The 140,638-nt window shown below is 42.0% G+C and overlaps 1 protein-coding gene across 1 annotated transcript; it reads left to right on the forward strand.

Annotated features, from left to right (window-relative positions):
• Nucleotides 1–14,373: 14,373 nt before the first annotated feature.
• On the forward strand, nt 14,374–115,152 carry ZEB1 (zinc finger E-box binding homeobox 1). The gene is made up of 9 exons (XM_072329101.1): nt 14,374–14,496; nt 94,195–94,395; nt 98,141–98,200; nt 98,868–99,029; nt 101,756–101,958; nt 105,541–105,646; nt 107,121–108,931; nt 110,798–110,978; nt 112,637–115,152. Exons 1-9 carry the CDS (start codon nt 14,439–14,441, stop codon nt 113,200–113,202), a joined length of 3,348 nt encoding a protein of 1,115 aa, XP_072185202.1. The 5' UTR covers nt 14,374–14,438; the 3' UTR covers nt 113,203–115,152.
• The last annotated feature ends 25,486 nt before the right edge of the window (nt 115,153–140,638 follow it).

Consider the following 140,638-nt stretch of genomic DNA (forward strand, 5'->3'; position numbering starts at 1 on the left):
CATCATCTTTATGCATCATAGATATCTTTAAAGATATGGTTAAAAACTCCAGGACCCAAAGAGCATTTGGTAGTGTCTGCTGGAAAAACACCTAGGAAGGAGCTGGTGAGTCAGCCCAATTTGTGTTTTTACAGTGATGTTAAAGACCAAGTTCATTTATAAGAGAGAGAAGTCTGCACCTCTGAAATCTTGTCTATATTAGGGAATTTTACTCGTAAAACAGGGAAGCAAAATAACTTGACACATTCCATCGGCTAAGCCCCACTAAAGTTAAAATTGCTGGGAGGTTAAATATGCACATATTTCTGCTGCCTTTCAGCATTTTTGCTGGTGGATCAATCGAGTGTTCCTCAGCAGGCTAATTCTGTCCCTGCTTTGGAGCATGCTCAGAGTTGCCAGATTTTAAGCAAGATGTTCAGAGCTGCTGTGTATGTTCACAATGATGCCTTTTTGCTTACTTGCTTTACTGACATTGACGAACCATTTCCCAGATTTGTCCCTCATTCTCTCCCCCCCAAAAAAAATCAGATTGTAAGAGATTTTCAAAGAAGCATCATCTGCCTGAACAGTTAAAACTTAAAACAACCACCAGCTGAAATTATAGCCAACGAGAAGCTGCCTCTTGTAATGGAAATATCAGACATCCTTAATTGTAGGTCACCACCAGTTCTGCCTACAATGGAATTCGTTTATTTTCATCCATAGAAATGAATGGAGATTAGGGGAAAGAAAAAAAATCCACCTCTTAAATCCAAAATCCAGGCTGCTCTTCCCTGCCGGGCCAGCAAGCAGCTACAGAATTCCCACCCCACTTGTTTGCTGTGGTTACACAGCCCTGTGTTATTTCCACTATCTCACATACGGAGCCAAAAGAACTTGGAAGATGAAAAGAGTTTTGCTTTCAAATATTTTCCTTTTAAAAGCAGAAAACTAAGTGTAATTCTATTAGTGCATTCTTATTTTGGAGGGACCGCTGAAGTCAGGAAATACCAAGTCAGTGCTCTGTTCTATTCATTGTGCAGATGTACCGCTTTCTATTCCTCTTTTCCTTGTTAAATAGCCGTTGTGTCATATTTTTATGATGGCGTGTGCAGTACGACGGGTTCTGCAGCAGAGCTGGAATCACCACCCGGGGAGATTCGTTAGAACCGAAAAGGACGGGCGAAAAATGACGTGTAAAAAATGGCTGAAAGCAAGCCAGCTTGGGACAGAAAGCGGAGCTGGTGCTCGGCTGCACCTTCTCTTCAACAGAGTCAGGGCACGGTTCATCTCCAGAGAATCTTCTGGAGGGTCTCACTGCTGTCACCGCAGGTAGAGGGGGCTTTTTAAAATTTATTTATTTATTTATTTGTTTATTTATTTATTTTTCCCCTAACCATAAAGCGAAGATTCTTGCTCAGAAATCCTGGCGATGATTACCAGTTAAAATAGTTCTCTTGTTCTTTACCTGCGCTTCGTGATGCTGAAACACTTCACTGTAGGCCACTTAGGTAGATAAACGAAAGATATTTAAAGTGTTAGAGGAACGAAGCGAAGCAAAACGAGCCGAGGGCTCTCGAACACTGACGCTGACTGAAGTCTGACCTTTCCTCCCCGGCAGAACGCCGTCCTGCCCCGAGGCTCTTCCTGATGGAGCAGCATCCCTATCCATCTCCTGGTGCTCTGCAAGGGCTTCCAATCGGATCTGGCGGCTTTGTTCTGCTCGATAGCGCTGTAATGGGTCATTTCCCCGACCTACGCCGCGTGGGTAACGGAGGGGTCACAGAGGCTCCCATGTTAAATCACTGAGAGTAGGAATGGGACTCTTGAAGGCAGCTACAGTGTTGCCATTGAAGCCTGTTCGTAGCCAGAGCTTCGTCAACAGAACTCATTCGCTGGACTTCTTCCCAAGAGCGCCTTTTGATTCTCTCGTCCGCTTTTTGTTGCGAGTCTCTGTCTTTTTACGAGCAGCTCTGCAGGCTGTGCCCCGACATCGCCTTCCAGCACCCCTCCTTCCACCCGCACGGCTGCTCCACACAGAACTGCCTGCACTGAGCTTTGGGGGACAGATTCCTTTCAGCTCCGTCCCTCCAAGAAACATTTTGCTTTCTACTGCCCTGAGATGAATGAACTACAGATGGATTACTCCCACCAAGTTGCACTGAAACACTCTCATAATGATACAAAATACTACAAAATACCAAATGCACTGAAAGAAACCAGCCAGATGTCATGTACACCAATTCAAGCATGGAGAAATGGAGGCTGCTTGCCAGTGGCTGGGTCTGCAAGAGGCACAGTGCTGATGCTGGCAAGTTTCTTAGTAATGTCTACTACATACAGCTCTGGGTAGATCTGGTAGTGGATAATAGGTCACCCCAAAATTCCTTCTCCAGTAGGGATCCTCTAGATGAAATCAATAGGAGTGAAGCTGCGTTTGGGCACAAGGACAGTTTTCAGGTACCATGCATCATGGGTCTCTCATTTCATTTTTTTCTGGATATTAAATAAATAAAAATAAAAAATAAAAAATAAAAATAAAAAAATAAAAAATAAAAAATAAAATAAAAGCACTCCAGCCCTCTTGCTTTCCTCCTTAACTTCCTCACCTCTTTGGCTGCAGTTAAGACTCCCAGGGGAAAACTTGTATTCACTTTAATGCCGACTTGACTCAGCAAAATGTAATGAGGCTCTGGCCAAACACTCCCTGAGTCCATTTCAGAGGTCTGTCAGGGAACAGGCTCCTCCTCCTCTTCCTCCTTAGGTGTCCCTGCAGATTCCTGCTCCAGAATCGGGTGGGTAACAGCCCCATTGGGTGAGCAGGGAATGCTCCCAGAGATGGGTGAGCTGCTCACGCGCAGAGCGGCTGACAGCCTGCTGCACGTCTGCTGCTCAGCAAAGACACGGTTGCAGCCTGACAGAGCAGCACTGAAAATTTCATAATGGAAAATGATAACAAGGAGATTGCCTTCAGCCTTGGGGAATGTGATCTAATCCCAAACGGGGGAGGCATGCAGACAAACCTGACACTCTTCTGCACGAACCTTAACCCTTAAGATATTAATACACATCTTAACAGATCTTAAGCTTTGTGGGTCATTATATTTAATGTTTAATTATTTTTATTATTAACTTGCTACTCATTATTTTGTGCATAACGCTAAGCCAGTAATTTCTTAAACTCTTTGGCTTTCTTCAGACAGGAAGGTTACACTCACTTAGCTTCTAACACGGGAGTTTAGCTTTCAGCTGATAGTACTTTGCATCTTGCTTCAGTATGTCCTGATTAAATATGGCAAGTCGAAATATTCCTTCTAATACCGGAATGATGTTTTTCTTATAAAAGGATCCCAGGTGGCCAGGTAACAGAAGAGAGGTCTCTTGCAGTGAAATGAATACTAATACAGAATTTGAAGAGTACTGTTTCTAAATGGGAAAGATGCAGAAATGATTGCAGCGTATTATCCTGAAACATATATTTTCGGGCTCCAAATCAACGTCCAGATATTAATTAATCCCTGTGTTTTCTTTTTGAGCTCATGTCTACAGCTATGGATGGAAGTGCTCTATGTGGTCTGGCCACACTGTAAGGAGCGCTGAATCCCCTCAGAGAAGCACAACCCTTCCCATGACTTCTCCCACAGTGGATCTCTGTAGTGAAACTGCACATTTACCTTTCAGACACCATCTAGGAAAGTACAGGGAAAGCCATATGGCTCAAGGAGATATCTCCTATAATTAGATATCACTTAACACAGTACCTAATTGTACGGATGCAGAGCCTACATCTGTTGGAACTGGGCGTACCATGAAATGTCAAATGCAGATTTAGACACGAGTAGGACTGCAAAAGGGAAATTAAGCATCTTTGACATTCTTTTAATTGAGAGAGAAAGAACTTTCTGATGAGTTTGTGAAGATTCTGATGGAGAAGAGCAAAAAGATTGAAGGAATCTGAATCTTTTCCCAGCAGGAAGGTGGAATAAAAAGTACTTGGAGTACTTGTTACCTATCTCCCCATAGCACTCCCCCACAGAGAAGCAGAGATTTCTACTCCTAGCTGATAAATGTATTTTTAGTAGATGCCGTTGGAACAAGGAAGTCCAAATGAACCCTCACATACTTTTCTTGGTGAAGGAATTTCCCATGTTGTGATCTTGGCTAGTCTCTCAAAGCATTTGGGAAGCCACCCCTGGTGAATTAGAAGTGTCTGACATGATGCATGACATTCTATATACTGTATATCAGTTAAGTAAAAAATTAAGTCAAACATCTACCTGAAGCTGTCTGCCATGGAAATCCTTTGTTGTCTTCATAGGAGGGATTTGCATAAGCTGTATGACTTGGATTTAGGAACTATTTTGAATAAAGAGGAAAGAAAAACTAATAAATCACCGAGTACACATCTTCTCAAAGCACAGAATGAGGTGGGGTAAAGTTAGCATGATTATGGGATTGGAACTAAAACTGACTGAAAAGAGAATCATTAATATTTCCTTCCTGTGAAGCTGTCATCCACGTTGGGTACAGCTGTAGCAGCTGAGAATAACACTGGTCGTACAACTGGACGCGGTAACATCTTCAGTCCCTTTAAATAAATGGGAGAAAGACCGAGCCCGCAGCTGCTGGTCCAGCACAGTACTTCTTAGCTGAGCTGCTGCTGCCTGCAGTTTGCTGACACACCGGGATCTGACAGCAGCCGCGGCGGCAGTAATCTCCTGGGGAGGGACGAGGGGGACAGCCACAGGCATAACCAAGGGATCAGGAATCTAGGCCAGGCCCCTGACTTTGTGACCTTCCTAATCTTTAAAAATAGCTTTATGCATGTGTGTGTATGCAAGCGTATGCTATGTAATGACAGACATACGCTACAAACGTTACCTGAAATTGCTCTGCATATTATTTAATGCCCTGAAATGCAGAAAAAAGACAGTGCAGGAAAGGCATGCCGAGCTCTTGTGTGGTAGGACATGGGAAATAGCAGTGAGCAGCAAGAAGAAGAATGCACAGCAGAACTTACATAACGTACCCTTTTCAGTTCAGCTATGGGTTTTGCTCTGGCACATCTGACGATCCCTGGCAGGCTGGGTACCATTTAGTGTTTTCTTCTACTCATGAAGAACGGCCTGTTAGTGGAATTTGGCACTTCAGTCTGGGTTGTCACAGCAATGGACAGGTCTGCCTGGTTATTTTATTCTCCAGTCTTGGCCAAGTCAGCAGAACAGGTAATCCATAACTCTGCCACAGGAAAGTGACTGTGAAAACAGCACCAAAAACGTTTGTTTAGGATTCATATCAGTGTGCATCTTTTTGAGAAGAATGGAGACCCGAGCAAATGTTTATGTCCTTAAAATGCATTTTCAGAGGCCGTAAAACTAATGTAGTGCATCTCCATTAAAGAGAAAATGTGACTGATTCTGATTGACTCAGACTGAGACTACGTTGTAGTTAAAATGCCTCGGAACAAACTCTGATAAACAGTTGCCTATAAGTTGTTTTTTCATGCCAGACGAATAAACAGCAGTCGCAAACGTTTCTCAGCCCTTCTGGAAGTAAAGTTTAAGCAACCGACAATGTGAAGACTCATATGTCAGAGACCCTAAAAATGCCACTTGGGAGCAGAGCAGTCTTTACAAAACAATCATCAACGACAGATAAAACAGTCACACAAGTATAGAAGTCCTGCATTCAAGGTGAAGAGTGCTATTGTAGTGAAGAGCTTTTTTATTTTGCCAATTAATCTTGCTTGTAAAATCAGCAATTAATCCCACAAAATTCTTGTCATTATTCAGAATAAATGGCACGGCAGTGAAGTAGTGTTATTAATAACAACCAAGCAAAGCTTTTCCAGCCTCCTCGTCAAGATGCTACAATGATGAATCCAAAATACAAGCACATCTGGCTGTAGGAACAAACATCAAGTTTTTAATTATACATCTTTGTGGGAAGAGGTTTTCACAGTTAGCCTCTCTTTGCAAAGAATGCCCAAATGTTTCATAAAGACTTGAATGGATTGCAAATATTATAAACAAGAACATTTTCAAAGGCATAGCAAATGCTTTTGTTGCCTTTGGTGTAGGGTGATACAGGATATGAGGTAAAAATCCACAGATATATGGCCTTATCAGGGAACAGTGTTTAAAGATACCATGCAAAAATGACACTAATTGCAAGCAAGGCAACAAATCGCAGGACTTTTCACCCCACAGCAATGAGTGTAAAAGTTGGAGCTAACTTCATTACGCAGAGAGATGAAGTCATCTCCATAAACCTCGCTAATGTCATGACAGGAAAACCCATCACACTGACTGGACTGATGTCGAGAACAGGAGAACCGACGTGAGATGCCTGCAAGGTGTGCAACTGTAGGTGCCTCATGCTCTACTGACAAGATCCCTACCAGCTCCAAAGGCAGACTGAAGTGACTGCAGAGGGCTTTACATCTGAGCTGGAGGCAGGTAAGTCCCATGCATGATCACCTACTGCCATTACTATACATGAATTAGGCATCACCTGCAGAAGGTAACTGCTTCAACAAATGCTTACCAACAGCTACTAAAACAGGTAATGAATCTTTTAAATAGAAACAAAATTACCTAAAAGACATAATAAAATCATTTTTATTACCACAGATAGCCTTTGTATTTGCAAAACAATGCTCAAGAGAGAGAACTTGTAGGGGCTTAAATCCAGAGCTCTCTGTGACCACAGAACCACAGAAGGGCAGAGTCTGGAAGGCACCCTGTGTCCATCTGGCCCCAACCCTGGTCCAGCAGGGATATCTGGAGCAGCAGTCCCATGGCCACGGCCAGGTGGCTCCTGAAGATCTCCAAGGAACAGACTCCACAGCCTCTAGGCAGCCTGTGCCAGAGCTCTGTCACCCACACAGCACAGAAATGCTTCCTGGTGTTCCTCTTATTCCTTTGTGCCCATTGCCTCTTGTCCTGATTCTAGGCACCACTGGAAAGAGTCCGGCTCCATTCTCTTTGCGTCCTCCTCTCCAGTATTTATGGACATTGGTAAGATCTCCCCTCTAAGTGTCTTCTGCTCCAGTCTGAACGTCTTCAGCTCTCTCAGACTCTCCTCACACATGAGATGCTCCATTATATTTATTATTAAAAAATAAGGCCGTCTTGAGTGTGTCTGTCTTCCTTCAGCTCCTCCGTGATCCTAGTTACACACCTTTTAGTTAAATTCTCCATGCACGTGAACACATACTTCTGGTCACCCCTGCACCTTCCTAGCTCTTCACCTGACCTAACCTGCAGAGCACCTGCAGAGCTTCAAGCTGGGCTGTTCTCTACCTGTCTGCACCTGGTCTGGGGCATGCAGAAGATGCCTTGGAAATGCTGGGTGTAATTCATCTTTCATCTGGAAGCACAGCAATCACTGAGTTCCCCCAGGACATTAAAACTCGAGGTTCAATTCTATCCTCTCGTCAAAGATAGGTGAATCATCAGCACTCATAAGCTGATTCACCTCCCTAAAGACAATGAATGCTATTTGTTTTCTATATCATAATTTAAAATAGTCACTGAACTGGAGAAAGATTATTTTATAGCCTAGTGGCCATAACATTCATCTAAGGGGTGAGAGGAGCGAAGGGTATTTCGTAATACTTCTCTTGAGATGGCGCAGTCCTTGTTCTTCCTGTCCTTACGCTGTCAGACCACACCGATATGTGAGTATCAGAGTTCTTCAGAATACCTCGGACGAAGGGACATTTCCATTCAAACCTTCCCAATAAGAATAAAGGGAATTTTCAAGCCACTGGGGTCTTGGAAACCACAGGACCACGTCTGGGTGCTCTGACATAAGTTTTTAATACTTGGGTTAAAAAAACCTTTTCAATTTGATCCCACGTAAAATCTTTTATCTTTTTATTTCCATGAGGGAAAAAACATAATTATTGGGATGGATCTGAACTTCTTTTTCTGTGTTTGATTTTGCAACCAAAAAATTCCTGATATGCATAATACATGAGAACTATAATTGCTTTCCAACTCCTTATCAGCACGTGATCATCCTCGCACTGAATCGCTACTCCCAGCTCCAGTAAACTAAGCTCCGATACATTTACACCACGTTTTACACAGCTCTAAAGTGCCCAAAATATGATCTGTGCATTTTACTTTCCATTCTAATTCTGTCCATTGTAACACCATGTGTTTGTATCTACCAGACTGACCCTTACCTTGTCAAATATGAGAATCGGACCTATTAAGCTGAGCTCAGTGATGCTTCAGCTCATACTTTAGAGAGAAACTACTGCAGTATCTGCATTTCTTATTATAGTATTGAATGACAGTTTGTTGAGAGCTTGTAAGCAAAATCAGATTTCTACTTATATTTATTTGCTTGATCTAGTAGACTTAATATATATTATTTTTTGTTTCCTTTATGTTAATTCTGTATATTCAAAATACATGTTGCAAGCTCCAAAACCATTACAGCTCCAAAACAACAGCTTTCCTGTATGTATTGGCAAACAATCCCTGCAAAAGTACTGCACGCTTTGCAGTGAGAAAAAAACTACAAACAAGACATAACAGATGAATGGCATCCAACATTACAGTGCTTTAAAAATGTGCAGATATATATAAGTAAGAAGAGCATGCACTAATATAATTAAGAAATGGTCTTTTAACTTGCAATTTAAAGAGCAGAGTGAGCCAGCTGTGCAGATAGCAAAAAGAAGATTAATCCACATAAGAGCCGAACGAGCAGTCGCACAAACCTGTGAGGCAGCAAACTGCACCAGGGGTGGGGAGCAGAACTGAATCACAAACAGAGAGTATGTTACAGAAGGAAATAAACGTGAACCATATGGAAGAATATTCACAACACATTAGTGTTTAATTAGATAATATAATGGATAAGGACACTTCTGCTGCGTCATCATAAACAAAGATGAATGGAAAATGTGCTACTAATAAAAGCGGGTAATGCAACTGCACTACGACTGTAATTGGATCAGTCACAGATTTGAAAGAAAAATAATATTTTGATACAATATTTTGCTACTGTATCGTGTCGTAGAAAAGGAAGCTCAGAAGCAGACGTTCTCATATGAGGTTCCGGTGGCGCAGCGGTAGAATTCCCGTCTGCAACACCAGGGGGCCCGGGTTCGAATCCCCCCCTGTGGAGCAGGGGGTAGAAGTGCCGCTCTGCTACACAGAGGGCTCGAATCCCGGGAGTTGGACTCGATGATCTCTAAGGTCCCTTCCAACTCGCACAATACTATGATACTATGATACTATGATACTTCAAAGGCAAACAAAAAAAATCACCACAACTGCTTGCAATCTAACACTTGTACCCAAATTGGCATCTCCGATTCACTGTGAATACATACGAGGCGCCTTTTGGATAAGAACTATGGAATGGCCCTTCCAAATTTCTTCCTCTTCTAAGCTGCGATTTAACTGTGTGAAGGCTCTAAGAGAGATAACATCTGAAGTTAATATTAGCATAGGAAAATGAACCCGGAGGCCCTAGATTTGTTTTTGTGCATTTACGTTATACAGCATACCAACCTGACATAGGTAGCAACACAGGTTAATTGCTTCTGAGAGAATAACAGTAGGCAACAAATTGAGGAAAAGGAGAGTGAGGGAAACAAAATGGTTTTGAAGGCCTTTGTGATCTTCACAAACACTTCTGAACAGGATGATTGCTGAAAAGTCAGCCTCATGCATGCAAGTCATTACAGCTATATATAGCTGCATAGGCACGGATGTTTGGTGGCAGCTTACATCCTTACGTCTCAACCAGGATCAGTCTTTTCAAGCTGTGCAAGACAAGATGATTTATTAGCAGTCATAGCTTCAAGCTTTGAATGAATAAATAAAATACGGTATAGAAATAATCAAAAATAGAAGATGAGAGGAGTATAATGAGAAGTCATTCTTTTGTAAGTACATCCAAACTGCAGTTTAAAGGAATGTGTAAATTTCAGTTGGCTTTAACTTTTTTTTGAGACTGTCTGGCATCTCAGGGCTATCAGAATCACAGAACCACAGAACTGTGGCAGCCGGCTGGAAGGGCCCTCTGGGGAACATCTATTCCAACCCCTTGCTAAGCCGCTTTCCCACAGCAGGCCGCACAGGAAAGTGTCCAGGTAGATTTTGAATATCTCCAGAAGAGACTCCACCACTGCTCTGGGCAGGCTGTCCCAGTGCTCTGTCACCCTCACAGTAAGGAAATTCTTTCTCATGTCCAGTCTTCCCGTTTTTGCCTTTTATCATTTGTTCTGCCACTTCACCCCACTGACAAGAGCCTGGCGCCATCCATTTGACTCCTGCACTTTAGATATTTCTAAGCAGTGATGAGATCCCCTCTCAGCCCTCTCTTCTCCAGCTGAGCAGCTGCAGGTCTCAGCCTTTCCTTGGAAGGGAGATGCTCCAGCCCCCTCATCATCTTTGTGGCCCTCTGCAGGACTCTCTCCAAAAGTCTTCTTTGAACTGAGGAGCAGAGCACTGGGCACAGTACTGGATGTGGCCTCACCAGGGCAGAGTAGAGGAGGAGCATCACCTCCCTCAACCTGCTGGCCACACTCTTCTTAATGCACTCCAAGACCCAACTGGCCTTCCTGGCCACAGGGCGCACTGCTGCTAATGACCAACCTGTTGGCCACCAGGACCCTCAGGTCCTTCTCTGCAAAGCTTTTCCAGCAGGTCAGCCCCAACCTGTACTGAACACCATCAGAACGTATTAGATTCACTTGAAAGCAAAACTGGAAATTAAGGGGCCATCTGGGAAGGCATTAAAACCACATGTTGATATCTCTGAAATTCACTTTTTATTCAGGATTAGTTCCCCAGCTAGCTGTAGTTGAGCTGCACATTTCTGGGTCATTTTTCTACTAAATCTTTCAAATACAATTGTTACTGAAAACCAAAAACATATATTAAATATATATATATGTATATATATATATAAAACCTATTAAAAAGTAAATGTTAGGAACTGAAATTCCACGAAAATATATAGAAATGAAAATAAAGTTTAGCTGATATAAAGCAGAAAGAAAAAAAAACTATTTCCACAATCCAGAAATGAAAGAAGAAACTATTCACCCAGTCATTTTCCATTGTAATTCTAAATTGACTCAACTAAGTGGACACCATTGAATCCAGAACACTCAGGATAGGATGGGAAACTTCATTTCATAAACATGAATGAAAGGAGTAGGCACACAAATAGACGACTGGCTGTTTTTATTTAATAATGTAAATTCAGCTTACATTACTTCGGCAAAAACAGCTTGTAATAATCATCAGCTGATGATATCCCAAGATGCGGTCTGCAAGCATCTATATTCCAGCACGATTCTTGAGCTATGATAACTTTTGTCTTCAGACGATGCCAATAAATTTCAGGTAAGTGTAGCAGACCTACCATTTCAACGACATTGTGCCTATTCAGGCAGCTGAAACACACCACAGTTATGTCGCCAGAGACAAACTGAACAACCACTGCCTTATACCCCCTGCTATAAAGAAATATCTTGCCAAGCCTGCACCATCCAGGAGGAAGCAGAAAACACGCTGCTTTGCCTTGATTCTATAAACTGGTGCATGAATTAAGTCCTGCGCTGACTGAGAAGTCAGGCTGAAAGCTGTACTCCACAAAAAGGATTCCTCGTTCTCACTTGCAGGGTGTATATATAATTCAAATTATGCCTCCCATGTGCTCAGATATTGCAGAACTCCACAGAAATAGCAGGAATTTTAACAAGTGGATTTGCATCCACAATTAGAAGAACGTATTAGGTAAAAGCGCTCTTTCACAGTGGCTGCATCCTTAACTGTGATATTTTTTAGCAGAGTAAATAAAGAAAACTTGGTATAGAAAGACACGAGGTGCCCGGTTTTTGGAATTAAGTATATCAAAGTGGTGTTGTTTAAAAAAGAAAAAAGCCACAACCAACCCACCTATTTACAAGCTCTGAACGAAAAGCTTTCCCCAGTGATTGTGATAACTGATAACTTGATGTAAAACACCGTGCTCTTTTGTTTCTAGACATCCTTAGTATCAAAGATACATGATTCAGAGGCTGATTTGATTTTCTTTCCTCATTTATCCAGGTATGGCAGCACAGAGGTAGGAATGCTCCTGTCAGCTTCAGTTCTGCTCTCAGGGTGTGCTGGCCATGGTGTCATTTCTCCCAGGGCCCTGTGTTCCACTGACACTACAGCCGAGCGTGAAGGAGCAACAAGTGCCAGGAGGCTGCTTCTCTCCTCGTACTGTTAGCAAGTACAGCTTGCTCAGGATGAACAGACAAGGATTCCTGTACAGAGGTGATGAGAGACAGAACGGAATGCAAACAGGCAACCTGAATGTTAGAGGGGCCTAGAATTTTGCATGTGCTTGCAGGGCATGGGGTTACAGATCTACCAGTATACTTACAAGTAAGTTATTATTCTTGGTTTTGCTATTGCCTTCTAAAACACGACAAGTTTCAAAGAATTGGAAATTTAGCAAGAAAACTTGCACATGCCGTTGTGGTGACGTTCATCCACAGAATGATAGGCACATTCAAGAATCCTGTAGCAATGTAAGCCCCTTCTGCAGGCAGTTCCACATGCAGGGCCATCTTCTACACAAGAACCTGACGAGCCAAGAAGCTGAGCTGTTATGGCAGGACAGAATCCTGCCTTACACTTGGCTATTCACTCTCTCAAGAAGACTTTCCTGACTTCTCACTTTCATCTCAAGTCCCAGGCTGCGATGCTCAGTCACCCTTGTATCTGGAGATCCGATCTCCTAATGCCAAGGCAAATCCTTTGAAGCACCTTCTGTTAGTCCCTGGGAACACTTTGCACTGTTTGATTTGTCACCCTTCCTTAAGCACTCCCAGGCAGTGAAGTCAACAGCCAATTCACACCCGCTGGAGACAGATATGCAAAACCACTGAACAAATACCTTCAAATTTGGTTAGACTGTAAACAAATCACTTAGCCCTGTAAACTGATGACTTAGAAAAAAATCCCTTTGGATCCTGACCTAACTCTATCCTCTTCATCCCTACTGGCCCCTCCGATCCAGGCACTTCTGATTGTGCTGAGCTCTGGGGAAGCTCTCGATGCAGGCATTGCTGCGTGCTGCTGGCACTGACTAGCTCTGATCTGGAGATGTGCTGTGCTGCCTCTGTGAGATGAGGGGACACATTGGTGGCATGGTGCAGGAATGCAGCACAGGAAAGCCAAGGTCTCATATATAGCAGTGCACCAAACACTTATTAAAGGGATCCTACTAAGAAAATTGCTTTCAATGAAATTTAATTTATTTGGATAAAAGAATTGCCCACAAGCATAGAATTGTAAATGTAGCAAGACACGAATAATAATAAGAAGAAAGAAGATAAAAAAGCCTGGAGACAAATTCAAACATACCAAATTATTTTATTGCCTAAAGGAAACACAAGAAGAAATAAAAAGTACAAGCATAGAACCAGAGAATCATTTCAGTTGGAAGGGACCTGTAAAGGCCACCAGGTCCCACCCCCTGCAGTGAACAGGGACACCTACAGCTCCATCAGGTGCTCAGAGCCCCATCCAGCCTGACTTTGGGTGTCTCCAGGGACGTGGCACCGAACACCTCTCTGGGCACCCTGTGCCAGTGCCTCTCCACCCTGACTGTAAAAGACTTTCCCCTACATCCAGTCTAAATCTTTTAGTTTGAAACCACTTCCCCCTTGTCCAGCTACAGCAGACCCTGCTAAAAAGTCTGTCCCCTTCTTTCTTACAGCCCCCTGGAGATACTGACAGGCCACTCTCAGCTCCCCCCGGCGCCTTCTCCCCCCCAGGCTGCTCAGCTCTCCCAGCCCGTCCTGGCAGGAGCGGCGTTTCATTCCCTCGGTCATTTTGGTGTCCCTCCTCGGTTTGCACTCCGACAGCTCCGCGTGTCTCCCGCACTACGGACTCCGCATCCGGGCGCAGTGCCGCAGGTGAGGTCCGTCAGCGCGGAGCAGCGGGGCAGGCTCAGCTCCCTCGGTCACGCTGCTGCTGCTGCAGCCCACGGACACAACGGCTTCCTGGGGCCCCGCCGGGCCGCGGGCAGCACCGGGCAGCGCCGCTCCCCGCCGGGCTGGGGATACCTGCCGCTCCGTGCGGAGCTCCCCTTCGTTCCGCGCCGCTGACCGCGGGGCCCCCCGTCCGCCCCCGGCGCCCTTCCTCCCCCCGGCCCGTCCCGCGCCCCCCGACGCCGGAGCGCCCCGTCCGGCCCCGCGCCCGGTACCTGGGGCAGCGCCTTTTCCCCCGCCGCCGTTCAAACGCGCTGCCGTAAAGCGCCGGTCTCCCCTGGCAACAAGGTTCCGGCCGAGCACTAGGTGTAGGAAGGTGATGTAAAAGTAAAACCACCCAGTGTCGTAAACCAGGTCCGGGGGGGAGGGGAGGGCGGGCGGGGGAGGGCGGGGGAGGAGGTGACTGGAGCATTTAGACACAAGCGAGAGGATCATGGCGGATGGCCCCAGGTGTAAGCGCAGGAAGCAGGCGAACCCGAGGCGCAACAACGGTCAGTGAGCGGCGGGGCGGCGGGCAGCGGGGCGGGCCGGAGGCCGCGGGCCGGGTCGGGCCGCCGGGAGCGCGGCGGGGGGAAGGTGGGGAGAAGTAGAAAGTAATTTCCCCGCCGCTCCCCGCCGGCAGCGGGCTCGCCCCGCACCGTTATATCCGCTACCTGGCGCCCTCCTCCGCCTAGCGGTGCCGCCCGGCCGGGACCGTTAGGCGCTGCCTCCCGCCTGCCCTGCCCGCAGCGGGACCGCGGCCCCGGGCAGCGCCGTGCCGTTCCGTGCCGTTCCGTGCCGTGCCGGGCGGGGAGCGCAGGGCGCCGGGGGAGCGGCCGGCCCCGGCAGCGCCAACTCCGAACTTGGTACCTGCGGGACCCGGGGGCGGGATCCGGCGCTGTGCCGTGCCCCGCGCTGCCCGAGCCCCGCCGTTCCCCCCTCGCGGAGCGGCTCCTCGCCCCCGGTCGGCTCTGGTTCATTTAATTCCACTTTATTATTATTATTTTATTTATTTTTTTTCCTCTGCCCTCGGTTTATTTACGTTTCTCTTTCCGGGGGGCCCTGTTGCTGCCGCGGGGGGGCCGCCTTCCTGCCGCAGCCCCGCGCTCCCCGCAGCCGGGCCGGGAGGGCTGCGGAGGGCGGCGAAGTTTGCTGCCTCTTCCCCCCCCCTTCCCGGCGCGGTACCTGCCCGGCTCGGGCGGGGTGGCGGCGGCCCGGACGGGGGCCCCCGCTACTCTCAGCTGCGTGACCACTGCTGCAGTCTATATAAGGAATTACATTTACGTTTCAGACTTAAGGGTTGCTGTGGCTTTTCTTTTTCTTTTTTTTTTCTTTCTTTTTTTTTCTTTTTTTCTTTTTTGAGTTCATGCGTTACTTTAAGATACGTGTTAAAGGTACACGGCTGGGGGAGTAAACGCTCCGAACACCCACTCTGTACTTATCTTCTGGAAAATAGAGAAGTAGTCAAGTTGCCGTCTCGGCTCTGCGTAACGGGGTGTGCAGCGGGAGGTTTTGTAACCTTCCTTGGCAATTTTGGGTTTTATGTGGCATTTCCTGTGCAGGGTCACAGATAGGAAGGCTCTCGCCTGCGATCCGAGATGTTTTCGTGCGCAGCGGACGCGCTCTGAAATGCACCAGAGGCACCGCTGGTGCCTCCTATGCGATCCCAGCCACACTGGGTGTGAAGCGCCCATATGCCGTGGCCTGTCTGGGTCTGGCGGGCTCCTCGGGTCGCTTTGAACTCGTGGGCTCTTATTTTTGCTGTGCGCATTTTATAACGAGTGTTTTTGTTGACATGATCGCGTTATGAATTCCATGCTCCTGTTTAAATATTTGTATTTCCCTCATGATTTGGCTCCGTGAAAGGTAAGTTTGGAAAGTGCTTCTCTCTTTACCTTATTTCAAATGTTGCTGATCAGAAAAAGGGGCTTTTCTCGCTGCTGACGACATGTGTGTGACATGTGAGCCTGAACCACCCAGCGTCTGTGCAGGAGCTGTAAACATGTTTACCTGAACAGGAAAGCAAATGGATTTTTCTCTTAGAGGTCCACTGCTACGGATAGCGCGCTCTTAAAGCGTATCAACAGATGACTCGAGAGGGAAATTCTCTGGAAGCGTAGCTGTTGAAATCAATGGGAGAAAAGAGATTCCCGATTGCTGCAGCAAATGGCAACTTGTGCAGGTAGAAAAAAAAGATGGTGTTTAGTTTTTTCCCGCATGCATGTCAGCCCCCTCCTGCCTGCTGCTCTCGTTCTCCAGGGAGGGATTTATTTACCACGCTTGCTGTCAGTGTTTTTCCTTTGTGCTTAATATTAGAAAAACAGATTTGAGGCTGCTTAAGCACCAAACGTTTTGTCTGCAGTGTGTGTTGCTCGTGGAAAACAAAAGGTGTAGGAGACGTGGTGCTGTTCCAGGTATCTTTCATCTTCGTCACTTTCGGACCTCATAATTGCACCCTTTTTATTACAGAATGCCTTTGGATCTTTACTGAGTAGTTCTGCTGCGTAGAATCTGTCTTGGTTTAGGCTGTTTCTGGTTCCTTTTTTTTTTTTTTTTTTTTGAGAAATTAAAACCAACTTCAGTCATTGTGCATTGAAGCATCAGGATCGGTTAGATAATAGATTCTGGATAATAGAGATTTCTCAGCAGTGGGTTTATGTTTGACTTGCAAATGTTTACTAAAGAAAACAGCTCTACAAATGTTAACCCTTTAACCTTTGAAATAGGTGTGAGGCGTATTTTTTTTTCTTCCAGATCTCTAAATGCACTTTGCTCTTACGGATTAGCATCTTCTGTTAATCCAAGCTTGATGCACAGGGGATGCTTCAGAACCGGTTTTGTTTATAGTGTGCACTAAATCAGTGTTGTGCTGTTCCAGTCATCTTTTATTCTTTCTTTTGCACCAAGTGGGACCCTATTAGAGGGCAGTCATTCTTTGTATCCGATGTGCCAATTAACACTGGGCTATGGCATCGTTAGCATACTGCAAACTTTCCTTCTGCTTACCTGATAACAAACTTTATGGTATGAGAATAGCTATGTTAACTTTGTTTCTTTTTGTCTCTGCATTTGAGAGCCAGAACTTATGGCTGCCATCCTGATGCACTAACTGGTATGGAAAGACAATCTGTTCTGAACCGTAGAGCTGGTCCCTGTACTACCTTCTTTATTGACCACCACGGCAGATCTGCAGAAGAGCTGTGACTGGTGCTACCATTAAAGCCTTAAAGCAACAGGATCCAGCAGCTCTCATACCTGTGGAAAACTATTCTGCGTCACTGTCCTTACTTCTGTCCAGTACATGGAAACGTCTGCTGCTCTGAAGCAGTGAAGTGTTAAGATAACAGCAACATTCTGATAAAGCAGGAACGTAGTGCTGGTTGGGAGTTTCTTTTCCTATTCACCTTCTCCCCCTTTTTTTTTAATAGAAGAAGTGGGAGGAGAAAAGAGGGATGAGATTTTACCAGTCATCTGCACTGTCACGCTCTGCTAGTACTGTGCACACTTAAACTTTTGCTGATATTGTATTTATTTCCTGTTTTTATTCTAGTAAAAACAGGCTTGCAGGATCAGTTTAGTTGCTTTCTCAACAATTCTATTATATTAATATTGTCCTAATTCTTATTAAAAAGCAAAACTAAAAATAGTACATCTTGTTCTTCAGTATTACTGATAAAAGTAGAACCTTAGGAGCTTCTCTTACTAGACACTGTAAAAAGATGTTATCAGCCTTTCATGTTGTACTGAAACTGCTGTAAATATACCTTCAGTTCTTCGTATGCATTTTCAGCAGTAAGGAGAAGGATAGGTGGAACTGAGTAAATTTAACTCCCAAACTCAACTGATGGGTAGAAGAAAGCATGAGGCAGGGTTTTTGTTTGTTTTTTCTCTCCCTCCTGGTAACAGTAAGTTAATAAAATGTTGTGTAGGCTGATTTGTTAGAGTGCTGTTTTTAGTTGCTTCACAGTTCTTTTTATTTTTTTTTCCCCCTCTTATTTTCTATTATATAATCACATAATTTTATTTATTTATTTTGCGAAGCTGCCGTGTGTAAGAAGCCCTTCAGTGCCTTTGGATAAGCTACAGGCACGGTGTGTTTCTGCTAACTGCAAGGTGACAGCTGCTGGCTGGATGTCAGGTCTTGGTGATGCTGGGGATGCAGCACTCCTCACTGTGCTTTGCTTCTCTTGCCTCCCCCCTCCAAACACTCCAGCATTAATTTAAATTAGCCTTTGGAGAGTTGAAGAATGCAGCCCAAGTTAAAATTCCAAGCACAGTGAACAGATCTATATGGACAACCAAATTAACTGTTTGAAACAAAGGAAGTCTTCTCTCATATGAACCAGCAATAGTTCTGTTTCTATTTTGGCTACTGAAATGTAAGGGAATACACTTAAGTGTTGTATCTTTTCATTTTTTTCTCTCAGCGATTAGTGCTTGTTATTTTAGTGGTTGTGGAGCAGTTGTTTAAGGTGATTGGCTACCTGAAACAGGTTTGATTTTTGAGGCGATTAGCTGTCTCAAACACTTTTCCTTGCTTACAGGACTATGGTAAATATACTGCTGAAGCAGCAGATAAGGGAAGTAGTAAGTAGATGAAACTTTCAGTTGGCACATGGCCTTACAAATCATAGATCATTCAGATTAGTTTTTGAGTTAAAAGTCTGAGGATTTGGCTTGTGAATTCAGCTAAAGTGCTCTGTGGAAAGCCTCATACTGTAGCAGACATTCTTCCTGCTGCCTGCCCTGGGCCTGTGACCAGCCGTTGCTGTCAGCAGCACTGCTCTGGGGTTAGGCCTCGGCCCCGGGCCTGTACTGGGTCCATTGCTGTCAGCAGCTCTGCTCTGGGGCTAGGCCTCGGCCCTGGGCCTTTAACAGGGCTGCTGCTGTCAACAGTGCTCCTCTACTGTTAGGCCTTGGCCGTGCCACCAAGCTCTTATCCTGACAGTGCAGAGAGATATGAGCTCTATGCTATGCCTCCTTTCCAACTGCAAGCAAGGGGCTATTTGGGACTCATCCTGTAGCGTATTACTGAAGTTTTACAGTGTAGGGTAGTGAAAGAGAGAGGCAGGAGTGACCTAAAGTGAAAATACCCATGTGATGCCTTTCCTCATGTGGAAGTCTGCATTTTGTAAGATTTAAAATGCCAGTGAGAGATGGCAAGGATTTCTCGTGTGCATGGGACTGTATTACTGTGTCTAAGAAGTAAGGCCTGGTTCTGTGAAGCTTGGATTGTGCTTTTATAACTTGTTGTGTTTTTTTTTTATTTTTTAGCAACTGTTCTCTAGGACGGGGAAAGCTGCTGGAACTGTGCTATGTGGCCAAATGGCTATAAAGGAGCTGTGCTTATAAACTAAGCCATTGTTTACCAAAAATGTGAATTTGCTGTCTTTAACTCATTAGCTGTTTACAGTCACTTCAAAAATCTAGCTAATTGATATTGCAAGTGGATGAGTGTGTGGTGTGCTTTGTTGACTGTAAAGCCAGTACTTAGCACTGCATGCTGCATCTGTGGGTGTCTGAGGGATTCTACCTATGATGGTTTTTAAGCTCTTGTTTTATACGTGTGTGAAATGTTAACCAAATTCTTGCTTTGTGAAGATTTTTGTACCAGTTTGCCATGTACAGCTCTGGATGAACATTAAGTGCCTAATATCAAAGAGGACGGCTTTCTTCCCGAGTTCCTACTTAGGTTTTTCAAAAGGATCTTCCCAGTTCTGGTGGAGCAGCAGGATCTGGCTTGCAGCTATGGTCTCAGAAACATTGGTGCTTCGTTCTGGCAGCTACAAGAGGGCTGTTGTTTTTAAGAACTGAAGTCTCAAGTGACTTACCCGAGGTCACACAGGAAGTCTATGGCAAGACTGCATCTCAGTCCATTTTCAATTCTTGGGACTACACTTGCATGTGGCTTGATCTAGAGCCTTAGAGAGTCTTAAATGTTTACCAGTTACTGTTACTTTCAGTTTAAGTATTTAAACTTTTTCATATTTATTGTCCTGAAATGCTTGTACTTAAAATGAGCAAGAGACAATGTGCAAAACTCACTTCTCTGTAGTCATTCTAAAGTGACATTAAGAGATATTCACATGGATTACAAAGCGTCGCTAATGATGTGCCAGTGAATTAGAATTTGTATTTTGAGTGTTTCAGTTGCTTTTTTTTTTGTTTTTTGTATTCTTAATTTGAGTTGAATGATGTGCAGGTGGACAAATGTAAAACAAAACAGGAGGGAATTAACTTAAGACCTATGCTGTTAAAATCAGAATCCCTACTCTGATGTGTGGGGTGTTCAGAAGGCTGCTTCCTGGGAGGTTAACATCTGGGCTGACAACTTGTCCAGATTCTGGTTTTGTTGGGGCAGTGATAACTAACAGAGTCATAGCATGTGGCTGTTATTTCAAACATTTGAAAATGCTTGCCAGGCTTTCGGAACTCCTCCTTAAAATAAGTTTCTCCCCAAGGCACCTAAATGTCAGACTTAAAAAGCCTATTTGTTAGAGCAAACCCATGCCAAGTCCATGTTTCCTACTGCTATAGTTGGTTGCAGAGGTTGCTGCCACCAAGCAGAGATGCATTGGAGAGAGGCCTGAGTAGGGTTTGCTTCCTGCCCAAAGAGCTTGTGGGGAAGTGATTGGGTGGGCTGCAGTCTTACCAGCATGTGTTGTGGTTACAGGACACTGCCATAGGTAGGTTTTGGCTGGGACTATTCTTGTTCAGGGCAATGCTGTGTGAAGGAACTCTCCATAGAGCAACAAGATACGGGTGTAAGTGGACAGGGCTATGTGGGCAAGGCAGAGAGCACGTGGTAAGGAGGGAAGGTGTATGCTTGCCTTCCTCTTATAAAGACAGAGTGGGCTTACTTTAAGCTCTCCTCTTGTGATGAGTCGCAGTGTGTTTACTTAATTAATTTGGCTCTTTTTTGTGTAGATCAGAAAAAGTTGTGTTGATAGTTCAGGAGAATGGAAAGCACACTCAGTGGTGAGACTCATAAAATACTGACCACAGTTAAACACAGCATGGCTTTACAAATCCGTATCAGTGTTCTTGAGAAAAATACTGTCTTCATCACCATCATGTCATTGCCTTTCAGGTAGTAAAAATAAATGTACAAAGTCTTCTCAGTAACTGTGCCTGTACATCCGATTTCTTGTGCAAATGTCTTGCATGACAGCTTCCTTTCACATCCTGTGAGGGTAGGTGGTAGAGCAGAAACAAGAAACCTGTTAAGGTTGGATCTTTACATATGGAGCAGCTGGGCAATGATTCAAATGTTTCAGTTGGTTAGTGCTAAACGTGTTAACCAGGGTCCTTTAGGCTTGCAGGTCTGTCCCCTGAGGAAACCCTAATAGAGTTGCATTTTTTGTGTGTGTTTGGTTCGATTTTTTTTTTGGTTTTTTGTTTTCATTTAAAAAACAAAAAAAACCCACAACTTTATCTCTTATAGATATAGAGCTGGTTTATGATACCATTACTGGCATGTAGGTAACATTATCTTTTAACTTTGTTTATTTAAAGAGCAACAGAAATTAACTGAAAATATGCTTTCTCATCCTTAGGAAGTCAGTGCTATTTGCAAGCAGTCTGTTTCAGCTCTCTCTTTTTCAGCTGTCATTCCCAGCTGCCACAATTTCTGAATGTGAGGACTTTACTCCTGTTGTTGCAAAGCAGTCTGGTTAACAACTGCTGTCACCCAAAGGTTAAAACCTGAAAACTGGCATCCTTTGTTTTCATTACAAATGCTTGCTTTCTGTTCAGTAGTATCTCCCTTGTCTTCAGTGTCTCCATGTATCTATCTTATTTTGGAGAATTATGTAGAGCAGATGAACACATGCAATGATCAGTGCATTCTTCTGCATTTTTCATAGTCTCAATCATGAAAGAATGAAGAAGAAATTCGATTCTGTGCTGAGATCAAACTCCATCCTATCCAGTTAGGGTGTCCAGGTACTATTATCAGTCCTTGAGCAGAAGTACTTGTGAAACTACTTTAAGCACTAAGGAGCTCATGATTTTGTCATGAGAGAATGGTGTAAAGTGTATCAGAAGAAAAAGAAACTACTCTTACTGCCTCTTAAGTACATATTTTGTATGTGTGTTGGATTCGATGCAGATATCCTCTCTTCCTACGTGCCTTTGTGGCTTTTTTCTCTTTTCTTGAGTCCCGTATAGGAGCTATGCTGAGGAGCCAGCAAGAGCACCAGAGGCAAATACATTCTAATGCTGGCTTTGTGCCATGCTCCTGAGAGACATCTATGGGCAATACTTGAACTAAAGGAGTTAAGAATCTGATGTGGTTGAGGACTTTTTACCTATGAACCAGTCTGCCTGGCCTTATTAGGATCAAACAGTGCTTGGGTCAGTGATACTAGATAGTACCTTCAGTTACTGTGATATGAAACATTTTCATTCTTTCAGCCAACATTCTTATTCTGACAGACAACTGACAGATACTGAGGGCAATTTGCTGTTTTGTAGAGACATCTGTCTGCAGAGCATCTATGGGAGAAAGCAAAATGAAATTACAAAACATCACAAATGTGGCATGATTGGAAAAGGCCTGGGGAAATCTATTCTGTCTGAAAAAGTGTGAGCTAAGGAACAGCAAATAATACCTTAATTATGGGGCTTAGGCTGCTTTTTCCTAAACTAATGTCTTTGACCCAAAGATTGAGTTTTCTTGTTTGTTGTTTCTAACAACTCCCCTCACTGCCAGTATGTAATGTTAAGTGGAAAAATGTCTGCAAACATAAGGGAGATGAGTTGTTCTTTTTTCTACTTGCACATGTAGTTGAACAGTTTTTTTTTGTTTTTTTTTTTTTTTTTCCCTCCGCATTTTGAGGATTTTTTGCCTTGTCCTTTCAGGCATACATCAAATTTTCCTTCTTCCTGCATCTCGTTCCATCTCCTTGTTTTGCTTATGCTCCAGAATGATTTATAGTGTCAGTCCAGTCAAGTTCTAGGCTGGGAAAAGGACATAGGATTCAGAATCTGTAGCATGTTTAATCTTCCCTCTTGTTTTGCATGTCATTGCTTTGTTTCTAGTATTTACCAAACAACTATTGGGATTGCGAGTTGTGTACTTGTACTAGCAGGCTTGTTCTTAGAGTGTTGTTTTCAGGAAGGACCTAGGTACAGTGAGCTCCTCAAGGGGCATGAGGTGGTGAGCAAGGACTTTGAAGCAGGCTTGGCGTTGTAATGACTGGCTTCCTTTCCTGCTGCTGTCCCTTCCCCTTCCTTGCAAAGCATTTTCATTTGAAAGCTAAGGTGTGGTCATCATGCATATCTGTTTTCAACTTCCAGTAATTTTTAGCTCATGGTGGAACTAGACCATAATTACATATGCAAATACAGCATATTTTTTTTTATTCTTACCTTGTACATGTGGGAGGGAAAGATAAGACTGCAGAGTACCACCAGGGTTGAAGGTGCTGCAGAAGTGAGGAAGTTCCCTTCCCTGGGGCTTGCCCTGTGCAGGAGTTCAGAGCTTTTTTTGACTGGAAGGCAACAAGACAACTCTGTTTCTGCCAGACTTGTCCTTTAGATAGCAGCACTTTGGGTCACTTGTATTAACAACATTTTGATACATTCTAGCTGTTCTGAGTGCTGAGAGTGAATCTGTTTGCAATAGGAATTTCTTTTCACATTCGTATGTACATTATATCCAGTACCTCAATCTATTAGTCTGGCTTGAATGCTCCCTGTAGTAACACAAGGTAAATTCAGCAATGATACTATAAAGCATGGAGACTAATCTGTGCAAAAGTCTGTGACTATTTATGCTTTTTTGTGATAAGTCTTATCTTGTGTTTCTTGCAGATCTTAAAGTTGACTGACGTACTGTATTACTAAAACTCTAAATATATCTCTAACTAATAATAAAGCTGAGCTGGAATCGGTTAATAAGCTGCGGTCAACTTTCTGGGAGCCCAAAGGTGGAAAAAGTTAAATAGAAACAAGAAGCAACATGAATTGGTAGTTGTAGCATGGGAAAGGAGGATAGTTCCCCTGACAGAATGCAGTGTAACATGCCATAGTTCTCCACGTTTCCCCATGTGTGATAAAGCATACCTTCAGACATCCATCTGCATAGCTGGGAATGACGAACCAGACTGATACCTGAATGTGTAACCAGCAAGGCTAGCAGCAGGCTTGCTGTGAGCCAAGTGTGAGAACTTCAGTTTCCAAATTATGAAGCATATGACTAAACCCAGTTGATCAAACCTGTTGCATGTCGAGGTCTTTATGATCCTGACTGTTCTTACAAGGTGCAAACCATCATCTGTAGATCTCATTCTCCAGAAATATTCCAGTATTCTTTTACCAATGCTTCCTTTGATTCTGCTGGGATGCATCCATTCATAAAGGAGAAGAGAGCTGGGAACTTAAGAACCTATCAGTTATCAGAGTGTTTTCTTCATTTTGGTGTGAAATTCCAAGTTTTCTCCATTTAACTTATTCCAGCTTTAAAAGCGGGGAAAGAGAAAGCTAATTGGTGTGTGAAAACAAAGGTAGTAAAATTATGTGCTTGGTATATAAATGTAATTTGGATATAGGGAGATTAACCATTATTTAAATAAGTTGAGTTATCTTTCAAGCAGTAAGAAAGCAGAAGTGATAAAATTGAGGACTTGTCCAATGTCTTGTTCTAGCCATTTACTATTGCTTATATATAGCACTTATTTAATCTTCCTAATTATAACCAGTATTTGTAAGCATGCTGAAGTTGCTGTAAAGCAAGTCCTTGGAATAAAGGTATTTGTGACTTTTTCAAGTTAAGATGTACTTCGAAGCGTGTGCCTTCATGTGTCTTAAAAGGCATTCTACTTCAACTTTATTTTTGTCTCCTCAGCTCATCTGTCTATAGAGAATTCATACATCCTCATTTGCCCACAGAAGCAGTCCAATGTCTTGTTGCTCCTGGACTCTGCCGTCGAAGTATTTTGCAGCTGAAGTGTGTGCGCTTGTGCAGCCATGTGTGCTGTTTTCCTGCCCTTCCTTTTGTCTGTCAAGCTCCTGGCTGATAGCAGATTAGCCATCTGAATGTGGGTAGCAAAGAGTAATAGGCTGCACAGAATGCCTGGGGCTTCTTGCGTACAATAAAATGAGTCCATTAGAAAGCAAAAAATGACAAGGCTGCCATGGAGGATATCTGTAGTGGGGAGTTGAGGAGAATAGCCTTTGGTTTATGATCACGTTAACGGGTGTAAAATAAACTTAATTTTTTCAGCTGTCAAAAGTATTCCTAGGTGCTTTACAGACTGGTGCTGAAGATCCTTCCAGCAGGAAAATACTGATGAGCAAGTGGATGATGTACTGCTTGGTGTGTACACGTGGGGGAAGGCTGGGCTGTAGGAGTGTGACAGTTCAGTTTCATTTTCAGTGTGCAGGTGTCTTCCTTCTCCTGTCTTGTTAATCTTTATTTCTAGTGTTTTGATTAGTTACAGATTATCTAATCTGCCCTGCAGAAGTGTGTTAAGTTTAAGTCTTCTGGAAGATGTGCTAATACAGATCTGAAGGATACTGGGCTGGCTGAGACAGAGGGAATCCAGATGTTGGAGGAGGATGTAAACAATAAAACTGTAGTGAGCTGGAGAGAGCAGAGGTACACGTCTGTGTGCAGGAGCACAGTAGCATGAAAAATATCAAGGAATCCTATCAGGGTTTTGACAGCTACACTTACCTGCTCTGAGAATATGCTGTTAAAGTAAATGATGTATTTTCTACAGTTTCCTGTATGCATAAGCTGTAGTGGCTGCTGTTGCCCTTCTAACTCCCAATTACAATTCTCAAGATGATGTTCTGGATGCTGTGACGTTCCAGCCCTGAGAGCTGCTCTACATTTAATAAAAAAAAGTGTACTGCTTTCATTTATATTTTCTTTCTCCCTGAGCAATTAAGGAAGATTCTCTGTTGTCAATAAAAGAACAACTTCTGGTGAACGTGATCTGCCAAACTAACATAAAAATAATTGAGTACACAGAGCGTAGAACAGTTGTTAAAACTGGAAAAACTTGTCCTTAAATTCTTAAGTTTTTAAGACTTTGACTTTTTTTCTTCAGTCTGTCTTGCTGATTGAGGTCTATTCAGTATGTGACTGTGGGTGCAACCTGAGAACAAATACCTATAGCAATAGAATGTACAAATTATAACTTGTGTCCCTATTCAACACTGGTTGAATAACCTTTGTGTTACTTTGTGTTCTGCCAGCTTCTGCCCAATCTCCCTGTGACTGTTCTGGATGTATGTTCCATGGTTTGTGTCCTTTGGAAAAACTTCACAAACTGGGGGTGAATTTAAGAGGGATTATATCACAGCAGCATTCGTTTGCAGAAAGTACATTTTTACTTCACAACTCCAAGTAATTTCTATGATCACGTGAGCTTTTCATAGCGCTGTGTGTTCTAGCTGCTTATGAAGGAAGATGGTGTTGAAACAAAAGCTTAGTTATCTATCTCTAACGTTGGATAGTCTGTAGATGGAGACAACTACAATAAATTCCAGGCCAGTTTATTCAGGGATCTGCGGGGTTTCTCCTCTGCGTGTTTCTGTGACTGCTGTGATGGGCCGTGGGCAGTGAAGTTGTTGTAGCCCCTTGTGGACAGTTTGCTGGTGGGTGATGCTGGCTTTTCAGTTAAAATGCAAGAATGGTATCGGTTACAGGGGGCTGGGATAACTACGTATCTTGCAAATCCTTTGGCATCTGTGATTTAGTTGGCATTTCTGAAAGCAGTGTTGTGCATAAATGCAACTTCCCTAATGCATTAATGAATATGAATGGAAACTCTAGAACTGTTTTTGTCTTTCAGAATCACATGTCCAACTGAGAAAGGTATTGCTGCCTTGGGCTGACCTAGCTTGACACAACTGTGACACTGAGCTGTGCCAGCTTTTCAGGACAGACTGGGGAAAGTTACAGAATACTGGGGACAACAGTAAAGCAGTTGAAAGCTCAACCCAGTCACATGGAGAAGTAGGAAATATGGTTCTTGATGTCCAAAAGGTTTTTAGGTTATAGAAAAGAAAGTTATTTCATTGGCAGATAGTTTAGCCCCAATTTCCTAGTGTTTAGGCTGCAACATTGGAGTGGCTGGTTAACGTACTGTCTATGAAAACTGGTATGTATGAAAGGATCTGCTTAAAGCCTCTTCATTCTAAATTATTCAAAGCATTCCAGAAGTTTTGTGATGGGCTTTATATAGAGTAGGGAGAAAACAGTCATCTCGTTCCTTAACGTTGTGCCCTTAATGTGCAGTAAGTGATATGGTGTGTCAGGCTGTCTGGCCAAGCTGTGGACCACTGCCAGATGTCCCTTTCAGACATTCTCTGCAGCAAGGAATGTTTGAGAGTCTGTACCTGCTAGTTGGGAAATAAGCACTTACACAACCTCATCTGCACTAGTCATGTATTTAAAAAAGCATTGCTAGAATGAAGTCCTACCACACACCACATATTTCTTCATGTCAGTTTTGTTCTGTTTTCTTTTTGTTTTTCCCTGTTAAATCGTTCTTACTGTTAGACTTTCATACCTTGCTTTTTTCCATTCCACTTCTGTATGTGAAATCCCAGTGGCCAGCCCTCACCTTTCCTATTGACAAATGTACTGCTGTTAACACATCAGGTTTTATGATTAAGGGCTGTTGGTCCCTAGTTAAGGTTTGGAGGCCGATGTCCCGCTTGAACTGTTGTATGTATTCTTTGTAGGTAGCAGGCTGTACTGGCAGGTGTCATTTGTAGTTGAATATGGACTATGACTGATGTAGATAAATTTCTTAGGTTCTGGGTGTTCTGTACCCCTCTGATAAGAGCTGCTTAGGTTGCTCCAAAAATAATGCCTCTTATGTCATTCCATGGGAATGACAGCAGTCACTAAGAGCGAATTAACGCTGTTTGACAGAACAAATTCTCAGCTACAGAATGCTATCTTACAACATAGTCATCACCATTAGTTGTGCATATTTTTTGCCAGCAATGGGGTGGAGGGAGGGGGAAGGGGAAGAGACAGCATGCAATGCTTGCATATAAAATCAGAAAAAACTTGCACCAGTGGAGGTCGCTGAAATGTATCACCCAGTGCCTCACTGTGCTCTCATCCACTGGTGGGTCTCCACCAATATTCAGTGAGCCTTGATGAATGCCAACGGGTGTTATTTTCTCCTAATGGAGGAATTCAGTTTCACACTTCTGCTTAATATGCGCTTCCGTGTCTGATATCATTTTTGTCAGACTGTCCCTCTGCTGGCATCTGTCACACAGCAACAACATGGAACAGAATATTGATGGGAAGGTCCAGCCTCTACTGCTGTACCACCAATACCTGCCTCTTATGTCATGAGCCAATGTAATAAAATGGGAGGCATTACTTTTGGAGCAACCCTTGTAAAACAGTGATTTTAATCTTATTTGCTATATAGTAATGAGATCTTGGGAGCTAGTCCTTATGGAGAAGGTAAATGTGTATTTTCCAGTCGGATTGTTCTTTCTTGATCTCCACTGTGCAGGGAATAACTAAAATCCCAGCCTACCTACTGTCACTTCCAATGTCAGTATTCAGGTGCACTAATTAATATTTTCTTGTGGTCCAACTACTCAAATCTTCATGCCTGTAAAATAGATGCATTACTGTTTCGTCTTTGGTACCTCTACAATACAGTCACCCTGTGTGGTTACTATTAGCTGGATTTTTTCAGAGGAGTCAGAGACATCACTAGTGTTTCTCTGGTTGTGGGTTTAGAACAGGAGCGTAGTAAATGCAGGAGAAAAGCTGTCACTAACGCTGGGTGGAGTGCAATTACACTTCTTGGATGGGTCATCTGCTTCTGAACACTAGTCTACAGGTCCTAGATTTGATTAAGGTATGAGGTACTCTTCTACCTTTTCATTAAATGTTCTTCCCAGCCATTTTTGGCTCTAAAGCATCTGTTCAAAATTGAATTTTGGGGAAATCAGATCCCTTTTGGCTTCTGTGAAGCTAAGTGTTCACAACATGAGAGTTCACAACCACACCTAGGGGTCTTTAGCTTCAACACTTTTCAGCACCGTGAGACTTGTGCAACACTCAAGGATGTAGTTTGTAGCTTTATTTAGACCTGAAGTGCCCACTTCTCTTCAGACTCACAGATTAAGAATGAATCTCTTTCTTTTATTCCTGAGAAGTCTTCTGCTTTGGTTGAGATACTGGTTTGTTGTTGGTGGTTCATTGGTTGTTTGTGTCATCTAACTGATATTCTTTGTTTTTACCTTTACTGTGTGTCATAGGGCTTGTGTGAGCCCCAGTGACTCCAGTTTGGTGGGGTCTCCTTTCTGTATGTAGGTGAATGTGATTCAGACAAACATGAGGCTTTCACATTTTTATCCTATAGCAGTGGTTCTTATGAGAAGCTAAAGACTTCCTAGGTGTGGTTGTGAGCTCTTATGCTGTTTTATCCAGGTTACCAAGAACTCAAAGAAATTCATTAGTGCTCCCTGTCTTTCAGCCATGAGTTCTGGTAACTTAAGTCATACTCTGTGCTGTTTTGCCAGGAAGATGCTTCCTGTTAATGAGGCCATCCTGGGGCTTGCCAGGAGACAGTCTGCTCTGAAGCCGAGGTAGCTGCTGCCAGACGCAGTCAGAAATGTGACCCTCCAGGCTTGGTTCACTTTCTGAGCATTTGTTTGTGTCATTTTAGGCAGTAGAGGAAATCCAAATCCACATCACCTATACTTGCTGCCCTAAAAGCACGTACTTGTGTTCCTGTGCCTGTGTCATGGAGATCTGCTTGAGATCTAAAGGCATCTCAAATGGTTGTTCTAGAAGCATGTGATGGGTTTTCTTAATGTCTGTGGGAGCAAAATACTTACCAGTTGCAGCTATGCAAAAAGTCCATGAATTATGGAAATGATGCGAAAGGAATTTGTCTGTGTACAGACTAACTTATCCTTCAAATCTTTTTTCTTGCTGGACTGAAAGGAAAACTTGAAGATGCACAGAGCTACGGTACATTCTGATCCCCTTTCTTTTTCTCTGCTTCTCTCCCAAGGCTATTTCAGGAAAGGGGAGGGGAGAGGTTGCAGGGGAACACAACAGAAAACAAGGGAACAAAGCTTTTGAGCTTAAATAAGGCTTATGATCTCTCTGCCGTAATAATAGGTGGTTTAGATTTCTTGAAACAATTCGTGTAGTTTACAGGACTTATGTGAATTCTGCAGCATACTTCAGTACTTGGTATGTTGTCACCAGGAACCCTTTATTGAACTTGCAAAGACTGAAATGTAGTCCACAGCACACCAGCCTGTACTGCATGAAAACAAGGAGTGTCAGACTGCTTCAGGAGGCACTTGTCACCTCCAAAAGTTTTTAGATTTGTTCGTTGCTTATCCTTGGACTTCTTTCTTCTTGTAAAGGTGCTCTGGAAAACCACACAAACAAAACATCTTGATATTCCTGCTTCAGATGCTATTTGTGATGTCTGATCAATACTTGTGATGCTATTTTGCATTAAATCTCCCTCTTCTGTACCTCCCTGGTTCTTAAACCATCTTGCAGCCTACGGAACTCAGAATATTTTAAAACTAGTCAGCCACTACACCAACATGATGAATCTGTTCACTTGCACAGCATGATAGAACAGGAGGGATTTTCATAATGTCCTGAACTTGATCTGGCAGTCATTAGAAAAGCCATGTGCTTTGTTCTCACCGGGGGACGGAAGGGATTTGGAGAGATATGAGGCCTGTCTTGCCTCATGATGTCTGTGTTGTCATCCTAGTGGCATCATGTAAGGAAGGACCAGGATTTGTTAGTCTCCTTTTTCAGGCTTTTTAGAAGTATATCCTTATTTTTAACATTTTTCTCCATTTCTGCAGCAAGTGCAACACTCATGGAAAGCTTGTTACATACGGGCTTCCATTTAGGCATGAAGGCCCTAGAACAAAACAATCCATTTTAAGATTACATAAGTTTTCTATTCAAATTGGTTTCCTATTCATGGGGAAAGGGTGTAGATCGACTCCTACTGGATGTCTGGGTGTTCATGAGGATCTATTTCCTTAGCACAAAGCTTGCTTTTTCTTTCTGCTTCCTTAAGTTTGTTTTTTCTCATTTGACAAAAAGAGGAAGGTTATGTCTTCTGCCCAAAGATTATTGAAATTGATGCTTGACTGCGTGAGCTAAAGGAACATAATGCAACATTCATCTCAGCTAATGGAGCACATCCTGCTATAAACACGTGCTGTCCTGCTGTTTGCTTGAGAAGCAGCTGGTTGTGGGTTCTGTGTGAGGTGCTACCAAATCCTGTGCGTTTGGAAACCTCAAGATTCAGAGCCTTCCTTTTGGCAGGTGCATTTAATGCCTCAGCATGGGGCTAAGGGTAGTGGTAGGGGACATTGCCCTTCAACATCTGGCATCATTGAAGTCTAGGGAAATTTGGGTTCCTAACTAAGTCAGAAACCTGTCTGTTTGCCAGCTATGGCAAACCTGCTTCCTTATGTGAAACCACCTTCTGTAATAGGGAGGTCTGAGATTACCTCAGGTAAAGAAGTCTTATGCTACCGTGTGTTGCTGTGGGCAGGCTGTTATATGCAATGCATAAAGGCATATGTTTTGTTTAAAGAAAGCTTTGCCTCAGAAACTGTTTCTTAGGTAGCGGAACTCCTCATCTGTAGTACGAATAATCTCTTTGCTCTGCTCTGATGTGTTTTGGGGTGAGAGCCTTGCAGCTTTCTCAGTCAGTAGCTCAGAGCCTAGAGCATGCTTCACAAAAGCTTGGAGAGAATACATTTGTTTTCCTGCACTGCTGTTTCTCAGCAGGTTTTCAGTTGCTACTGCCCCATTCCTGTTAGCCCTGAAGCTGTCCAGTTGAAAATTACTTTCTAACTTATATCTTTAAACATCCCTAATGAATGCTCAAAGGCTGATATTTGATAAACAGAGAAAATCAGTGACAAGCTATTAAATAGAATTGTGCTCTCTGGTTAAGTAATACAAATGTGATTTTATTTATTCATTTTTAAATACTTGAATTGACTGATCAATTTTTAGGTAGCTTGAAAAACCAACAACACGATGACAAGAAACCCACATAGTTTTGTAAAGGTGGAAACTGTAAGTGCTTTGTTCAGACCCTCTTTCTAATAATAATAATTCAATATTCTGCAGATTAATTATGTGATTTGACAACAGGAATCTGGCTAAAAATGAAAACTACTCATCTCTTCTGGAGAATGTTGTGGAGATGAGTTGGTGCCTGTTGTGAGGTTTAAATGTTTAAGAAATCATATCGTCTGTGAACTAAGCTTTGCTAAACATGCTATGAGATATTCTTGGCTGGCACAAACTATATGTCAGTGTCTGTTGCAGTGGGGGTTTAAACTAGTTCATTTTAAACCTTAGCAAGCAGCAGCTGAAATACTGCTAAATGACCTTTGACACAGGGACCCGTGAAGGCCCCAAGTATGATTTCACTTTCCCCACGTTCTTTGTGAATCTGAATGCTTGTCAAATCAGATGTGTGTTTAGACCTTTTCACTGAATGTGCTTGGAGGGGAAGAACAAAGCCTGGGGTCAACTTGGCGTAATCCCTGCGTTTATCTTTATTCTATTATAGTGGCTTGTGGGGGATGGAGTAACTATTTTCTCTGAGGTGAAAGTGCAAGTAGAGTGTAGGTAGGCTATCCATCTTTTCTTCCAGACTTTCCCAACAGCCCAGCCGGTCTCCTATGATTTACTCGCATTAATGTATGGCTGACTGGGCAGGCTGCTGGTTGATCCATGTGATCCACTATTTGTTCTGAGCGCAGCTATTCTGTGGCTGCTGCACCTATTGGCTGATGTAAACAAACATGTACAGCTCCTCTTGGATAACACGTGCAGACACAGATCTATATCGTATCCTGCTTTGTTCTCCTCAGTGGAGATGGGGAGGGGAGATATCATGGATTTTTATACTGCAACTACTTCTGCTTCAACGCAAATGATCTTTGTATTTTTAGAGATGAAAGGCTTAATATAGCTTACTGTAGGGTACGTACGTATTTTTGCCTCTTGCAAGTTGTTAGTCATACTCAAGAAAGGAGTGACTAAGTCTTTTATCACACAATCAGTGTGGGGAAGCCTTTGTCTCAAAGGGAAGAATTGAAGAGTTCTACTAAACTGTTGTTATGGGCTTTTTTGCAGTATTTTTAGATTTTACTCCTGTGGTAGATTCTCTTCACAAAAAAAAGGATTGTTTCTGCATGGAGCTGGTGTAATCCGAATCAGTAAATGAGCTATTGTGCCACAAAGCACGAGTGGGTGGAGGAGCCAGATGACAAAAGGCCCAGTTACCTTTACCGTTTGTCCGCTGTACCTCATTGCACTTTGTTTCAGAAGAAAAGCACTATTGAAAGACTCATATAAGGAGGCAGTCTTTCACACAGGGCTTGTGGGAAATTTCTCTCCAACTTGTGGGTTTTCAGCTTGTCTAGATTTACCTTGCACATTCAGAGACAGCCCGGAACAGCTGAGCATTTCTGCATGGGGGAAGAAAAAGCACAAACCACACCTGTGGGGGTGAGCTTTTTCTAATCTGACACTTAACCAGTATTTTCCAATTTACACGTGTGCTTCCTCGGGGCTTTTCTGTTTACTTTAAAATATATGCATATAAATATATATATTTCTAAGTGGAATTGTTCATTGTTTCTTAAAAAAAAAAATCCAAGGAAGGAGGTAACTTGGCCTTTTTAATTTTAGAGCTTAAAAACAACATTAAGCAACAAGATTATTTTTTTTTTTCTTAATTCAGTCTAGTAAGACTGATTTTGAAAATGTTTGTGTGCTTCTTCTTCTTTAAACTAGACCTGGAAACTTTCTTCTGTGCTAAATCTTCAGTTGCCTTCAGTTTCTTCCATGCATCTCTCCTTTTACTTTTCTTTGTCTCGGTGGGTAAGCACTTAAAAAAATAAATAAATAAATAAATCCTTTGCCATGCTTGAAAATAAATATACTTGGCTTTGCTCAGCACCCTGATTTTGGATTTAAGCCCCTTTTCCATAGGCTGGCAGATGAGCTGCTTTGTTTTGGGTGGAGCGGAGGGCTGAGGCCACCTCTGGGTGAGCAGGCCTGGGCCTGGCTGTGGTGTCAGCACCTAGCATAGCAGCGACTGAACAGAGCCCTCGACCTTGCAGCTGGCAGCCCGGCTATGAGCTGTGATTAACAGGCGCCAGTGCAGCTCAGTGCTCCTGAAATGAAACATCTGAGGACTGGGGCTATGGCCACCTAAGCTGTGTGTGCTGTTGAGGAGGCAGCTGCTGGCAGAAGGGCAGGACAGGTCTTTGAGTTGGAAGGCAGCCTGGCAGAGTTTTGGTAGTAGCTTTCTTTGCCTGTTAGCTTTGTCCTTTGAAATTGTGTGTCTATGTCAGGGAAGTTTCCAGCCTCCAGCCTGCTTAGGGCTGCTAATAACTATTTCAGGAAAGCAATTCCCGGGAACTTGCTGTAATGAACAAATTTGGCTGCTCTAAGGAATAAGTTTAGTCTCTTTGTTAAACACTGTCAAGATGATTTTGCTCAGTATCTCAGGCTGAGCAGTGTGGTTTGTTGTAGTGTTTTCTCCTGCTTGTTCACCCTCCCACTTCCCATCCCAACCTGCCCTTCTCTGCTCCTTTAGATCTTGCATTTTTGTTTGTGACTGTCCCAAACCTGTTTACAGATGAATATACTCAGTGCAGTGTTTTCCTTGCAGGCTTAGTTTTGTATCATGTTGATGACTGCAACAACTTAAAATTCCATTACTCTAGTGAGCTGTATTTAGACTATCTGCATACTAATGTTATATGCCACTTTTTTTTTTTTTTTTTTTTTTTTTTTTTTTTTTTTCTTCACTATTTTACATCATAGCAAAACTCTGGAAAAATTCCACCATATGTGAGTGAAACTGGTACATGATTTGAGCTCTCTTGATACTTGCTTATAAGTACTAGACAGATGTATGGTTGTATTGGTCAGAAAAAGAATAAAATAGCAGTGAAATGTCTGTTATTGTAATATCTAATTAAGATTTATTTAGTTTTAATGCCAGTTTGATCTTATCCTAGTGCTAGCTTTTCTCCTTTTCTTTGTCTCCCTCCTCTTCTGTCAAGCTATGAAACTACATCTTGCTTAAGAGTTGTTGTGATTGTTTTTTGTTGTTGTTGTTTGTTTTTGTTTTTCCTTCTGTTAGTTTTCTCAAGGCTGCTTCAGTCTTGATGCTAAAGAAAGCTTTTCAGTAACTCATGTCCCATCGGCTTGTCCTATTTGCTGCCAAATGTGTATTCTCTCATTTTTCGAACAGCTTCTCCTTTAAGTGCTATGATGTGAATGTGAAGGGACTAACAGGTCTCATTTTTATACAGCGCTAAAACCCAGACGTAGAAACAGCAAGACAGTCTAGCTGTGTGCTTTTGATGTAATATAATGGTTGATCACAAATGCAGTTTAATAGGTAGCTAAGTATTTCAGTTCTACTAACAGTTGACCATTCATGAAATACTTATCTGATCTTATATTCCATTTACTGTCTTTTTTTGTTTTCCTTTTATCTGTGAACAGTGGAACTGAACACTGCTATGTGTGGCCACTGATGGTATGAAGTCCTTGTTTTAAGTTTTTGCTAACTACTATGATTTGTTTATCTCATGAAAACGTCTGAAAGTAAAACTAGAAGTTACCAGACCTGTTCATTTATCTGACTTGTATCCTATTCAAGTAGCAACTAATGAAGACTTAAGCTGACAGAGCTCTGCACTATTAATTGTGGGACAGTTACTGTTTGCATTATATTACCTACACACACACACACACACACACACACATACACACGTGTGTTCATGATCTAAATAATCATGAATTTATGTGCTTAGGTCAACTAACAAGGGTTGCTACTTGGAACGACTTGACAGAGTGTTAAATGAAGGGAATGTAGTTCTATTAAGCAAAGTTTATGGAAAGTATTATGTCTGGTGGCCTTGATGAAATTGCAGTACAACTGTGGTGACAACAACTTCTGCAAGACTTCAGGACAGAATAATGCAATGGCAGTGTCATGTGCTTTTTTGCTACTTACAGCAGTACTTCATTCTAACTCCTTGTGTAACAGCTTCTTGAATTTGTACTTTCACATCTTCATTTTAAATGTTGTTTAAAAATAATCCTTGGTCAAGTTTGCAGCAAACCCAATGTAGAAAGAACTGATCAACTGTTAGAGGAGATGTGTGCTGGTTACACTGGAAGATCCTGAACACTAAGAAAGCTGAGTGCAGATGGGCACTGGATAGACCAACTATTGACCTATCAAGCATCAGTAACGTAGCCTGTGATTTTTGGTCTGTGCTTTCCTGAGATGGAGTGATACTGTATGGCTGATGTAGAAACGTATTAGGCTGCATAGTAGTTGAACACGTGGACCCAGTGTTATTTTGTAGATGAATAATTTGTGCAGCCCTTGGTTCTGTAAATGAGTAAGTCTGCAGGAGGTGCAGGATGTGGGGATTGCCCCCTGTATTTATTTCGTCTGATGGTTGGGACAGATTCAGGTCTGTGTACAGCAGTTCAGGGATGTGGTGCCTTGTTTGGAGGCTGTCACATTGTGTCTGAGCATGCCCTAAAACAAGTTTGAGTTCTGTTGTACAGGTTATTTTTTGTTCAAAAATTTTCTTTCATCCAACCTTTTTTTTAGCTGTACTTTCTAAGTTCAGGCTCTTGTACATGCATGTAACAGCAGTACACGTAGCAACAATGTAGCACCATTCTAATGCAATTCCTTATCAGCGCTTTCCTGCTCGCAGAGCTCATGAATGAGGGATGTTCTTCCTGACCAGTTGTGTGCTGGAAATCATTCAGATATGTTGCTATTTTTAAAGGCAGCCTTTGTAGGGCAGGGCCCCTCCCTCCTGAAGTATATCTAGAAACCATTTGCTTTTCATGCAAACTGAAACTTGTATGGAACGTAGCTGAGGAATTCAACCAGTGTGCTGTGAGCGGGCTTTCTTACACTGCCTTATTTTGTCCTGAGAGTCCATGTTTGGAAAAGGGATTTTGTAGGGCTGTTCTCCCAGCAGTTGCTTACAGCATGTGTGTGTGCAGCCTATCAGCATGTCTTGTACCTTGGCTGTATAAACTGTAGGGCTGGCTCACAGACTAAAGCACCTAAATTTAGATGCCAGGGTGTGAGCTCATTGCCTGCGCTCCCATTATAGTCTGCAGAGACCTCATCAGTGGACCTGAAGAGCTGCTCAGCTGACTGAACGTAGGTATCTACTTTAGTGTGAGCGCAGTCGTTCTTTAGTTGCCCTTGGTTATAGGAGGAACTTAAGCAGCTGGGTGATTCATAACTTCCTAAGTCAAGGTTTTGTTAACTGTGAACTGCATGACAGCATGTGCTGTCAGTTGGTCACAACTAGCTTTTAACTCGATGCGTTAATTTCTACTGAAGTTAACATTTGTTTGCTTCCCTAAATAGCGTTTTCCTGCTGAACTCATTAGTGCAACTGAACTGATGCGTGGTGCTGCAGTGAGGGGGGGAAGGTTTGGTAACAGGACAAGCTGCTTTGAGGTGTGAAATGTCACTGTGAAGAACTGGGAGAACTTAAACAGCGGAGACTTCTTCAGTGCTGTGGCCCTGAGTTCAGTGCGGTTGGAGTAATTGCTGGTTATGTCAGACCAAGGAAGGGTCATTTGTATCAACAAGAGACTTAGACTGTGTGTCTTCTCTTACTCCCTTTTCTTCATATTATGTGGTTACTTTTTTAGTGGTTTCTTTAGAGCCAGAAAGCATCTTCCTGGATATGCAGATGCCTTGGATTTTTGCTACATTTTTGATACTGAGGTGCTTGCTAACCACGGGATACATTCTGTACTAAAGTAATTAAGTGACTGGAGAGAGGACAAAAACCTGAAGGGTGATTCTAAACAAAATGGTGCCTTTACTTGAGCCTTGCATGCTGTGCGGAGCTCCCATAGAAATTCCTGTCTTAACACTTTACAGGATGAACATTCTTATAGCCTTTGTAACTTTACTTATGGAGGTGAAGAGACTTAGGTTAGGACAGGATTAGCTTGTACGACTGCAATAAATTAGTGGATCAGTGAAATACACAATAGGTGTCCTGTAGGAATCCAGTTTGTAACTATCAGCTATTTCAGATTTTTGGTCAAGTAATGGATTGTTTGAAGCATCCCTACAGGTGCAGAGTTCAGGGGAGCACTAAAAGGTGGCTATAAGTCCCTTACTTCTTGAACTTCACATGTTTGTTTTTTTTCTTCAGTGTTACGTTCAGCAGGTACTTGCCATGCAGACCGACATGAATCTTTGTGCTTCTCCTGACTGCCTCGGATAAACCACTATTTTCAAGCAGCAGTTTGTATGCTTGTTTTGTGGCTTCTGTTTGAGAATTCCCGAGTGGCCTAAAATTCAAAAGAGCTAAATCTCTGTGTTAGAAGATTGGCATTCACTTCTATCAATTACAACTAAAAAGAGATGCGGCTTAATTTCATGGACTGAAAGTTATATTCATCTACTTCTGTAGAAATCAAATTTATTACAGGAGAAGATCTGTTAGTCACCATGCTTCGGTATTCTGAAAACATGATATTGGAGGGGAAAAGTCATATGCAGTGTTCTCTTCAGATCTTGCTTATGTCAGAGTAAATTTTAAGCTGTCAGAAATTGCTTTTGCACTTTCTTTGCTGTTCTAAGTATACTTAAGTTCATTTGAAGTATAATTTCACATATGTAATAGCTGTAAGTCATAAAATGTGGTTCAAAAGAAACTAATGGCCTGAAAATAACTTTTCCGCATTGAGTAAGTGAGAATTCTGTATTTACTCGTGTTTATCATATTTACCTTTTTAGGACTTTGGTTGTGAACTTTCAGCTAGAGTGTAACTACTCCAAACTTTCTTCAGAGTGTAGATGCTCACTCATAATATATGCACTGCTTAGAGAAAAGAGTGGTCCGGAAAGACCACAGAATTACAGAATCACTTGGGTTGGAAGGGATCTTTAAATGCTGTCTAGTCCCAGCTCCTCCCCTGTGGGCAGGGGCACCTCATGCTAGACCAGGTTGCCCAGAGCTCCATCCAGCCTGGCCTTGAATGCCTCCAGGGATGGGGCATCTTCTCTGAGCAGCATGTGCCAGTGCTTGCACATGGTAAAGAACTTCTCCTTATATCTGACCTAAATAAACCCTTTTATAGTTTGAAGCCATTACCTCTTGTCCTGTCCCTATGCTTCCTATCCAGAAGTCCCTCCTCATCTTTAGGAGCTTAGAAGTACCCTCTAGGTACTAAAAGGCTATAATGAAGTCTCCCTAGACCCTTCTCTTTTCCGTGGTGAACAACCCCAACTCTCAGCCTTTCTTCATCAGAGAGACTTTAAGGTTTATGGTGTCTGACTGACTGTGAGCTCCCAATGGTATTGGAAATGGCTGTGAGTTTGTGAGCAGGAAAATGCTAAGAAAGCGGTGCTATGTTGTGTGTGTGTCACTAGTGAAGCTTATAGCTGGAATATCACCTCAGGTTCTTATTGTAGCTCTTCAGGATGGCAGCCAGAATGCTCAGGATAAATTGTGTCAGTATTTATTACTGAGAAAGAAGCAAAGCTTTAGATAAAAATTGTGATGAAGTTGTTAGTGGTGAGAATAAATACATGTGATTTGAGTTTCATCAAAGCAAGGGTGAGAAGTGATGTGGGAGGCTGCTAGTTCAGAGGAAGGAAGGGCTAAAAGCCAAAGTTTGATGATTTTGGCAGGTGAAGGTGTGCATTGTACATAGTTTCTCAGTAGTTACTTTTAACAAGGCTTTTGCTTCTATCTGCTAGATCTCGAAAGCAACTTATCAGTCAATTTACTGAAAAGCATCTTGTAGTGTCTGAGTGACTTTCTTCCATCATCTCAAAATACCTTTCTAAATAGTAGCTTCCAGATTAACCTGAAACTATGGACTTTTTAATAAGTTAATAAGATAAGGCTTCTGTGATCTGTGCTACTACAGATCAGGCTGGAACATCATGATGGTGCCTGCTTTCTCTTCAAGTGTAGCGGGAGAACAGTTCTTTTTGTATGTGAATAAATCAGTCTAGATAGCTATTTTTCAGTATCTGTGTTCTGAGAAGCTTGTGGGGGATACTGAATGCTTTAGAGAAGCCGTGGAAAAACAGATGCAGTCAGTGAAGATAACACACATACTGTACTTCTCAAAGCTTGGAGAACACATGCAGCATTTCCTTAAATATTATTTTAGATAACTTTGAAAGTATATCTTCTGCATTGTGTCTTGCCTTAAAATAAGTATGCTTGCATTCCTGACCCGGGATAAGTACCTTACTGTGAAAGAACTGGTGAGTGCTGTTGGTATCTACAGTGGCCTTCCAAAGGCAGTGTGGGGAGAACTTGGGAGCTGCCAGTGCCTTTGTTTTCAGAAAAGATGTCTTTTGTGAAGAAACAAGATGTCTTCTGTTCTCTCTTTCTTCTCAATCCTGCCTCACACCTCAGTTCTTCCCACCAGGCTAAGTGGGAAATGAATGAATAGCTGATTCTGTTTCTACTACGGAATTGTGCATGGTGCCTGAAGTGCTGTAGGAGGCACTTTGGATTCTTCAGGTTACATCAGAACAGCAAATAAAGCTGCTGCTCAGGCAGAAGTGTGGAGAATTTGCCTTACTTATCTGTTCAAATCTTGGATCTCTGAGTCTTGAGTAATGCACCTGGCCATACTTTCTCTAGGGATTAGATGCTTCCAGATTCACTTTCCTGGTCACGTGTGCAGCAGACTGCCCACAGTAAGTGGGCTACACCTGGTATCTCAGATTTCTTTCAACCAGATTGTTGTATTGGAAAGAAAAATAAATAGTCTCGTTGTACAGTTCTTAGGGCAATTGCATTTGTCACTGTTAGCTTGCTTAAAACTCAGCAAGGAATGAGTATGTTAATGTCCCTCTGCTGAAAGATTCTTTAGTACTTTTAATTTATTTTCCCCAAGGTGTTTGACTATTTGTTTTAAACCAATTTTAAGTGTGCTGTTGACTGGAAGGGAAGGGGAAAGCGCACATTGCTAATACTGCCAGTCATCTTTTCTGCAGTTTATTCAGTGTATAAATGATGCAGGTGATTGATTCCCTCTCCTGTGCCAATGCACCTTTAAACAACTGCCATTACTGAGGTATGCTGCAGTTTCACTTTTTATAGCACACTATGCAGATCTAGTGATCTTTTTGTGTTTGTTGTTGTTGTTTTTTTTCTAAAACAAAAAACTCTGCATTGACAACAGAACTGCACTTTCCAGAGGGGGGAATTGCAGCTGCTGTGCTTCAGATGAATCAGTGGAGATGATGGGAGTATACCTGAAGTCTCATGGTATAGCTTTGCAGCACTGAGAAGTTGATCCACTTCCTGCATCATTGCAATGCACTTTTTGCTAATTTTTCTCTTTAGTTTATGTTTAGGTTTAGCAGTGACATAAACATGATTTTTGGTGACATGGGGAAGAGCTTCTGCTAATTGTGTGAATGTGGGAGATCTGTGTCAAGTGCTAAAGGTGATGATATAGACAGGTATCAAGATCAGCTTTGTTTTTTGTTTTAAAATGGTGCTTAGGAGTTAAACTTTTAATTTTGGTTCAAGTCAGTGGTGATGCAGAGTGGTCCAGTAATAAACATGTAATAGAATTAGACTGTTAAGGGCTGAGGACAAGGACCTTCATGCTAAATAGCTATTTGTATAAGGGGGGAGCTCTTTTGAACTAAGTCCTCTTTACTTTGGGTAGGTTAGGGAAGCGTGTTTAAATTGAGCTGTTTAATCAAGTGAAGCAGCTTCAAATGGGGCGACCAGATTTTGCATAGGTTTGAGATGTCTCCGAGTAACTTCTGAAGAACGCCCATGAGAATTCTTTTTGAATGCTTAGTGATGCTTTTTGATATCCTGAGCTGTAAAGTTTTCTTACAGTAGAATGCAGGCAGCTACCAGGTGTTGTTTGAAGAGCTGATGGACTTAAAGGAGGAGGAAAAAAGTTATCTGAATAAAACTTCCCATCCTTAAAGCTATTAGTACTATTGTAGATTCAACTCAACTTGTAACTGGAATAAGGAACATGGAATAAATCATGCTTTTGCCCCAAACTTAAAACATGGTGGAGTTTGGAAGAAAAAATCCTATAATGAGGTTTTCTATTACTTTAAGCTCCAAAAACTACTTCCCAATTTGAAGTATGGTTGGGACAGATGAAGCAAACCACCAAGCAAACTAATACCGAGATGACTGACATTCTGCTTTGCAGCTCATTTTCAGGCAAAATGTGTGGTATTTAGCTGAAGGTAAGAAGCTGTTCAGACTCCAGTTTAGGGTTTCAAGATCGAGGTGTTTACACTTAGAAATAAATGTCACTGATATTAGTTTTGCTATTTCTGGTTCCGGGTTGCCACATGCTATTGTTATATTAACAAATAGCACAGCCAACAAAGTTTATTAAGTATGGCAGGAGGTGCTATTAACTGCTTCCATTGTTATCCATGGAGATGAGTCATAAAAGAAGAGCTCAGCTTGGATTTTGAAATGGAGAACACAACTTTGCTGCTCTACTTTCAGCAATCCAAACCTGTAAGCTGTTAGCCTCTTGAGTTAGCAGCTTTTGTGGGACTGCCGCGCAGCTTGCTAACAAATTCAGTTTAAAATAACCAAACCTGGTAACACAGTAATGCTCATATATTGTTGCACTGTACAAATGTTTTCTGCAGCCATGTTCTCTCCCTCTGAGGTGTGATGGGTTAAGTCAGTAATCGTCTTCCACAGTGCTCTGCCTTTGAATAGCTTCACTGGAGAGGACTCCTGTAGTGCTAGTTACCATACTGAGAAGTTGAGATGGTTCTGTTTTGACACTTCTGTAGAATTTGCATGGATACCTTTAATACATCAACAAAAAGCATTGAAGGGATGTATTTTCAAGAGGATGCTCATCTGGTTGTGTGTGCCCTCAGGTGTTGTCTGCTCTTCCCACAACGTATTCTATTTTTGCAGATGTTTGTGGAAGGAGGAGAGTGGACTGCATGAAGCAGTTTGGTGCACTTTAACTGCTGAACTTTCAACTTCTTGAGGTGGAGAGGTGGCACTTAGCCTTATCTCGAGTGGACACTTCTGTGGTTCTTCTGTTGTGCTCTAACTGCTTTTAATGGAGTGCTTAGTGATTTGGGCCAAACTTTCTGTATGGGAATGTCTTCAGAAGCCAAGTCCTGTAACTTGCTTCTGCTTTTGAGCTCAGACCTTCCAATTAGAAATAGAATTAGTTATTCCAAGAATAGTTGTGTCTCAAGCTGAGAGTCATTTTCTGGAGATAACTGCTTGGTCTTGTCAAGTGGGGAATCTTGGTTGTGAGACCAGGAAAGCAGACACTGTTATTCTTGTTGTCTAAGCTATGTTGTACAGAGTTGTGGATTAAGAAATAAAAAGGAGTTGGTGGAATAGGCTGCAAATACTGAGGTCCAGCAGCACAGTCAGAGTCTCTCTCCTGTTGGAGTTTTGCTGCATATTGCTGTCTCATTTCCTGTCTGTTGCCTTAGGCTTCATGGTTTCAAATAGGTGTTCTGAGGACATTCACACAGTACAACGAGCTCTGTCTTTCAAGCATTGGGCCACCACTGTATTTGGGCAGAAAGCTTTGAAACTCTGTCTCCTACTCCCAAGTTGCTTTATAGAACCAGTATTTCATATTTACACACAGATCTAAACAGTTTTATACAGCCTATTCTTGCATTGTGTGGTATTTAGTATGACTAACTTGGAATTCAGTTAGGATTTCTGTAGTTCATCTAGGAATTGCCTAATTCAGAGACAATAAGTGAACAAGTTGAATATCCTCATCCCTGTAGTGTTGCAATACCTGTGAATTTCACATTCTGAATTGTATTGGCCTTTTTCCCAGTGAAGACGTGTTTATGGACTTTCCTTAACTATAATTACATATACTAAGAAGGAATTTAGTGTTTTCCCAAGGCCTCTGGCCTAGAGGCAGAGAAAGTCCTTATGCTGACCCTGAAGTGGTCACTGTAAAGCACTTGTCAGCAGACCTGGGTAGAACAAAATGGCTGTTTGGGTAAAGCTTTTGGTGTTATCTCTTTTGATTTATTTTTTTTCATCTCTGTTCTGAATAAATCACATGCACAACAAGTCTTTATATTGTGTGTGCTGGATATTCTTGAGTAAGAAAAGGCTTCTGCTCTTCTATGAAACTAACTCAGTGTTCTGTCTAGAAAGGAAGAAGCTTGGCGCAGTGTATGTCAAGTGGATGTTCATTGTGGAGTATAGAGAGCTTTTTTGTGGAACTGTGAGTGGTGGGAGCAGCGCTGGTGCTCCCATCTGTCATTGCCTCATTCTGAAGCACTGCAGCACCACAGGGAAAGTTGGACACCAAAGCTGAGATACTAATGTCTTGTTGAGGTTTGAGCTGTGCTGGTAGGAGTACGGCAGTGTGACTTGTGACTGGTACTTCTATGGCAGTCAGAGCTCTCTAAGTGACCTATGAGGTTATATTGACAAAACTCTAATTTTAGTGTAAGAAATATGAAGATGCAAGTTATGCCAGTAAATATTAGAACCACCCTTTCCAGCAGACTGTGTAGTTCGCAGCTTGGCTGCGTGTATGATATTGCCAGTGCCTTTGGTTTATAAATCTTACGCTGCCCAGAGTGTGATGGGATTGCCAAGGGCTCTTTGTCCCGCAGTCTGAAGGACAGTACAGTATAACCTCACTTCTTGTCCTGATGCAGTGGTGTACACATTGTGTGTCTGCTTGGATTGTGAGAAGTAAGGGCTGTATGCTGATAAAATGCTATTTCAGAGAACCAGGCCTTTCTCCTTAAGGCTGTTGAACTGTTAACTTTTCATCAGTTCAGCTTCTGCTTTGTCATGCCCTTTATTCTAATAGCTGTGATTCACTATCTGTGAAGCAGCCTATTTCGCCAGGTTAAAACAGTCATCTTCACTCTGTTGTGGTTGTGCCACTGTAGCTAACTCTAGTTGGCTGTTAGCAGTGTTGGGTTACTTGTGAGAGGAAGGGTGTGGAGGAAATGTGATATGGCTTGACAAATGGACTGTAACCCTTTTAGACTGAACCTGCCAGGACATACATGCATAGTCAAGGCCATATGCTGCTTAAAGATTATTTTATGTATGAAAAGAGAAGGGCATCTGGCGTACATAGCTAGCATAAGGTGGCTTGGGAAGTTGAAGTGTTCCAGGCCTGAGGCTTCGGCCTCTTGGAGTCTTGCCTGGTTTTGGGAGAGTTGGCGTGACTTGAGGCCGTTCCTTAAATGAAAGGGAGAAAATGAGTACTACATTTGTAAAATTAGCTGAAGGAAAATAATCAGAAAATTGTACAGGTGGTTGGTGTGGTGTTTTTTCTGAGGGATTAGTAGCTGATAAAAACAGAATGAAAACATTCTCAGACAAATGGAGGAACTCACAATGTGTTTGAGCACATACTTTAAAGCCGGAATATGGAAAAACAACCCTGAATACTGACATTAAGTTTCAGCTGATGGCAAAACAAATTCAGGCCAAGCAGATTCATGTTCAAGCTCCATTTGAAGAAATGACCCCAGGTATTATGGCAATGGGAAAGCCTAAAGGTGACTGAGGTGTGTGCGTAAGTGTCATTAAATGCTGTCTTGAGATAGCGAAGGCTTTATTAAAGTCTGGTTTTCTCTGGCAGCTTTGTTTGCTATCATGCTCATTGTAATGCAGTGAAGTGGCTGATCTCAGCATGGTGTGACCACAGAAGCACTGGAAGAAAGAGCCATGTCTCCAGTCTACTTTATGTGCATTTTTACAGTCATTTCCATTAAACTTCTGTGGGCTGAAAATTCTTTGTTAACTCAAAGAAGTTCATCCTCTTACTTCCAAAATAGACTTTTTTTCCTTTTTTTTTTTTTTTTTTTCCCCAACTGCTCATCTTTAGTATTTTCAGTTTTTGGGGGTATGTTCAGGGAGGAATGGCCTCAGGTTGTGTTCCAGAGCTCCTGTGGCTTTGGGAAGGTGAGTTTAATGCTCAGAAGTGGGCATGAAAGGAGGTGTGCCAGATGTTGCCCTCTGAGGTAAGGGATGAGGTGTGTTGGTTTTATTTTAATTCATTGTGAAGTGTGGGAGAAGGTTGTGGAGGGGGTTTATAAGAGCTGTGTTACATAAAGTTGTAGGATTCTGGGACTTAGCTTTGTGTAAATTAATTATTATATAACAGAATAAATATTCTGTTATGTGAGATCTCAGCAAGCATGAACAAATTCTAGGCAACTAATAGTTATTATGGTCAGCTTTATTATCACAACTGGATTTGTGTGATTCATATCAAAGAACTGGATCACACGTTCAAAGGAATCGCTTCCTGTATACCTTCTGTACTTGCACCTTTCAGTTTTCAGTCTGCTTCATTCATTTTTTTCATTCTATTTTGTGAACGGGGAGGAGGGATGGAGCAGTGGTGGAAGGGAAACAATGCGTGTCTCTTATGTATCTAATATGGGTAGATTTTTCAGTAGTGTCCTGTAAGTGTTAATTTTTAATGATGGCTTCCTCCTCTTCCTGAAAACACACCTTTTGGTTGCACAGGCTGTTGGAAATTTCACTCAAGTTTTGTGAAAACGATTTGTAACGCTCCATTTAACTGGGAAGAGGGGGCAGCCAAAGGGGGGAAACCAGTCTGGCTGCAAGTTCCATGTTGGATCTGTTTTGATAACAAAGGTCAACGTGTATGTTTTCACTTCAAGAGTGTTTGGAACTTGTCTTTGCTAGACCTCTGGAAGAAGCAGTTTGTTAAGCTTCGTTGCCTATTGAATGAGTTTCTAGTGAGTGGTTAAATGCTTTGTATGTGAACTATGACTCTGTTATGACCTGTTTAAAACTAATTAACATGACATGCTTACTGGAAACAACTTGTGAGTTTTGACTTTGAGGGGGGAAAAAAAAAACCTTAATCAAAGACTTCACTGCTTCAGTTTGACTTCAGTCTACTTCTGAAAGTGAGAGAACAGGTGAAAGCAATGAAAACCCTCCACATCAGAAGCGTAACATGAATACTCTCTACTTTCCTTTGTTATTTCATTCATCCTTTCTCCGCAGTTGCAGTCACAGTGGAAGGCTTTATGTTTTGCTATGGGAGGAATGGCAATAGCACATATAATGTTTCAGGGCAGACGCACATACAGTGCTGCTTCCTAACTCATATCTAAATACAATTCTCATGCATAACCTACAGTCAGAAGGCTGATACTGGAAACAACTCAGTATTATGTGGATATTTTGTACTGCTGCATTTATGATGTGATTTCTCTGAAATGGGTTTAGTTAGTCATGCTTGTTCTGAAGCTGAGAGTCTGACAGTTGTTCTTGACTGACTTAAACATATGATTGGAAGTATCCTCATTAAGTACTGAATAACTGTCCTATGGAAGTTCAGGAGACTTTTGACTTTTTCAGATTATTTGGTGGATGGATCACAAATAAGATTTCCCCCTGTTCCCTAACCTTGTCATTATCAAAGAAGGCAGAAAAGAGGAGGAATATATATAGAATGTCATGTTATGCCACTAGTTAGAGTATACCATCCTTCAGTTGAACAGAGCCTTTTCATCATGCCTAGCAGCTGGAAGACATTTGATTTCTAGCAAAAAGTAAATGCAGTGATATCACTAAACTACAAATCACAGATGACATGGTTTGATTTATTTATTTTGAAGTATATATTGGTGTATTTCTTATTCTGATCAGTTTTACAAGCCATGCATGAGTGGTATGGAAATTGATACCTAAAATTTTATAATATAAAAATGGCATTATTTCCTTTTGCCTACTTAGAGGGTGGGAAGTACTTGTAGTATCTAAATCCAGTGTGTCTACAGTTGTGACAGGGAAAAACAAAATCTGTTTAGGACGTAGGATTTATAATGTTTTCCAGTGAAGATCCTGTGGTTTTCTTAACTCATCTGTCTGAAGGAAGTATTAGGGTAAGTTCTAATTGTTAGGGCAGCCTCTGCTTGTCAACTGTTGTATGTTCTAGAACATGCAGTGTATACTGCCAAGGAGAAATCTGAGCTCCTGTCGCTGGCTGGCAAAATCTGAAGCCCCTAGAGCTGGAAATGTGGGAAACCGAGGGGCTGAACACAACAGATGGAGTTATATCCCAGTATACCATTCAAAATGTTCTGCCTAGAAGCGAATGTAAGTTTGGAAAAAGTGAAGGTATTTTCTTGGTGGTGGGATGGAACACACTTGTAGGAGTTTCCTTCTGTTTGCCTGTTCAGGCATCTGTTTGTTTTTTCCCTCACTTATTGCCCTCTTCCTTTGCCAAAGGAAAGGTTGGCGGTAAGATTTCTGCAGTGGGCCATCTCTGTCCAGATACCCATGTTTGTAGTTGTAGAAGCGTTTACCAAAAGCCCATGAGGTTACTGCTTTCTTAGAAAATAGCTTGCATGCATTGCTTTCTTAGTGTTGTACTAGAGCTAAAGCTGCATCTTAATGTAAGTGCTGCTTTTACCAGCCCATCACTGAGCTGCAGCTGTGACTGTTACTGACCACTTTGCTGTGGTGTGATGCTCCTCCTGGACAATAAAAAGACAGCAGAGGTTCTTGCAGGCTTCTTGTTGAGTTTTCTATCTTCCAGTCTCTTCTGGAGGATAGCACTGCATTCTTTTTACTGTACCTTTGTGTGTAGGTAGGGGTTTGGTGGCTCTTGTGTGTCTTCTGGGAACTTCTGTGTTAGATACCAACAGCAGAGACAGCTGGCTGATTGCTCATGTGTTCCTCAGTAGGCAGATGGAGCAAAAAGCATGACAGTCTTTTTGGCACTGTTTCAGCTACACTTGCCCTCTGCACAAAGGACTTTTGTATTTTCCATTGCACTGAGGATCCTTGCATAGAAAAATAAATCATGCCAGGAAAATTAAGTGTATGGGGTACTTGTACCCTTTGTGACTTCCCGCTGTTGTGGTCCTCCTATGTTTGTGATTGACTTCATGCTCAATCTTTTACTCTCTCCCAGGGAGTATTGCCATGGTTCATCCTGCATCTTAAAGCAAAACATGCAAGCTTTATGGAGCCCAGAGCTCCAGAATCTAGAAGAGCACACTGCTTCCTCATGCGTGCTAGGGAGTGAAATCCCTCTAGCTGTGAACAAAGCCATCCAAAGCATCCAAGGATTTGGAGAAAAGGGGTGAAGGAGAAGACTTATTAATGAGACTGAATATCAACACAGGGAGATAATCTGTGTTAGATATCAGCCTGTTAGCTGGGTTAGCAGAACACAATAGCATGTAAATTTCTGAAGGAGTGTTGTGGTTTATTTCCTTGTTGGTTTTTTTTTCTTTCCTCTCCTGCTCCCACTGTGCTTTAAACTCTGAATGTCTGCCTTGTTTGCCTGACAATTTTAACCTGAGATAGCTTCACACCTTGAGGAAGTTGAAACTTACTCCTTTAATTTATGGTAGCGCATGTGTGTTTTACAGAGGGGGTAGGTAGAAAAGTCCCAGAATACTTCTGACATTGTGCATAAACTAGGTACATGAGGCTATTTGTTAGACGTTATAAGCATTTTGGTGGCCTCTGCTGCATCCATTTTCTGATGGAAGTGGGCCACTGGCTGCCCACCTTCCTGAAAGCGTGCTGCTTAAGTGCAGGGATGCATGGGGAAGGGATGGGCTGTATCCAGACCCACTTCTGCTCTTGCTGAGGTACACAGTTTTCTGAAGAAATAGACTTGCTTTAAGTTTCACAGGTGGCCATGAATGAGGAATCCGGAAACAATTAAACTTTTGGTTTTTTCTATGGTAACTGCATCTTTGTCTCCTGGAATTCATCTAAATGAACTCACTGGAGGAAGAAATTTAACTTGGAAACTTCTGTCTGGCAGGATAGACCAGTGCCTTCAGCGGACTCACACTGATTTGTTTCCTTGTTTCTATCCAATTTTGTATTTCAGCAGAGGAAAACTGGACTGACCAAGTGCAACCTGAGGACTTTGTATGTTGTGTCTCTTTATGGACCTGCATGTTGTAGGGCTGTGTGAATCTGTCTAGGAAGGGCTGGTTTTACTTTCATCTGCTCGTGCACTCCTCTGGGCTACTTGTAGTCATTTAGGCTGGCTGAGTTGTGACTGTTTGTCATAAGCTCCTGAAGAAATGTTCTATTGCTTGGTAGCCTTTGCTTTGGACAGAAACGATCTACATCTGAGTTGAGGTTTACAGAGTGACCCTTGCCTCTTGAGCAAGAAACATGGGTATGATATGTGATGGTAGTGGCCATGTCTTAGGAAACTTTAAGTTACCTTTGTTCTCAGGCTGAAAGAAATATTAGTAAGGGTGATTAGCACATTAGCTGTCATTGGAAAGTGAATAATGCTATAGTTCAAGGAAGAAGTATGCCATGGCCACAGTTTTGTAAAGGCAACAAATAAAATGCATAACCAAATCACATGGAGGACCTTAAGTAGGCTTTCTTCCTGTTTTATAATCCTGACTCAGGAACTCAAGGGCAAGCATTCTTTTAATGCAGTCATAACCGACCCATCTCTGAATAACCTTGATCTACGTGGTCAGAGAAATGAATGCCTATCTTGTATTACTTTCTCCAAGGAATTTCACAAGGTACAGAAGTTGAACTCGGTTAGCTGTGAGGAAGTTAGGCTTTTTCTTTCTAACCACTTCAATATTCCCACACTGAATCTCAGTACTGTTTCTTGTAGTCATTTTTCCCTTTTTTCTTTTTTTTTTTCCCCCTTCTCTGTTAGTGCATGAGTGTGGGTAAAGGACTTGCTGACAAAGTGAAACCAGTGACTGCTGTTAACCTTGCTGACACTGTCTAATTTGAAGGAGTTAAGGGTTTGGTGTGTGTCCTTTTCATAATAAACAGTCATGGTTTCCTCCCAAATTACATACTTGCTCTTCTTTTCTGCCCTGACATAACAGTAGAAAGGAAAAGAATAATCTGAAGCAAAAATAAATCTCATCTTCTGCTTCATACTTAATGCTTTTTACTCCTGTGATGTCACCAGGCTCAGAGTAGTCTGGGTAAGTTTTCTGTCCTGATTCTGATAATCAGTGATTGGAGTGTTTCTCTTGAGAATCATTTTTCAGTAAAATGGTGGACAGTGGCCTTTAGGGTTGCTTGATAGTGACCAAGGACCGTGTTTTTATTTTGCCTTCACCTTATGTAGAATAATTCCCAATTAATGTGCCTTCAGATACAACTCTAATGTAGTTATTTATATGGTTCATAGCTCTAAGTTTTGCCAGCGACGCGCAAACCCCATACAGTAGGCAACTGTTGGGCATTAGGTTGCTGCAACTCTGTGTCTTCGTGACAGTATGATTTCTGCATTCACCAAGAACATACCTGTCTAATGTTTAGGATGTTACTGCTTTTGACTGCCATATCTGTGATCTTTGAAGGTACCAAGTAGGTTAATGTGGACTTGCTTCTTGTTTTATTGGTACACAGAGATGGGCACTGGCTTCTTGCATCACACAGTAGATGACTGAGGAAGTTCCATGCAGTCTGTTTAAGGTCGAATCTGAAGACTTCCCCAGAATTGTACAGAGTTCTTCTGAGGCTTGATCCAAAGGTTTAATTTATTGCTAGCATGTCCTTCCACTCATGTGCATTTAGTATCATCATCGGTACCTCACCACTTGGCTATGTCAGTTGCTCTGTGGGTTACAACAGTAACTTTTACTATGCCACTTTAAGAAACACAATGGAGCAAGTGGCTTTCTGTGAAGTCCCTGAAACTTCTGAGCAGTGCTCATCTGATAACTTTTATAGTTTCTGGTGTCAAACACCTTTTAGGTAAATACAGGATTGGGAATTTAAAAGCAGCTTTTGGTTCACTGTGTTTTCCAGGCTACCGTGATTCCTTCTCAGGGTATGGATATCCCAGCCAATCATTCGGAGCACAGTTGGATGTGTTACAACTCGAATCTGCTTAAGGAAGCATGTATAAAAGGCAGTAGACTCTTCTGTGGTTATAGAGGAAATGCTAGCTGCATACAGTAAATGGAAGGTTAGCTTCAATGGGAGCTGTCATAAATTGATGGGGAAATTAAGGCTTGCAATTGCTGGTTTAAGGATGGTGATGGACTGGGTCCATTGCAAGCATTCCCTCCAGTAGAGCCATTATAAAATTGGATTATAATTATTTTTAGCTCTTTGCCAAGACTGCTCTTAATTCATTTTGTTGACCTAAATAAAACAAAGACTAAAGGAGTTGAGGGAAATTTTTACCAAATGAAATGCAAGAAACACAAAGTAGGAGTTTGAACAACAGCTTTTACCTGTATCAAATCCAGCTGTGACACAGGGATACGTGCTGCTACAAGCATGTGAGCTCCCAGGGCACACATCAGCTACCTGCAGTTTAGGAAGAGAAGCTGAAAAAAACTTACATTGGTGTTTGAGTAAACACTGAGCTGGAGTGCTTTTCTGAGTATTTTGTTGAGGTCTTGGAGAAGTGCTGTGGAACTCTGCAGTAATGTGGAGAACAGCGTGTTGCAGACCTAACTAGAAGTGGTTCCATTAGTGAATATAGAGCCATTGTTCTAATTCAAATTCAGTTTTTAGTAGCAAAAGAATATTTTATGATAGTACAAGTTGTAGAAGTTCCTGAATGAAATAAATTTAACTTGGAATGACAGTTTTTATCAGTATAAGTTCAGTTTTTATGGTACTGATATATTTAAATCATACCTGTCAGTCTTTTAAACTAGACCTTCTTAGCAAGAGCACATCCAGAAATGCTCTGGTTTGAGCAATGTGATAATGCCATCTGCAGAAACATGTGAATATTCACGTATCTGTTTGCAGTGTAACCTCTTCTCACACTGTGCAGGACAACAAACAATGATGGCATACTCAAACTACTGAAATAGTACTCAACAAATTTAGGTACTTGTACTATCAAGTCTAGCAGCTAATAGAGCTGTAAGTACATGTGAAGGTCATTAAAAGCTGAGCAGTGTGGTTGTTCTGAAATTGAAGGAATAATCAGCTTATGTGAGTTCTTCAAGCCTCGTAGTTGTGTTTGTCAAGCTTTCAAGTACCATACTAAGGCACTTCAGTGTGTGAAAGAAAAACTCCTCCACAGTGGATTGTGCATTCTAATGGCAGAACAGTGCTCACATGCAATGCTGCTCACACTGGTACCAGTGGAGATCCCCTGCACTGTGCATCTTCCAGCGCCCATGTGTCCTTCAGGCTCCTGCTCGTGGCATATGTCAGTGGCAGCGGTCTTCAAGGAAGCTTCATGGTTAACTTGTGGCTTTGTATGATTTTCTGTTAGCTGCAGTTGCTTTGGATTCTGCTTTTGAAATTCCAGGTGAAAGGCAACCCAAGGAGCGGCAGGCTGTTAAGAGAAGGGGCACAAAGCGTGTAGTTGGTTGCCTGCGTGGGATGGAGGGGTGCATGTGGCTGGCCACGTGTGCCCCTTGTTCTGGGAGGGTACGGGGGCTTCAGCACCAGTTACACCAGTCTGTCCTAGCATACAAGAGGATCCCTGTAAATCTACCAGGAACACTGGTCTGCTATTAAAACAGCATTCTGTATTTCTTACAGTGTTCCTCAAGGAAAACTCAAAGCAGGAGGGTCCTGACTTGAAGCCATATTGATGAGGCTGCCATTCTATTGTAGGGGTTCTGTTAAAAGAAACACCTCTCAGCAATACTAATGCAGCTCTTGCTGTCTTTGCTTCCTTCCAGTGGTCCAAGCCCACGAAGATCAGCCCTTGCAGCTGAAAATACTGTAATGCCATTAGACACTTGGCCAAAGTGTGTGTATTTTACTTCAAACTGGAAGTGAGAGAGATTTCTTTCTTGATGTGTGGAAGTGTAACCACAGCAGCAGCCCAACAGCATCACATGTGGAACTGACCTCAGTCTGTAATGGGCTGTGCAGGCACTCAGCTGAGGGGCCTAGTAACTGATAGGGCTGTGTGTGTGTGCCAGCAGGTGTGCCCTGCTGGTGTTTCCTTAGCAGAGAAGAGCACGTGTTTCACAGTCTGAAACAATGAACTGGTATAGGACTCCATAGCTCCATTTTAAATAGTGGTGATCCGTCTCTCCTAATTTACATGAGATTAGTATGAGAGGATAGAATGAAGGATGATAAATAAAATTAGATACTGGACTTAAGACTGATGTTTGACCTTTTTTTAACTGCAACCCAAATATAACGTTAGCATTTTGTTTTGGAAATGGTGAGTGTTTCCATAAAACTGATTCTGGATGTTATGTAAAAATCCCTTCACGTAAGTAAATATTTGTCTGGACACTTGCTGTGATTTTTCTCTTGGTATGAGTGTCCGTGAGCGTTTAACCTGCTATGCCCATTTGTGTATTTAGTTAATATCCTGATTGCTATTTCTAAGTTGCAGGGTTCATGGGGACACTAGGAATCAATGTAACAGGAGATGATCCTTCCAAAATTAATCTTCTCAGAATAGAATTTTGATCTTGAAGTGGTAACATTCATTGCTATCTAACTTTGGTGAATAGAGCTAAATATACACTGTGTTTGAGGGGAGTGTTTCTCATAGGGTTACTCATGTAATGTTTGCTGCCTTTCAGTGTTTATCTGGGTATCTTTTGACTTTAAGTAACTTACACTTGTATCTGTAACCATTTAGCTTTTTTTTACTATGTTGCCTTGAAAAGTGCTGTTCTTTAGTGTAATTTTGCAGTTATGAGCATGGTTAGGAGAACTGTCTCTTTCCTGCCTATTTCAGGAATTCTCTTAAAAAGACAACTGTCCTTGCAGAGGGAAGTGCACAACTATATATATTCATTGCAGATAGTGGTCACAAATCAGGTCCCTGAAGAATGTATCACCTGCTGCAAAAGGTGTTTGTATTTTAGAGCAGAAGACAGCAGTACACAGCAGCACGTGCTTCAGTACCTCTGGATCCTTCCTGAGCCCTCATGCCTGCTGTAGACAAACAACAGGCAAGTGTTCTTGCACGTCTCTTACCTGAATGGTGAACAAGCTAAAATAACTTGAAACCTTATTTAAAAGTATGGCTTTTATGACTGGAACAGGCTATATCTTAAATTTTGTGTGATTGCTTTATTTTCAGTGGGGCGTGTTGTTAGGTGCTTTAACACCTAACAACACAACCCAAAGCAAATATTTCAATTGTATAAGCATTTCATGTGTTAGTTTGCTCCATGTCTTCTGAAGTTACTTCTGTGGTAAGACTCCTGGATTTGGGTTTTGGCAAGTAGGTTTTTTCCCTCACCAATTTAAGTTACTCTCCCTCTTTAGTCTTCACCATTCTCTGTAGTAATCCTTCCCTTCCCCCCCCCCCCCCCCCCCAGCTATTACCAGTACAAACCCCTTAGTGTGTGAACCTGCTGGGCCAAGTGAAAGCACTGTCTTTCATTTCTATGAACATCTTCCTTTGTGGCAGGCAGTTGCATACAGCAGCTCTTGCTCTGAGCTCATGGTACAGTTGCGAATGAGTGATCTCTAGTCTGTACTGTCCATGTTTGCTGTCAGTTTGGTAGTATGAGAAGATATAAATAAAATCCTTTTGGACTGAGCTGTACATGTGAGTGTAAGCTTGCAGCCCTTGCCCTACCCTCCAGTTTCTTTTTTGCTTCTCCTTCTCAGTGGGTAGAGCAGCAGCGGGGAGGAGGAAAGGAAGCTGGATGTGCCACTGCTTAACCAGTTACTGAATGTCCTGGCTAACTATTTAAAGAGGCTGTGCTCTTGTTAGACTCGTGTAGGCATTGGTGCTGATGGAAACTGCTGCATCACACTTCTCACACTGCATTGCCTACAGCAGCAAGCCAGGGTTTTTGCTGTGTAATGGCTGCTGCTGCTGCAGGACTTCCCCAGGACCAGGCAGCTTGCTGCCTGGGAATGGACTAAGGAGGCAGTTTGAATACATGCTCCTCTGGATTATCTTAAATTCACCCTGCCACCAATATGTAGGGAATCTCAAAAAGTCTGTTTATTTTTAGTTCAACTTGTTAACATTTGTAGCAGATCTGTGGAGCAGGCGGGGAGGCTTCTATTGCACTCGTTTGCTGTATAGAATTATTTAAGATGTGTAAACTTGCAGAAAGTAAGCTGTGTTTTAAAGTTGCTATTAATAGGGAAACAGTTTTATATTGTGTTTCTGTGGCTTATAGTTGAAAATACCTGATGGTAATAAACAAGAATATTTGGCTGAAGTTTTGTACACTAAGTAAAGCGTCTCTATAATGCTGTTGTCATACTGAGGTTAGAAAGCATGCAGAAATAAAGCTGTTCCAAGTCCAGCGCAGTGATGGCATTAATTCCTATTGCTCTACTCAGCAGAACAACAATAAACCCTGCCAATCCCTCTGCTTGGGAGGGACAGGAGGGTGGGGAGGAATGTCAGCCTGTGAGCATATCTTTCCAGTCCTGTTTGTGATATTTATTGAGCCTGCTAAGAAATGCAAAGTGAGTCCTTATGAAAGAGAAATAGGTTGCTTTTGTTGCTTTGTACTGCTATGTAATAATGTTAAGTTACATAGAAGAAGGTCAGCAAGCTAACTTTCGTGTTTTATGGTCCTAAAGACTCTTTGTATTGAATATCGAACTCTTAAACCAAACAACTACATCTGTAGCCCTAATCCCACCTCAGCATTTCTCTCCTTTTTGCCCAAATAGCAGCCTTAGTTGGTAACCTGACAACTTTACAAAAAGGCTATAACCAGTCTTGGTTCAGGTTAAAGCTCTGGGTGGTTTGGCTAGGGAGAACAATCTGAAAAAGAACAGGGTGGTTGTTATGATATACCCTCATCTTTCTTCTTCCTTTTGACTCCTACTTGCGTCTTCCAACCACAGGTGGATTTCTCTGCACTGGGGACAGCATGGCAGCAGCAGCACTATGGTTAGTGAGGACCTGCCTCATCTGCTGCTGCCGTATGAATAGCAGGCAGTACATCTTGCTGGGAGCAGTAAGTGATCAATGAACTCAGAGTGTGCAGCCAGGAATGTTTGTTCCAGAATCAAGTGAGGAGGAGCAGTTCCCTGCCTCCCACCCGTTTCTGCTTTGTAGGGTGTGTAACTTGACCACAACCAGCGTGTCCTCGTCTCCTGCTTCTCCACTGCTGTGCTGAAAGTCTGCAGTTTTGGACCATAGCACAAGGAGTCATTCTTGCCTTCCTCACAAAGTGATTTGTGACCCAAAGAAGGGCTGTATGTTTTTTCATAACGATTCACAAAATGCAGGTTGCATACACACTCATTCACAGTCTCTTAAGAAGTGTAAGCTATTTCAATGAAACCTTCAAATGAAGCTGTTGTGAACTGAGAGCTCAGGAGATTGATTTCTGTCATACAGAGTAAAAAACATAAGTAGGGAAAGCAGATAGAGTGGTGTTACTGAACATGGGGTATTTCTCAAGCTCATATACAAACATAATGAACAACAATACCAGCAGACTGCATGTGCCACTGGAACTGAGTGGTGTGTGGGGGGGTGTGCTCCTGTGTGCATCATGTTCTCAGCAGAGCAACAGCTCTGCTGGTTCCTGGATTGGCTTCTTAGAGGCCTTAAACCTGTCAGTCAGTTCAGGGCTTTCTGCTACAAACTGTCAGTGTAATTTTTCTTGTTTTCTTCCATTTGTTCACTTCATCTTTGATATTTCATAAGGGAATATCAGTTTTCCCTGAAAATTATTTCATAACACAGCTGCCCAAAAAAGAAGCAGCAAAGCAGTTGCTTTCTGCCCTCTCTTTGTGGATGGAGGTCCCTGTGAATGAGGTTTGTGTGTACCCTGGGGGCCTTTCAGTGCACAGCTTCCCAGCCCCCGGTCTGTGAGCGTCTCATTGGCATGAGTTGAAAACATGCTGCGGTGCTTGCAGGCCTTCCTGCAGCTGTTGGCATCTCTGTGCTCTAAGAAGCAGAGTACACCAGTACTCTTTCAGAACTGGGAGCTAAAGGCAACAAAGTGCAGGTCTTGGATCTTCATGCTCAGCAGTGTTTTTGGTATTTTGAACTGAGAACAGCTTTAGACTGAGAATTCTGCTAACAGTGCCAAAATTATCAGTTGGGCCATGTTTAGCTTCAGTGTTAATGCTCTTACAACTGTCTAGACTTAAGCATCATAAATCAGTAGAATCTCACCTGTTCCTTTCTGGAGGAAACATGCCAGGATGCTTCCAGCTGTGCTGGGTGAGCAGGTACAGGTGGAGCTGCGCTTTTAGAAGTGCTCCTGCCATCAGTTGCCTGTGGGGAGCAGGGCTGGCAGCAGGGTTCTGGCACAGTGTGCTGGGAGATACCAAACCCATGTTTTGCCACTTGTTCTGAGAGAGACGCTGCATGGATTTTTAGCTATTATTTTAAGCTCTGCTGCATATGCATATTCCATACGGAGTTTCTTCTGGCACTGTGTAGAGAAAGCAATACTTAGTATTCTCTGTTCTTTTTGTGATAGGAAAATTACTGAGGGACAGGCTTATGTGAAGGAATAACATTTTGGGGTGTAATTTAAAAGGTGGTGTGGTGCTTTGCTAGTCTTTTAACTGTATAATGAGCATCTTCATGTTCCAAGTTGTGCTGCCCTAGTTTCTACTTTAATCTCTGGATAAGTCATTACAGCTTCATAATGCTTTTTCTTATAAATGTAAATTAATAGCAGCAAACTTGATGGAGGCAGTAATACCTAACGCAGGGCTTGGGAAGAATTATAACTAGGATAAACTCTAGGCAGTGCTGCTTGCAGTCCAGGAACAGCTGAAGTGTAACGTTGTTTCTTTGCTTGTTCCATTGTAAGGGAAGATGTTGCTCTCCCTCCTGCTGATCAGACCCTCTTGTCTGATGCAGGTGTGACATAAGGGCGTCCGGGCAGAGCCGTCTCTGCATGGATGGGAGCTTCAGCTGCAGAAGTGTCACAGGAACTTCCTCTGCTGAATCACTGCTGACACTTCAGGTGTCTGTTTTCAGGTATCCCAGCAGGAGGTGTGGAAGTCCCATACAGCAAACAGCTGGGCCACGTTAAATTACTGTGAAATACTCAGGCTATCCAGACAGCAAACTTCTACTTATTTTCTGCTCCTTCGAAACATAGTTTTGAAGACTTTTCTAACAATATGCATTTCAAGACATGCAGACTTCTCTGTAGTAAAAGATTTTATTTTTTTATGCATCTTCTTGAATATGTTGGTACATATTTTCTTGTACTTGCCAAGATCTTTGCTATGGAGAGAACTTGGCGACACATTTGAAAGAGTTTTATACTCATCCTTTGTGAGCAATTGTAGGCATGCTAAGGATTAAAACCAAAATATCTCCCACTTCAGCTCTTAAGTAGAGGGGATTTCTGTAAACAGCTTTTTAACCTTTAAACACTGCAGCCTTAGCTCTGCCAACAGTTGATGGTGGCGATGATTGTGGGCCGCAGGGAGAGGGCGCACCTCCATGGGCAGGGTCAGCGCTGTGCCACCATTAACATCCCGCTCACACCCAGAGGAAGGACTTGGGTGTCTTGTTAGTTAGCAGCTCGCCTGGACGTTGTTCCCCTAAATGCTGTCTGGCGTGTGTTCAAATTTTATTTTAATTTAGTTTAGCACAAGTTGTGTTTATTGTTTGATGGTACTTTCAAAATGAAAAGTCTGCTCTGATTCTTCAGGAAGTTCCAGGCTGTTTCCAAAAGGAACTGTACGGAACTGTTTTGTCTTGACCTACTTACAGGGTTGTATGGAAATACGTATGCAAGCGTTTCCTCAGCCGATGCAGTCTTTGCCACTGTACGTGCTTGTATCTGTCCTAGAGCTGCTTTCTGTGAGTGCCACTCTGCAGCTTCTGTCTTTCTCTTGCTGGTCCATCTCACTGCATGCTGAGCAGACTCTTTTTGGTCCTTGGGCTGCTCTGAAAGTAATGCCTCCTATTTCCTTATGTTGGTGTGTGGTGTCCCAGTCTGATGGTGGTGGTGTGACAGTACAGGTGGAACCTTCCCACCAACGTTGTGTTACATTTTGTTCCCCCTCTGCTGCCATCTGGCACATAGAAGTCTGACAAAATGGCATCTGATATGAAAGCATGTATGAAGCAAAGGTATGACACTGAATTCCTCCAGGTGAAAAAATTACACTCACTAACATTCATCAGCATGGCGTGCAGAGTCTTGTTTGTTGCTGGTAAAACTGCAGAGCTCTTGGTGGTGACTGTGTTGGAAAATAACATTTTATAGCTGAGAATTTGTTCTGTTAAATAGTGTGATTGTGCTTGTTGTATCTGCTGTAGTTTCCATGGAAATAAATTAGCATTATTTTGGGGACAATCTACTTATAAATTACGTATTAAAAAACAAACAAACAAAACAACAGGCCTTCTAAGTCTTTCAGCTTCTTGAGAGCACATGTGCTACTGTTTGTATAACTTTGGGAGCAAGGCTTTTGAGGCTGTTCCCCAATACCTTACAGAGTGACATGCAGGGCTTCCACTGCCACAAGCAGTAAGTGCCGTGGCACAGGTGTTGTCTCTATGCTTTCTCTTATTTCTTATAAAGATAGCAGTTGGGGATTCTGCACCTAAAACCCTGTAGAAACAGTTTCCTTTAAAATACTTTGCATGTTCTCTTGTTGCTAGGACTTAATGTTTGCTATGTGTTGTAGACACCAAACATAGAATCTTGTGGGAGGAAAAAATATTTTGTGTACGCTTTGTGCCCAGCTTTTAATAGTCACGTACCTGTGTGGAGTTAGAGCGGAGTTTATTCTAATTAAGTGCTGTCCTATGTTTTTATTATTAAAGACAAGTGAAATATTTAAGTGCGTGTTACACTTCAGCCTGTTTTGGTGACCTACATCCTTCCTCCATGCACACTTCTGCAGAAACTGCAGGAACTTAAATAAGGCAGTTGAAAGAAAATTAGAAAGGTCAAACAGAAAAGGGAGCGTACCAGACATTGAAGGTAAAGAATGCTGGCTCATTGAAAATCCCATTATGCATTTGTGAAGGTGCAGTTACTGCTGTAGTACATAAATGTTTTTAGTCCTCTTAGCCAAATGCATTTCTTCTTAAAGCATTACTTTTCCAGTCTTTTCCTCTTCCTTCTGTGCTCTTGCTAAAGCTGTTCAAATGTCTGGGTGCAAAATAGTTTTCTATTATTAAATTAATGTTAAACCTTAATAAGAAAACTTCATAAAAAGTCCAGTTACTACTTGAAACTCTAGCAAAAGATCATCTTGTTCCTTCTGTGCAAGCTGAAAGGAAAAACCTCACAAAACAGAATCTGCACAAATATTCCTCTTGTTTTCCTCATCTTCCTTCAAATTCACCCAAAACAAATCCTGAGAATTATCAACTTCAATTTTAACCGCTTCTTGCTTTCAGATTAAAGGTGGTATATAAGTTTGCACTGCTATGATATAGTGATGGCTTCCATGTATTTAGACAGGAATCAACAGCATTTGGGAAACTGTTGTCAAAGGGTCTAGGTGTTCATGGCAGCAAGTGAAGTATTACTAAATAGTACTTATTTATGGATGTAAATAGGTATCAAAATGTACTGTAGTACTAAACCTATTGTAAAGTTGGGGCATATATTGCAAGCATGTTCTGATATGACAGTGCAATTATATGGTTAGTAAATGAAAATCAAATGTACACACAGAGGAACGGATAACAAATTTATGTGTAAGAAAAATTTACCGCATCAGTAGTCGATGGATTTTTGGTTGCTGTGTTTGAAGACTGCACTGCAGTAAACTTGGATGAAGATCAGTCTACCTGTAAAATGAAGAAGAAAAGAAAAAGAAATAATTCTGTATATAGGTATGAAGAGAAAAAGACATTGATTGTCAGATCCTTCAAAAGCAATTGTACACTTAAAACAAACGTGATAAACTTCAGGCAGCCTCAGAACACTTTTTATCCTCTCTATGAGGTTACGCTCTGATTTTTGTGGTTGGAGAACATCTGTAATTTCTGCTGGAGTTGATGTAGCTACCAGTGTGCATCATCAAGCGCAACTGGCTTCCTTATTAAATAGCTTAGCTGCAAGTCTATAGGAGTCGTCTTTTAACCAGTATGAAATTTAGAGATGCCCTAATTGAAAACACACACTTCAGAAAAGGGGGAGAGGAGGGAAGTAGTGTGATTTGGCAGAATTAAGGCCACTTGAAAGATCTAATCTAATAATGTTCTGCTAACCTTTTCACTAGATAATGAGGAAAACAATTTTCTTCACTTGGAAATCATATTACTGTTTTCAGTATGATAAACATTTCCGGCTCCTAATACGGGACTGCTGAATACTGGTAGCTCTGATGAGGTATGTGGAGGTTAATGAATACAAAATTTTCTTCCTTATTTATATGTTTATGCAGCTCTTTCAGAGTTCAGCACAGCATTTCGGGCCTTTGTGATCCACATTGCATACTTACAAAGGTGATATTCAGAGTTTGCTTGATTTAATGATATCTTCTTAAAATGAACACAAAATACTTTATTATAATACTTCAGTGTATAAGGCTCTGAAATTGAAATGTAAATAGCTTAAATTTTAGCATCTATTTGACTTAAAATTGCTTTGATTGGTTGTTGTTTCTTGTTGTTTGTTTTGAGCTTTTTAATATAAACCTTCACATTTTACCTCTGAGCTTGAATAAGCCAAAGAAAATCAATGTTTGAGTAACAAAATCTGGAGACAGAGTTACTTGGAAATCATGTTTATTAATTTCTTTAATAAAAATTGGCAGGTTTATTTCAGTTTTAATCTCTGTGAGTGCTGTTGAGACACCTACAAGTAATTCTTGTTTTATGGCTGTGGCTGTCACAAAGACTTTTTGTTTAATACAGCTGTCAGCTGTCCCTAAAGAATATATTTTTGTGTGTAACTTCTGATATGAAGGCTAGTTATAGTTGCCTGTCTTGGTAGGAGACATGATCTTCAAAGAAATCAAATAATTCCATCCAGATATTGGAGTCACTCCATTCTTACATTTTCAGTGCTTTTGTTAAGAGTAAATTACTGATGCCATAACATAATCCAAAACAATTTGCTTTCAGAGGGAAAGTTAATTTGGCTGTAAACATCATTGTGATCTCAAAGAGGAAAATCCTTCAGCAGTCTTATTGTAGCATAGTGTGTGGGGGATTACTGCTTATTTAATTAGGTACTTGCAGCAGAGAAGTCATACTCGTAAGCCGCGGAAGTGTGTAAATAAAGCAGTGATTGCTGAAGGACGTGATGGATCTTTCTGTGCAGGCCGCTATCATGCTCTGACATGGAATTGTAACTGTATGCACGAAGTCATTGGCACCAGTTCATCTTCGTTGACCCTTCAGGGTTGCAATAAAATCATTTGCCTGTAGAGGTTTTATATCCATATTATGCATAAATAGTAGAATTTGAATGCTCTGAAGCTGCCTTACTTAAATTACATTACAATCTTTTTGATCGAATGATCTTGTAGACATCCAGTCCTTTTTCTACAGAAGGCAGTGGTAAGTTGGTACAAGAAGTTGTTGATATCCCTGTGCCTGGTTTGATACTTTCAACGATTGACTGCAGTAAACACCACAGGACAGTTTGCTGGGGAGGCTGCAGGGAGAACAGGCTTGTCCTGAACAGCGTGCTGAACTGGAGTTGGTATTTTAAGTGCCGCTATTGAAGAACTTTTTCCAACAGTGGTCACAATGTGCTTCTGTCCTGCAGAGGTGCTGAAGCACTGTACAACAGTAGTCCTTTCTATCGTGTTAAAGTCTTCCCCAAGTGAGAAATCTGTAAGGATATTCCTTAAGTACCATACAGAGTTAAAAGAGCAGTAAGTGGGGTGTGTTTTCTGAGCCTCAAAATCTTCATGTGACCTGCAAGTGGTTGACTTCTGTGAAAGACTAAAATGCAAGTGTATGTGATTAGATGGTGCAATAAATGGAAGTGCAGGGACAGGAGCATCCCTTCTTTGGTGAAGCTAAAATGGTGCCCAGGATAGGGAGTAGGTTTTGGCAAGCGTGCTTTTAAGGCTCAGGAGATGAAGCCAATAAATAAAAATTGGGAACGATTTGCAAGTCATGTGAAAATTACATGAAAAATGAAAGCAAGCAATACTGTGGTTCCTAATACATAGGTCAAAGGAACAGGTACCTGTCTCATCTTTCAGGTACTGAAATCTAGCAAGAAGAAAACCCACTTTTCCATGGCCCTGCTAAGAACAGAAGAGCAAGTGCTCTAGCAGCTACAGCAAGAAAATAATGTAGAAGTTCTGTTAAAACTAGTTCTTATCTTCTTACAAGTTAGGTACTGTTTTGAGGAAGGTGTGTAGGAAAAGCAGAACTGTGGTTTTAAAGAAGGTGGAGTGTGAATCTGAAAAGTCAGAATGCCAGGGAGAGGTACAGAAAAGCAGAATGAGGGGAGGCAGACCCACGTGAAATTGCGCTTTCAGCAATTTTCTTCTTGCTTTAATTTTTGAAACTAGATATTAGTGCTTTCTACTAGTTGAATGTGAGATCGGGTATGTAAAATGCATTTTTCTAGAGTATGAAATTGGCTGATGTGAACTGTGTAACTGCTGCCAGCAATAAGAAAAATTCCATAAATGCAGGAAGTGAGAACTGCAGAGAAAAGGGACCTGGAGTGAAACGTGGTAGAAATTCTATTAGGAAAACTTCTGGCTTCTTACAGAGTCTCAATTTATGTTTTAAGCATATATTTAGGTAAATGATTGTGATTAGTCTCCATCTCCACAAAACGGATACAGTTATGCATTGTGTGAGTAAACCAAACTTGCGGCAAGGGCACCGGGAGAAGGTTTTTATACTTCATCACATATTGAATGATCATTATTTTCCAAGTCACATAAAGAGAAAATACCAACAACTCTTCATTAAGTTGGTATTCAGCATCGTCTACTTCTAAAATAGCATATTAAAATAAATAAATAAATACTGAAAGAAAAAGCAGAATGGGAAAGAGTAATAAAAGGAAAAAATGACCATCTAAGAAGAGGAAAAAACGCCTGAGGTGTAAGTGCTTTACACAGTTGCTGCTTCACAGAATTACTTCTCTAAGAAGAGCCAGAAGAACAGATTAATTCACTGTCAAATCAAATTTTCCTCTTGAGACTACACATACCATCTGAAATAGGAACAGTGGGTTTGTAGCAGCTCTTCATATGAACCAAAGAGTACTGCAGACTCCAGAGAGTCCATCTAGTTCCCATAAAATCTATTTTCTTGTCTGGTAAGAGGCGTACTTTTCCTCAGTGTTCACTTTTCTGATCACTTTATATGAGATGACTATTATTTAATATGTTTTATGTTTGGCCTTCAAATGGGAAAGGAAATTCTGTTTTAAGTGAAGCACACCCGCTGAAACTGTGTACTGCAAGTTGGATTCCAGTCTTTGTATTGCTTTTTTTTATTCTAGTTCCTGCCTTTAAGACCAGGCTTTGCCAGTACTGTTCAAAAGGATGCATGAAACCATCAGCAATTATCTTAATTTGTATTTATTCTCCAGGAGTGATTGACAGGTATTGAAGTTTATTTTGGACAAAGGATTACTATGTTTTACAGGGAGATTCATCCTTGGTCATGCCTTCAATGTGCATATAAAGTGAGTCACTACCACCTGTTATTTATTCATAGCAGAGAGGTAGAGCAGATGACCTGTTCCTTGCATAGCATTTAGTTCTTAGTCTTTGGCAGATCTATGTAGCTTCCTAACAAAAGAATGGAAGCTTGCACCTGAGAAGAGGATTGCTTTCAAAATCTGTGGCATTTTCCTGTTAATTCTACTTACTAAACTTAGCAGTAAAGAAGCTTTTAATGTTTTAAGTGGGCTGTGAACATAATTTGCCACTTCTGACTTAATTAATTGTTGATATCCAAATCTTGTCAAATGTAATTTCCTTTGAAAGAAACACTGCAGCAAATGGAATACCTGGAGATTGTATTCTAGGGCTTAAAAGGCATATACTTTTAAAAAGAGAAAGGATCACTTTAGAGAGGGCTTGCTTAAACTGTCCTTCATGTGTGCTTTCTGGGTGATAGGGAAGGAGCATTCAGAGGTCCAGAATAGCAGGCTACACGTTTAAGTTGCATCCTACCACTGTTACCTTCTGTTCTTTCTCCTCCATGCACAGATGCTCATATCATTCTGTAAATGTGTATGTATGATTCTGATTAATTTCCTGGTTGTGTTCACTCCTTCCACAGGGTTCCAGCCTCAATGCAGGATGTGTGATATATTTAATAGGAAGCTTGTCATGACTGTTTTCCACAGCACTGTTCAGTGGGTTGCCTTCTGTCTTCAAGTACAGTGTCTAAAGTATAACATGCTATTCCAAAATAAAAATTGTTTTGAAGTAGTTTTGCTTAGGATGATGAAATTCTTCTCTTTTTTCTCAGTGTTTCTTTGAGAAAGCTTTTGACAAAGCTTTTCTGTCAATTTTGGGTGACTTTTAACATTCTTAGATGCTTGACTTGTGACTTAAGCACAGAAATAGTATGTAATGCCAGGGCCAACTCACACTGACTGTCACTGTTTGCTAGCCCTAACCCTCCCCCAATAAATAAATAAAACCTAAAATGGGTATCTGAAAAAAAAAATGGAAAAAGGATCAATAATATGGTTCAAGAATCACAGTCAGACTGGACAGATTGGTATTATCGGACTCTGTGGCATACAGTTTTATTGGCTGAGAGACATTTTTGTACTTTGTGTTGTTCACAGCTTCACCTTCCAACTTTCATAGCAAACAAGTCAAAGGTGCTGGGATTCTTGTTATATGCAGATTCTTGCTCCTTTGCATTGGAGGTGCATTCTCTACACTAAATAGCAGTACAGGTTTTGTAATTATTTTTTTCCTTTTGATGAATTCCTTCATGTTGTGCCCCTGCCTCAACTGCATCTATCAGGAGAACTGGACAAGAGCTGTGTTAGTCTGTCTTCCAGCACCAGTCTCCTTGTTCCTTCCTTGTTTTCTCAGAGTTTTCTGTCTCTGGCAGTAGTCCCTTTTTGTGCCTTTCCTTCTGCCCCTGGTTTCCCACCTTCTTGGTGCCCATTCTCACTCTCCATTCAACTGCTTGCTGGTCTTTTATCTGCTGCTTTTCTTACTGACTTTTAGTCATTTGCCTCTTCTGTCTTCCATCCTCTTTGCCCAAATAATGCGGCTTTCCACTGACCTTCCCTCCAGTTCCCACTCTGCTTGCCAAGTAGGCTCAAATTACTCCCTTGCCAACTTCCTGTAGCTTCCCACTCGCTAGATCTGACACAATCTACTTTTTTTCGTTTTCCTTGTTTCATTTATGCCCTTTACATTCCAGTCACATTTTCCTTTCTATGTTGCCTAGGTGTCAGCACAGAATAGTTGAAAGCATAAAAGAAACTTTCCGGCCTCTGGGTTGTGTTTTCAGTGCTTTCCTCACCAACAGGCTAAAACCATGGGGAAAATTCATTTTTGAAAAAGGCCAACTTTACCCTTAGAATTAACTTTATTAAACATAGGATTGCAGAACTTGTTCTGAGTGAAGTTCCAAATCTTTTTCTGTAGTGCTGTGATGGCAGTACTCCTCCAGATAATGCCAATGCACAAAAGGTATTTGTTTGTTAGGATAGTGCCTGTATGTTACACTGAAACTATTTGGGTGCTCTAACTTCATGAACTTTTACTCTGGGAAAAAAACGAAGCGTAACAATCCTTAACATTAGTGGGGACTACCCACAGTTTTTGGAAATCTTAGCTGTTAAAGTCCAAATAATACTGAGCCTGGAGGAATTCAGTGATGTGCCTTGGCTTCTTACACACTTCTGTGTCAGACACCATTTTTTCACACTGCCCCTCTGCCGTCATCCGTCACACAGCAACAACATGGGATGTGGCTGGGAAGTTTCAGCCTCCACTGCCATACCACCAGTGTCTACTTGTGATGTCATTGCCAACCTCATGAAATGGGAAGCGTTACTTTCAGAGCAGCCAGTGTATGAGGGCTTTGTGCATGTGTTCTGCTTAGATTTTGTGTTTTTTCATCTACATTCTTGAGCTGGTTGGAGCTCTCTTATGATGGATAGCCTCCTTGTTGAGCACTTGCCTCAGATTATGAACCATAACAGAGTTAACTGATGTTACTGTTATAAGCAGCTGAAAATACAGTATTTCAGTAGCAACCTGAGAATTGAGCAATCCTTAAACTTCATTTTATCTTGCATAATTATAAACAGTTCTTTTGGAATGTCAACAAAAGCCTCGGTTCCACACTGGTCAGTTAGAAAAGGGAGATATCCTTCAATTGTGGTGACAGGATAATTGAATCCTTTCTTCTGCCTCTTGACCTGAGACATCCCTTTGTTCTTGCAGTCTTAGTAGTGAGAATGCAGTTCAACCTGAACCAAGAGAGTAGCCTGCTCTAGAAGTCCAATTTTAACTATCTCCTTAGATAAAAATTATTAATCAAGGTTATTCTTTCTTTTTATTCTACTTAATCATCAAATCTTCTCGACAGGGCTGTACTGAGTCAGAGTGAGGGTCTAATGAGTGTCCTGCACTGGTTCTTTGCATCATTTTAGAGCCTCTTCCTGAAAGTGGGAACAGGGCCTGGTATGTGTTTCCATTTGCCTTCTACTTCCAGGCTTACCAGGGATTCACTGTTTGGCACATGGTTTCCTTCTGGAACATTCTACCACTGACTTTAAGCTGTCATCTATGGGGGCTCCAGTGTGACCAACAGCCCCAGATACCGTTGTATCAAAAGTTCTTTTCCAACGGCATTCTAAGCTGACAGCCTTCTACCAAAACCTATTCAGAATCTGAAAACTTTCCAAGATGGTTTCTGAGGCCAAGTGGATAAAAGTGTGCTCACAGTGTGCCTCTCAGGGTCCTCTGATTCATGTTCCCTTTCTGGTGAGAACATCCAAAGGCATGTGTGTATTTCACATCAGTTGGTGGCTTGTCTTCTTCTGTTGTGTCTCACTGGGCTTGTAACTGCACTTTTTCACTTACCTTGATGTTTATATCCTTTCCACCCTAAGTCTTTTAAGCTCCCAAGGTCTCCTCCTGGTCCTGGCTGAGCCAGCTGCTCATTTCCTCTGGGAGAAGCAGCCTTACACAAGTCTTGGCAACATTTGGGCCTCTTGCCATTCTGTCACATTTCTGGGCTGATCGCCACTGAGCATCATCCACCATTGCCCAGGACATCTTTAAGGACCAGTGGGTATTCTCAGGGCTTCTCTGCTGATGTCTCCATCCCATTCCCTTCCAGTTCATCTTCCAGCATGCAGACCCTTGTTGACTCTTTCAGTCCCTGTTCCTCTGCATCATTTGGGCTATTGGATTTTGCTAGGGTTGGACTAATACCCCTCTGTAAGTACAGAAGAACAGGAAAGACAGATGCTAGTACAGACACTAAGGGAAAAGCATTTAAAAGGAAAACAGCAAACTGACCAAATTCAGCTGTGTGACTCCACTGACTTCCTGAGTTAAAATGTCTATGTTCACTAAAAGTCACAACAGAAAGATTTATGTATGTCAGCTCTATGAAGTGCCTTCTGTGTGATCTAGCACGCTGTGTGTGTCACTCCATCAAGTCTTCGTATTGTCCATGTATAAAGTTGTTGGCTTTTTATTTTGGTATTCTGATTTTCTCTCTACATATTACTTTGCTTTTTCTAAAGTGTTCGGGTTTTGCTTGTAGGGAGACACTTCATAGTGCCCAAACGACAGTAATAACAGCTATTTTATATAGTAGTAAATTAACTGAAATGCCACTTACTTTGTTTTTAATGCATACCAGCAGTTATTTCTACCTGAACTGTCACACACAAAACAAATTGTTTGTAGCGTGTAAAAATAAGCAGTGATTTTCCCATCTGTTTTCACTTACAGCTCTGTAACGCGTGTAACAGCTATTATGAAATCAACTTAAAAAATCTCAGAGCATTGAATGTGTGGATGCTTGGAAAGATTTTTGTTTTCTGAGTTAATGGGAGTGCATGAAAGTCAATTTCCACGTCTAACCTTTTGTTTTAGAAACTTGGTTAACACAGTTTTGCTTTTTACCAACAGATCAAATCAATACTGAAAAAGCATTTGATGTGGTTGTTTCTGTGTGCCTTTACTGGAATTACAGTTGCTTTTACCCCAGTTTCACTTTGTGTAAAACTAACTTAGCATTTCAGTGTGCTGATTTTTAATTTTATCCTCTCAAATGCACAAATGTGTGCATGTTTGCATTTGTGTGTGTATGTATATTCTGTAATTGTGGCTCTTTAAATATCTAATAACAAGTAAAGCAATTGCCACGTGGCAGAGAAGTAAATCAGACCATAACCTAGAAGATATTTTAGGAGAACTTTGTATCTTCCGCCTTTGGTATGTAAAAATAGTTTGTTTTCTGGATTTCTCTGCCTCCTTATAATTCTACAATGAAAACCAAAACTATTCGCTCTGTGATTTCAGCAAGTATGGAAAACAATTAAATTTGCCTTGATGGTAGTAATTTAGGATTTCCTAACATGACACACCAGCTGTAATTGGAAATGACAGTCAGTATAACAAACAGTCCTGATGAAATTGACTGTTTGAATTCGCCTATTTATTAGTTTCATGCTGTTTTAAATTAACTACACCTGTACACCTGCACTTCAGCGTGCTTCTAGCTGATGACTAGTCAGCTTAATCTGTTCTATGTGGAAATTTTACTAGGCTGTATTTTTCTTAACTCTGCTTATTCATGTATCCTCATGTATCTGCACAAGGCAATATTCCCATCCCCTGTTTTTCAGTGTTTGGTTTTATGATACAGCACCCATGACCCTTTAATGACCCTTTGAGATCCTTCCTGACTAACATAAGCTGACATGACATAGATCACTTAAGGAAAAGGAGCCAGAAGGATCCTATCTGAGTGATTTGCTTTGGTTTTGTTTGTGTTGCTTTTTCTTGGAAAAACTTCAGCTTGGGAAAGTTGTCGTAGCTGCGGCGTCACCCTGCAAGTGGCACTTGGATTTAAACACTGTAAGTCTGGGAAACAGCAGGAAGCAGCAGCTAAAAATAGCTGTAAATGTTTCCTTATCTTCTCATGCATTAATTGACAAAAATCTATACTGCCCTCATCTGTTCTTTCCTTTCAGTTCTTAAATGTCTGCTTTACTGGCTTTATCTCCATAATTATTAGTTACATCAAGCTGCCTAAACTTCAGCATGTTGTACAGTATCAGCATTAAAATGACGTGTTTCCAGAGATGGCGCTTTTCTTTGCACACTTAAAATTGTTTAACACTATTAATAGTCAGTTTTTGTTGTAAGCTGCCAACTGTTTTTAGGTTCTGAAATTTCACATCTCTTCATGTGATTCTGAGGCACAGCTTGCTCACCTAACAGCTACTGAATAGCAGAGTGGTTTCATGATTTTGCTTTCAGTACACATCTATAACTCCAGTGCATTGCTATAATAAGCTAGAAGGTATTAAAATAGCTTTGTATGTGAAAAGGAACAAAATAAGAATTATGTATCGCTGTTTTGAAATAATAATGTTTAAAACTCCAGGAACATTTTTGTCAAGTGCTCTTTGGAGCAAGACTGTGTTTTCTTTTTGTTCTGACATAGATTTGTTCCAAAGATGAAGAGTGGTATTTATAGAAATGTTGGCTAAGCAAAGCAAAGGCTCTTACACAAATTTTTTTCATTTTTATTTTTGGTTGTAATAGATTCTGAAAATAGTTTTTAATAGAGAGGGGAAAAAAAAACAAAACAGAAAGTATCCAGAATATTAATGGGCAGGACAACATAAACTTCACTGAATTATTAGAGAAACACTGGAAAAGCTGTTTGCATTTGAAGTTGTTATCCATGTTAAGTGCAGTATAATTTCTTGGAGAAGAAATTCAGTCACAGGTCCAGAAGCTGAAGAAAGCCAAAGTAAAGAGTGTTGTACTTTGTTCATCCTTTCATAGTGCCTACTCTGCAATTGTCAATTTGTCCAGCCACGTCTTCACTCGTAATCTCTATTTCCTTCTGCTTCAAAGGAAGATAATATGTCTCAGACTTCATTCAAGTGGCAACAAATTCCCCTGTCATAGTAAACCCTAAGAACTAACGAGACCCTAAACCTTTAATGATCCTGGAAAGAAGTTTGAGACAAAATGCAGTCATGGAGGAAAAGGGCTGAAAGTGGAGGAGTTATGTAGACACCATTGCTGATTTTCAAGAGAGGAAAATGAGATTGGCTGATGGCATTGAGAAGAGTAAAGTCCTTTGCTGTTGGTAGTGGGAAGCTGACATGTTGGTGGAAGCTGTGCTGTTTGGCCTCATCACCAGTTGAGTACTGTCATTTCTCTGAACTTCGACATTTGGTACTTTGGTGATCAAACAGTTTCTTATTCAAGTATCTAATGCAATTTTATTTTCAGATTATGTTTTATGATCCTTTATAACTTGGCTCTAAGATATTAAGTGAACAGTGGAAGAAGCTGCTGCTTGAAGAGGATATCTCAAGTGTGTTATGGTTTGCTGTCATAATGACTGTGCTTATAGAGGGTAGGACACAGAATTATCCAATGTTTTTTTTACCATCCATAATTAACTTCATTTGATTTAATTATCGTACCAGTTGAAGTCCTTAACTGGTGACAATTAGAGTCTTCTAGCTTTTGTGTCACTTGGATCTCTTTCTTGGAATCAAATAATAGTGTTTAAACCTTAATCTTTCCCTAATCTGCTAATAGGGAGGTTGTAGTGTCACACCAAAAGCTGCACAGGATTTTGGTCTGCTTGTACCAAACTTTTCAGTGGAGGACAGCCAACAGACTATCTCATGTGATCACAGAATTGAATTATAAGAGTAGAATAGCCTGAGACAGATGGGACCTGTGACATTTCAAGTTTGTTTCATTGCACTCAAGCTGTGGTGGAGCAAACTGAAAGCCCTCACCAACAAACACACTGTCTCTCAGACACTGTTATACCATCCTATAGCTTATCATTAATAAACCTGGTCGTTAAGCCTGATCCTATCCCTTTTCCCTTACAAACCTAACTTTAAGCTCTTGCAGTCAGCCCCACTAATGTGTGAGTAAAATTACTTTTCCCCATTTGCAAAAGGTGAATCCAACCAGGCCATGTGGTTGTGTAAAAAATGTAAGATTTCTGTAATGTTAATTTCTTCCAAACCCAGGAATTTGCTTTCCAGCACAGCTTAAAGTGGTGAGCAGGGATGCTCCTGATCGTGGCATTAATGCTGTTTTGTAACCATGTTACTGAGTTGCTACCTACTGAGATACTGTTCAAAGTTAGATGAAATTAGAAAGATCAAGTGATTGGAGTGTAGAGGCTATTACTTCCCTGGATATAATGTAATTAGCACAGCTCACAGATGGCACATGTCTGGCTGCTGATCTGTTAGCTGCTCATTACTTGATTCTAGAGGAGGAGTTCATTTGTTGGCATTTGCTACCGTTAATCTGTCTTTAGAGATTTTCTGTAGTTAGCAAATACTTGTTAAGAGCTGAAGTTAATTTATAAGCATTTCTTAAACCTTTAATTTCACATGGTGCAATGCAAAAACAACTTTCCCTTTTCACTTCTTCTTTGCTAATCTCGAAGGTCACTTTTTAGTTCTAACTTTAAAGTTGACTTTGTATTATGAGGATTTTTTCTCACCTTCACACATAGTTGTCCTTTGTTTAAGTGGCACTGATCCAAAGGTGCTTTCACAGAACGTTTTAAAGGAGATTTTTCTCTGCACAGATTTGAATTCACTGCTTCAGGGGGAGGAGGAGCTGCTGTGCAACTTCCTGAAAGAATTCCTCCAGAGGAACTAGGAGGCTTGAGAACAATTTTTAGTCTCAAATACAGAAGGCCAGCGAATGCATACAAAACAAACTCTGAGCTGATAATGAGTAAATATAAGTTGCTCTTGCACAGGTATAGAAGTGATCCATTAACTACAGGAACTATGTCCAATATTTAATATAAAATAAAGTGCTTTCGTATTTTTAATGATAGAATGTTCTTTACTGCTCACATAATCACACTGTATGTATCCTAAAACATTTGCTGATGTTCACTTTTTCTCCAAGAGGCTTTATGCTAAGTTTGAGTGTTGCATTTGTTCGCTAACATTTTCCTGCAAATAATAAGCTTTTCGTAGTCTGTCTTCAGAATTTGAGCTAATCATGAGTTTAAAAAATTAAGATGAGATCAGGAATCACCCTTTGATGTATTTTTGTCTTGAGAATTGAGGATGATTGAAATATGGATCTGGGCATACATAAATTCTAAGACAGAGAGTGGGAAAAAATCATCTTGTCATATTCCTGCTCTGCAGAAGCACCAGCTGCACCAGCGTGTGGCTAATTCAGAACGACTTCGGGATGCAAAATGGACCTTTTCGTAGATACTTTCTGACAAGTGGCTCATCTTTTCAGATTATTGGCAAGAACCACATTAAGCCACGCTGTCACTGATCCTTTCTTCTTCGGCCTAATTTCTTTGCTAAGCAGGAAAACCTCCAAATTCTCATGGAAATACCCTGCTGGTAAGCTGAGCGAGCTCTCCTGGGTTGTTGAGCACAGGCTCACAGTTGGAATAAAAGCATCACAAGGAGAGGTGCTCTTCCTTGCAGGATTTACTGTAAGCTGTCCTCTGTTGGTCACCTGAATGTCAGATGGGTTTATAGCAGTTTTCAAGGTTGATGATTTTTGCAAACAATTTATATGTACGTATGTGTATGTCTATTATTTATATGTAGTTTTTAAAACTCAAACTATATATTTTTTATTTTTTGTAGAGGTCATCTCTGATATGAATACAAACGACAGGTATAGTTTTATTGTGTTTTATGTCTTACCTTTTACTTGTTTCATTGGTTCGGGGACTCATTCTGCTCTAGGCCTCTTTGTAGGTCAGGGTGCGGGAACTGTTGGGAACATGGAGCATCTCTCTTGGTACTTGGAAGTCATGTGGTTTGATCCATTTTCTTTGCATGATCCTTTCACCCTCTCTGGTGGAGTGCCATGCAGGGCTGCAGCTTTCTTGGTCTATGGTGGCAGTGCTCAGTAACTGTGTGCTGGAAGATCTTCAGTTCAAACCTGTCAGCTCTCTGGCTCAGTGAGCTTTGTGGATCCCAGCTGTATTCTTATCACAGCATTAGGAAACATGTCACAATTTTTTTCTTTTATCTATTGGAACTTGCTGTTCCTCCACGGTTTCTCCAAGGTTCTGAAAGCAGACTGCTGTGAGTCTCACAGTAACCACCGAAACCACCATGTGCCAGACTTCTCTCAATTGCCAGGTTACAAATTTAGTTGTGTGTTCAACGAGAAGGAAGATTTCTGTTTCATTGCACATAGTTCAGAGAAGATGCATTCTCAGTATTACGAAGTGTCTGAACCTCTCCTCCCAAAATGCTCTTACAGGTAAGAAACGCATTATAGCCTCTGTGTTACTTCCAGAAACATCTTGTAAACAGCCCGTGAGATACTTTGATTATGGAAAGCTGTTGGAATGGCAGCGAAAAATCTCTTCTATAAAACAAATGGAGAATCAGGGAAAGAGGCCAACAGAAGATGATATTCTCAGAGCATAAGTATCACACAGTTATTTTTGGAGAAAAAAAGCTTCAGACAGTCATCAATTTTCCTGATACAGGTTAAAAAAAATAGAAATTCCATTAATGAAGCTTAAAGGTACCAGAATTATTGTTCTATTAGTAAAAAATGAGGGAGCTCAAGGTAGACAGAGGGCGTGCACCTAAGAAAATGAAGTTTTCAAGCTGTGGGGCCTGAACCAACTTGGAGTATTTTTAGGGGTACTGCCTTATTGTGGGAATAACTGAAAACCTATGTCAGTGGATCCTCTGTGCTGATTTGTAGGGTGTTTTGGGGTGTTGGTAAATGCTTTGATAGCTCTGTAGTTCTTAATTGGTCTGAATGGCCTTTATCTGGGAGGTCTCTCTAGTGAGAACACAAAAATGCAAGAAGGCACAGCTCACATCTGCCCACATCCATCGTAGTACATACATATTTCAACGTGGCACTGTCAGACCAAGTACTGAGACCTGTTCCTGGCCAGGAAGAGGCGGGAGTCCTGCCAGCTCATGTAAAATACTAGTTTTTTAAGAGTCAGGGCCATGAAGAATCCAGGGTTCTCCTTCCCCATCGAGGAAGTACGTGTTCCAAAATGAACTGCCCATAGTAGAGCACTGAGGAGTGATGAGTTTGTGCAGAAGTAGGACTTTGCTTAGTGACTTTGAAAAACTGTCTTTCTACAAAACTGGGTGTCAAATTAGAAAGGCAAAAACTGTAATGGGAAGGTGCTTTCTGGTCCTTATTCCTGTAACAAGTCTGTCGGATGTCAGTAAAATGGAAACTGTTTCTTTACTTTTTACTTCTGATTCTTTCTCTCATATTGCTAACTTAATTTTCAGTTGCCATCAATTTGATGTTTGTGTTTATAACAACATTTCTGACGAAGTGCCACATAGTTATAAATGCTTCTAATTTTTGTCTTTTTTTCCCTAAGCTAATTTATGAAGATTGGAAATTAACATTATTTTGTCGTATTCGTATCAAGTGCTCTTGAACTTGAGGTAGGAGAGGAGAAGTAAGAACTCACTGCTATTTATGTAATTCCGTTCTGTTTTTTCTTTGTGCGTTCATTCTAAATGCTTTAGAACCTCAAGAAAAGTAGAAAACAGGGTTTGCTGTGAGTCAGGGTTCTCCTTGAGTCTTTTATTTGTGTTCTGCTTCTGGGAAAGCACAGAGGAGCTGTTTCATATTCATATAAAATCTTTGTGTAGCAGGTTGACTCTTGTAATGCATGCGTTGTATTAACTTCATTTGTATTACTGTATGTTTTTAAATAATGCTGTTGGAGTGGGGCTTTATGAGCAAGTTTTAATAGTTTCATTTCTTTCAAATCTGTTTACAAACTATCACATAATTGAGCTGGTTTATTGATCTCACAGAGATTACACATCTGACACTATTTGCACCAGTTAATAAAAGGTTTTGTTGGCTTTCTTTAAACGGGGTATTTGAGAATGCACAGTTCTGTTACGCTGTAGAATTTAAATTGCTTATGTACTGGAATATTTACTACCTTCTTTGTTGTTTCATTTCAGAATGACCTTATTTAAAAATGTATGAGGCTATTTATAATCGACTCTGTGGCAGTGATTAAAGAGGTGTGAATAATAGCTTATTGGAAGTTGACAGCTCCTTGTTTGCTAAACCACTGCTAGAACGTTTCTGCTGCTCAATTGTACCTCATTTTTCTAAGGGGAGGCTGCATTTTGACAAGTGCTTAGAGCAGGTATATGCGGCTGACATTTTTATTATTAAAAAAAATTCTGACTTCATTTCTTTAACCACATATGGTTAATTAATTGCTTACCTGCGTCTAATGATCTCTCTGTGGTATATCGTTAAAATGAGACTGAAAACAAAACCCAACGTTTTTACTTGGAAAAATTAGGTGTTGTTCTTCCTTAACAAAAGTAGATGCTCCGAAGGAATTTGACCAAGCAGTCAGACGTGTTTTTCTGATGAGCACAGTGCTTCTTAGTCTGGTCTCTGATGCTTTTGATCTTAGATCAGCATCCTAAATGTCTGCAGAAAGGACATCAGGTGCTTTCTCGCTGCTATTCAAAAGTAAGATTTGAGGAAAATGGGACTGTGATTTATTGGGCTGCAAATCGTGCTTAAGTTATGTGGGCTTTTGTTAACAACATGAATTGAAATCAATAAGCTTGTAGGTAAGGCTGATCACCAGATAATACTGAGTGTTTATCCATGCAGCTGATAAGCACAAATAACTGTACGGCTTATACTGCTATTGCTGGTATCTCATTTGACCTAGTGAACTCATTCGGAAGGTAAACGGTAATTAAAGCCCCTTGTGTCTTGACTTAGAGGACTATGCCGTTCCTTGTATGTCTGTAGAGACAGCATAAACCTAAGAAATTGAAAATGATTTTGAAGAGGTTATGTCAGAACTTTGCAAGGGCTTTCATGTGCACTTTGGGTTTCTTCAACCAAAAAATTGCTACTCGTTTTTCTTCACAGCAGTATTTCTTTATCAGTGATCTGAACATACTCAGACCTTACCAGACAAATCAGAACTGTTTATTCGAAATGGTGCAGAAATTCATCTCATTCTGTATTTTCACATTTGTCACTAAGGAAGTTACCGATATTTCTGAGCTGTCATTCTTAGTGGTCAAATCCCAGTAGAATTATGGAAGGAATTTGTAATTTCTGGTAAACCATTACAACTCCTTAATAGAGCAAGTGGCTATGAATAAAATGCCGTCATACAGGTGTGTCCCTGTAAGAGCAGGCACATCATTTCACTGGTTTTTCCCTGCAAGTCTCTAAAATGAGACAGTGCAGATACTGCACACTGATTTAGTTGACTGCTGCGGGATCCAGGTGTTTTTTAACTAAATACATTCTAAAAATGATCTTCATTATCTCTCTTGAGAACTAGTTTGGGCTGTTTACAGAGTAGGGGTGCCATTCTCCGGCTGTGCTGGGATTATGAAGGTACGTCTGGTCTGGTTGGTGATAGCATTGCACTCAGTTTCCTTGAAACCCTGCACCTGCAAGGATCGTTGCATTCCAGAGCAGGTCTCCTTGCCCACTGCAGGCAGCCCAACAGCTGGGAGTTAATTCTCTGGGAAAAAGGAATCTGCAGTGTGGCATGAAGAAATGAGTATGTGGCTTTGCAAAATGTGCAGGACTTAATTTAAGTCTGGAACTTTGGAATTTATTCCTAAGCAATTATATGCTTTATATTTCATTTGTATTACTTTGTATATGGTTTATTGCCATAAAAATGCCTTAAGATCTCAGTCATCACCTGTCGTTCAAACTCCCAATCACAGATAGTATAAAATGACATTTGTGTTGAGAAAGTTTGGTTTCTTTTGCAGCTGCTAATGGGTTTAAGCTGATGGGAGTGGTGGCACGAGGCAGCAATAAGGCAGAGGAGAAGCCTGGAGTGGAGCCAGCGCAGGGAACACTCACATGTGTTTCTCTGCACGGCGCAGTAATGCTGAGGTTGGAAAAGTTTAATTATCCACCCCACTCCCTCTTACTTTTTTTTTTCTTTCCTTGCTGAATACTTGTGTGGCCTTGAGTTTGTTAATCAGCAGACCTCGTAAGCGAGCCAGATGATGTATTGTTACAGTACCTTTTACAGCTGTTGCTTTCCGGAGTACAGTGATTACCTGCCGTGCCCAAACCAGTTGCTTCCTATTAGAGTGCAGTGGTTACTAATTGGTCTGAATTTAGCTGCTACAACAAAGTTAATTTTCGCTTTTACGCTGAAGAGTGTCACATTGTGCTTACACTGTAATATGAAGCCTTGGGGGTCTGTTCTTAATTTTTTGCCCTTTATCTCATGGCGTTCCTTGTCCTCCAAAAAGAACTAATATGTCATTCAGTAATAAGACTGATGTTCTGAATACAGGGGTGAGTGTACTAACTCGTATTTTTAAGAGGGAGTATTTATTTCACCTCACATGTCTCACGTTAGACTTTAAAAACCCAAGAGCTTTCCCAGCCCACAACAGATGTCTCCGACTTCTACTCAGTGTCTTTCACCACCAACGCTGATCCTGGATTTTCCCCTTCTCAGCAACCTGGGAGCTGAGTAAAGTTGTTGATCTGGACTCAGATCTGAGGAGCAGTGTGGATATATTTGGTTATTTCTGGGTTTTATCAAAGTATTGCCTGCTGGTTTGTGAGGCACATACGAGGCAGTGATCCGTGCTGGCTGCAGTGAGTGCCCAACCTTCAGCTGTGAAGGGAGATTGGGGTGTCTGGGAGACATGGGCTCTTTCTGTGCCATCGCCATCATGGTGGAAAGTGACCTTTTTCCCTTCTACCTTTTAGAGAAGTGTCTGGCAGAAGTACTTCTGTCTGGCTGCTTTTCATAGTTGTGGATTTTCCCATCCCTCCACCATTATTTTGGCTGTTTATCTTTCATTGGTATACTGATTTTCCTATTCAGTGACTTCTCCAAGGCTTTTTGTTGAGTGACTGCTCTCAGTACAATTCCCAGCACCTCCTTTGCACCAGTAAAATTGTGGCTTTCAAAAATTGGGAATAGCCTTGAGAGGAAGTCAGGGGATGACTTAATCCCTTCCCAGTCCTGATCAGTTTAGCTCATGGTCATCCTAGTTATGCTTGTAAACATGAGGATGTATCAAGTATTTTTAGGAAAAGCAGAATAATAAGTAAATCTTCAGGATGGGTTTATGTGTCTTCTTGGAAAAAAAAGAAATATCAGAGGTTGGAAAAAGTATTTCTCCTGTTTCAGAAGTTCCAAGTGTCAATCTGATCCCACTCTAATGCTTCATACTTTTAAATACCATGTTTCAGTGCACTTTTTCCCTTAGAAAATAAGGGCTCAAAGGCCGAGAGATGTTTAATATCTCAGATACCAACAGACAGCTGTCTGTTATTAACATTCATGAATTGAATAATTAGGTTACAGTACTTTGTTATCACTGTTATTTCCTTTTGTGGCATGTGAATGAATTGCAGTTGGACTGATCTGACAGAACAGAAAAGATTCTTAAAAATTAAATTCTTCCATAGAAATAGAGTATATAAAATCAAAGTTTTTCATATGCTAGAGTAGCTACAGGTAACTCCATGCCTTTGCTATCTTCACTATCTCTCTGGCTTGCAATTTTAATCAATTAGCTCTTTAGAAAATTTTAAAAGACTGCCTATGAAACGATAAAGACAATTAATGAGATGTTTGAAAGGTTTTCTCCTTTTTAGAAGCTCTGTCTCTTCATAACTCAATCCAAGCCTGCACAGTTTGTTTGGGTTGTTTCTTGTCTTTGGACTGAGTTCTGTTTTCATGGTGTAAGAGCCAATGGAAGAATGTAAGATGAGGGAATCAACCCAAGAGAACATCATATAACATATTTTCATCCTTCTAAAGAAGGGGAAGGAAGGTTCAGCTTCTTTTTGAGGCAGATTACTTGGTGCCGTTGTCTCATGCATCCTCAGCAAGCATTTCAATAACGTAGCGCCATGTATGGAAAGATGGATGATTGTTTGCCTCTGAAAAAAAAGACATTATCATTTGTCTGGCAGCACATCTTTTGGGGCTTACTCATCCTCAGCTGTTTCTGCAATAGCCTTCCCAAAGAGAAAGTCTCCGTCTTTTGGTGTCTAACAGGTGCCTCTTTCTGGTTTTGGTATTCATCTGAAGTCAGGTTCATCTGCTAACTCCCTTCCTGTCTTTCCCATTCACTTCCAAAAGGCTGATAGGATTACTTTTAAGAATGCCTATAACGCATGTCTAATCATTTATGTGAATAAATACAGGTTTGGATTTTTTTTTTTTTTTTTTTTTTTTTTTTTTTTTTTTTTGCTTTTTTGGGAAACCAGTCTCTTTATTTAAGCTACCCTTAGGTGATCCCTTGTTAGATTCTTCTTTATTACAGTTAATTCACCTTACATATGAATTTCAATGTCAAATGAAGCAGATAAGCTCTTTTAAATTAAAGTCTCCAAATACCTTGCTTCCTCTCTTGTAGACAGTGAGAATTTGGAAGTGTTGGACTAAATTGAATACAATTATTCATCACGATTAGAAAGTCATGGGACATACCTGCTGTATGATAAATTCCAGTATTATAGTTAAAATCTTGCTGTTATCCCTCATGCACTGGTATTTTAAATCATCTTCATTTGCTGGTCTCTTTTTAACTTACTGATTTATTAGAAACTTTTCACAAGTGTTTCTGTGCTATGCGTTGATCCTCATCAAACATAAGTTCCTACTTTCTTGGAAATTCAGTGTGTTGTAGAGTTGCATACTATAAAGCTTCATTAAGAGCATTTCATACGGGTTTTAGCATTAGGATCTTAGCTGCCATTCATTCAGCTGACTAACTGAAGAGCTGGTTTGCCAGTTCATCTGAATAACTGATCTGTTGAGAATTGAATGATATGAGTTTTTTTCATTTAGGCTACAGCATAAATTCAGTATTCTGTTGTGTCAGGGTGCATTTGTCCATCTGAATTCCGACCAGAGGATCTGGTATATTCTCCCACTCATCCTTGCAGTATTTCATCAAGGCTCTGATGGAGAGCGGATGCACTCTTGCTGTGTCAGCATGGTGTGCAACTTTGGGAGTTCACCCCATTCTCTCTTCAAACCTTTGTGAGCCTGACTTATGTTGAAATGTGGTATTAGCTATGATCATAAGCTACTTTAACTCATTTTAACCAGATGGGGGTTATGCTTCAGGATGGGAGCTGGAGAGCTAGTTTTTCAAGTTCATCTCAGCATCCAAGGGTCTATATATAATTGCCTTTGCTGGTAGAATCAGTAGGTATATGTGAACAATCTGTGTACGGGAATGTAACAGCAAATCCGGATTACAGCTTTTGAAAGTTAAAAATGCTGCCTTTGGAATCAGGATTAGAAGTTATTTGATCTTCAAAGAATATGAAGATCTCACTAAAGTGTGCTGTGGGCTACAGTCACAACCCTTTGAAGTTCAGAGCTTAGTATAGCAAGACATTTTTATTTCCTTACTATAACATCAGAAATATCCATTAGGTTTCATTCTGATGTGTTTAAATATACATAGTTTTATTTAAATGTGTGAAAATTCCCTAACGTAATTTCCCATTGTCGTTTTAGGAAGGTATATTTTCCTTATGACACACGTCTTTGGAGTATTAAGCCTTTCCTTAAGCTTTGTGCTGTTCCATTCAAACAGGATAAATGAGACCTTTCATCGTGTCATGTATCCACCTGTTTAAATAGAACACCAGGGAATGTCTGTCCTTGAAATCTAGTAAAATTCTGTAAATCCTTCACATATTTTTTGACTGTCTCTTTATTCATGTTCTTACATTGCAGTAGGTTTCTGGAAATGATAGCTGCTCATTATCTTGCAAAATGAACAAGCCACAGTTGTAGTGTTTTATTTTCTACTTCACGCAAATAAATGATATAAATTGCATGTGATTTAATGTTTCAGAAAGAATTGAAAATCAGTCATGTGAAAAATCTGTAAGGTAAAAATGAGTATTGTAAAATGAGGGTACAATTAAACGTTAGAGAAGCTTGGAATTTGTCGTGGCACTCCCAGACAGTAATTGTATATTATTGATATTTTGGTGGATTAGCTATGAGTATAAATACAAAATGTTATGTGTATGTAATTTGTTAGTATGCATGTTAAGCTCAGATTATTGAAGATGCAACACTACATGAAGCAGACCAGATTAACCAAATTATCTGTACTAAAACTGTGTTCTTCAATGTTTTTGTTATCCTACATCTCTTTGTGTTCTTTATTTTCAGAAAAAGTAAATTAGAAATGTGTTGTGTAACATACGGAATCGACAATTTAGTCTTACTGAATCCAAAAGTCAGGACCGATATTCTGGAAAATGAAATCCAGTACACCACTAAAAATTCTTATCTGTTATCATGTGAAGTCAGAGCAAAGCCAAAATGTGGTTTGTCAACTTAGAAGAAAATATGGAAGAAAAAAGGGAATTTTCCTTCCCTTTTGCTGTAAGGAGCACGTTCTAGCCAGGGGAAATACCTGAACATTGGCGTATTTCATCTGATTGTTGGGTCAGTGTAAACAGCTGAGCATTCTGTGTGTGGCAAATTAATTTGAGCTCGAGGTTAAGGAAGTCCATCATGAAACGAAATGAAGTGATTATTTCTGTTTGGTTTGTTGTTTTTGTTTGTTTGTTTGTATATTATTAAATTCAGATTATATTCATGCAACATCAGTTCAAAGTTGCATCATTTGTTGCTGACTTAGGAATTTGTGAGAGGGTAAAGAAGAATGTTGGAGCTTTCTAAGATGTGTGATTCGTTCTGGTGATATCTCCACCATGTATTTGGTTGTGTCAATCTTGAAGACTTTTCTAACAGCACATTATGAAAGTCATAAAACTGTGGGTGCTACAGAGAATTGCTGTAATGGACTCTTCTTGTATATAAAACGCGTCACTGGCAGTTTAATTTTTCCATGTCACATCTAAGAGGATCTCAAAGCTTTATAAGCCTCTATTACAGCATTTTTAGTATCTGTAAAACAGGCATCTACTGCATATAGACCCTATGGCATTATATACAATCACTGGTATTGTCAAAATATACTTTTCTTCAGACGCGTCTTGTGAATATGACCAATGATACCCAAATTAATGCCAATTGATTCAGACCAACTCACACATGGATGGACGTTCTGTAAGTGATAGTTGTATAGACGTTCCACAGGAGTAGAATTATTTCATACAGCAATTGAGTTGGCATCAGGGAATGAGTTTACAACTGATAATTTATACTAACCTGAGTTTTCATGAATAAAGCTAAATGGGCCAGCTGCTCCATATTAGAAGAAATGCAGCTTTTGAGTGTGCATGAAGGTAATTATCAAACTGTGATTCAGACTTGGTCTTAATGAGGATAAATCTAAAGCAGATGTATTGCAGTTTTATTCCATTTTTTTGCTACAGCTATGAACAGAAATAAGATATGACACTTCTTTAGTGCCATGGTCAATAGGAAGGAACTTGTCGTTAATGTGTATGCATGCTACTATGGGATGTGCCTGGTTTACGCCCATACATCTCTAACAATGAGTCTCTCCGCTTTGCTGCTGTCGTATCAATTCTTGTCATTGACCACATTCTCCCAGATGAGTGCTGAGTACCTGTTAATGATGAGACAGGTTTTTTTTGCTCATCTTCAACTTTGTGACATTTATCCGTGTTCAAGGGTTATTTTTTTACTATGCTAATAAATCTTCTATTTTTAAAAATCTGTCTTTGGGAAAGTAATTCATAATCTTACCAATCAAATGCTTCTTTTAGTTCATGTTTATTTCATATGTGAGGAGTTTAGTAAAGGAAAAAAAATTAAGCATCACAAGTAGGAACCTTGTAGAAACAATATGGTCATCTTATAAATACAGCAGAAGGCAGTCATTGGTTGGAGAGGATTTTTTGAAGAGTAAGAACAGAGTAACTCTGAAATATTTCTTTCTCTCAGCCTTTTCTCCTTATAGTTCACCGTTATGCTATTTCAGTCATTGGAGGCACTAAAAGAGAAATGTTTCCCAGATACATCTGTACATCTGTATGTGCTGAGCTTCAGTGCTCGCCATGCTCGGTTGCCTCTGGGGCTGTATAGCATTGAGGCCGTATGCTGTACCCGGCTGGGAGAGACAGCAGGCAGATGGGGGGGATTCTTCTTTCCAGTCCTCTGATTAAACCAGTGGGCTATGAAACCAGCACTGGAAATGCAAAGGTGAGCTTACCTGGGGTGAATGGAGGAGGTGAGAGTGAAAGAAAGGAACCAAGGCAGTCCTGCTGAATGTCTGAAGCTGCACTGAAATTATTGGGTGCTGTTTTTTATCTCCTGTAGACTGAAAAAATAAAATGCTGGGAGGGAGGAGGAGCAATAATCTGATTATTGCTGCTCTCTAAGTTTTTGTGACTGCTTAAAGTATTAGACTCATAGCATCGTAGAATGATTGATATTTTATTCTTTTGATGGAGTATTTCTATGATTTAAAGCATTAAACTTTCCTTAAGCTTCTGTTAAACTTTCTGACAGCAGGAGTTGACATGGAATAATACGGATTTCAGTTCCCACTTGTGGAAACCTCTCCAGCCTTGGGTTATACAATGGAGGTAACAGGCAAAGGATACCGTTAATTTTTTCATGTACTGTTTTCTTGTTTCTAAATGTTATTTTTTTCTTTTTTGACCTTTTCTACTATTTCCAAACCCATAAGCACCTTGTAATAATATCATTTTTCAAATTATGCTGCTACTGAGAATTTTCTTATTTGCATGTGGAATTTACGTGAATCCAGAGATAATGAGGAGAGAGTGTTTGTTCAATAGTTAGCTTTTCATTAGAGATAGAACCATCATTTGAAGATGTAGTGGAGAAATTACCATTGCATGTCCCTCTGTCTCACTAAAAGTCTTCATTCTGCAAAGCTGTAAAGCTTCCATTTTTAGCAGGAAGAACTGCAGAGTAATGCAGAGACTCAAAGCAGTGGGCTGAAAATTACATTTCTTCATTCACTTTTCCAAAGGAGCCCTAATAAGTCAAACATTTCAAAATCAAATATTTTTATATGATGGTATAGGTAGCAGTATACATTTCCAAGTCTGATTTTAGGTTATCATACCTGAGGATGTAAACGTACAGAAGCATATATTCTCCTATATTTTATAACTATCACTGGACCAAAACTGAACACTTGCAGTATTTGTCTGTTTGCTCAGGTGATGGGTGAATAGCTAAGACTGCATGGGTGCCCCAGAAGCTCTGCCACTGGATGACCCAGCTGCTCTCTGTACTAAATGCTGAGAGGTCAGCCTGCATATCACAGAGTAACTGGTACTGAGCTGTGTCTACTACACATAGCAACTTGGTACCAGTCTCAGAGCTCCATTGCCACCTATACATCTTTACCCTCATGCACTGCTGAGCGATTTGCATCCTTGCCAGCACCCATGTTGTCCATGGCGTCCTCCTCCATGGCTCCCAGAGGTTCATTGCCAGCTGTGTTACAGCTTTCCTGTAAGGTTGTGCATTGACACTACAGATCTAGACTATTTTTGAGGACAGGCTTCAATTCATAAACTTGTTACATGTCCTCATCCACCTTCATCTTCAGTGCAATGTTATTGCTGGTTGTGGCTGGCACCTGTCACCACAGACTCTTGGCTGCGGTGGTACATGGAAGGACCACACTCATCTTTCAGCACTATCATGTCCTGCTGGGTCTGTTGAGAACATGCTTGATCCCTTCAATAATTAAACTATGAAGGAGCACACAGCCTGACTGCTTGTAGTAGAGAGGAGAAGCACAGACGTCCTAAGAGGTCCCTCCCCTCTACAGGTGCTATAGATTTTGGTGCCGGTTTCATTTATTGATCTTATAAAGGATGAGTAATAGAAATTTTTATCCTGGAGCCTCTGCAGACAGAACCGTGTGTCTCATGTTCCAGAGATGTCTGGCTGCAGGTGCACACCCTTTAGGGTATTAGTTCATATCACTTATTGCCCTCACTGTGCTTTGGTTTGGGACCTCTCTTAGGTGCACTGCAGCCACTAACAATCTGTTCAAGACCAGAGGAGAGCTAGTTGTGTTGAGAGACCAAATGGAAACAAGTTCACCATCTATTTGTGTCTGCATTCCCCCTCCCTGTCTGCTCACATGGGTGCAGCCCTGCTGCCCTGGCCAGCAGAACCAGCAGAGATTCCTACAAAGCCTTTGCAGTCAGTGGGACCCCTTTTCAGATCCTTTTCCTGATTCAGCGTTGAGCTCAGCATCCCAGAAATGACAAAAAGAGTAAAACCTAATGCCTTAAGTATGCAGCTGAATAGCTGGGGATATAGGGGGATATTTGCCATGGGCAAAGCAGGGCGTTGGCACTGCCTGGTCACTGCTCCTGGCATTCATCCACCTTGCTGTGACAAACTTCAACTGCTGCTGGGCTTCTGAGCAGTGTGATACCGAACTGCCCTGATGTAATTGTGCCTACAGACTGAGCAAACTATATCTGACCAACGATTAACAAAGAGAAGCAGCAGAAATATATTGCCAGATTTGCTCCAAGTACAGCTTATGTCACTGCAGAGCCTGGTGCCAGAGCTGCGGCCATTCGCATGATGCTGCAGAACTGTCCGTACTCACGTCATCAGGCTTTGCTCCAGGTTTTACCAGGTCAATAAAGAAATTGAAGGCGGAGCTTTGGATTTGTAACTTAAAATATTGTCTGATTTGAAGTCCACGATTTAAAATTGACGAGCAGAAAATTTGTATTTACACCATTGACTACCACGTGTTGGATAGGCACAACCCAGCCACCCAGCCTTCTTTCTAGAGCCCGTAGTAGTGCTCCAGCAGTGCACAGTAGAGCACGTGGCAGTATGCAGTCCCTTTGCAAAGTGTCTGTGTTAAACTTCCCTTGAACTGACCAAAGGCCAAATCATTCAGTACATGTGTCTTGGCGTGATGTACCACAGGCGCTGGATTTTATGGTTTTTATTTTGTCAGAATACGCACTCAAATTGTGTGTCAGGCTGCATGTGAGTGGGAATTGGCATTCACTTATGCAGCGTAAAAGTGTCTTGAAGCAGATTTGTATTAGTTAAACAAAATTATCAGGATTGTGCTTAGAAGGTGTAAATATTTAGTCCTACGTTTGTATAAATATTCATATATTTATGTAAACACATGTGGGAGATGTAAGTTTGATCCCTGCAGGCAGAGGAAGGAACTGAAGCCAGTTCCTTTTTTCCTGTGCGGGCAGCTCACATGTGTGTATGTATATAAATAAGCAGTGAGTCACCCTTTATATATAACATAACATACCGTTCTGTTCTCCACAGCTATAGCTCACATACTGCTTTTAAAAGCAGAGTGACTTGTCTGAAAATCGCAAATAGGTTTTCAAATTACATTTAAAGTTGATTACTTAAGAATCTCATCTGTTGGGGTTTTTTGGGTTTGGGTTTTTTTTTTGGTACTTTTCCTTGAGTGATTTAATTAAAAGTGTAATACGTTTTCCTCACACTTTCCACATAACGAGATCTCATTTTAAAGTCTTTTTACTGCTTTGTGAGCTGTGCAGGTGATGTTTTGTGCAGCTCCCGCTGCTCTCTGCTACTCCAGCGCCTGTCACAGTGGTGCAGGAAGTCTCCCTGCTGCCCAAGGGAGGCTGGGGCAGGGCTGGGAAGCAGTGAATAATTCCACCAAGGGGATCCTGTACTTGTTTGGAAGGTAGTGGTGATGTTTCTAAACAACCAACTGGTTGTATGGCAGAAAAAAATCTAGGTAGATAAAACAAAGTAAGAAGAGCGTGCTGTGGGATGCACTATCCTAGCATTTGACTTACATCATTGGACAAGAGATGAAGAAGAAAACAGCATATTGTTCTCCTGCTGTTCCTGTTTGCATCTGCAGCCTGAATACTGCATGCAGTCATCTGTCCCCATGTGAACAAGGATGCAGCAAAACAGGAGAAGGTCCGGAGAGGTGCCCAGAAATGATGAACAGCTTGTCTATGAGTAACAAGTAGACAAGAACTTGCAGAAGGAAGGGCTGTGCAAGGAAGCACACACAGCTATGGAGCTGCTTGCCTCAGAATATTGTGCAAGCAAACATTTCTATGAATTTTAAAAGTATCCAGATAAACTGATAGAAAATGAGGCTGATAGGAATGAAGTCGATGTCTCATACAGGAATTCCAAGGGCGATGTCTGTTGTAAATGGGTGGAGAATTAATCAAAAGGCATCAACATACACTTTCCCTTTCCTTAAGCTTTTCCACATGTTTCTACATCTGATGCTAACAAGGTTCTGTATGTATTATTGCATAGAAGGTACTTATTAATTCTGAATCTGTGTATTAAACTGACTGGAAAAATGTGACAACAGAAAGATCTAACTGTGCTAAAGACACTGGGCAGCTTATCAGCAAAGTGATAGAAGTACAGCATTTCATTTAGCAGCAGTAATAACCTTAATAGCATACCCCAAAAGAATGCATGCTAAATTATTAGGTTTCTGCCTTTGTAGTATACTTTGCTTAAAATAATTTAAGGCTAAAGCAGAAGAATATATAGGTGCAGATTTTCAGTTGGACTGGTAGACAGTAAGTGGTCTCTGAGAGATTATTGTGTGCCATCAGAGCAGTAATCCATGAACCAAGAGTGCCCTTCAAACGGCACAGGAACTGTTTCTGTTTGTAGAATCAAAGGCTCCTTTTCTGACAGTGCTCTTGAGTAAGTTTCCAAAATTTATTATTAGACTTGAAAGAGCTTTTTAGAAATAGGGATTTGTAAAAGATCAGAATCACTCGCAAGTCGTTCTGCATCTCCAGCCTTTTCAGGGCTGAGATACTGAGTCCGTGCAGCTTAACTGTATTGATTACATGTGTCCATCTCCTTTAAAAACGTAGATTGATTGTGTTAATTCTCAAATACCAAAAAGCTTATTGTTCTGGAGGGTTTGTTTTGTTTTGTTTTGTTTTGTTTTGTTTTGCTATGGAAACAGGTAGGAATTTCAGATTAAGCATGAAGAGGTATGCAAAAGGCAGGTAGTAAAAATGTTGGCCCAGACACTATATAAATGTAGTGACCACTGGTGAGTACAAAGAAAGAACTGTAATGGCAAGGCCCTGCTCTTTGCTGGTTTCTGTGTCCAGGTAGTACAGATTAGAGATTATGGATTCATTTCTGTTTATTAGTGCTGTTCCATGCCATTGCCACCTGATTTCAAATTATTCCTGTATGTATTCCACCACATCTGTTTTTTTCCTGCTGGGTTATATAAATTCCTATCAGAATTTGAGTGTTACTGACTTAACTGGGTCATTCTTCTTGTTGGGAATGGTAAAGTAAACTAACTGTTAATCCTCATATTGTCTAGTAATTCTGATCTGGTGAGTGGTGGCCAGGTTCCTACTGCCAGGTATACCTGCCGTTTTGGGGGATCTCCCAATATACCACTTGCCGTGGAAACAGTCCTATAGGCTTTCATCACTGCAAGTCCTATAATCTTTAATGACTGCAATGCTTGTCTTCTCCTTAAATTTCCTAGGAACATGGGTTTTAAATCAGAGGACTAAAGATTATTTTCCATTCATGTACCATGTTTGAATTTGACTACAAATGTGTGTTGTGACTTCATAGCTACATGCAACCAGTCAAATACATTCCTCTGTTTAAGCACCTTAACCAATATTCCATTTGAACACATTTCTTTTTCAATTAGAATGATGCATCATCAGGTGTGTTTCCAGCATTCCGTACTCTAAAAATACAGAAAGCAAAGCTCATTTTCTGCTATCCATTTTGCAGTTGTTTGCAATAAAAATAAAACAGAAGCAGTGCAAGCTTCTACCACGGACACTTATTTTTGGTGTAAGAATCAGGATAGCGTAGCAAGAAATCAATCAACAAAAAAAATTAATGGTTGTTTCATCTTTATTACAGAAGTAGTAATGATATAATAATTGGTATTTATTTAAGTGCCCTCAGCTATGCCTCACGTCTTACCCTCCAGATCTTTCCCTATCTTACAGCCCTCCTTTGGATGCTCCCTAGTAATTTTATGTCCCAAACTGCACCCAGTGCTTGAGATGAAGCCACAGAATGAGACAACCCCTCCCTCTCCTGCTGGCAGTGCTGGTTGGCCCTTTGGCTGCCAGGGCACACTGCTGGCTCGCATTCACCTTGTCATCAATCAGAGCCCCCAGATTCCTTTCTATGGGGCTGCTCTCCAGTGTCTCATCCTGCAGTCTGCATATGTCCAGGGTTGCCCCATCCCAGATGCAGAATCCAACACTTGCTCTTGTTTAGTACCATGTGGCTGGTGACTGCCCAGCCTTCCAGTCTGTCAAGGTCTCTCTGCAAAGCCTCTCTGCCCTCCAGGGAAGGAATGCCACGCATGCGTCGGTGTGCTACAACGTAATGGGATTTTGATTTCAATTAGCTAAAAATACAGAAAATTACAGAGTTTAATTGTTTTTAAGCCATCATTTCTATTAATGTATTCTTTGAAATCAAACACTTGACTTTGAAAGTCAAGCATTCGCAAAAAGTTGGAAAATGTCAGAATGGAGATTGTTCAAAGGGTTTTAATTTGTCCCTTGCATGTATGCATAATGATAAGATCTTTAATTATGTGATCACATAAATTTTTCACAAGAGGAATGGTGCCCGGAGAACGAATCGGGGATGTTTATTAAAGGAAGCCCTTGTCTCCAGAACCCTCGCCTTAATTGCTGCAAAGCACGGTAATTGAAGTAGAGGGCTGCAGCAGTCAAAAGCAGGCTCTCTGAGGGTCTGAAGGCACCACTGGGAAGCTGGGTTTCATTCTCTCTTTCACGGAGCAGTTAGGTGGTTTGGGAATGTCCCATATTCTGGAGGTGATCTGTTCCCAGATGCCACCCCAGCTACCTGGGCTCTGAGCACACTGCATCTGGGCTGAGCACCTCTGTGCTTTGGACAAGTGAATCGCTATAGGAACGTGAAACCTTCTGCTAAGTGAGACCCCAAAGGCCTTAGACTGATGTGGTAACGCCAAAATTGCTGACAGAATCCTCTCAGTTTTAAGTAGTCAGTTTCCTGTCTGTAAAACGGAAACGCCATCACCCAGCTACGGCAAAATTAATTAAATGCTTTAAAGCGTGAATGCCTCGGAGGAAAACACCAAATGTATAACGAGGACTCTAATTCTGGCATGCTTCCTGTAAAGGAGGCTTTGGGAACACCACTGGCTGACGGGACTAAAAAGAACACGTAAGGTTGTTGTGATTTGAGATGAGGAGTCCGGATCCTACCAGTGCTGGGCTGCAGAGTCACAGCTTGCTTAAGTGATTAGTTTTTCATCTTCCCTGCAAAACACTTTAAACCCAATGTAAGGAGTTCTACTTTATTTCCCAAACCAAACAGGGAAATTAAAAAAAAATAATCCAAGAATTAGTTATCTGCGTAACTGAAATACCGTGTGTGTGAATTCTGATCTCTACTGTTTTTTATCTTCTTGGCCTGTGGCAAAAGGCTGTATGTCAGGGTTTTGTATTCACAGTCCTCTACGTGTAAGTGTCACTGCCAATGGGGCAGAAAGATTTTCCTGTGTCCTCCTTGTATTTTTGGTCTGTTCTTGACCTTTTTAAAACTTGCATTTACCACTTTTCAGGCAAGGAAATTCATAAATCTCTTCTGCTGCGGTGAGGTTATCTATGCATGTCTTACCTTTCACACTGTGTTACCTCAGTACCTATTTTACTTTGCAGGATCTGTTGCAGAATAGTAAGTGAGAATTGATTTACTGATAGAAATGGGTCAAATACTAGTATTTAGGCAATTTTATCTACATTTGTTGCCTTAGAATAGCTCGGTACCATGAATTACGGCACATACATTTTTCAAATAATGCGACATGTATAAAATACGGAAACATGATTATTTTAGATTCAAAAGGCTCTTTAGTCATGCTTATGCATATTTGAGATGGGACATTTTTCTCCCAAATGAGGAGGAAATGAGATAGCGGCTTGCCTATTCATAATGTTACTCACTTTCCCTGCTTAAATGCATTTTTAAATGACTAGAGTATCTATGAAAAAAAGAAAAAAAGAAAGAAGAATCACTTCAGAAGAGCTGGAGTTGAGTCTCCTATTTTATCTACATTGATAAACTGGGTTCACGTGAAACAGTGAGTCTGTCATGTGGTGTGCTGACAGTGCCAGTAGGCAGGGGTTGCAGAGCCCTGCGGCTGTGTGTATCTCAGCTGTGGTTCTGCAGCCACCGAAGGGCTCTTGCAGCCAGGGAACTCCTTTGGTTTGGTCATCGATAACTGTGATTTCCCTATTAAACTATTTTGAAGCATTTCAGTAAGAAGTTCAAACTTGACAGTGGAGAATTAATACATATATAGAGATTCCATAAATGTTTAATAGTTTTTGAACTTTTGCCTCAATTCTACTGATAGTGAAAATATATTAATATAATACATTAATATATTATATTAAGAAAAATTCGTAATACATAATCTGTATGGTTTAAGTTGAAATTGTCATTACTGGTCTTTTTGCTCATAAATTAAGGCTATTTTAATAGTAATCTGCTCCTATCTATCAGGAATGTATGTATCATTGTGTGATTGTGTGTCTGCAAGACTCTTAATGTCCATGATGACAAAGAAGAGCTATTACCTTTTCATGGCAAAGAGATGGCAATGTTTCCTAAGTCACCACAGAGATTTTCACGTTTGTGTCTGTACTGCTGAGCCTCCAGTGTGCTCTGGGTGTATCTGCAAGAGCACTTTAGCAGGAGCAGGAGCACTTTAGCACTTCTGAGTGCTGCCTCCTTGTTCCCATTTAGTGCTCCTACCAAGTATTTCATAGAGTAGACTGTAATGTTCTTAAAGGAAGTGTATAGCACTTCTGTCATCCAAATCGGAATGACCTGGTGCAGCCTCATGCTGGGCCATGTGTGCAGCAGTCTCGTGGTTCTGGGCCGTGGTGGAAGCCCAGCAGCCTGCAGGTGCCTTCTTCTGTTTTGTCACTGTGTCCAGGTTGCTCTCAAGCTGCTGCCGTCCACATAGGGAAAAAAGAATTAATGATGTGACTCCATAGAGATGCCCTAGACATGGCATCTGGCTACAGTACCAAAAGCTTTGGAGTTTTCTGTAGTAAATTAAGGGTATATTGATCAGTGTTTGCTTTTTGTCTGCCCACAGTCACCAATTACAATAACGTGATAGAAGCAAACTCAGATTCAGATGACGAAGATAAATTGCATATTGTGGAAGAAGAAAGTATAACTGATGCAGCAGACTGTGATGCAAGTGTGCCAGACGATGACTTGCCAACAGACCACACAGCGCTACCAGAAAACAGTGAAAGGGAAGGGAGCACAAACAGCTGCTGGGAAGATGAAGGTAGGTTCATTTTCACTGATGATTCTTTGTAGAGTAATGTTTCTAAGAAGACCTGATAGAGTTTTTTGGTTATTTTGTTACTGAAATTCTTAGGGGCAATAAACATGTAGATATTGTGTTACACTTTATTTTCTTAGTTAAGTATTTGAGAGACAGCCCTGTGTGTGCCTCAATTCCAGCCACCATTCCTTAGCATCCACTTTGCTGAAACCTGTGACTTAAGAATAATTGCGTGACCTCACACCTAAATGAACTGAAAGCACTCATATGGCCACTAAATGTGGTCCAGCTTTTATGTAGCTGCTCATGCCAAGGTGTGCTGTGACATGTGGAGCTCGAAGCTAAACTGTTAGGTAGATAGTTTTCTTAGTTCTGCAAAATCTTTCTTCTCCAGTGTTTTATACACAGTGAGTTGCTGTTACATAAAAATGGGCTGCATTTCTTGACCCAACCAGATACGGGTGTAGGAAGCCTGTGTGTGGATTGAGACTGGGCTCAGATGTAGACCGAATATTTCTTGGGGCTACAGCTGCAGGTAGTTACACCCAATATCTTACCTAAGGCTGCCTCTGGGGAGTCTCAGATCTCTAGATATGTAATTTCATCTTTTTGGACTTCCTATTTCAAATGTGCCATTTTAATTAAGATTTGTTGACTAAAATGAAGCATTTGAACCAAACTACTGTAATTGTGTAGTGAGAATCAAATGGTATTCTCTGCCTTGGTCATTGGTTACTCAGCCAGGCTTCCATCAGACAGATTGTCTTACAGGCTTACTAAAATTACTGTAAATTTCTTATGTACAAATTACAAGTTCTGAAGCCTCTTTTGTAGCAGCCAGGAGGATTTTTTTATCTGATAGTAAGGTTTTTTAAAATAGATTGTTTGAACTTTTGGCAAAGGCTGTGTGAGAAGAAATGAAGGCGAAATTATGTTTCATGGGGCTTTGATTTGCCATGGTAAAACTCTATTTACTTTTTTATGGCTTTCATAGAAAGAAAGGTGCAAGCTGAAAATCACATCATCAGTCTCGGTTGTACATTAGAAATCCTAAGAGTAGGGTATTGAATACGTGATCTTCATCTCAAAGGGAGCAGTGCTGAGGTAGTCTGTGCAGTGCTGACGCTGTCACTGAGAGTGGCAGTTGTCTTTAGAAAACACTGTGGCAGTTTTAGTAAGTGGATTTTCATCGCTGGATTAGTGCTGAAGGTTCCTAGTTGAAGTTGGACTTGACAGAACGGGTTTTTTACAGATTCATTCGGTTCGCGAACACAAGAGTAGGAACACATGTAACATCTCTTGATCAGATTAGTTTCCTTCCGTTTCCAGTCATTCTAACTGAACTTCTACAAGACCTTCAGAACAGGTGTTTTAAATATAAGGTGTGTATCTCCAGAGGTTTAACTGAAGCAGTCACACCGGTTTGAAGAGACAAACCACGTGTATCCGGCACCGGTCGCTGTCGGGGTGCCAGCATTCATGTGTGCAGTGATCCTGTGATGTCAGCTCTTTTTGCTTCAGGTTAAACTAAAGCCTGTGCTACAAATAAGAAAGGAAACGTCAGCCCCTATTGACTTGTTATGTTAATAAACTTGAAAAAATATATATTAGCGATGTGTTTGGGTGTTTAGGATATCTCAGGCCTGGAACTAAGATAGGTTTGAAAAATTAAACAGTTAAAACAAATTGTGCCAACAGTGAAATAAACTTTCAAAACTAGTGAAATTGTGTTTTACGTGTAGGGTCCCTCTGGAATTCAAAATAGCCTTAACATACAGCATGGTAGGTGGAGCTTATGTACAGTAAGATAGATTGTGTTCTCTCAGTGTGATGGATTGCAGGTGAAGGCTACTGCATTGTATTGTATTAATTACGTTTGAGGGGAGGTTAAATGCTCACAGCATCAGCTTGATCAAGTTTTCTGTTTACAACCAAATTTTCCATTTTTCTAGTGAGTTTCTAGTGATCCATCTCTGGATCTTTGCATTGACATTGTGGTAGTGTCATGTATGGTGCCTGTGACCTGGAAATGAGCAGCATTTAGCTCTGCAAGTCCCATGTATCTCTGAGCAGCAGTTCATGAGAAATGGTCGGATGCTGCATAGAACAGAGCCAAGTAGTGCTGCCATGCTGAGGTGGCTGTGGCAGAGTCAGGCAATGCTCAGTGGCCTTAAAGAAGCCATTTGTCACCTGGTTGTGGTTTCTGAGTGGCTGACGAGATCTAATTTGATGGCTCTACCAGGTGCTGTAGAGATGCATAATAAGAGTATGGCTGAGTGTCCGTGTTCCCATCCGGTGCAAGGAGCTTGCTCAGCCCCTCTGCTGCTTGCCAGCAGTAGAATGGAACTTGCTAGAGACACTATAATTTAAGCCACATGGGTAATAACTTACAGATAGTAGCTCTGTTCCTCATAGCCTATTTCATAATGGGGAAAAATCACAAACCTTTTTAGGAAGAAAAATAGTGTAGTCGGTATCATAAATATTTTTAAGAAATGAAATTTTGGATTTGAATTTTCATTGCCTGCCATTGACTGCCATACATATTCTGAACAAAGCCTGTGGTATCAGGAGCCAAAAATACAATTGCTTCACAGTTGGGTATTGACTAATATTTTAAGTACTGTAGTGAGGTTTTTTTCAGATGCTAATTCAAATCAATGAAAGATTTATGTCTTACAGTTTCCCTTTTTACCTTTTTTTTTTTTGTGACTATCTGCAGATAGAGCTTCCCCCCTCTTCCCTTTTACGTCTGGTGGGTTTTGTCAAGGTGGACCAAACTAAGAGTCTTTTCCTTTAAGGAAGCCATTTGTATCTGGGAAATCAAACTTGCCCTGTGATTTCTCATCTCACATGTAAAGGAGGAGTTGGCTTTTCCTGTGTTTAAATGTGGCTCGTTCTGCAGTTGTGACTAGACATGCCCAAAATTTTTCCCTGCACTGAATTAAGTGAAGTAATGTAAACAGAAATATAACAGTTGGCATTTTGGATCCTACCCATCATATATTTTATCATCTTAAGTCCCCTTTGCAGGTCTTTCTTTGCACTATAGCTCTGAAGCATGTACCATCTCCAAAATAAAGCAATGACTGTTGACTGCTGTTGACTGCTATGGTATTTACATACAGTAACATAGTATACAAGTGAATAAAGGAGTGATAAAAATGGTTCTGTTTCATTATACACTCCAAAGCCATTCTGTGTTTCCCTGAAGAAAGGGAAAGCAGTGTGCAGCTTTGCAGACAGGACCTGCAAATCATCAGCTGTTTGCAAATACTGCTAAATGAAAAAAATGGAGTAAATTTAATATTTTTATGATACTCTGTTTTTGGGAAATGATGTTCTGGTGTATCAGCTGCATTTCAATAGCTCATTCTGCATTTGCTGGAGAAACACACTGTCCTGCTCCTTACCTGTCTTTACCTGCCTTCAAATAATGCCTTAATGGCTAACGTGTAGTATGGCTTCCTTTGCAAATTTAATTTCTCTCACTGTAAAATATCTCTGTGGTTCAACCAATTATGCTGGAGTAATGTGGAATCCATATTTTTGAAAGTATGTTGTCCTTTAATGCAATTAGAGAAGTGGACAAAAATGCTGTAGAAATAGCTCCTCGAATACATGACACTGGTGTGTGTATGCAGTTTTGTTGTGTTTTGTTGTTGTTTGAAGGTGTTGATTTGGGGCTTTTTTCTTATTTTTGGAATATTTGTTGTTCCTTTTCTGAAATGTAATATTCCGGCAGGAAAAGAAACAAAGGAAATCCTGGGGCCTGAAGCTCAGTCAGATGAAGTTGGATGTACAGGTATTTGTTTGTTTGTCTGTTTATCTATGTCCCTTATTCTTATAGCTTGTCTGCCAAAGCTTCAGCAGTGAGAATAAAAGGGGGTGTAACACTGGTCTTGTTGGCATAATACAACTAAAGGCCAGCAGGTAGTGTTTTAAACTAATAAGGAATACACCAAAATAAATGCAAGCTGCTCATTACCTCCTTTTATACTCTTCTACTTGTACTGATTATACAGAAAGCGAAATGAAATGTGGATCTTCAGTATCAGAATCAAACAAGGACAGACTTTTTCAAATGTAGGAAGCAAAAGGTTAAGCTGTCTTTCAAACTAAAAGGCCTAAATTGTGATACGTGCCTCACTGAAGAATTTTAGGGCAAGAAACTTAAGGTGCAAAAATGCATTGAGTTAAAGAATGCATTTTTGCAGAGTCTGTAAAGAATGCTTTGTAAAGTGTGCTTTTAGTCTTTTTTTTTTTTTTAATTGTAATTATGCCTCTGTTTCTGTGTTAAAACCTTACATGTTCCTATACCTTAAAGAGCTTAACCTATGCTAGTATTTGTAAGGAGCTGTGAAATCCTTGGACAGAGGTTGGTTTGGAGATGTGAGTTACTGATCCCTTTTCCTATTTATTTTTTTTAAAGTTTTCATTTGACATCTTATATGTTGGTTTTTTGCTCTTAGTAAAAGAAGATGAATGTGATTCCGATGCAGAAAATGAACAGAACCATGACCCTAATGTTGAAGAATTCCTTCAACAAGAAGATACAGCTGTTATTTACCCTGAAGCACCTGAGGAGGACCAGAGACAAGGCACACCAGAAGCCAGTGGTCAGGATGAAAATGGTAAATATGCCACCATTATGTTAAGCACTTGACCCCAAAGTTCTGTTGTGTGTTTTGAAAGACAACAACACATGATACTTGATTCTGTGATGCAGGACACACACTAAGAGTCAGTTGTATGGGTGCCTAAATAGTAGTTGGAAGTAAAGTCAAGATCTCGTAAATCCATTGGGGTTATTTTCCCAAAAAGACAAGGACAGAGAAAAATGAAACATTCCTTATACAAAAATAGTCATGTGATTTGTGATGGAAGACCACTGGGAAATACTGCCTTTAGACTTTGAAAACATTGTTTTATATTGCAATAAGAAAGTTTTTATTTTATTATGAGCTGTTTGTATTCTTAGTTAACTCTTCATGTAACATTTAATTGAAAACAACACCCTACCTAAATGGTTTGGAGATGTTCTGATCCGGTTGTTTATTAAAAATGTACGTATTTGAACAAAAGATGTCATTGTGGCTGCATTAGTTTACTGGAGTGTAAGGGAGAGCAGTGAAAGGGCTGCTGCTGACAGATTTGTCCCGCTCTCTCAGAATTCTTGCATTATGAGACATTTTAGTAATAAAAAAGAAGATATTTAAGAAATGAACGCATGTAGAAGAATATAGAAATATATTTAAGAAGTAAACTGAGTTCCTGTCTACATATTACTTAAGTAGGATGTGAATTTCCAATATTTTGTGATTACTTCAAATGTTTTGTAAATTTCAATTAAGTTATGTTCTTAGCAGTAGCATTTTAAAGTTTTTTAACATTTTAATCTGTAGTTGCAGTGGCGCAGCTTGTCAGGTTGGCTTTACAGACTTGCAGTGATTTCCATGTAATCATTAAAAATACACTTCAGCCTTAATAATTGAGATTGTACCTAACCCTGTAGGTTCAGCTGGAAGCGCTCTGAAAGTTGCAGTGCTGGACAGTGATGCTCAGTGTTTTAATAATTTGGAAGGGAAAATGCCAGAAAAGTGGGGATGTTTGGTAAAGGTAGATTCCTCCAAAGCTGGGGAGGGGCAAGTGAGGTGACAGAGCGTCAGAGTATTTAGTACTGGGATTTGTGAAACCTGCCATTTCAGCATTTGCTTCAATGGAAACAGAATCTAAGTTATGTTTGTGACATTTCCACTGACTTGTATTTGTGCTGAAATGCAGTATTCCTTATGGCGTGTGAATTGAATTGTAGATGTAAAAAATGAACAGAAGGGAAGCATAGAAGCATGCTGTATCCACACACAAGCATGTGTTCATTTTACCTAGTCTTGGAGAAACAGAGACTGAACTGGTTAGAACAGCACAAAAACCAGTGAAGAATGAGTGTTACCAGCTTGCTCCCATGAAGAGGGAAAAAGATCTTGTGTGACAGAAAAGTTGTTATTTTCACATAATAAAGAAAACTCATCTGACTCTCCACTGTAGTGAAAGCAATGGCATGTTCAGTGAAAATGGCAAGAAATTCCACACAAATAGAGATTGCTACTGTATAGTGCACATATGCAATCTATGGCAGTAACTGCTGGCAGATGTCATGAAGACAGATAATTCAGAAGTACTTCAGAAACTCACTGTTAATTTTGTCAGTGTTAATAATTGCTTGTAGTCCAGCAACTTCAAATGACAATCTGCACCCCAGTTTGCACCTCACAATTCAGATCAAAAAGAAATAATCTGTGCAGATGTGCCACTTTCCTCTCGTGCTGTCATTCAGCACAATGAATAGATGCTTTGTTGCAAAATTTGCTTTCCATTTCCCTTGAAGCTTGGTCACTGGACCTTACCAGACCTCGTAAACAGATAATTCGATCCAATACTGCGAACCCTGCACTTCTGTAAGCACTTTTTCCATTAATCTGTAAAGTAAGATGTTTTCTAAATCTCAGAAACAAATCTTTTCTAGCATAGAATAAGTTACTATATATGGGGGAGAACTAAATGCTGATAAGAAAAAATGGAGTTAAAGCTTCATAAATAATGACTTCTCAGGAATATTCCTGTCAAATTAATATTCAGCTTCAATCTGATTTCACTTTTTGCTGGTACAGGAGTAACTTCACAGAAGCCAATAGAATAAATCCCATAGGTTGTACTAGAATAATATTTATGGCATCACATCTGATATCTCTTCTTTCTGTCACTCATCTGTTTCTCCTGCATATAGTATGTCCCACGTAGCTGTGCATAACTATGAAGAGTATCAGCTGTGTTTCTGTTCTCCTTTCTCTTACAATTTTATGTTAAGTAACAAGAAGATCATTCTCTGCAGCCTAAAAATGTTGCTCATTCCTCACGATCTGGAAATAGGGTGACCATTAAGTGCTGCAGTCCTAGACTTATTTTGTGAACATGATGTTGGGGTTTCCAGTGGTAGGGCTAACCAGACCTATAGAGCTTCCTGGCTCTAAAACCACGTATTACAGTGGTCAGAGTACTTTCTCATCAGAGACACGTGCAGAGGCTCTGGTGCTGTGTGGGGACAGAGGTGTGGTTCTGGGGAATGTCTGTGTGCTGACATCCTCCAGCACACGCTGGGACAGCTGCACCCTACCGCAGTCAGTAACATAATACCTAAAGAAAAAACAGTCGTCGTTCCTTTTCTAAACGAGATGGAGCTTCCCAGCAGCTGCGCATTTTCTTACAGTCATATGTATGAATGTAAACTGTGTCTGTCGATGTTGGTTGAGTTCAGAGTTTACATCTTACTTAAATACACCATATTCTCTCTCCTGTGCAGGAACACCCGATGCGTTTTCCCAGCTGCTTACCTGCCCGTACTGCGATAGAGGGTACAAGCGCTTTACCTCTCTGAAGGAACACATTAAATACCGCCATGAAAAAAACGAGGATAACTTCAGTTGCTCCCTTTGCAGTTACACGTTTGCATACAGAACACAGCTGGACCGCCACATGACGTCGCACAAGTCGGGACGAGATCAGGTCAGTGGCATTGGCTGGAGGCCCTGCTGTCCTCTGCAGCAACGCCTGGTGTGTGAGTAGAGACATGCAGAGCATGATGGACATTCGTCTCAGAGTCTGGTGGACTGAAGCACCGATCCTTGAGCAATTAAACCTGAAGTTGAAGTCAGAGTTCTCCCATAGCTAACAAAGGGTGTGATCTGATTTTCTGTGCTTCCATTCATCTAGGCAATACGGTTGGGTCTGAATTTTAGTTTTCAGAAGTGCTGAAGATATTCTGAACTCATTTTCTGTGGTTCATTTGTGACCTGAGGGCATGGTTCTTTGAGATGCCCATGTTGAGTTAACCACCCCATTATTGCTGAGATGCCTGAGGTTCCCCACTCCCTGCTTTTCTGTTTTTCTTCTATCCCTAGGATTTCCCATTGCTCAACCCCAATTACATGCTTTCATAGCTTACCAGAGGTGCTGAAGCTCAGTAAGCCAGGTGAAGCTCATTGAAACAGACAGGAATTAGCCAAGAAAACAGACACAGATTTTTTTTACCACCAAGTTAGAAAGAGTCTTGAAAACTCTCCCTTCTGAGGGCAGACTACAAAGATTGAAACTCCTCGGAGCTGAAAGAGGAGGGAAACGTTGCAGAAATACACAAAGCCATGAATAGTGAGAACGTATTTCTTGCAGCTCCAAAACAACAGTACTTCGTTAAACTGAAAAGCTCTGACATAAAATTAACCAAAAAAGGAGATGATCTTTTACATATTGCATATTAATTATTATTCTTCAAATTATCACTAATTTATCAGAGTTAAAAGTGCATTGTCCTTCATCCCCGAGTGAATACTTTCAGGAAACACTGCAAGAAGTATAGGCAATCCTGCCCAAGGGTTTTGCTGTTCTGCAAGGCTTGGAATAACCTCACCAGCATGTTGTGGCAGAGCGTTTCTCATTTATTCCCCATGAACAATTCATTTTTGCCTTGGCTTCCACTTTAAAGATGCTGTCATCTTATATACAGCTGATATCTATGCCTATAAAATCTATGAATGCTTTTTGTAAAATCTAGTTGCTGTGAGCTGCCAATTTTATTTCCAGTTTTTCCAACTAGAAACCTAAAAGCAGAAGAAAAGAGTAGTTGGGAGGACTTCCTGTTTTTACACCTGGTTGTAATGAAAAGAGAAAAAACGATCAGCTAAACAACCAACCTCAGAAGAATGGGTAGAAAGGGAAATGTAGATTGTATTGCTGAAAGAAACATTTCAGATATATTTTAATAGGATTATATTTTTGAAGGCACGTGTCTGCATGTGCTAAGCAGGAATGTTGTTTCTATGAAGTATCTGGAATTCAATATTACACCAGCTCACGTGCAATTTTCTCTAGAGCCATACCCAGGGTCAAAACAATGACAGTTCAGATACTTGGTGAAGTTGAAACGCTGATTTGTTTAGGTTATTGTCACAGAGTTGTCATGTCTTCAGATTGCCTATACTTTTATATATGTTGTTTAGTCGTTTCTGCAATGGAAAATTGAGTTTTACCAATGGTATAGACCTGTTGGCTGTGGGTCTTAAACAGCAGCATCTTCAAAACTGTTTACTGTTTTCGCCTTGTTCATAAAGGACTTAACCGGAAAGTAGATGGTTTGGATAACTTTATGTTGGCTGATCAGTGAGCAGCATGGGACAGTTCTGTATTTGTTTGGAAGCAGTAAGCAAAGATAATTTGCATTGTAGCAGAGGCTGGGTGAGAGGTACACGTAGGCTGTGCCTTCATCTGAGAAGATGCCAACCTGCAGAGCAGAGCAGCTGTATTGCAAATATAAGAAGCATGGAGATGCTACCTAACCAAAAGCTCAAGGCAGCTTATGGCTGTAAGCAAGAAAACAGAAAAACTCATTAAAAGTTTGGTAAGAGTAGAAAATCTCATTAAAAATTTAGTAAGAGAAATGTGAGCTTCCATGCCTTGGAAGTAGAATGTTGAAGTTTTAAGACTGGGGCAGAGACATTATTTGACAGATCATATCCATGCAGTAAGGTGAAACATTAGGACGTAGTGTGATATCCACAGTGGCTGTCTGTGTGCTGAGAGCCTTTAACCTGCCGAATCGTGAGTCAAACAAAGCTGACTGATTCTCAACAGGCTTAAGTGAATCCTGACACAGTTCTTTGTACTCAGTGGAGTTGGATCACAAAAGTGCAGCAAGTCAGCTGCAGTCTCCAAGAGCATCTCCTTCCCAGTGCTTAAACAGAGCCCCAGAGATGCCTGGACACTGATGGCTCCCAGCACAGGCATGGTGCTGCTGGGCACCTCCTTACCACAGCTCACCCAGATGGCTGAGTGCGGCCTGAAAGCAGCTGCTGCTTTTTAAATAAGCTGTTGCTTTGAACAGATAGAAACTCCAGTTCCTCTATTTCATGTCATAAATAAACATATTTCCTGTTTATGAGGGTGGATAGTGATAGGACAAGGGGAAATGATTTTAAACTGAGATAGGGGAGGGTTAGGTTAGGTTTTAGGAGGAAGTTTTTCACACAGAGGGTGGTGACGCACTGGAACAGGTTGCCCAAGGAGGTTGTGGATGCCCCATTGCTGGAGGCATTCAAAACCAGGCTGGATGTGGCTCTGGGCAGCCGTATCTGGTGGTTGGAGACCTTGCACTCAACAGGGGGGTTGAAATTACGTGATCATTGTGGTCCTTTTCAACCCAGGACATTCTATGTCAGTAATTAAGTAGCTCCAAGTTTTAATGCACGCACTATTTTTGTCATAAAATGCACACATTAATATCTAGCATATATATGTATGTCACACATACCATACATATTTACACATCATTTTTCACTTCTGCTTCTTTGAAGCTAGTACAGTGATAAGGCTAAATTAAATGTCATTGGATTAAAAGTTTAAAGTACTTGATAATAAATGCTCTCAAAAGGCAAAATATGACAGAAATAATTTCAGAGCTTCAGTGCAAACAGTGAATAACTGTGATGTTGCACACTGAGGAACTCCCTCCATACTACTATTTATTTTAATTTAGGATTTTATTTGTTTTGAGAATTAATTGTGACTGTGCACCTTTGCAGTCACTGATCCATCTTCTCTTGAGCAATCCTGTGGCACCGTTATGTAAAGGAATCCCAGCCCAAGTACTGCAGGCACGTAAATGGAAAAATCAAGTCAACTGATTAAACTTTGAACAGGCTTTTATGCACTTTAATGTTTCTCTGTCTTTTGTGACATATTCTGTGGTTGGTGGGCTTGGGCTTTTGTTGGGTTCTTGCTTTCACATGTTGAATCTGTGTATATGTTAGAACTTACTCACATAGTGGGTCAGAGCAAGCTTCACCTGAAGTTAGGAGAAAGAATGAATACTTTTAATTCCCTTTTACTGTACCAGGTTTATTCAGAAGATGCACATGGTTCGTTTTTAACCTGACTTCTAATTTACTTCTTCTCCATGCATAACACATACCAATTTCAGTCTCTTAAAATTGTGATTATTTTCAGTTTTGTACATTTTCTCTGTTACTCTGTGAAAATACAGGCTTTTTTTCCAGTATGCTGTTTGTTGCCATAATTGCAAATTCTTTCTTGCAGAGACATGTGACGCAGTCCAGTGGTAATCGAAAATTCAAGTGCACTGAATGTGGAAAAGCTTTTAAATATAAACATCATCTAAAGGAGCACCTACGAATCCACAGTGGTAAATAAAACAAGCACTGAATTATGTACTAATGCTACCGTTCCTACTCTGTATAACTTTGATGCAATATCAGTCTTGTAAGTGTAAGTTTAAAATACTAGGGCGTTCCCTTCTCTTTCTCTAAGACTCTGTACCTACTGACTGCAGCCTTCAACTGTGCGCAGAAAATATGTAGGATAACTCAAGAGGCTTCACATTTGCAACTTGAGCTTTGGCATTTAAGGAAGCTTCACATGTGGCAGAAGAAATGGGGCATCCTTTTGGTCTTTCTCACTTGTCTGTTTTTTCTCATTGTTGGCAGAACACTTAGCTACTTGTGAGCCTTGCTAGAAAACTTTAATTGATAGAAATCAGGATATAGCAACTATAGTTCCCTACCGTGGCCGCTATTTTCCCCAGTACACGATGATTAAAATAGCCTCAGGGCACACATGTGAGATTGTCATACCCCATCACATCAGCTTCAATTTATAATGTTACATATTTATAAATATTATATAAAAATAAGTATCCCTCGATTTCTTTATTTTGACCCAGTTTTACTCAGTAAAGTATGAAAAGCAGTAAGTATGAAAACAAGACGTTAAGCCATCTTTTCCTTTCTTATTGGTTGCTCAGCCATGGTAATAGCAATTAAGTGCACTTAGAAGCCCTTCCTCAGGAAACCTCATCTTCATTTCATTTCCAGAGAGCAGCGATATCTGCTCCTGTGCTTGGGAAGACTTTACTGACAGGCTTTCAGTCCGATGCCAGCCAACTGTTCTTTTTCCTTCTCTTTCTTCTTCCTCTGTAACCCAGATCCCTGCAAAGTCACTTCTATGTGTGGGTGTCGTGATTGCATCGTTGTATGCACCTTCCCGACCATTCAACCTGGGTTACTTCTCTGAAGGAAAATGTTCATCTGTCTTACACACGTGTCTAGTTTCTTTTTACTCAGCTGATAAGTGTTGTAGGAAGATACAGATATAATGTACTTGAGTTTGACTCTATACAATTTATATAACTCTTCATTTAATTGTGATTTGCATTTATGCCATTTATAGTTTTTCTTTGGTTAAGCATATTCTATGTTTTTTATTCTTTATTTTTTTCCTGAAGCAGCTTATGCTGCTTCTGACATTAGTAGAGCTACTACTGGGATGGTGTTTAATGAAATCTTCCAGACCACATAGACTCATTTATGTGATATGTAGCCGGTTACTAGAAAGTACTGGAATGTGTCATGATCACATGGGTGCCATTCTGTGTGTCCTGTTGGGTCACAGTGAAACTTACCGCAGGACCCTGGGATCAGAGCTATAGATGATGTAATTGCTGTTGGTCTTCAATTCACTGTAAAGGACTTTTTTCCCTAGGACTCTGAGGGGTAATTTTAATATATTGTTTTCTAGTTACTATTTGATGAAGCTACATTGTAACCTATCAAACTATTGCATGTGTCTTTTCTCTTCCTTTTTTTTTTTTTAATCTTTAGGAGAGAAGCCATATGAGTGCCCAAACTGCAAGAAACGTTTTTCCCATTCTGGTTCATACAGCTCACACATAAGCAGTAAGAAGTGTATTGGTTTGATGCCCGTGAATGGTCGAGCTCGGTCAGGGCTCAAGACGTCTCAGTGCTCCTCCCCTTCCCTTTCTGCATCACCCGGTAGCCCAGCAAGACCACAGATACGACAAAAGATAGAAAATAAACCCTTGCAAGAGCAACTTCCTGTTAACCAAATTAAAACTGAACCTGTGGATTATGAATTCAAGCCCATAGTGGTTGCTTCAGGAATTAATTGTTCGACCCCTTTGCAGAATGGGGTTTTTAGTGGTGGTAGCCCATTGCAGGCAACCAGTTCTCCTCAGGGTGTGGTGCAAGCTGTTGTTCTGCCAACAGTGGGTCTCGTGTCTCCCATAAGCATCAACTTAAGTGACATTCAAAATGTACTTAAAGTGGCAGTGGATGGTAATGTAATAAGGCAAGTATTGGAAAACAATCATGCTAACCTTGCATCCAAAGAACAAGAAACAATCAGCAATGCATCTATACAACAAGCTGGCCATTCCCTCATTTCAGCTATCAGTCTTCCTTTGGTTGACCAAGATGGGACAACCAAAATTATCATCAACTACAGCTTGGAGCAGCCGAGTCAACTTCAGGTTGTTCCCCAGAATCTAAAAAAAGAACATTCTGTTCCTACAAACAGTTGCAAAAATGAAAAGTTACCAGAAGATCTTACGGTGAAGTCTGAGAAAGATAAAAACTTTGAAGGAGAGACCAATGATAGCACTTGTCTTCTTTGTGATGACTGTCCAGGAGATCTTAATGCACTTCAAGAATTAAAGCACTATGAAACAAAAAATCCTCCTCAGCTTCCTCAGTCCAGTGGAACAGAAGCTGAGAAGCCCAGCTCCCCCGCCCCGTCAGAAACTGGGGAGAACAACTTAACTCCTGGTCAGCCACCTTTAAAGAACCTTTTATCGCTCCTAAAAGCATATTATGCATTAAATGCACAACCAAGCGCAGAAGAGCTTTCAAAAATAGCCGATTCTGTAAACCTACCACTGGATGTGGTAAAAAAGTGGTTCGAAAAAATGCAAGCTGGACAAATTTCTGTGCAGTCTTCTGGACCATCTTCTCCTGAACAAGCTAAAATAAGCAGTCCCACAGATAATGATGATCAAGCAGCAACTACAAACGAGAGCGAACCCCAGAACAGCACAAACAACTCACAAAATCCGGCCAATACAAATAAATCTCAGACTTCATCAGGGGGATCAACTGAGAATGGATCGCGCAGTAGCACGCCATCCCCATCACCACTAAACCTTTCTTCATCAAGAAATTCACAGGGTTATACGTACACAGCAGAGGGTGTACAAGAAGAGCCACAAATTGAACCTCTTGACCTTTCACTACCAAAGCAACATGGAGAACTGTTGGAAAGATCTACCATAACTAGTGTTTACCAGAACAGTGTTTATTCTGTCCAGGAAGAACCTTTGAACTTAACTTGTGCAAAAAAAGAACCACAAAAGGACAACAGTATTACAGACTCTGATCCTATTGTAAATGTAATCCCACCAAGTGCCAATCCCATAAATATTGCTATACCTACAGTCACTGCCCAGTTACCTACAATTGTTGCCATTGCTGACCAGAACAGTGTTCCATGCTTGAGAGCTCTTGCTGCCAATAAGCAAACCATTTTGATTCCCCAGGTGGCTTATACATACTCTACTGCAGTTAGCCCTGCAGTTCAGGAAACACCACCAAAACAGGCCCAAGCCAACGGAAGTCAGGTACTGAAGTCTCTGTGTTCCTGTGCATTGTATATGATGTGTTCATGGTGTATCCTTATGAAATTTACAGAAAATTGTCAAAATAAATGAAATAATATTTAGGGTGGTGAAGCACTGGAGCAGGCTGTCCAGAGAGGCTATGGAAGCCCCATCTCTGAAGGTGCTTTTGTCCAGGTTGTTCTGGAGACCTGGGCAGCCTGAGCTGCTGAGTATGAATCCTGCCTATGGCAGCAGGGCTGGAAATGGGTAATCCTTAAGGTCCCTTCTAACACAAGCCATTCAGTGATTCTATGACTCTGAGAAAACGTAACTGCAAACTATCCCAAACATTATTCTTGTTTGCTAAGGGATAATAAATGTCACCGTTAACACCTCTGCAAAGCTGCTCAGCTCAAACAATATATGTCCGGACTGACAGCAGCATTCTAGTTCTGTGTATGAGCAAGTTAGTTCTTCACTAAATTCTACCATTCAAAAGGGTTTTCTAGAACATCAGTGCTCAGTATTTTGAGGACCGCTTAGTTCTCTGGATGAAAAACCAGTGTAAAGTCATAGCGTATGTTTGTTGGTGGCTCCTTACCTCCTCTTCCCCAACATCCAGAAAATGAACTATTTGTAAATTACTGTCTTCACTCTGCTGTGCTTTCTTAGCTTGCAGAGTAGCATAACTTGTCCTACACCATAATGGCACTTCAAACAAAATGCAGAAGTATTTTTAATTGCAACTAGGGTAGGTATTCGTCGCACTTTGTTCCTGTACCCTGTTCTGTTCCTCCCTGAGTCCTTCCAGATGTGATCTAACCAGACTCAGTCCTGCTGAGCATCAGCTATGTGCATGGAGGCAGGGACACAGCAGAACAGATGTGGATCACATAAAGACTAAGTGTTCTTACTTAAATCTTAAAAATTGTCAACTCTGCATTTTATGCAGGCATCTCTATAGCCAGAAACTGAGGAACCTTGAAGATTTATGAGATTGCTTGTATGTTAAAGTTTATGAGACAGACCAAATTTCAGGTAGCTAATACATACGTTTTTATGTTCCAGCTTGATAATGCAAGACAAAATTAATTCTGTCTGTTGCCTCTAATGTCATTGGAAATTACTGTACTACTTAGAAGTGAGCTTCATCACTTGAAATGCTTAGAAATAGACAACAGTTACAAAACATGGATAGTTTTTATTAATGAAGTGTTTGAAATCCCCAGATTTTGGTTTAACTGGGATTTTGGTAGATCTGTGAAGAGGAGGACGGTCAATTATGCATATGTGAACAATGAAAGCTTTTTGAGGTGACCTAGTCTAAAAAATCCTCCATTAGATTGTGAAGTAGCGAAATGTGGGTGACAAATGTTTGTTCAGAAACACATTTAGTTATCTAATAGACTCCTTTTTTACTTCCTAACACTGGTTATGATACTTTACAACTCTATAACCTTATTTTCCTTCCTAACATTACCCTTATTTTAAGGGTCTTAAAACACAATATGCCAATGTAGCTTAGCCCTGACCAACAGTCAGATTTTTAGGTGTGGCGCTAAGGGACGTGGTTTAGTGGGGAAACATTGGTGGTAAGTGAATGGTTGGACTGAGTGATCTTGGATATTTATTCCAACCTTGGTGATTCTGTGAATGTGATTACAGTCAGTCCCACTGGGGATTGGGCACCTGTGTGATGGCAGGGTCTTCAGAGCAGATGGGTGCAGTGAAAGATTTTGTTGACTATGTAAGTCTAAACAATTTTGTTTGTCCATTTACTGAACAGAATGGAAATAATTGTGCAGCTTCAGCTTATGTTTCATGAATTGTATGCTGCATCAGTGTTTTTTTTTCTTGAACCCAACCTTCTTTGTGCTTTTTGTTAAGGACGAAAGGCAGGACACTAGCTCAGAAGGAGTATCGAATGTAGAAGACCAAAATGATTCTGATTCAACACCCCCAAAGAAAAAGATGAGGAAGACAGAAAACGGGATGTATGCATGTGATTTGTGTGACAAAATATTCCAGAAGAGCAGCTCGTTATTGAGACATAAGTATGAACACACAGGTATGTACTAGGAAATGCAGGTTCAGATCTTTGTTTTGTTGACTCTGATAAGCTCAGCTGAAATTCAGTTCATTTTAAGATCAGAGGGAAGTATAACGGTCCTTATTATGATCTGTGCCCAGCCCTGCTTAGAACCCACACTTTATGTACTTATTTGACAGAACTGCAATTCTGTGCTTAAATTTGTAAGGTCTAAACCCTGAATAGAAATTCTGGGATTTTCTTCCATCTGGCTCATGGACAATCATTGGTGTGCTACAATATGCAATTAAGGATTTATTTTTTCTAATTTACCTGGACTGCTTTCAAACAAAGAAAAATTATAAATTATAAAAAAGGACAGTGTGTATGTATGATATTTTACCATGAAAGCCAGCGTACCAAGCATGAAGGGTTCTCCAACTGAGCCAAATTTGTAGTTACCTGAACTTTATAAACATTCACTGGACACGAAATCTAATCTCAAAGGAAAATCATTTTGGCTTTGGTTTTTATTTCTAATTTTTGTTAACTGTTCTTTTTAGTTCCAGTTCTGGTATCTTCAGTCTTCTTTTGAATAAGTGTCACTCTCTCTTTTCTTCCGCCATCTCTTCAAAAATGTCTTTTCTTGTTGGTTAATTGCCTACATTATGTTTCTGCCTATTAATGGTTTTATTTCATTTTATTTAAATATACAATTGAAAGCATAAAAGGCTCACCTTCGTCTTTACCATTTGTCTAAACCTCTCGACTTGTGTTCATTAGGAATATCTTCTATTTTCATACCTTCCCACTCCGAGACTCTCTAATCCTCCTTTTCATAACGCAGTTGTGCTTTCCATTCTGCTTTTAAATGAAGTGCAGTGTTCAGAAATGCTGCTTGTTTGACATGGTGTTGGGTGGAGCACGACCAGCAAGCTGCTGTCTTATTGTCTGGGACTTTTATGTCTGGGCAGAAGCTGTATGGGTTTGTTTTGCCTAACAACTTAGAATGCTGGAATCAAGATTACATAGTTGGGTCCACACTGTCTTTATAAGAGTCTCTAAACACAGCAGCAGGAAGGCAAGTAGCAAAGAGGCGAGTAGAAAGATGGAAAAAAGGGCAGGAAGAGAAGTAGATGAAACAAAGCAGATTTTTCCAGTTGATATACATGTAGTCAGCAAGTTTGCTACGCAAAGCACTCACCTGTCCCAGGCAAGATTTTGGAATGATTTTCCTTTTACGTGTGACATGATTCAAGGGCTCGTGCATGAAAGCTAATGTGAAAGCTCATTGATTTTAAATTTCCATCACTATAGAAGAGCTGAAGTGGTTTTGAGTTTGAATAACTTTTTTTGCAAGAAAAATGCCTCCTTTTCTAATCTATTTATATTCACACTTGTTTTGTGCTCTGAGTTGCATCTGGGAATCTGTTTATCCCTTGATGTTCATTTTCCTAAGAGAGTTACAAATAGCTTCGTAGTTTTACAATGTGCCCTTGTACCTTGTATCCCTACGTAAGAAACCCACGCCTGACAGTGCTGAGGGCAAACCGCTAAATGCAATTACTCATTGTTGGTAATACATTCACCAACAGCATAGTATAATGAAGGCAGCAGCACAGAATTTTTAAATATTAAGTTTAAGGAATCCTTTCTTTTTTTTCTTTGTGTGTGTGTGTGTGCACTTTATTTTCTAGGTAAAAGACCTCACGAGTGTGGAATCTGTAAGAAAGCCTTCAAACACAAACACCATTTGATCGAACACATGCGACTGCATTCTGGGGAGAAACCCTACCAATGTGACAAATGTGGAAAGCGCTTTTCACACTCGGGGTCATACTCTCAGCACATGAATCATCGCTACTCCTATTGCAAAAGAGAGGCAGAGGAGCGTGACAGCACAGAGCAGGAGGAGGTGGGACAGGAGGTGCTCAGCAGCGAGCACGCTGGTGCCAGGGCATCGCCATCGCAGATCGACTCCGATGAGAGAGAGAGTCTAACCAGGGAAGAAGAGGAAGATAGTGAAAAAGAGGAAGAGGAGGAGGAGGAAAAGGAGGTAGAAGGACTTCAGGAAGAAAAAGAATGTAGAAAACTACAAGATGTAGAGGAGGAAGAAGTAGTAGAAGAAGAAGAAGAAGAGGAGGAGGAAGGGAAAACTGAAGGTAACAAGAACGATGACGTTGTAAATCGAGCAAGCAATGCAGAACCAGAAGTTATACAGAGCAATGGGCAGGTGGCAGAAGAAAAAACAAATAAAGCTTAAATGATAGTTTTTTCTATATGGAAAAAAATAAATCGGTAATGAAGATCATTCTATATTATACATGCTTTTCATGGAAACACGGTAGCCTGCATACTGTGATTTCTGTTCACTACTGTGTAAAAAAATATATATATAAAAAAAGAAAAAAAGAAAAAAAAAAAGAAATCCAGGTGTGCCTGAACCTCAAACTTAGTAATTTTTCACACAGTTTTCAAAGTTAGGAACAAGTTTGTAACATGAAGCAGATTAGAAAAATACAGTGACTCTGGAAGCAAAGGTTTAACAGGTTGTAGGAAACCTGATTTATTAGACAAGCATCTGGCATTGTTTGTTTTATCAGTATTAATTTTCATTCTTACGTTGATTAATTTTTAAGCTGTACAATTGGGAGAGATTTATATGATTTTTGTTTTGTTTTTGTTTGTTTTTGGTTTGTTTTTTTTTTAAATGGCAAAGCATTTCCTAAATCCGCTTCAGTATTTTATTATGTTTTTAAAATGTGAGAACTTCTGCACTACAGAATTCCCTTTTGCAGAAACCTCTAACAGTGCTTGGCTACCTTTGTAAATTCAACCTAGAAGGTAGCGGTTATAACATTAGATGTTGTAGTAGAGCATATTATCATTTAAAGTGTATTGTTAGCCTTAAGAAAGCAGATGATAGAAGAACTGAAGTTTCTTACTCATGTGGTTAAAAATGTAGTTGAAAAGATTGTTGTTGAGTTCTGATTGCAGGGACTAACAGTGTTGATACCGGTAAGGACAGCCAAGTCGTCAAAATCAGTGTTTGTAATTGTGTTTTGAGTATGTAGTAACAATATGAAGGATATGATATGAAGCTTTGTATCTCCTTTGGCCTTATGCAAGACCTGTGTGCTGTAAGTGCCATTTATCAGTATTACAAAGGCTCTCACCAGCCTTTCTCCAATGCGTGGCCTACAATAACTAGCATTTGTTGATTTGTATCAAACTTCTAATCTAATCATGGGGGAAAAAACACTCAGCCATCAGAGAAGTAAGAACACTGGTATCTTTCATTATTTAATTATTTGGTGGTATTTTTGGTTAATACCTGACTTGCAGAATTTCTCTACGATAATTACAAGGGAAATTTTCTAATCTGCTTTATTGCTTTATCGGTTTACTTTAATTTCAGACACATACATGAAATGTTATCTGGCTCATAAGTATTTTCAAATGTTAGTTATTATGGACCCCATTTATTAACAATGTTAGCTGATTTTTACCTATCAGTATTATTTTATTTCTTTTAGTTTATAGATCTGTGCAACATTTTGTACTGTATGTCTCCAAACCTGGCAGTATTAATACCCTTCTTACTGACATATGTACCTTTTTAGTTTTAGAAAACTTTTATATTTATGTGTCTTATTTTTATATTTCTTTATTTATTACACAGTGTAGTGTATAATACTGTAGTTTGTATTAATACAATAATATATTTTAGTATGAAAATTTGGAAAGTTGATAAGATTTAAAGTAGAGATGCAATCGGTTCTCTTGCATTGAGATTTGATTTAACAGTGTTATGTTAACATTTATACTTGCCTTGGACTGTAGAACAGATGAATTAAAATGGGAATGTATTAATTTTACAATTGCAATCAATTCATTTTACCTTTACCCAGTTTTTAATATAAAGCTCTTAAATTTTGAAATTCACTGTGTGACTAATAGCATGATGCTCTGCAGTTTTATTAAGAGATTAGCCTAACCATAAAACTCTCATTTCCTTAGTAAGCCAAATTAGAATAATCTTATAAACAGTGTTGGGAACAACGTTTAACATTTTTGTGCCAATTTGTTCCTGTATTCATGTATGTATGTTACAAACCTGAAACTTCATTTTTAAGTTCCTTGTTACATCATGGTCATTTTCTAGTTTTTTACCAGACTCCCCATCTCACAATAAAATGCGTCAACAAGTCTGACTTATGTCATTATTGCAGTAATTTCATGTGGCTGCTTTCAGTTACCCCTACCCCGTCACTGGGACGCGGGCTGTTTCAGCATAGCTGCTCGGTTTCGGTTGTCTGCAAGGAGCCTGGAGGGAAGGGGATGTTTGACTCCCTTTCCCTGAAGGAATCACTGTGTTACTTTGTCCATTCCTCAAACCGAAGTAGGAAAAAAAACAAGTTTTCAACACAAGCCGTATGCTCCTGTGATTTTTTTCCTCCTTAATCTATATAATACACGTTGCAATGCTTTTTCTAAACCAGGCTGCTCTGGAATGAGGTAGGTGCGTGGCTGTTTTCTTGATGTTGCAACAAGCCAGTGAAAGAGTTGCTGGTTTGTATTGCTGCTGAGTTGGTGCTGGAATGGCACCAACACTGCAGAAGTGGCTTCTGTCACCAAGTATGAGGGTTCAAACCTTGTACTAAATCTTCATTTGTGCAGCATCTTCATTTGTGCAGCATCAGTTGTAGTGAAGCTGAGAGAGTGTTATTTAAGCAAATTCCTGCTCTTTAATGACTCCTAAAAGGGGATTTCAGTTGCTGATTGTCTTACACGAATGTTATATAAGTTATTTATTATTCACATGTCTGACTTCTGAATAGTTTTCAGTCTTACTATGTCAGCACTGATACATAACAAAGAGCGATCATTGAAAGTTTCCATGTATTTTCCTGTACCGTGTACAAAACGGCACCTTTCAGCGCGGTAAGCTCCTGCCTGTTTTGAAAACAGTTTCCATTTGTATTGCATCAATAATGTTGCCTTGTAATTATTGTTACAACAGAAACAAATTGGGCTGTGCGGAATTTCTTGCAGGTCCAACGGGCTGAGCTATCAGTAATGGAATGCACCTTCTTAAACATATGTTAAGGTGGAGACTTGCAGCTGATTCGTAATTCAAGAGCACATGACTTGTCTGTTGCAATTAATGCAGTGAGACATTTGTTGAATATGGAATGGAAAGAACATTTGTGAGTTCTTTAGTCATAGAGCAAAGAGTAAATTTGAGGTGGCGCATGAAGGCTGCACGCAAAGGGTTTGCCGTGGCTCTGAGTTCCAGAGCCTTAAATGATGCGAGAGGAAACTGCTTGAGGAGAGAATGAAAGCTGAGCAGTTTGATTCAGGGAATGACACTGGTTTGAGCTTTTTAGGAAGCAGCACTGAATTACACGTAATCAGATGAGTTAAAGCATAGCAAAAAGGAAATCAAGAAGTTGTGTTAGTCCGGTTAGTCTGTTTCAATCAGTATTTTAAAGTACAAGAGGATGGACCATAGAATATCAGCCCACAGTGTGACAGTTATCCTAAAAATCAGAATTCTTCAGGTGCTCTGAGTGAAAATGCTTAGTAGGGCAGTGAAGTTCACACTCTAATGCAACTCTGGGAGGAAACCCACAGTGCCTGTGTGGGACAGATGGGACCCAGGGCTGGTATCTGTGCTGGCAAAGTGAGCTGAGGATGGTGGCCACAACACGGAGCAGCCCCAAGGAGGCAAAGCTGTTCACAAGAGGGAAAATAGGGCTAGCGAGAGCAGAACGCTACATTAGGGACTTTTCTCATCAAAGCATCGAGATCAGGCGTTCACGATCAGAACCAGCACAGGAGTGTAGGGCTGGCCATAGTGGAAATACCTTCAGGAGTACAGGAGACTGCGAGAGGTTAAGGTAATGGTGTGTAGATGAGAGAAGTACCTTTTGTTCATGAAGGGAGGAGTGAGGATAGCAGATGTCCTTCAAGTGATGAAGGAGGAGAAAGAGAAGAGCAGGTGTGCTGACCTGAGCTCGTCTCTTTAATTCTGTTACTAACATTTAGTAAGTCTGCATGGGATTCTTCGTTTGGAGGGAGATTTTGTTGTGTGTTTTGCTTTTGCTGTTCACACACACATACATACATTCACTTCTTTCCTCGACAGAATGTCTTGTTTGATTTTCTCTATAACAGCCTGCAATACAAAAAGAAGTTTTAGTATTAGAGTATCAATCCTTCAGGGCTGTGTCTTATCATTTATTCTTTGCCTTTCTCTTGGGTGATTGATCTCAGATTCACTTGGTTTGAAAATGAATACAATAGGGTTATGATGATGGAAATAACTCTTGAATGTGAACAAATATTTACTGCTTCTGCTTTACCCTTCTGCTCCCTTGCAATGTCTGTCACACAGTCTTCTTTATTGTGCTTATTAGATCTCTCATACACACTGCATAGATGTTGTCTCTGGGGGAAACAGTGCATTATGATATATTTCATCGTTTCACCAAAAATAACCTGTAAAACAGTGATTAGAAACTGGACGCGCAGTTGTGATTGTACAAGAAATGCGCTGACATGAGGAACCCTTGGCAGCAAGGTTGGGTCTCACAGCGTGCTGTAGAATGCCGACTGTGGGCATCAGGTGGTGCTCACCCACACCTGGGTAACATCCTCCAAGGTGTGAGATCCCCTGGGAGCTCTTTAAAGATGATGAGGATGTAAGATATATACCAAATAAATGAAGCGAGTACTCCAGCAATGCCACTTTGGACTTTTCCTGGTGTATCTTAACTTCCGATTCAGCTTTTAGATTTCAACCTTTCTGTAACGTGTCCTTGTCTTCTACTCATCTTTGTGTCAGCTGGGATTTGTGTTATAATTACGAGCTTTTCATCACATGTTAATTCAGGAATTAAAGGGATAAATGAGCTAAATCCTTTAAAAATGAAATAATCCTACAGTGATTTTGTGTCATTCCTCAGGAGTTGCTGTGCCTCTTTTACCCGGCATGCTGCTTGCTTGTTCCATGCCCTGGTCCATGCAGGCCCTGTGTGATGGGTGGTGGTATCCCTGACACCCTGGAATTCAGTGACCCTGTATCCGTGCGTGGCTTACAAAGCACTTACAAGTTATTGTGGAGGTACAGAGGGAACAGTCTGCTCATTTGGCACGCAAGAAGGAGATCTGTTGGATCAAATTGTTCAAGAATTAAATTCACTGGAAATTCCTGCAAAACTTGGAAAGTTGAGATGGCTTCAGAGAGCTTTGAGAATCACACTTCTGTACGCAAAAAGGAAACCTGGATTCTATTTTTCTTTCCACCCTCTCAATTGGATTCACCCAATTATGGCAAAACGTTGATGAGGACAGCAGTCCTTAATTCCTTTTGCTGAGGATGAGCTTTGTGCCACATTGGTCTCGTCCGAAGCAGAAGCTGACGTGCTGCCTCGCTGTACAAGCTTCATTCAGAGTCCCCATGAGCAACAAGTGGTGGCTGAGGGGGAGGAAGGATGCACCTCGGTGACTGGGGCTGCACTGCAGCTCTCTGCTCACTGCTGGTCGGGCTTACAGCCTGAACAGGTCAAACAATCTCAGCTGTGGTTGCAGAGATAACAGGGCTTTCAATCAAGACAAGCTGATCTCAAGGTGGCTCTTTTTCAGACAACTCCAAGCAGTTCCTTCAGTAGGAGCTGGCCGCCATGCTTTGGAGGAGCTGCCATCTCCTGCATGGGCCAGCAGGGCAGCCACCCCTCGGTCTGTGCATTACAAATTCCTGAAACAAGTGGCTCGTGTGCTTCAAAATATGGCATTGCCTTCTAATTTGTTTATTTCCCTTTGTACCAGGCATTTTGATCTCCAGGGCAATCTAATGTGTCAAGTGCTCTTAAAATGTCCTGCAGCTTAGTGAGGGGCACTCCATAAACCAAGGAGCAGGCAATTCTAGCATATGCACTCACGATGAGTGTTAGTTATTTTATCCCAGCACCTATAATGAGGCCAACTTTCCCAGCTTAGGGAAACACGGAGCACTGATGATGAATGATGCTAAGAGCTTGCACAAGGCTATTTGGGCATGTTTAGGAGCAGCACTGGGTCTCAAACCTGACCAGGCTGTCTGTCTTCAGCCTTAGCATGCAGTTTTTTCAGTAGGATTGTGATAAGAGCATCATTTCTGTGTTTTTTTGTGGCCCGATGAAGCTCACCCTCTGGCAGCTATGCTGAAGCTTATCCTGTTACAATACCGTCATGAGGCGGCTCTGCTCAAGCAGCAGAGGTTCTGGCTTTCTATACCATAAGAGTATAACACAGGGCCATCAGATGCCAAAAACTTACCGGTGGGACACTTGGCTCGATGTTGGCTGCCACCAGCAATTCCCTTCTAGAAGTGCTTACAGCAAGCAGCAATCCTCATTGCTCTGTTGCTCCTTGCATGGGCCAATGGTGGATTGCTGTGAGAAGCAAAGTGGCGAGCGTGCTGTCAGGCTGCGGGTAGCTCCAGTTCTACCACTGACTTTTACAGAGGGGAAAGAAAACCAGTGCTGCTGATTCTCTGCATGCTCCTGCTGACCCAGCACATCCTTTTGTCCCTCACAGTTTTTTCTTTAAGGTTAAGTGTCAGGGATGCATGGTCTGGGTCCTGGAGGCTCCCAACCAGCTGCAGCCACCGGGTGAAGGGAGTGGAGGGAAATTCCTGTTTTAACATACCTTAGTAGAGCAGATCATCCAGTTCCTAGCTGTATCCCAACTGTTTCTGCCTGCGAGCAGCACTGCTTTGCTTGTCTGTGTGTGCTTCAGTGAATTCTGGACCTGCTGAGCAAACTGTATCTGAAACTAATTGAAAATAGCTGGAGAATCTGATGCTAAAAAATGCAAATATTTTGTGACCCGAACCATGTACAGGTCAAGGACCGCTTACATTTCTGATTTTTTAAGCTGCGTATTGAGAAGCTCTGCTCATGTCCATCCTCTGCTCCTTCTGCTCTCAACATTTCTGTGTAGCTTTTGTCCCATAGGCCCAAGGCACCCAGCTGCTTATGTACCTTTGGCACTGCCAGAGATAAATCAGGTTACACACATGGAGCAGCCATGCTGCAGTACAGAGCTCTGCTGCTGGAAAGGAGCTCCTTGACAGCGCACAGACAGGAGGCAGCCCAACTTTGTTGTCACAGCAGAACTGGCTTTTGCAGTCATCTAATTGAACACAACATAATCCTGCACTTCCTTCTAAGCACAAATTTTAATCTCCTGTGGGATTTCTGATGTTTAATATCTTCATCCTTCACAAATCTTTCCTGTAATTCCACTCAACGAGCACCTTCCATAGCTTCCAGTATTCAATCTGCTCACCTTGCTGGACAGCCCTGTTCAGAGATGTGATGTTATCTGTGTTGGAGTTTCTGAGTACATGCAGGTGCCCAGTTCTTGCAGAAAGCAGAGCACGTGTTCCCCTACAAGGGCACTTTGGGGGCAGCAGCTGCAGCCAATGGAGATGCTTTTCTGAACCACCAATTGGCAAGGGCTGAAAAAATACTGCATGACCTCTTGTGTGCTCTGAATTTGTAATAATGATGTACTCATTAGTTAAATAAATGAATAAATAAAGGGCAGTAATAAATTAAGTGTCCTTGAAAAATATCGCTCCCTTGCTATCTGTATCATGTAACCATGTACCTTGGTGCTGGCCTTGGTCTCCAAGCGAATGGGATTTGTGAGGCTGTGCTCTGTGCTCCCTTCTCTCATCACACAGTTTGTGGCCACGACTATTCTGGGCCAAAACTGACAGAAAAGGCTCCATGTTGAATATGGGAAGGCCTTGGGTGACTTGTGAAAACTGGCTACTTTGGGAAGAGGACCAAATGGGAACCACCTCCAGGCAGGGGCAGGTATTGTCCAATACTTGTCCATGGGGGTGAGCCTGTTTCACTGTGCTCACAGATGAGGCAGGTGAAGAGAGACCTGGCACTGGGCTCTGTGGATTAACCACCACGTTGGTGCTGTTGGGCTCCTAGAAATGTCCAGCAGCAGGTGTTGAATTCTCCTGAGGACTGTATTTCCAAGGACTGGATCTGCAATTAACAACCACTTGCAGTCAGTGTTAACGAGCTCTGCAGCAGGGGAGAACCCAGCTTTGGCCATGTGAGGGAAAGCAGCTCAGGTAGTGACAGTGAGTGCTGGGCTGCAGCCTGAGCTGCTCAGGGCATCGCTGCTCTTGGGGAAGGCCGTGGTCCTGTTGGTGGATCTAACCTAAATGTTCTGTAAAGCTGTTCTATACTCACTGGAAAGTCGTCAACTTCTGCTTGCCTTTTATTCTGTTCTCCCAGAATGTTCTGCTTCAGCGTGAAGCTGGTTTGACAAACCACTCTGTGGCACTAACAGCTCACAGGTAAATCCCAAACCTCATCCTCTGCTCTTAGTTCTGCACCACCACCTGTTGCTCTGATGCACAGTGTAACCTGTGCCTTCGTTCTGTCTGTGTGCAGCTGAGTGGATTTTCATCTATTGCAAAAAGCTTCTTCATCATTTATTTTGTAACCCAGGCAGGTCATTTTGGCCTGGAGCACAGAGTCCCTCCTCTGCTGGTAAACTGGATGCAGTGCTTCCCCACTCTCCTACTTTTATGCCGGTCCTCTCCATGCTGCTGTTTTGGTGACAATGATGAGCAAGAGGAGGTGAATTGCAGGCATTGTTCTCCTCTGGTTTTACTTCACGGGGTTTCTGTGTGTGCTGGTGAGGTACAAGAGTGAAGCCAAGGGCATGTATTTAAGATTCTACCAATAGATAGAAATTGAAGTATATTATCAACATGAGCAGGGCAGCCTGCTGGCAGCACAGCGCACTGTACTGGGGCTGTCTGCAAATCCATCTGGCTGCTTTAGTCCAGGCGGAGTGACTGTCAGAGCTAGAAAAGGCCCTTTGCCCCATCGCATCCCCTCTGCCTTACTTTCAAGCTGTTACAAGAGCAGAGGCCACAATTAGCTCTGTTAATCACTTAGCATATTAAAATGAGAATAAGTTGGTTTTCCCTTGCTTACAGATGAGCCACCAGCTGCAGGACAGCACCGTGTGAAGTGACAGATTCAGTATAATGTAGGACTTGGGGACTTGACCCTGTAATAAAGCCCAAGGATCTTTGCTGGGGGGCTCCGCAGTGCATAGGCACAGCTGGGTGCAGCAGAAGTGATGCCAGCACTGCCTTGGCTCAAAGGTGTGCTTGCAGCCCTCTTTCTCCCTGGGAGTCTGTGGTTTTTTTGACCACTGCTGACCCCCCTCTGCTGCCTGCATCCAAAAGGCAGTTATTGTGTCAGGAGGAGGAAACCCACATGGCATTAAAACCATCCATCCTATCATATGGTGAAAACTGAAAACCCAGTAGTAACAGCCTGAATTAGGGCAGGGCTGGTGTGCTCCCTTTCCTTTCCTTGGGAAAGATTTGTCCCTTGAGGCACCAGTTCAGGACTTGGGTGAGAGGAGGGGATGAGGAATGCACAAGCAGTGCACCATGGGGGACCTTCCTCTGATGCTGTGGGCAGAGCAGTCCCTTGGTGCAGACGTCCCTGTGCACCCTGCCCCAAGGACGGGCTTATAGGAGATGACAAGAGCCAGAGCTGTGCCACAAAGCAGAACTGCAAAGCAGGCCCCGTAACCACGCTGTCCTCAAGTAGCACTTTGCTGTCGTCTGCTGTATTACCTGGGCAAACAAAATAAAATCCAGGGCATTGCACAAAGGAAACCGTCACACCCCCATGTCAGCTGGGTTGCAGACAAACACCAAAGCAGGCAAGAGGATGCTCTGAGATGAACAGAGGCTTTTGAGTGGGCAGCTCTGAAAAAGTTAACTCGCTATAATCATGGCTTTCTCACAACTTAACCTAAGCATTCATGCCTTACTTTGCCCCTTGTTTTCAAAGCAGGGGACAACGAGGTGGCTGTCTTCTACTCAAGTGCAGGAATAATGGGGGGAGGCAGAAATCCTGGATCAGTAACACTACATTCAAGGGTGAAAAAATAGAAATGTCTCTGCAGCAGGAAAAGTCTGTCTTTGTTCCAGCTTCCCTGTCTACAGAGGAAGGATAAATATAAATCACCATCCACAGGCATGCTGCAGGCCCGTATTTCAGTACTGCATGGCCAGTGAAGCATAGGGCTGTAGGAGAGAGGAGCTCTCACAGTGTGGATGGGGCTGGAGCCATGGGTGGCCATACTGGTTTCCCAAGGACTTGCTCATTTTGTCTGCATGTGAGATAGGAAGAGAACATTCTGCCCTTTTACTCTCCAAACTATAGACTTTATGCCTGTTTATTAGTGCAATTAGCTCAATATTTATTTGCAGAAGTAAAAAGCTCACTTCAATTTCAAGTGTTAAGAGACAAAACATCGTAAAGAATTACTTTAATATGTACTTCATATGCCTGTATGCACACGGACTGCAGCCCTGGAAGGCTTTTGTGCTTCATAACTAACCTTTCTGAGAAGCAATGAGCTAAAGAGAAAAATTGCAGCAGATAAAACTGGAGGCAGTCATACTTCAGCATTATTTGAGCTTGTTGTGCAATGTATCAGAGTAATGCTGCTGGTCACAAAGCAGCAATTATTTACCTTCCTTCCACAGACGAAAATCTCCCCTGGAATCAACCTGATATTTCTCTTTTTTCTTCCAGTGTTTCCCAGTGAGTCACTCTGCTGGACAACTTGTTCCAGAGGCAGGAAACTGCATCTGAGAGTGATGGAGCACCCTTGTGATCGCCTCGGCAAACGAGCGTCACGCTCTTTGCGCAGCTGTTTCCTTCACTGATTCATGAAGAAAAATTCTCACTCCTTGCAGCCTTTTGCTCCTCAGTGACAGCAGTTGCGATTTTGCTCTGTGAAGCCCTTTGCCACTGGAGTAGCATTCTTGCTAGGGGAGCTGCCACCACGACCTCCAGCTGCTGGCACAGGATGGCCTTGGGGCAGTAACGCTGGGGATGGGCAGCATCCTTTGACTCCAGTGCTGGGTGTTGTCCCACTCATCAAGCTGTGTTTCCTTTCTCTGTTTCCAGGAGGGAGACAAAGTACAGCAGTCCACACACATTTGTTGTGTGATGACTACAGAGACCCAAATGAGAATAAACTTTCCTGAAACCTTGCTCAAGAAACTGCGACAAAGGTTAGCTGAGATTCTGGACGTTGCCTTGTAGATCACTTCCAGTGTCTACATCTGTGCACCATATGAGTAAGTGAGAAAGTGTCTTTGAGAAGGGTGTAATGTTGGTCCTGTGTCAATAATGGACCTAGTCCAAGGTACTGAAGCATCTGCTATATATTTCAGCATTTTATTTCTTACACTTGTAAGGATATTCAAGTAGGTGAGCACCTACACCTAAATGACTGCGTTCAAAAGAGAAGCTCAGATGTGGTCAGCACCAGCCAAAATACTGGCTATTCCAGGAGGCACTTTGGACTGTCCTTCAGGTAACATGTCAGCAATGAAATCAAATGATCACCACATGTGGGTCTATAAAGCTGCTAAATTAGCTGTGCAGAGAGCAGCTCTGCAACAGTTATTGCTGGATGGTTAAGTGCCAGTGCAGGTGAATTAAATTATTATTGGCTCCAAGCGCAACTCCATATGCTGTTAATTCATTACCTGAAGATGAATTGCCAGAAGTGGTGCAAATCACTTTCTGATCTCAGGGAATATCAACAAAAAAGAGATGATTCATCATTGGATCATCAGCAGAGCAGCCCATAGGCCATCTTGGATGTGGGGTCACTTGAGAAGTCAGGTTTGGAAAGCAAAAGCTTCATCCCTATCCTATGCATTCAGTCCACATGAGAGCAGAAGTTACAGACTGTTACTTTATGTGACACGGAAGGAAATGAATCTAAGCCACAGTCATTCCTTCCTCTTCTCCTCTACACCTCCTATGACCTGAAGAGGGGAGTTTCCTTTTCTTACTTATACAACACAATTTGCTGTGCTCTGGGGAAGGGCGAGATGCTTCTGTGTGCTGGACTTTCCCCAGAGCAGCACCAGTGGAAGGCAATCATGATGCTGGCAATGCTCTCTCCATCCCTGGAGAGTTAACTAATTCTGTTCCCCTATTGTTGCTCAGCTGGGCTTTCCCTGAGACTCACAGTGGGGCAGGGCTTGTGGTGCTCTGAAAGGAGTTTGCTTCCTGGTAACAGAGCCATCCATTAGCTCTCATAGCTGTTGTGCTTGAACTGAAAGCTCTGTGCTCTAAAGCCCAGCAGGAGGAGATAATTAGCACTAGATTGCGTATTCTGGGCAATATCCATCCACTTCTGCCAAGACTACACAAGGCCCTCGAGTACAGTGGAAATATACGTGGGGTGGACACTTTTTGCATAAATGTGGAAGGAAGTGTGCATGATTGAGCTCTTGGTCAGCATGACCCAGAAACAGGATCTGAGCTCAAAGCTATTCTGTGCCAGCTCCATGCTCCGGGTAGGCAGAGGGCTTGGGAGCAATGAATGTAGCAAGGGAAAGACATGCAGAGCCTGCAGGATACGTGCATGCAGCAGAATGCTGGGGTAATAGCCACTATCACATCCCTTATCCTGCTACCTTCCTTGGCTTTCCCACTGCCAGCCCTTCTGTGCACCGCATTGCACCTGGGCTTTGCACAAGCTGTGTTTGTGAGAGCTCCGGGCACTGTGTTGGGAGACTCTGTACCCCTGGCATAAGTGATTTAACAAGCTCACTGCTGTTCCAAAGTTTCTTATCCTGCTTAGACAGTGGGCACAATTCAGCTGCTTGAGTGTAAACTAGTTACCGTTTGTCTTAGGAAGTTCTATCTTGCAGGTCCAGAAATGCGTGTGCCTTCTGTATGCTCAATGTGCAGCCTGCCAGCCCCAGCTGATGCTCCACTGGAGATGCCCACATTGGAAATGTGCAAGCCCTGCATGTCCAGTTTGGGTTTCCTGAAGCAAGAAGCCATTAGCTGTCCTGATGCAGTAAGATGCATAGTGTCCCAGAGCTTGTCTCAGCTTGATCGCAGCAAACTGTGCAGTCTCCTAAGCAATCAGTGTGTTTAAAAGCAGTTGATTGTGATGAATGTCTGTTGCAAAACATGATCCTGAGGGAAATCTTGAGGCACTTTGATCTGAGAAAGATCTGGTTTCTCTAAGGGCGTATTAAAGGTGTCGATGCTCTGACAGGTGGTGTAAGTTTGCACCACATAAGCTGTCCTGGTGTGCCCAGCCCATCAAATGAGTGCAGAGAGCGGAAGACATTGAGCTTCACATTTCCAGTTCATAATGGGCAGAAAGAAGTTGGGTTTCCGGCTCACAGTAAGTGCTGTTAGGTGTCCCCATCTTCCCATTACCACGCTGAACACACCCACTCCATCAGCACTTCGTCTTAGGCTGCATCTTCAGAACCTTTTGCCTTTCAGATGATCTTTGGATCTCACCCAACCTCCATTTTCCTTAAAGCGTGGTGCCTCAAACAGGACACCGGACTCCAGCTGAGACCACGCTGGCACCAAGCAGAGCACAGTAACTTCTTCTGTGTCACACATAAACCACTCTTGCAGGTGTGGCCCAGGATAATGTTTTCCTTTTCCCGCGTTGTGGACAAGGCATACCAGGGACTCCCCCAGTTTCTGGATCTCTGCAGGCTGTGGGTCTGCCTCTGTCCACTGCTGCCTGGCAGGTTGATGGGGGCCATAGTTTGTGCTTGTTTGCTGGGGTCATTTTGCATTTGGTGTTTCTCTCTGAAGTGCTTTCCACTTTGTCATCCACTTGATGTCTGTCTGTTCCTTGGGCTTTTCAGGACCAGTTTGAATTCGGTCCTTGTCTTCCTAAGGGAAACAGTACGGGTGACTCATGGACAAGATGATCATTTATCTTCATTTGGGTACTAAGAGTTGCCAAACTGCATGAGCTTTTGCTTGAGAGGCAGGGAGAATTAACTTACCCAAAAGAGCGTAACACCTCAGCTTGATTACTCCTGGTTTCCCTTACCTATTAGAAGTCGTAATGATTTGGATGTTCTATCAGTTATACCAGAGTTGTGCTGTGAGGTTTCTTGTTTTTTTAGCTGATGTTCAATGATACTCAATGCCAGCTTTGGCTTCATAACAGCATTTGGCCACTGCCTCTGCCTACTTTGCGCCAGATTTGTAACAAACCTTGCTGGGACATTACTTAATCCTCTTGATATGACACTGAAGCAACGATTTAAGAAAAACCCAGTCTGTTTTCCAACTAGTTCTGTGCCTTTTCTGTTATTAAATCTAGGCCTTTCCCTCCTGGTTTCCATGTATGATTGTTTTCCAGCCTGCACTGAGGAAAAGGAATTAAAGCAAGAGGATGTGCAAACATGAACCTCCAGCAATTGGTTGCTGCTTCGGTCCCAGAAGGACAGTTTGTATAACATTCCAACAAAGTTAGACATTGAGTTTATTATGGAACATTTTTGTTTTCTATTAAAAATAATTATTAAAAAAAATAATTAAAAAAAAATGTTCTTACTGCTTGGGAAAAGCAGTAAGAAACAAGCAAAGAGAGCTCAGGTGCTATGAGGGTGGGAGGCAGTGTTTGCTCAAAGAATCTGAGTGGTGTCACACAGATGGACTTTCAGCAACAGAAGAGCCAACACAGCTCTTCAGAGCTATTACTGTGTCAGTGTTGTCACTGGCTTCCAAGGTACTGACTGACTTGCATAGGGTTATCAGTGCCACCCTCAGATGGGCTTTGAACATGTCCTGTAACAAAAGACAGCCTGGCTCCCTGGGACGCACTGCTGAACCGGCTGAGCTCTCCCCACCAGGGAACCCACATGAGAATGACGTGCTATGATATTGCTGTTGGCAGCCATGGCTTTTTGTGCAGTCTACACATAAAGGAATATTCCCTGAAAATACAGACAGGTCTACAGAGATCCACCATTTCCTACACCTTGTAGTGCTAAGAGAAGGAGAATCAGCAGCTCGGGTGCAGCCTCACCAAGCTCTCCCTGTGCCACCTCAGACCACACTGTCCACTCCATGAGGTGAGAGTTCTCTTCAGTGCTTCAGCATTGTGCCTACAGCCCTGCCACAGCCCACACAGACACCAGAGGACCACTCTGGTCCAAACCAGCTTGGTTTGTGCTTTTCATGGAACATCACCATATTTTCCTTCTTGTGGCTCCGAGGCTATCAGCTCCATAGAGAGATGCCCTTCTCTTGCTGGATCCAAGCTCCCAGGCACAGCTCCAACTGTTGGGCTCCAGCTCAGGGCCCATTTCCCCTCTCCTCCATCGGCTCCTTCCAGCCCCCCCTGGGGTTTGGATCTGTTGGAAGGAGATGCTTTGTTTAACCCTCATCGCCCTTTCTGCCTGGAAATTAAAAATGAAGAAAAAAAAGTTAATGTTTGGAGTAAACACGTGAAGCAGTTTTGAACCCCCCTGAGCGAAGCCACGGCTCACAATTAATTATGTTTCTCTACAAAGAAATGCGAGGGGTCAAAGGGCAGAGTGAAGTAATACATTACAGGGCAGCTGACAGGAGAACAGTAAGTTTGGGCTTAAGTGAAAAAAATTTTTGCTTTGCTGGCTCTTGGGACGGAGCCAACAACAACAGAGCTGGAGCTGGCTTGAAACGTCCACACGAACAGGTGTGCTGCAGACATCGCTGCGACTACTGAAATAATGCTGTGAGTTACAGCACGTCTGCTCAGTGTCTTTGGATAGAAATAATGTTAGGACAGTCTCGTGATGAAGGTTTGCCCTTTGTGGGATTCTCGAGCACTGAAATGTTCTGTTAGCGATTGCTTTGCATCCCTGGGAGGAGTCGTGTTGGGCAGCACATGGAAACAAAGAGGTCTCTTTTGTTGAAGCCCTGTCCTGTACACTGCAGTTTGCTGGAGAGCCAGAAGCCCTGAGCTACCTGAGCTAACAGACCTGCCACCCTCCATGGAGCCAGCTCTCAGTTCATGGGTGGCAATGGGAGCCCAGGTTGCACCTCCATGGCTGGGGCAGCAGCTGCTGCTGCTGTGGACCTCAATCCCTGCTGAGGATCCACTTTGTGGGCTGTGAAATCTTGCGTCCTTCACCCAGAAGACCTATTTGTTAAGTAAAAGCCTTGTGGGCAGATGCGGAGCACCTGAAGCCCTCCTGAAGTCAACAGGAATCGCTTGTGGGAGCTTAGGACCTCTCAGGATTTGGCTGTGTGGGCTTAGCAGCCGACCCACCAACATGTTTTTATTTCCCCCTAGTGTCTACTATTCCAGACCCTGTACTCGCCGCAGCATATGTTTCTCCTCTGGAGTCACGGCGCACAAAACCACTTTGATTCCTGATGCAGTCCCAGCTGGTCCCTCAGCACCGCACTGCTGACAGATGCCTTCAGAACGCCTGCTCTGTGCTCCTGCTTCAGCTCCCGCTGCGCCAGGACAACACCAGGAGAGCTGTGTGCAGGGAGAAGGCCTCAGCGGCCAGTGCAGCCATGGGAGCAGGATGAGCCCTGTGCCGGTAATGAGGAGGTTTGTGTCTGTAGTTATGCTGGGGAATGGAAAACGACACGAGCAGCAATCCTTCTCCTTAAGCACACAGCTCCAATGCCAGGTAGGGAAAGGAAAAAAATGCCTTATTTCATGCAAGCAAAGCTTTAAAGTACTTCTGACGTGTCCAACTCTGCATGCAGCAGAGAAAAGCTCCCAGATGGGGCACTATGTATGAACACAGGGCAGCACACAAGAGAGCTGGCTGCCCACTGCCCTGGGCTGCACAGCAGCAGGGGCTGAATGACGAGGAGGTGAGCTGCTGTCAGTCAGTGCCAGACGGCTCTGCTGGCTCTGCTTGATGTCATGGCAATCACCATCAAATAAGGTTACTAAAGGAGCACAGTGCCAGTTGTGTGATGGCGCTGTATTTGTCACCACAGCATTTCGTATCTATTTCGAAGTGCTCTACAGGAGGAAACTACAAATATGCAAAAGGAAACAAGCCAAGTAATTTGGTTTCATTTCAGCTGTTTTCTTTTGGCTGGGAAGAGAAGAACAATGCCAGGGGCTTAAGAAGAAACAATTTTTGCTAAGAAAAGAGTGATCTGCTGACTTGGGAACAAGGGAGAGGACATGGGGGGAGAGATGTGGTCAGTATCAGGAATGAAAGGGTGAGCATGGATCGCGTTTGGGATAAATAGTAACCTCGGGGAGACGTGGTGAAGGAATAATTACATCAAGCCTGGCTGCCTCCAAGTGCGTGTCACAGCTGAGGCAGGGCCAGAAGGCAGGTGGGGAGCCGTGGTTTCCCAGGCGATAGATAAATCTGTTACAACATCACTAAGACTCATCTAAATATGGCTTTGAGCACAGGATGCGAGGAGGAGGAATAAAGAGAAGGAGTCCCCAGAGAGGCAGGCCCAGAGGCAGGCAGAAGAGCAAGGGCTGGAATGAGCGGAGGAGGTTTCTAGCAGAAGTTCCTGAGAAAACAAAATGTGCCTGGATCAAGAAGAGGACTGAACTGTGACCTCTCAGATTGGACTAAAAAATCAAAGAGGGGAATATTGACACAGATAATCTGGGACAGAGGGAGGGGAGGTGGGGAAGAAGGATTGGAAAGCCTGGCAGGCAGGAGGTCGGCTGGGACCAGGGACAAGTCCATCCCCATTTTCCTGGCAGTGTCCTGCCATCTTAATCAGGAATCTTACATTTACCAACAAAGCAACTGAGGTACTGAGGTCAGAGCCTCCCCCTACAAATGCCCTACCACTGCCATTTCCTACAGCACTTCCTGGCACCTTTGGAAATGGAGCCTACAAGACTCAATTTCCCTCCCTCAGCCTCAGCCAGAAGCCTCATTAGCCATATCTGAGCACACTCTGGCTTCTCTTCCTTGCCCCACCTCCCAGCTACGTGCATTCCCACTACCCTGCCCAAATCCCCCTCACCTGGGCAGTTCCAAACAAACCAGGATGCCAGCTGGGAGAGCAGTGCTGCTGCTCCCCATCTGCCCCATGGAGAAGCACAGATGGTCCTGAGACAGGGAGAGGGGGGAGGAAGCTGGGCACTTCTGGGCAGAAATGCTAACAGTCACAGGAGTGAGAAATGTGAGCATGCTTTAGCCTTGTTTTTGAGGTGCACTGTGGCCGGTGTGAGTCAAAGGGTGAGAGCAGGAAGCAGATGTGTGCATCAGGTATGGGTGCAGAGGGCACTCGTGTCACAGCGCGTGACCGAGAGGCAGAGGTGCTGCTGATGCCTTTATCATCAGTGCACGTGGGCATCACCAGGGACTGCCAGTGGGGACGGCTGGGGAAGAACTTGAAAAACCACAAGCCAAGAGCAGGGCTGAAGAGTGGGAGGAGGAAGTAGCCAAGAGGCAAAGCTGTTTCTGCCAGGGGAGTGGCCAGAGTCCGCGGCTGAAGGCTGAGAGCTCCTCTCAGGACGAGCTAAGAAGCCCGTTCCCATCTGCTGGCAGGAAGGTGGTGCTCTGCCTGTGCCGTGAGTGCACATGTGGGGCAGGGAGGGGCCACCTGCAGCTACTGCCAATGGCCACTACATGAGAGAGGTTTTAATCCCACTCCATTTTTCACCATCAGCTGTAACGCTGGCAGAGGCAAAGCAGCCTTCAACAGGCCAGTAGGACAGATGGAGCTCTTTCTCCCAGCTCTTTGTGCAGGGCGGGCCGGGTTGCAGTGGTTTCATTTCTGCTTTCTGCCTCTCGTAGCTGTGTACACATCAGCCCCCAGCCCATGGCAGGCTGCAGGGGAAGCTCAGCCCTCGCATGGGCAGCACTCATACAGAATGAAATTATGCTCCTTCCTTGTGACACTGCCCCATCATTTAAAAGTCACTTTAAGTTGAGCTGCTCCTGCTCAGGTGCCATCTACTCCCTGACAGCCTGAGCTGGCAGTACAGCATCTGCAACCCCGTGCCCCGGGGCTTGACCTTTCAGCAGGACTAAAAACATAAGCCAGAAAAAAGCAAATACAAGCTGAAATGGCAGCTTCTCGAAGCAAAGAAAGAGGGAGAAGAGAAGAAGATACAGCAAATGCGATGGCTGTAAGGGTTTACATCATCTCACATAAAAGTTCTTTCTCAGCTGGTGCCAGCCATGGTGGGACAGCAGAGGCACTGTTTGCTTCCAACGGGTCTTGGCCTCTCCCCAGCTCCCCTGGCCATGGCACAGGCAGTGCAGCATTCCCTGCTGTGCTTGTCAGAGACGGGGCAGCTCTTCTGCACTGGCTCATGATGGAGACAGCAGGAAATGCAGCCTGCAGGACGCTGCTCTCCTGGGCTTGAAACACCCAAAAAACCAAAAGAGAAGTGAAACCACCCTTTCTCGAACATGGAAATGCTGAGGGGGTGTTTCACGCTGCAGCAGCCAGCGAAGCTTTTGAGCAGCAGAAATCCCCCATGCTGTGCTAACCAGAGCCGTAGGTGTGGGTGCAGGGGCAGCATCTCAGATGTCAGAAAAGAGCACCTGGTTCCTGGGGGTGAGGAGCTGGGAAGTCTGAGGGGCCATTCAGTCTCTTCTGGCACTACGGTGGATGACAAGGGGCTGGAGGGTGCCCCCAGGCCCTGGGAAGAGCAGTACAGTGGTGGAGTTTGAGCAGAAAGTGACCTCCTGATGGGTCCCCTGCAGCAGTTTTCCCCTGTTTCTCCTTGCAGACTCTCTGTAAAGGGGATTCCAAACAATACTGCAGGATATGTCCATGAGGAAAAGTTTTCAATGTTGGTCCTTTAATCTATGGGTCCCAAATACCCCAAATTTAGATGTTGTAACATAACATAACATTTAGAAGTGAAGAAGTGTCTAAAACATTACCAAGGTTTCTGGTGTAATGATCAGATTGCAGTGGCTGCAAGGGTGTGAGCCTGAGATCATAAAATAAAACAACATGCAATAAATTGTAAATATATATATGTATATATTTAAATAATAAGAGGAAAGAAAAGAGAGGGGTCTCTGGAAGGAACACTTTTTGCATTAAGAGATTATAATTAATAACAGCCAGCTGAAGAATGAAAGATCAGAAATATATGTAGAGGTTGTCAAGCTACCCAGACACAGCGTGCCAAGAAGATAAACCTCTCTCTTCCAGGTCAAGTTACTGCCAGGTAAATTATGTTTAAGCCATATTTTCAAGAAGCAATAGTGACCTCACATGGCTTACTAAGTTATTCCAGCAGACTGTGATCCCAGACCTTGTTATTACCTTGCTGAACTAAACTGAATTCAAGTCAGAGTCTGATCTGAATGCTGGAGCAGCTCTGCTCTCCTAGAAATGAACTTGCATTCTATTATGGGATTGTTGGTGACATGGGGCTGCAGATTGGAACTGCTCTCCAGCCCTGAAGTACCCTGCCAGGTCATGGGTGGGGACAGGTCCAAGGATCCAATACTCATTTTGCATGGAAGATTTAATGAGCAGTGATCCTTGTGGCGCATCTGGGACAGGGAGGAGCCGTGTCTGGGCTTTGGGGGTTCTCTACTGGAAAAAACAACAAACATTTGTGCAGCATTTGGGGAATGTTTATTCAGAGGCAGGTAATTCTTGTCACAGCTCTTCTGATGTAGCACCGTTTCCAAGCCATCACTCACCATGCAACCCAAGGGACCAAATCCAGGAACTCACAAAAACTCCCATTCTGCTCCATGTGGCCTTCTGTGGGTCAAAGCTCTGACAGGAACCAGGATGGAATTGTTCCAAATGGAGAGCAGTGCTCTCCAGCACCTTGACTCAATGCAGTCAGTAGCTGTTTTCTGGGAAAAACATGAGTTGCAATTTCCTATGAATGCTGTATAGCACCTCTGCAGCCTTGGGGGTGAGGCTTTCTGGCCATCCAAGACCAAGATGTAGCAATGAGGCTTTTTGCACCTCAGTCCCCACTTTGAGAGAGAAGGACTGTGATGGATGGAGAGCAGACAGCTCTTCAGTGTACTCAGAGCTCACCGCCAGAGTTACTCAAAATGATGGAGGTGATGATGATGATGCGGTCAGCGCTTCGTCCTCTAGCCAGGAGACTTTGAGGTGTGACTGCAGCCATTTTCTGCTTAGCACTAAGCCCTGCTCCAGCTTCACTTGGATTTGTACAGGGGATGCTGCCCAGTGGATCTGTGTATCACATCCCACACGAACAATTGACAGCAAAGAGAGGGATCAGAAGCCAGGCAGGATTTGCAGATGCTCAGATCTGTTCAGAGCCCTCTGGCAGATCTGCACATTGGAGCCACAACTCCGCCCTAAGCTGGGTTCCTGCCTGAGGCACAGCCTGCTGAGAGCTGCTCACGTTGCAGCGAGCGTGCACAGGGTTCAGACCGGGAGATCTGTGCGTGACAGTCTGTGGAGGAAGAGGAGAGGGGCCAAGGTCATCCCTTGTGCTGAAAGGAAGATGCTGGAGAAAGCCTGAGCCGCATGTGCAGCTCCCCACCACCTCTGCTCATACATTCCTGAAAGCTGACACCGCCAGTCATTTTTTGTTTGGTTCCAAGGTGCTCATACTTCAGATGGCGGCATCTTGACATCCCCATCCATTATGTGAAGGGATTGCGGAAATAACTCGGCTCTCCCTCTCGCTGTGACATCCATCCTGCAGCACAGAGCCTGCCTCCCTCCACCTCAGGTACCAGGCGCCCCGAGCTCCCTGCTGTGCTCGGCCCTAAGGAAGGCAGAGGGGTGTTTTCCAAGCCTGGCTTGTCCTGCCACAAAATCAGAGTCCAGTTGGCACATCAGAGCTTTTCTTCTTGCATGGCAGACACAGGTGTTTGGGGTGAAGTATAAGGCCTTTAAGAAGAGCATAGAGATAATAGAATATCACATTATGGGAGCCAAGCATGCTTCGTACAATTGAGAAAGGAGACAGAAAATTAAGATCCACACCTCTTATGCATATAGCAAAATATAGTTAGCTCTGTGGTGGGGAACTGTGTTACCTTCTATACCCTGTTGATTTTCAGCGCTTGTGTTCTTAACACGCACACAGTGAGCTGGGTCAGGAAACACAAACTATAGTAATTGCTCCAAATCTTGTCTCATCATTCCTGGGAACAGATGTCACAGGGGAAGGGACCTGCAGAAGGCAGAGGGGAGGAGCAACGGGATGGCCTGGAGAGAGGAGAGGAGAAGAAAATCAGAGTACTTTTGCATTGGTGAAATGGGATCCCCATCTGGACACACAGAGAGGACTGGCAGCGTGCTGTTACTGAACAGGATCTGACCATGACATCTTGTAGTTGCTTTTACCAGCAGGCATTTGTGTGATCAACAGCAATTAGGAGAAAATACGTCAGATGGGAGACACACCAAAGGGTGAAAAACAAATCCTTCCTTTGCTTAAGCATTGTTGGAGTTTAAACCTTTGCCAAGCCATAAAAAGCAGAGGGGATTCATTTTCTTTCTGTCTTTATTTCTTCAAGGGGGGTGGGGGAGAGAGCAGGGAAGGAAGACCTGAAGTGGAAAAACAAAACTAAAAAAAAAGAAAGCAGCTGTGGAGCCGCATGTGCAAATGTTGCAGAGGAAAGCAAAGACGCGCTGACAAAACAAGCCAGGAATGCTGGGGCCCGAGCTCTGAAACGCATACGGTTTATGTTGTTCTTACCACAAACCAAAAATATGTTCCCATTTGAAATGGTTGGATCCACAGCTGTTTTGAAATCCCTTGGTACTTCTGAGACAAATGATCCAAGTCAGACTGTGCTAACAGGGTCAGTTTGAGAGCCAAGCAAGAGCTGTGACTGATGCAGAATCACTGCAGCTCCATCCCTTTCCACATCAATCATCGCCCAATGAAAATCCTGTGGGGCTGTCGGACTCTCTTACAATATTGTTTACATTAGGAGGTGATGTAAAGCTCCTCCAGCAAAACTGTGCTGCTGGATGATGATCCTCACTAACAGCAAACGGGCTTGAGCTGCAGCTACAGGACAGAAAGGAGAGAAGCAGGAACATACCCCGGAATTTACATCTACAAAAGCAGTCATTAATGTTTCATAAAATACACTCATTGATTCATCTCTGCAGGCAAATTCTCTCCCTTTAAACAGATGATTATAAAGCACCTTGGGGCAAGTCCACATCCTAGTCGCTCCGTAAAGTGGCCGTGCTGATATTGTCATAAAAGCTGAAATGGCTTTAATACATTTCCTCACAATAGCAGTTTTAATTCGCTCAGAGAGAGCTGGCTGTCAGGAAAATAATATTTTTCTCAGATTCACACCTGAGGTCAAAACCTTGCCCTCCACGCCAGAGCTAATAAATCATGCTTCTTTTCTCCTGCTCCCTGTGAATTGCCTGGATGGTGTCTTGCAGGAAGACAAAAAAGGGCCTTTGAGGGAGTGCACAGCACGGAGGGGGAGGGCATGGAAAGGCCCCTGAGTGTACTGTAGTCATGTATGAGAAGGGGAGGCTCACAGCTGTTCCCAGCCTTGAAAAGAAAGACTCGGCACCTGTTTAATCTTGACTGAAAGGTCTTAAGTTATGGCTGTTATGCTCTAATACACCCCATTAAATAATTGCATATTAAACGTGCAGAAAAGAAATGCCACTCGAAGCGGTAGGGATAGAGCAGCACGGCAGCCTCCCTCTCTCGCCCCATGTACCCCCATTCAGGCCCTCCTTTCCCCTTTCTCTGCTGCTCATCAAGATGCCAAAATGCCCGCAGCACCCAGTGTCCTGATGCTGTTGTCAGGGAGGGTGGGTGCTGCTGAACTGCTCCAATTCTTCTCTTGTTTTGGACCATCTCTTCCCACCTCCCACCTCACCAACCAGCCAGGTGCCCTGCACAGGCCCCCCGGGAGCTGCTGCCTGCCAGGGCAGTCCTCACAGCGATGGGAGCATTTGGAGGTGCCCGAGGCTGCTCCATCCTCAACAGATGAATGCTCTGCTTCAAGGCAGTGCAGCACTCTGGTCCCAGGGACAACAGGAAATGTGGTCACATGAGCCATTTGGCCATGCACTTCTGGCAGATTCAGCTTAAAATCAGGTTTTACATGTGGTTTTAGAGGTAACCGATGTCTGGTTTGATATTCTGTTGACAAGGACTGTTTTCAGACGCGGTTTTGAGCACAGGCCTCACAAGTGCTCCTGTCCTGACAGAGCGCTGTTGAGGAGCAGCAGGAGGAGCTCCCTGAGCTCACAGATGGACTGGTTCACAACATTCCAGTGGACTTGCAACCTTGGCCCTGGAGGGCTCAGGAGGAGGAGTTAGAGGCTCCTGGTGTCCCAGCCACACCTGACATCCTTGCCAGAAGGCCCCAGGACAGCTCTGGATGAGCAGCTGCAGTTCCCAGCCTCCCTTGGCCCTTCCTCTTTCAGAGAAGAAAGCACATCAGGATGTCACCACATCTTTCATCACGTGCCACCAACTGCGGGGAAGGGCAGGTGACACAGTTTGGAGGTCTCTTCACCAGCAGTGTCCCAATAGGAGAAGATGGAGGCTCCCTTAGCGTGCCTTGGCAGAAGAAGTGGGTGCAAGAGAAGGGCTCTTTTGGTAGCTTGTTTCTCCAGCCTCAGTGCAGTTGTGTGTTTAGTGTTGAGGAAGCAAAGTCAGAGAAAAACTCCTCACAGTGGGAAAAGGAGATGGTGAAAGCCTGATATTGCCTGGTGTCCAGGGCTGTTCCCTCCACCATGGCACGCTGGCCCCTGAAAATGCTCTGCTTGCCTGCATAAAGGAGCTTTATGCTGATGAGAGAGACTTTTATTGTGCCGAAGGAGCTTGACAATACAACGGCCCTCTTTGTGTGGCTGCTTCACCCATCAGCCATATGCAGTCTCAAGGCAAGGCTTGCATACTGTAGAGGGCATTACATGATCCCTCTGCACAGAGACACATTCAGCTCAAACAGTGTAATTTTTGTCTTATTTTTTAATGGCTGCTGAGGAGGGGGCAGATGAAGACAATGGCAGGGAAAGTGAGTGTGAGCTCTGCAGAGATTTTATGTATTTCACTTACAAACATGGATAGAAAAAAACAAACCAGTGAGGTCCTGATGCGCCTAATTGCCCAGCAGTAGCAGAAAGTGAATTGGCAGAGTTTGCTTCAACCTGCACAGACTGGAGCTTCACCTCACCATATGTCTGCTCAGCCGCGCACTACTCACCCAAACAAGCCACATGGCAGCTTGGACACTGCATCAGCACTGTGCTCTGCTGCTCTGGAGGAGGAATAGGAAATAATTCCAAGTGCTCAGGGTTTCTGACCTTTCTGGAGACCAGAATTGGGCTGTTAACGGTGCTTTTCTATCCCCTTCTTCACTGTAAGCATTGAGGACATTGGGAATGTCACCCTGCCCTCTTACCAGTCACAACTTTAAACAAGCAGTTTGCTTACAGTGACCAACTAGACTGGCATTTCCTAATACTCTTTACTGACTGGATTATCTTTCAGCCTCAGAGCATCTGCAGCCATGCGTTAGCTGGTCAGGAACGCCCTCTGTGTCAGGCCTTATTGCTAAATTACCCTGAGCTGGAATGGTCATGGGCTGTCAGAGGGCTGCAAGGTTCATCTATTGCTGACACTCAGATGCAGGGGGATCTTCTAGAACAACACAGTCTGCAGATCCTTGCTTCCAGCTGGCTCCTGCCCTTGTTCCACCAGCAGCAGACTGCACTGCTGGGTGCTACAACCAATCCTCCACTGAACTGACTCATTTCAGCATCACACTCAGTGGTACTCTGAGCTCATAGCACAGAAGGTTGTCTCTACCAGGATATATGTATTTTCACAATCCACTCAGAAGACTCAGCTTCTTGATTCTTGCTGCTGCCAGAAGGAGAATTCCCACAAAATCTTCTGTCATTAGCTAATTGTTACCAGTGTATCACCATTAGAGATTCCAGAATGGTGAAGGATATTTCTGCCTGGTGCAGTACTAGCAGTGGCAAGAGTTAATAGATGTCTTGGAGTGCGTACTGCATACCGCTATCTCTTTTGGCATTCACTTTCCTAGCAGCAAGAAGTTGACAAGTGTTTCTAACTAAATCTGCTGTCCTGTTAGGGACTCAACCAGGCAAAATCTCAATTCCTTTTCTTAAGATAATGAAATAAAACAACTTTGCAGGAAAATCAGGCCCTCAGGTACAATCTTGGACATTTCTGCTATTCACTGCAAGCTCAATATTTTTTTCTCTTCCTCCTACTTCGTATGCCACCACTGTCACCCATCCTTGCCAGCCAGGAGGTGGGCGAGGAGCCTCCCAGTGAAAGCAGGAGGAGGCTGGGTGACTTCAGACAGCCCAAATCCTGGCTATAGCTGAGGAAGTGAGTGCTGTGGCTGTCTGCAGAGTTTTGGGTCCATTTCTAGCACTTTACTTCATCGTGTCAGCCTGCCTTCTCTCCTAATCCTCTCACAGCTATCTGTGAGTGTGAGAGCAGTTCTGACTGAGCTGCATTTCTTTAATCTTTTCAGGCTGCTCAAATCCAAGCTGTCAAATACAAGTCAGCAAACTGAAAACACAGATGCCCATTCTTGACTGAGTTTTCCACATGGGCTGGACATGCTCAGAACAGCCTTTAAGGTCAAAGCACTGGTCCCTTTCATCATGCCCCTCCTTTGCAGCCAGTTGCTTGCTGCCTGTAGCATTCAATGCATTCCTCTGCAAGCATTGCTTTTCATGCCCACCAGTTTCATGCAGCTCTGGCATACAACATGCACGGTTACAATTGATTACACACAAAAGCAAGGGCTTTGTGACATGTATCTCATGTCGCATTGCATGGGGACCAAAGATTTCCCAGCTGAAGTGCTCGAGACTGGCCTGAAGCAGGGGCAACTCAGAATACAAAGAAGTGTGCCTAACACCATCATTCCTCACCTGGAAACAGAGATCCCGCTTGCTCACAGACCTCAAGAGACTCGACCTGCATATGTGCAGCCAAAGGTGCAGCATACTTGTGCTCCCCATGTGTTACCCATGAAGAAGAAACCACTGGACATCTCTAAGGCTCCGTAAGAGCCTTTATTTGGCACCCAACCCTGTCTGCAGACCACTTTCTTCATCAGCACAGCCTAGACCTGCTCCAGAGGACAATACATCTCATGTACGAAGAGCAGACTACATCTGCCATCATTCCAGGGTGGGAGAAATCCATTAATTCAATCCTGACGAATACAGTAGTACACCTCCCATCTTCCCTGCCAGCTTATGAGTTTTCTTCACTTGCCTCAATTTCTATTCTGGCCTGGAAAGTGCTTGAGGGCAAGGACTGTCATATCTGAGCCAGGCTTGCACAAGGACCAGCACAATGAATCCTGAGGGGTAACACAGAGAAGCCCTAATACTGGATAAGCAAGGGTAATAAAGGTAGAGTCTAGCTGCTGGAATCAGACTAAGCCTACCAATCCATTTCTACCAAGGCCATCCAAGGTATTGACTTCAGGGCACCACCCAGCTCACTTGGATTTAGGCTGCTGAGATACCAGAGGAGGGCTGGTTTAGCACGTCAACCTACCAGAGCCAAATCTGATTGATTCCTCAGTTACCCACCGGAATTACCCCTGAGAAGCAGCTGCTCATTTTCAAAGGTTTCAGGGAAACTCGGGAGCTGAATAAATATTAAAGCAAAGTCTCCCCTAATTAGGTGATCAATAAAGTGGAGATGAACTTATGTGAATACAGTCATTCCTAGTGGTGCTGTATGCAGTTATTTTGTCCTCAGCATCTCTATCACCAGCTACATTGAGATGAGGTAATAAGCCTGAGTTAAGTATCTGCATTTCCAAACCTTTTGGGTTTTCTGTTGTTTATTTGTGTTGGAGGGGGTTTGGGCCTTTTTTACTGCCT

The sequence above is a fragment of the Excalfactoria chinensis genome, chromosome 2 (assembly GCF_039878825.1).
Source record: "Excalfactoria chinensis isolate bCotChi1 chromosome 2, bCotChi1.hap2, whole genome shotgun sequence".
In the NCBI taxonomy this organism is placed as follows: Eukaryota; Metazoa; Chordata; class Aves; order Galliformes; family Phasianidae; genus Excalfactoria; species Excalfactoria chinensis.

Excerpts from the sequence above, each read along its gene's own strand:
- ZEB1 (XM_072329101.1), top strand. The coding sequence starts at position 14,439 with ATGGCGGATGGCCCCAGGTGTAAGCGCAGGAAGCAGGCGAACCCGAGG. Across the intron at positions 98,201-98,867 it reads AGATGAAGTTGGATGTACAG|TAAAAGAAGATGAATGTGAT; the intron begins GTATTTGTTTGT and ends TTTTGCTCTTAG. Across the intron at positions 101,959-105,540 it reads ACAAGTCGGGACGAGATCAG|AGACATGTGACGCAGTCCAG; the intron begins GTCAGTGGCATT and ends TCTTTCTTGCAG.